The sequence below is a fragment of the Nicotiana tabacum genome, chromosome 3 (genome assembly GCF_000715075.1).
Source record: "Nicotiana tabacum cultivar K326 chromosome 3, ASM71507v2, whole genome shotgun sequence".
Taxonomy (NCBI): Eukaryota; Viridiplantae; Streptophyta; class Magnoliopsida; order Solanales; family Solanaceae; genus Nicotiana; species Nicotiana tabacum.
The window spans coordinates 212288364-212432542 of record NC_134082.1 but is presented as its reverse complement, the minus strand read 5'-3'; the positions used below and the strand labels follow the sequence as shown (position 1 = coordinate 212432542).

Sequence of the window (144179 nt, the reverse complement as noted above, 5' to 3'; positions counted from 1 at the left end):
TCTAAACTTGTCGTTAGCTAACGGAGCTCCTACGTGAATTGGATGAATTCTACACGTCGAAATACTCTGGGGGAATTCAATTTACCCCTCTATATTTCTCACTTTAGAAGTTATAATTTTAATATTTCCATTTTATCCTTATGATACGACTTGCTGGAAGAAGTTATTAAATTTTAATAATACATAGACGGACCCTTAAAGTTGTCACGTTTTTTTTTATTTAAACACTCAACTGAAGGTGTTCCCTATTAAACACCCAGAGTGTGTCAAAATCGTTCCTATTGAACCTTTTACTGACAACCAATCCAAAAAAGAAGTGTGTAGTCTACTCGCTAATGATGTGGCTGTCACGACCCCGGTTCGCCTTCCGTGAACCATCGTGACGATATTTAGTCTCTACGACTAGGTAAGCCTAAATTTTCGGAAGGTAACCATACTTGCGGAAGTAAAACAATTTAAAAACAGAAATAAAGCAATAACAGTGTTTAAATGTGCCGCTCGGCATACACCATATTTAACTCTCAACACCAAACATAAATTCAAGTCCCGGAAACCCATGAATCACAAGCTAAGATCAATACTACATAGCTCTAACTCCGGAATGTCTAATAAGAACAGGAAGGTACAAAAGGGCTAAATACTAAAAGCATGAATAAAAAGGGACTTCTCGTTTTGCGGATGCGGCAGATGTACCTCGAAGTCTCTAGAGCGGTCGCCTTCCTAAAGGATAGTAGACCTGATCAGCGGTACCTGGATCTGCACATGAAAAACATGCGCAGAAGAGACATGAGTACACCACAACGGTACTTAGTAAGTGTCAAGCCTAACCTCGGTTGGGTAGTGACGAGGAAGGTCAGGGCCCTACTGAAATTAAATAAAATATAAAGATCAACAGTATAGAACGGAACAGTATAAATGAGTACAACAGTAAAATAACACAGGGTAAATATAACAACAACAACTATACAGAACAAGGTAAACATGGAAAGGAAGTAGAGCTCAGCACCAATAGTAACAATCGGGGATCTCCCAGGATACCGTCCTGTAGTCCCATCTTTACATATCCAGTGAATCTCCCGGGATACCGTCCCGTAGTCCATCAAATATATATGTCTGAAGGATCTCCCAGGATCTTATCCCGTAGTCCAACTCATAGTGCGCGGGGATCTACTGGAATCCTATTCTATAGTCCCAAATGTAAATACCTAGTACCAGGGGAATGTACCAGGTGCATTCCCGTAGTTTCTTATAACTGTGCAAGGAGATCTACCGGGAACCCGTAGTCCCAAAGCAAATGTGCAGGGGGATCTACCCGGAATCTAACTCGTAGTCCCAAAGTAAACAGACAAGGGGGAGCTACCGGAATCCCACATCCGTAGTCCCAAAATAAATACACAGCATCAGTAGGAAGATATACAGAAATGGCAAAATTTCATATTAAGGCAATAAGTGATTCTAGCCTAGCATGCTGCACGGAATTCAAGTAAGGCAGGTTGAATCAAATAAAGCAAATTAAGTCATTTAGGCATGCTTTCATAAGCTAACAACATGCTTAATAGTGCAAGAAATAGAAATAGGAAAGGAAACATACTAGTAATTACTTAAGAAAAACCGTATTTCCAACAATTAGCACAAGTACGCACTCATCACCTCACGTACAAGGCATTTCAATTACTAAATATACCAATCTTAAGGGGAAGGTCCCCCACACAAGGTTAGACAAGCCACTTACCTCGAACCAGCTCAAAATTAACCTGAAACCACGCTCTTGCCACGAGTACTCGACTCCAAATGGCCCAAATCTATTGAATTCAATTTCATAATGTACAATAACACTTTAAGTAACTGATTCTACAATTAAATTCTAAGATAATATGCAAAATTATGTAAAATGACCAAAACGCCCCTCGGGCCCACATATCAGAATTAGGTGAAATTTACGTTTTCAGAACCCTCGTACTCTCACGAGTCTATACATAACAAGAATACTGAAATCGGAGTCCAAATGACCCCTCAAATCCTCATTTAAAGGCCTTTTAAACTCAAGCCCTAATTACCCATTTTCCCCAATTTTCTCACCATTAATTAGGTCTTTAATCTCATAAAAATGAGTTATGAAGTCAAGGATGTTACCTTCAAGTGATTCCCCTTTGTTTTTCCTCAAAAATCTCTCTCAAAAGCTTCAAATCGGATGAAAATGGTGAAAGAATCCCTCAAATTCGCGAAGACAACTATTTATATGTTTTGCCCAGCGATTTCCGTATTTGCAGCTGCGGTCCCGCTTCTGTGGAACACATGTCGCATCTGCGACTTTCCTTTAAGTGACCAACAACCGAACCTGCGAGTACCTTTTCGCAGATGCGAAAACCGATTCTGCGGTCTACCTTCTGCATCTGCGGACTCTGAAGACAAGGCCAATATCCGCTTCTGCGGTCCTCAATGCCGCTTCTGCAGTCCTCAATGCCGCTTCTGCGACTTCACACCTGCGGAACCCAAACCGCAGGTGCGGTTATGACAGGTACCAGCTGAACCAGCAATATCTTAACTTCAAAAATCCTTCCGTCAACCATCCGAAATCATCCCGAGGCCCTCGGAACCTCAACCAAAGGCACTAACAAGACACAAAACACTATCCAAACTTGTACCAATCCTTAAAACACCTAAAACAACATCGAAACCTCGGATAATTCAAGGATTTAAGTCTAAGAACTCCAAAATTCTCAAAAATACGCTTTCGATCAAAAACCAACCAAACCATGTCCGAATGACCTGAAATTTTGCACACACGCCCCAAATGACATAACAGAACTACTGCAACTCTCGGAATTCCATTCCGACCCTTAGATCAAAATCTCATTATCGAACCGAAAACTTCCAAAATTCAACTTTCGGCATTTCAAGCCTAACTTAGCTGCGGACCTCCAAAACACAATCCGAACACCCTTCTAACCCCAAAATTACCCAACGGAGCTAACGAAACCATCAGATTTCCATTCCGAGACCGTCTTCATTCTGTTCCAACTACGGTCAGCTTTCCAACACTTAAGCTCTCATTTAGGGACTAAGTATCCCAAAACTCTCCGAAACTCAAAACCGAACATCTCAGTAAATCAAATTAGCAGAAATAAACTTGGGGGAAGCAGTTAATAGGGGATCAGGTGTTAATTCTTAAGACAACCGACCGGGTCGTCACATCCTCCTACACTTAAACATTCGTTCGTCCTCGAACGAGCATAAAAACATACCTGAAGTAGTTAAAAGATGAGGGTAACGGCTGCGCATATCCTGCTTGGTCTCCCAGGTCGCCTCTTTGACCGGCTGGCCCCGCCACTAAATCTTCACTGATGCAATGTTCTTTGACCTCATCTTTCTAACCTGCCTATCCAATATTGCCACTGGCTCCTCAATATAAGATAGATCCTTGTCCAACTGGACTGAGCTGAAATCCAACACGTGTGACGGATCGCCGTGATACCTCCGGAGCATCAAAACATGAAATACCGGATGAACTCTTGGCAAGCTGGAAGGTAAGGCAAGCTCATAAGCAACCTCCCTAACACGCCTCAATATCTCAAAAGGGCCAATAAATCTCAGGCTCAACTTTCCTTTCTTCCCGAATCTCATGACGTCTTTCATAGGCGAAACCCGAAGCAGAACCCGCTCTCCAACCATATAGGAAACATCATGAACCTTCCAGTCTGCATAACTCTTTTGTCTGGATTGGGCTGTATGGAGTCTATCCTGAATCACCTTAACCTTCTCCAAAGCATCCTGAACCAAGTCTGTGCCCAACAATCTGGCCTCACCCGGCTCAAACCAACCCACCGGAGATCTGCACCGTCTACCATTTAAAGCCTCATACGGTGCCATCTGAATGTTGGACTAATAGTTGTTGTTGTAAGCAAACTCCGCCAATGGCAAAAACTAATCCCAAGACCCTCTAAACTCGATCACACACGCACGGAGCATATCCTTAAGAATCTGAATAGTGCGCCCGGACTGTCCATCCGTCTGAGGATCAAATGCATTACTCAACTCTACCCGAGTACCTAACTCATGCTGAACGACTCTCCAGAACCGTGATGTGAACTGAGTACATCTATCTGAAATGATGGAAACCGGAATACCATTCAGACGAACAATCTCCCGGATATAGATCTCCTCCAGACGCTCCGAGGAATAAGTAGTACACACAGGAATAAAGTGAGTTGACTTGGTCAGCCGATCCACAATCACCCAAATAGCATCAAACTTTCTCAAAGTCCGTGGGAGGCCAACTACAAAGTCCATGGTGATCCGCTCCCACTTCCACTCCAGAATCTCTATCTGCTGAAGTAACCCACCCGATTTTTGGTGCTCATACTTCACCTGCTAACAGTTGAGACACCGAGCTACGAATCTGACTATATATTTTTTCATCCGCCTCCACCAATAGTACTGCCTCAAATCCTGATACATCTTCGCGACATCCGAATGAATGGAATACTGCGAGCTACAGGCCTCCTCTAGAATCAACTCTCGAAGCCCATCGACATTGGGTACACAAATCCGACCCTGTATCCTCAATACCTTATCATCACCAATAGTCACATCCCTAGCATCACCGTGCTGAACTTTGTCCTTGAGGACAAGCAAATGAGGGTCATCATACTGCCTCTCCCTGATACGATCAAATAAGGAAGACCGAGCAACCACGCAAGCTAGAACCCGACTGGGCTCCGAAAGATCCAATCTCACAAACTGGCTGGCTAAGGCCTGAATATCCATCGCCATAGGCCTCTCCGATGTTGGTAAATAAGCCAAACTTCCCAAACTCTCTGCCCGGCGACTCAAAGCATCGGCCACCACATTGGCCTTGCCCGGGTGATACAAAATAGTGATATCATAGTCCTTTAGCAACTCCAACCACCTCCTCTGGTGCAAATTTAGATCCTTTTGCTTGAACAAGTGCTGCAAGCTCCGATGGTCAGTATAAATCTCACAGGGAACCCCGTATAAGTAATGGCGCCAAATCTTCAGGGCGTGAACAATGGCAGCTAGCTCAAGGTCATGAACATGGTAGTTTTTCTCATGTATCTTCAACTGTCTAGACGCGTAGGCAATCATCTTACCATCCTGCATCAGCACCCCTCCGAGGCCAACCCTCGAGGAATCACAATAGACCGTATAAGACCCCGAACCTGTAAGGCAGTATCAAAATTGGGGTTGTGGTCAAAGCTGTCTTGAGCTTATGAAAGCTCGCCTCACACTCCTCCGTCCACTGAACGAAGCACCCTTCTGGGTCAACCAGTTCATGGGGGCACAATTGACGAAAACCCCTCCACAAAACGACGGTAGTAACCCGCCAAACCAAGGAAACTGCAGATCTCTGTAGCTAAGGATGGTCTGGGCCAACTCTGCACGGCCTCTGTCTTCTTCGGATCCACCTGAATACCCTCACTCGATACCACATGGCCTAAGAATGCCACTGAATCCAACCAATACTCACATTTCGAGAATTTAGAATATAACTTCTTCTCTCTCAAAGTTTGAAGCACAGTCCTCAGGTGCTGCTCATGATCTTTCCAACTCCGGGAATACACCAAAATATCATCAATAAAGACAATGACGAACGAGTCAAGATACGGCCAAAACACACTGTGCATCAAATGCATAAAGGTTGTTAGGGCATTGGCCAGCCCAAATGACATAATAAGGAACTCGTAATTGCCATAACGAGTCCCGAAAGCAGTCTTCAGGATATCTAGCTCCCGAATATTCAACTGATAGTAACCTGAGCACAAGTCAATCTTAGAAAATACTCGTGCGCCCTGAAGCTGGTCAAACAGATCATCAATACGAGGCAAAGGATAATAGTTCTTCACTGTAACCTTGTTCAACTGGCGATAATCAATACACATGCGCATAAAACCATCCATTTTCTTTACAAACAAGACAGGAGCACCCCAAGGTGAAACACTAGGCCGAATAAAGCCCTTATCAAGCAATTCCTGTAACTGATACTTCAACTCCTTCAACTCAGGAGGAGCCATACGATACGAAGGGATAGAAATGGGCTGAGTGCCCGGCAATAGATCAATGCCAAAATCAATATGTCTATCAGGCGGCATGCCTGGAAGGTCAGCTGGAAACACATCGGGAAAATCCCGTACTATTGGAACTGAATCAACTGAAGGGGTATCAATACTAACATCTATCACATAAACTAAATATGCGTCACACCCCTTCTCAACCATATGCTGAGCTTTAAGAAAAGAAATAACTCTTCTGGGGGTGTAATCTAAGGTGCCTCTCCACTTAACACGTGGTACACCTGTCATAGCTAGCATCACGGTTTTGGCATAACAATCAAGAATAACATAATGGGGCGACAACCAGTCCATGCCTAAGATAATATCGAAATCAACTATACTAAGTAACAATAAATCGACTCTGGTCTCAAAACCACTAAGAGCAACCAAACACGACCGATAAATGCGGTCCACAACGAGAGAATCTCCCACATGAGTAAAAAAATAAACGGGGGAACTCAAAGAATCCCGAGGTACACCCAAATACGGAGAAAAATAAGAAGACACATAAGAGTAAGTAGAGCCTGGATCGAATAGAACCGATGCATCTCTGTGACAAACCAATATAATACCTGTGATGATAGAATCAAAGGCAACAACCTCGGTACGGGTAGGAAGGGCATAGTATCTGGCCTGGCCTCCCCCCTAGGGCGACCTCTATCTCCCCGACCTCTACCTCTAGCGGGCCGAGCAGGTGGGGTATCAACTGGAGTTGTAACCATAGCCTGAGAACTCTGCGGGGCACGTTGTGGCTGAGAAGTCTGTAGAGGTACACCCCTCCCAAGTCTAGGGCAATCCTTTAGCATATGACGTGTGTCACCACACTCAAAACAAGCTCTGGAAGGACGTGGAGGTTGTGACTGGCTAGGGCCAAGTCTGCTGGACTGACCTCTGAAGGCATCCCGCAGAGGAAGTGCGCTAGATACCGATGATGCATAATAAGGCTCCTGAGGCCTAGGAGGAGCTGGAATACCACTGGTTGCTAGAAGAGCTGAATGAACAGGCCAACTCATATAACCCCTACCATGACGACCTGCAACTGGGGTACGGGCACCAGAATAATGGCCCGACTCTCGAGACCTCTTGGACTCCCTCTCCTCTCTCTCCCTAGCATGCATACCCTCAATCCTCCTAGCAATGCTCACCACCTGCTGATAAGAAATATCCATCTCTAACTCAAGATCCATGCTAGATATGATGTTAGGAATAAGGCCCTCAATAAATCGGAAAACTCTCTTGCAAACAGTAGAAACCAAGGCTGGTGCATGCCTAGCCAAACTGGTGTAACGGACAGCATACTCTGAAGCAGTCATAGCACCCTAGCGCAAATGCTCAAACTCTATGCGCCATGTGTCCCTGAGGCTCTGAGAACATACTCCCTCAAGAACAGATCTGAAAACTGAGCCCAAGTCAGCGAAGCAGCCTCATCTGGGCTATCTAACTCATAGGTGTGCCACCACTCATAGGCGGCTCCTCGAAGCTGGAAGGTAGTGAAAGAAACCCCGCTCGATCCTGAGATACCCATGGTACGGAGAATGCTGTAACACTAATCAAGAAATCCCAGAGCATCCTCCGATGCTAGACCACTAAATGCAGCAGGCTTGTACTTCTTGAACCTCTCAAGCCTCAACTGCTCATCCTCGGAAGCAGCTGCCCTGTCCTTGGGCTGAGCTGGCTCTGCAGGCGGTACAGGAATAATCTCAAGTATTTGCTCAACATGCACTTGCTGCTCAGGATTGCGGGCGGGGGGAGTCTGTCCTCCTCCCCCGGCCCGAGATATAGCTGCAGCAAGGGGAAGCAACCCTGCCTGAGCCAAAGTGGTGTACATGCTCATGAACTGTGCCAAAGTCTCCTAAAGAGTTGGAGTGGTAGTAGCAGTAGGCATGTCAGGTGCCTGGACTCCGGCTGGATCTGCTGGTGGTACCTCAGCGGTAGCCCGCGCAGGTGCTCTAGCTATACCACGTGCGCGTCCTCGGCCTCTACCCCGGCCCCTGCCTCTAACGGCTGCAGTAGGGGACACGGGTGCCTAATCATCCCAAGTAGCACGTGTCCTCACCATCTGTGAAAGAATAGAAGATAGAAGTTTAGAATGGTGATGTCAAAATATCTCATGACAAGGAGATCAAATGAAGTGGAAGTTTTCCGAACGATTACATAGCCTCTCATAGATAAGTACAGACGTCTCTGTACCGATCAGCAAGACTCTAATAAACCGGCTTGTGATCCATGATTCCTATGAACCTAGAACTTTGATACCAACTTGTCACGACCTTGGTTCGCCCTCCATGAACCATCGTGACGGCACCTAGTTTCTACGACTAGGTAAGCCTAAATTTGTGGAAGATAACCAAACTTGCGGAAGTAAAACAATTTAAAAATAGAAATAAAGCAATAACAGTGTTTAAATGTGCCGCTCGACATACACCATATTTAACTCTCAACACCAAACATAAATCCAAGACCCGGAAACCCATGAATCACAAGCTAAGATCAGTACTACATAGCTCTAAATCTGGAATGTCTAAAAAAACAGGAAGGTACAGAAGGGCTAAATACTAAAAGAAAAGGGACTTCTCAGTTTGCGGATGCGGCAGATGTACCTCGAAGTCTCTATAATGGTCACCTCCCTCAAGGATAGTAGACTGATCAGCGGTACCTGGATCTGCACATGAAAAACATGCGCAAAAGAGGCATGAGTACACCACAGCGGTACTCAGTAAGTGCCAAGCCTAACCTCGGTTGGGTAGTGACGAGGAAGGTCAGGGCCCTACTGATATTAAATAAAATATAAAGATCAAAAGTATAGAACGGAACAGTATAAATGAGTACAAAAGTAAAATAATACAGGGAGAACAGAACAACAACAAATATACAGAACAAGGTAAACATGGAAAGGAAGTAGAGCTCAGCACCAATAGTAACAATCTGGGATCTCTCAAGATACCGTCCTATAGTCCCATCTTTACATATCCAGTGAATCTCCTAGGATACCGTCCCGTAATCCATCATATATATATATATATCCCGGGATACTGTCCCGTAGTCCAACTCATAGTGCGCGGGGATCTACCGGAATCCCGTTCCGTAGTCCCAAATGTAAATACCCAGTATTGGGGCAATCTACCGGGTGCATTCCCGTAGTTTCATATAACTGTGCAGGGAGATCTACCGGGAATCTAACCCATAGTCCCAAAGTAAATATACAGGGGGATCTACCGGGAATCTAACCCGTAGTCCCAAAGTAAACAGACAAGGGGGAGCTACCGGAATCCCACATCCGTAGTCCCAAAATAAATACACAGCAGCAGCAGGAAGATATACAGAAATGGCAAAATTTTGATATTAAGGCAATAAGTGATTCTAGCCTAGCATGCTGCACGGAAATCAAGTAAGCCAAGTTGAATCAAATAAAGCAAATTAAGTCACTTGGACATGCTTTTCTAAGCTAACAACAGACTTAATAGTGCAAGAAATAGAAACAGGAAAGGAAACATACTAGTAATTACTTAAGAAAAATCATATTTCCAACAATTAACACAAGTACGCACTCGTCACCTCACGTACAAGGCATTTCAATTATCAAATATACCAATCCTAAGGGGAAGGTCCCCCACATAAGGTTAGTCAAGCCACTTACCTAGAACCGGCTCAAAATAAACCTGAAACCACGCTCTTGCCACGAGTACTCGACTCCAAATGGCCCAAATCTATTTAATTTAATTTCATAATGTAAATAACACTTCAAGCAACTAATTCTACAATTAAATTCTAAGCTAATACACAAAATTATGTAAAATAACCAAAACGCCCCTCGGGCCCACGTCTCTGAATCGGGTGAAATTTATGTGTTCAGAAACCTCATACTCTCACGAGTCTATACATAACAAGAACACGAAAATCGCAGTCCAAATGAGCCCTCAAATCCTCGTTTAAATGCCTCTTAAACTCAAGCCATAATTACCCATTTTTTCCAAATTTCTCACCATTAATTAGGTCTTTAATCACATAAAAACGAGTTATGAAGTCAAGGATGTTACCTCCGAGTGATTCCCATTTGTTTTTCCTCAAAAATCTCTCTCAAAAGCTTCAAACTCGGATGAAAATGGTGAAAGAATTCCTCAAATTCGCGAAGGCAACTATTTATATATTCTGCCCAGCGATTTCCGCATTTGCAGCCCTAGGACCGCATCTGCGGAACACAGGTCGCATCTGCGACTTTCCTTTAAGTGACCAACAACCGCACCTGCGAGTACCTTTTCGCAGATGTGAAACCGCTTCTGCGGTCTACCTTGCGCATCTGCGAACTCTGAAGACAAGGCCACTATCCACTTCTGCGGTCCTCAATGCCGCTTCTGCGACTCCACACCTGCGGAACCCAAACCGTAGGTGCGGTTATGACAGGTACCATCTGAACCAACAATCTCTTAACTTCAAAAATCCTTCCGTCAACTATCCGAAATTATCTCGAGGCCCCCGGGACCTCAACCAAAGGCACTAACAAGACACAAAACACTATCCAAACTTGTACAAATCCTTAAAACACCTAAAACAATATCGAAACCTCGGATAATTCAAGGATTTAAGCCTAAGAACTCCAAAATTCTTAAAAATACGTTTTCGATCAAAAACCCAACCAAACCACGTCCGAATGACTTGAAATTTTGCACACACGACCTAAATGATATAACGGAACTACTGCAACTCTCGGAATTCCATTCCGACCCTTGGATCAAAATCTCACTATCGAACCGGAAACTTCCAAAATTCATCTTTCGGCATTTCAAGCATAAATTAGTTACGGGCCTCCAAAATACAATACGAACACGCTCCTAACCCCAAAATCACCCAATGGAGCTAACGGAACCATCAGATTTCCATTCCGAGGCCGTCTTCACACTGTTTCGACTGCGGTCAACTTTCCAACACTTAAGCTCTCATTTAGGGACTAAGTGTCCCAAAACTCCCCGAAACTCAAAACCGAACATCCCAGCAAATCACATTAGCAGAAATAAACTTGAGAGAAGCAGTTAATAGGGGATTAGGATGTTAATTCTTAAGACGACTGGCCAAGTGGTCACAGTGGCATAGTAACAAATTAGCGTGATGTGTGAGTTAGGCAAAGACAAGTTTGAATCCGCCCACAAAAAAAATATAATATTTATGTGATGAAATATAATATCAGACGGGTTATTATCTATACTTCAAATCATGCCCAACTAGACCTTAGGGATCAATCGATTATCAAGTAAAAAAGGGAAATGTAGAGGTAAGATGTCGCATACACATCAACTTTTTGCTTTCTTCTGCTTCGGAAGATCATCAAAGTTCTGGCAAAAATAAAGACCAAAGGCAAAGTGTAAAAGTAGCTAGGGAGACAGTAAAATAAAAAATGATTTGACAGTCTTTTGTAATCATATCACTTCTTTTAAATAAGATCTTCTCCCTTATTCTTTTCTCTATCTATGATGGAGACCTGCTAACTGATTTTCCAAAGCTCTCACTATGACTAAAAAGCTCCTACGAATTTACACTCTATCCCTATTAACCGCTCGGGCATCGACCCAAGAAGAATTAGACTTATTGGTAATCCATGATCAAAGATGTGGATCATTTGATGTTGAAATAGGTCATCCTGACTATCCCGATCTTTTATCTGTTCAGTACCCGCATCATAGTAAACCTCTCCTTGTGATCGAGATGATGTAAATACCTCCCAGCCCGGGGAGGAGAGAGATGGGGATCAAGTTTGTTCTAAAAAGTTTCTAGTTTAAATTGTCCTTTATGTTTAGAAAAAAGTTCATTTTCATCCTTTAGATATATACATATACTGATATCATCGCTTATGTTTGCTAAAATTGAGCAATTTTAGTCCAAATAATGGAATGACACTAATGACCCATCGTGCATCAAACAAGTTTTATTAGCACCGTATTAGATATCTAGCCTCATAGAAATGAGATTATATGATGCATTGATATAGAAATTAACCATTTTCTCTTTAGGAATAGAGAGATGACCAATGAGATGATAAAGGATACTGAAGACTCAACGAATAAAGTTGTCAAAAATATTACTCCACCTCAGTAGGAGCATAAATCAATATATTTGGAGTAATCAATACAACATATTTGTTCTAGTCTCTTTCATTACTTTGCTTTTGCAAAACAAGAAGCATAAAAGATACATATAGTCTCTCTAGTTAGTTGCAATATCTTGTTGAACATTCTTCCAAGCAGCTTCCCATCAGCTTCGTATCTATAAATAATTTGTTAAAATATACGTCACAAATTACATTATATAAATGTCTTGACATATCAGCAAACATAGAGAATTGTTGAAATAAATAAAGTTAAAGAAAGAATTATACCTTCTTTAAACTTGGAGCAACGTTCAATTGAACAAGCAAAATTACAGTTCAATACTTCAGGAGAAATGAAAAGTTAGCATTGTTTCAGGCAATCGTCAAGGCAATGGGGAGTTCTGCTTAAGGCACATGCAAGTATACATTTTGCTTTGCAAGATATTCCATCGTCGCCAACAACTTCATTATTTGTGGCTTCACCATTTGCTAAAATAGTCATAACAAAGATAACTGCTACTAGAACTTTTGTGAAATTCATGATTTGTAATATAATGCACTTTCTCTCCTTGATTGAATTTTACTTTGTAACTTGGATGTTTGATGAAAGCAAAGTAGTGCTATTTATAGCAAGAACTCTATGTCAAATTTAAGATAAATTGCACTATAATCCGATCCAAAGAATTAGATTAAACCCAAATAAATTATTGGGTCAGGCTTTTCATGTTTTGAAAGATGTGTACAGCCTTCTGTAGTTATATCATTCGATTCCCAGAAAATACATACATGTACTTCGTGTTTATACTAATCGAATAATTTAACTCTAGTAGTTAAAAGTAAAAGTAATAATATACACATGTTACTTAACCATGAACCAGCTATAGATGTGTGTATTAAAGACACATCTAAAATTTTATCTACTTAAAACTAATAGTTGTGGATGATCTAGCACGGTTCAATGATTCTAATATTTTTTATATACATTATAACTATATATGTTAAAAATCATTAAAATTGCAAGAATTGTTTTACTTTTAACCTATAATTTCTAAATGGTAATGGATTCATAGTAAGAACCTAAAAGTTGAACTCATCAAATATAAATTTTAACTTCACCTCTTTCTAATAGTACACACATCTTCTTAGAATGCTCGATCCGTTTATGTCTAAGACTCTAAATAGATTTGTTGTCGAGATCATATCAAATAAAATTTGGAAAATTTACGCGATACAACAAACAAATACACTATATTTATCATTCGTAGCTATACTTTTAGAAAATTATGATTCGTAGCTATATTTGAATTATATAGCAAATCCACCTGAAAGTACACAAACAAGAGATCTATTATTTTGAAGTGAATGAAACAAGAGAGCAACAAGCTCTCGTAGCTTAGTTGGTTACACCGCTTAGTAAGCAAAGGCCTTGAGTGTGACACCCCACACATTCGGATTAGGTATGAATGAGTTAAAGGAGTAGTAAGGTTATATTTTGGAAATATAAGGTCCTATCGGGTGATTATGGGTGAAAATAGTTGTTTAAAAATCAAATTGGAAAGTGAGGTGCATAAGATTTGACAAAATCGACTAAATTTGCAGAAGATCCGTATTCTAGAAGGTTTTAGTAAATTGTGTAAGGAATTTGGGAAACCTCAAAGCATAAAAGTTGTAAGCCTTTGAAATAGCTTTCCAACTATATATTGTGGAGCCCAAACGGAGGTCTGTGCAAACGGTTATGCTCGTTTTACATAATGGTGTGTAACCACCGCGGTCCTGCCGCATTTTTACCGCGACTGCTGTGGTGAGGCAACGTCCCAGCGATTTACTGCGGTCGTGCCAACTCGGACGTTGTGGACGACTTGGAAAGTCATTTTTTTAGCCTTATTTCGTCCCTCACAGCCCCAAAACATAACAACTTGCCCTAAAAAGGAAAGCGCTCAAAAACTCAACTCCTTAAGGGTCCCTCTACCACCCAAGATAAGTTCTAATGGTAATTCTATGTTTATTTCAATTTCCCAATATCTTATTAACATGGGTAAACTCTCCATATCATTAGATATTCGATTGGGACATCGTTGTTGAGAGAAGAAACCCTAGAACTCGAATTCAAGAGGATTGAACTTCAAAAAAGTAATATTTTCACCCTCTAATTGATTCTATCATTGAATTAATGATTATAGACTCTAGTTCATCAGATATGAGTTGATGGGTTGATAGAAAAGCATGAACGATTATAGGTTTTGGGTGTTGATTATTGATTATTGGTTAAGGGTGTTGTTTACCTTATGGGTGATAAAGAATAATGTTGATTATAACCATTTGAGACTTTAGAATTTATCTAGGACCAAGAGAATGAGTTACTGGGGTGTAGAAACACCATTAATAAGGTCTATGAAGCTTTATGTCACCAAGTGTTTGAGAAAATGCCTAAGTGACCAAAATATGAGTATTATTGCTAATATAGAATCTCTTTGACTTGTATTGATATAGATTGAAGTTGAAAGGGTTGGCGAATGTTGCATTACACTCAAGAGCAGGAAGTTAAGGTATGTGAGGCTAACTCTCTACGTTTGGGAATGTTAATGATTGTCCCTACACTACGTTTCTTTTACGACATATCGATTGTCTCAGAAATATAGTTAAGCCTAGATCCTTGAATAGTTATAGAACTTCTATTCTCTAGCATCATAACTCGTTCATGACTTTCATTCTGAATGTTGTGAACTCAGTTCGTATTCAATATAGACTTGGGTTTGATGTCCCTAAGTCTCAGTATAGCTTACTTAGCATGTCATAAACAGTTGAAGTTTCAGTGTTCATAATCAGTTCAAGAATACATGTCTCATTCTAGTCCTATTCAGTATTCTAGTATTATGTAACTCAGTATGATTCAATATTCCAGTATTATGTACTCAGTGTGATCCAGTATTCCAGTATCATGTAACTCAGCTTGATTCAGTATTTCACTATTATGTATTGCAGTATGATTCTAAATTCCTAATTTTAAATCCCTGAATGTTGAACACCTATATTTGGGTCTGATGCCGCAGTTAATGCTTTATGCATCTTTGGGCCTAAGGCCGCAGTTTATGTTTTATGCATTTTGGACCTGAGGTCGCAGTTATGTATACATATACTTAGGCCCGAGGCCGTTGTTGTGCGCGCACACATACACACACATACACACACATATATATATTGGGCCTGAGGCCGCAGTTTAATATTCAAATAAACAGGTTGTTCATCATTCAGAAGAGGGAGTATTCATATCCTTACTTCTTTTGTTCAATTCAGTTATCAGTTATCATTTTAGTTGCCAGTTATCAGTTCAGTTATCCGTTATCAGTTATCAGTTTAGTTATCAGTTATCATTTTAGTTTCAGTTTCACTAGTTATCATTTCAGTATCAATTATCAATTCTCAGTTATCAATTTAGTTTCCGTTTCAGCATTTATAATTCTTTCTTTTAGTTGCTTTACATACCAGTACAATTAAAATGTACTGACGTCCCTTTTGCCCGGGGTCTGCATCTCACGATGCAGGTAATGATTTACAGGTTGATGATTCAAAACGCTAGGATTCTCGTATCAGCTGTTTGGTGATCCCCTGTTCTTTCGGGGCATTATCATTACTTTATAGCCTTCTAGTATTTAGAGATAGTTAGTGTTTTCAGTACTTCAATAGAGGCTTTATAGACTAGAGTAACAGTTAGATAAAGTCTCAAATTTTTCATGTTAAACTATATTTACTACAAATACGTTTCATAAATTGTATTAGTATTTCCGTACTTTGATTTATATCATTCAGACTTTCAGTATCAGCATGTCTTAGTGTATCTTCTGCATTTAGTATGTTATGATATCACATGTTGATTCAGCCAGCCAGTTGGTTTGCTCGGTCACATGTAGTCAGGCACTGAGTGTCGTGTTACGTCCAGGCCCAGGTTCAGGGCGTGACAAAGCTTGGTATCAGAGCACTAGGTTCAAGTGTCTTAGAGAGTCTATGAAGCCGTGTCTAGTGGAGTTTCCTTTATATGTGTGTGCCGACCACTCATATAAATGGTTTACTACTAAGACATCCAGGATTGTCTCACTTTTTTCTACTCTAGATCGTGCCATGAAGCCTATATTAAAAGGTAACCTTCTCTTCCTATCGAATTCCAAATGTATTGGATTCCCAAACGACGCGCAGGATAAACGTAAGGTCCTAGAGAGGATAATTGCACATTAGGGTATAATCATGGAGTACATGTTGGTATATATGAGACTTTAGAGGATGTTAAAAGTGGGATGCAATTGATAGTATTACAGATTAGAGAATAACCTTATCAGAAAGTATAAAAGTAGTTATCATGTCTTATGGTTATCAGTTTACCTCAGTTACCAGTTATACAGTCTTTCAGTTAGCAAGTTTATGGTTATTCAGTACGCCAGTATTCAATTATATGTTTACCAAATATCCAATTTTCAGTGTATCAAAATTCTAGGTGACTTGTGAGTATGTAGTGATGCATATGGGTTCTCAAAGAAAATGTAAGTAACAGTGATTATAGAGAAACCTTCGCATATTTTAGGTCTAGATTAAGACCCAAGACTCATCGGACGGTACATGAAGTGACTCATCTGATGATGGTATACTCTGAAGGACAAGTTTGTGTATGGTAGTGTATTCATATGTGTTTTACCTTATTAAACAATCTCATTTCTAATTCTTGGAAATTGAGCCACAAGTTGGATGATGATAGTTCAGATGTCAGACCCTAACATTGGTCACTATAGTTTTGGACAGAAAAGAGCCTAAGGGTAAAATACCTAGGAGTCAGAAATATTTGTTATTACCAAAGATGTGATTTCGTACAACTCGTGCAAATGACTAGAAGATATGATGTATGCAATGAGAACCAAGAGCAGCCAATAGTGAATTTCAGGGAACGATTTTAAGTTGTTTAGATTTATTCAAATCAGAATTAGAAAGTACAACATTAGTGAATTGCTATAAGAAGCAGCTATTATTGTGAGATAAAGGATATGACAATTCCCCTTAAGTTATGTGACTAAGTGTTTACCCCGAATGTTTATAATCTGATATGATTTTGAAGTGTATAGAAAGTTTGGGGTTAGATATTCTAATTTTGTTTAAGACAAATGAAATTCCCCTAGGTGTGATCCTTGTACATAGTTCAAAAAGAATGATAGTGTGCGGCAAAAGAATATGATCAGATGATGGGGAAAGATAGGAGTAACCTTATGCTTCACTTTAGTTATTCAAAGCAGGAGAAGAAAATATGATGCTAGCATATGGTTAGTGAAAGTATAGTAAGTAAGTTTTGAGTAGATACAGTAAATTAGCAATTTTAGTAGAGATAGTAGAGGTAAGATTTGATCCATTTAGACAGGTTATCTCTAGTGAGTGGATGACAGTTTGAAATACCGAATGCATATTTTAGAACCCAAAGAGTTTAAGTTAAACCTGAAGTGCAGTGATAGTGGAAAAAAATCGGCTAGCAGTGAGAGAGCAAACTATAGAAGAATACCCTTTAAGAGTTATCGAAAAGGGATTTTCCCAAGATTGGCAGTGTGGGCAGAGTTAAATTGTTACGATTATGTATGATCGTTATGAAGACATAAGCTTTTCGTTTATGTAAATAATTTAGTTTTTACTAGTAAGAAAGATTTCTCAGAGGTAAGTTGGGAGATGAGTCGTCATTAACGTAAAGTGCAAAGAGTTTCAGAAGATAAAGAAAGTTGTTAGAATCCCAAAAAAAAGGGAAGGATCCGCAAGTATAAAACCTTTAGTCTAAGGGGTGATGTGAGAATTTTCAGTAAGTCCAGTTAGAGATTTGAAACCCGAATAGTTAGCATGGGATATGAAAAAGAAAATCAGTTCGATAATGAGGGGAAATTGTATAATTACCATATGGATTATGTCTAGCATGTGTAAGAAACACAAAGTGAGTAGAATGATCACCGAGCTTAGTTATTATTGATGATAATCATAGAATAGCTATAAAAAAATCATGCTCAATTATGTATCACGAGGGTAGTACCACCGCATGAGACTCTAATCTTCGGAGTATAGACTTAGCTCACAACAATTCTATAAGTGTTTTCAGGATGTGCTTAAGAAGATAATCAAATTTGGGAAGTATAACTCATGATCGAGGTAGATAAGACAACTCTAGTGAAAGAAGTTCACTGCTTAGCCTAGCTTGGAGTTCAATTTGCGTACTCCAAAGATAGTAGAGTTGTTGTTTAGAATATGACTTGTTCCTCCCCCCCCCTAGTAGGCGAAGTGAAGGAGAAATAGTTGATGGTCCCTACATGTTGTAGCTGAAAGAGGGGATTCATAGGCATAAAATGATAGCTTTGGAATAAGAGGGAGATGATAGTGCTTTGAGGTACCACGACAGGTTGTGTGTTCCAGACATAGATGGACTTAAAGAGGGAAGATCATGCTAGAAGCCCAGAATTTCAGGTATTCTATTTACTCATGTACCACAAATATGTATCATGGTCTTAAGGAGATTTATTGGTGGAACGACATGAAAAAGAACATTGAAGACTATATAGACAAATATCCGAATTATCAGTAAGTGAAAGTCGAACAGCAGAAAGGGCAGTGTTTTATCACAGAATACACATATTTTGAGTGGAGATGGTAAATATGGGCCTTATAATAGGATTATCTTTCTCATTTTGAAAGCATGATTTTTATGGCCAAAGGTGTAGATCACCAATTGGCTGGTCCAAAGTTGGTGAAAGGGAGTTGATGGGACAAAATTTGGTCTATCAGACTATAAATAAAGTTAAGTTGATTCAAGAGCGTTTGAAGACGGCTCAGGCCGCCAAAAGTCCTATTCGAATGTGCGGCATAGAGACCTAGAGTTTCAAGTTGATGATTGGCTGTTTCTGAAAGTTTTGCCTATGAAAGGCATTATGAGATTTGAAAAGAAGAGGAAGCATAGTCCCTGCTATGTTGGGCCATATAGAATCTTGTGAAGGATCGGTCAATTAGCTTATGAGTTGGAGTTACCACCAAAGTTAGCGGTGGTACAACCAGTATTTCACGTGTCATGTTATAACATTCAAGTTTTCAGTACTCAGATACTCATGTCATTTCAGTACTCATATACTCATGTCAGTTCAGTATTCAGACACTCATGTCAGTTCCGTACTCAGATAATCATGTCAGTTCAGTACTCAAATACTCATGTCGGCTCAATACTCAGCTACTCATGTTAGTCCAATTCTTAGACATTCATGCTAGCTTAGTACTCTGATATTGATGTTAGTTCAATACTCGAATATTCATGCCATTTTAATATTCATATATCCATGCTAGTTCAGTACTTATGTATCTATGGCAGACCAATATTCAGTTAATGTGGTGGTCATTCAGTTCACTATCTCAAAAGTTCAGTAGTCATGTATTCATTGAGTTTAGTATGCAAGTGTTTGTGAAAGTTCATGTTTCCACCAGACCCGTTTAAGGTCCGGAGTTAGCAGAAGTTACAGCCAAGACAATCATTCGAGGACGAATGATCCCAAGGGGGAGATAATGTAACACCCCACACATTCGGATTAGGTATGGATGAGTTAAAGGAGTATTAAGGTAATATTTTGGACATATAAAGTCCTAGCGGAATGATTATGGGTGAAAATAGTTGTTTAAAAATCAAGATGGAAAGTGAGGTGCATAAGATTTGACAAAATCGACTAAGTTTGCAGAAAGTCCGTATTCCAGTAGGTTTTAATGAAAATGTGTAAGGAATTTGAAAAAACGAAAAGCATAAAAGTTGTAGGCCTTTGATATAGATTTCCAACGATATATTGTAGAGCCCAAACGGAGCTCTGTGCAAAATGTTATGCCTGTTTTACAGAATGGTGTGTAACCACCGCGGTCCTGCCCCGTTTTTACCGCGACCGTGGTGGTGAGGCAGTGTCCCAGCGATTTACCGCGATCGGGACCGCGGTCGCACCAACTGGGATGCGCTGGACGACTTGGGAAGTCATATTTTTAGTCTTATTTCGTCCCCACAACCCCAAAACATAAAAACTTGCCCTAGAAAGGAAAGCTCTCAAAAACACAACTCCTTAAGGGTCCCTCTACCACCCAAGATAAGTTCTAATGGCGATTCTATGTTTATTTCAATTCTCCAACATCTTATTAACATGGGTAAACCCTCCATATCATTAAATATTCGATTGGGACATCGTTGTTGAGAGAAGAAACCCTAGAACTCGAATTCAAGAGGATTGAACTTCAAAAATATCTTCACCCTCTAATTGATTCTATCATTGAATTAATGATTATAGACTCTAGTTCATGAGATATTAGTTGATGGGTTGATAGAAAAGCATGAACGATTATAGGTTTTGGTTGTTGATTATTGATTATTGGTTAAGGGTATTGTTTACCTTATGGGTGATAAAGAATAATGTATATTATAACCATTTGAGATTTTAGAATTTATCTAGGACCAATAGAATGGGTTATTGGGTGTAGAAACACCATTAATAAGGACTATGAAGCTTTATGTCACCAAATGTTTAAGAAAACGCCTAGGTGACCAAAACATGAGTATTATTGCTAATATGGAATCCCTTTGACTTGTATTGATATAGATTGAAGCTGAAAGGGTAGGTGAATGTTGTATTATGCTCAAGAGCAGTAAGTTAAGGTATGCGAGGCTAACTCTCTATGTTTGGTAATGTTAATGATTCTCCCTACACTATGTTTCTTGTACGACGTATCGATTGCCACAGAAATATAGTTAAGCCTAGTTCCTTGAATAGTTGTAGAACTTCTATTCTCTAGCTTCATAACTCGTTCATGACTTTCATTCTGAACGTTGTGAGCTCAGTTCGTATTCAATATAGACTTGGGTTTGATGTCCCTAAGTCTCAGTATAGCTTACTTAGCATGTCATAAACAGTTGAAGTTTCAGTGTTCATAATCAGTTCAAGAATACATGTCTCATTCTAGTCCTATTCAGTATTCTAGTATTATGTAACTCAGTATGATTCAATATTCCAGTATTATGTACTCAGTGTGATCCAGTATTCCAGTATCATGTAACTCAGCTTGATTCAGTATTTCACTATTATGTATTGCAGTATGATTCTCAATTCCTAATTTTAAATCCCTGAATGTCGAACCCTAGAACTCGAATTCAAGAGGATTTAACTTCAAAAATATCTTCACCCTCTAATTGATTCTATCATTGAATTAATGATTATAGACTCTAGTTCATGAGATATTAGTTGATGGGTTGATAGAAAAGCATGAACGATTATAGGTTTTGGTTGTTGATTATTGATTATTGGTTAAGGGTATTGTTTACCTTATGGGTGATAAAGAATAATGTATATTATAACCATTTGAGATTTTAGAATTTATCTAGGACCAATAGAATGGGTTATTGGGTATAGAAACACCATTAATTAGGACTATGAAGCTTTATGTCACCAAGTGTTTAAGAAAATGCCTAGGTGACCAAAACATGAGTATTATTGCTAATATGGAATCCCTTTGACTTGTATTGATATAGATTGAAGCTGAAAGGGTAGGCGAATGTTGTATTACGCTCAAGAGCAGTAAGTTAAGGTATGTGAGGCTAACTCTCTATGTTTGGGAATGTTAATGATTCTCCCTACACTATGTTTCTTGTACGAAGTTGTAAGCACGTGATTTTTGACCCTCCCCGAGAATTTTCACATTTTTAGCATGAATATGTGAAATTGGGTCTAGTATAGCTATTTAAACCTTTTACTTTATTCCGTTGCAAAAAGAAAATTTCAAAAAAAAAATACATATATAAATTTTAGTTTATGTATCTCTCATAAACTTGAAAAAATACAAAAATTGCACTTTATTTTGGTATTTTATATAATTTCGAAAATTACAAAAATATAGTTCTATTAAGGTTTTATAGTCATTTTAACTTTGAAAAATACAAAAATATTACCTCATATTTTATCTTAATATTTAAAACGAAAATTACAAAAAAATAGTTTCATTAATATTTTGTAGCTATTTTAAATCTTGAAAAAATATTCAAAAGATATAGTTTTGTTTAAATACTAGTCTTATTTTTGGTAGTTATTTTGCTTACATAGGACTAGTTAAGCAACGTGTTCCTATTTCTCGGGTCCTGACAAAAGAATAATATTCGGGTTTAAACTACCCGGTTTTAGGCCTAATTTTCGGACCTAGCCCATAATAAACCGTGTCCAGGACACGTGGGGAACCCCACCACGCGTGGGGGACATATGCCTCGAACCCCACCACGCGTGGGGCTCATTTTCATGGGCAAAGCATTACAAAACACGGACAGACTTTGAGGGATTTGGGGGGGACTTTTTGAAAATTTTTGAAAGGGGGGACCATTGTTCACCTTTCTTCTTCATAAAGAAGAAAGAAAGAGAACCTGAAGGGGAGGGAGAACAAACAGAGGAACGGGGGCTTGGAAAATACTGTGGCTTCTTCTTCTTCCTCGGTTAAAAAAGAGAAAGAACCTAAGAAACCCTACTCCGTCAACTGCTCACGACCACTAACCGAACACCAGTCCGTCGACCTCCATAACCGCTGCCCAGTTCCGTCAACCACGGCAACCCCACCATCGTCAAAACCATCCAACACCTCTACCCGAAAATCACCCCGTCGTCAACCTCCGAACAGCCCACCACCAACACTCCATTAACGAACCAGTCCAGCATCGTCAAAACCACCCAACACCACCGTCCAAAACCACCGGCAGCCCCCACGCACCAGCTCCGTCGAGCTGCTGCTCGCTGCATCGTCAGTCCGGCACCCCCACGCACCATCCCCATCGACCTACTGTCATAAACGCCCACCTCCATTAACGCCGGCACCCCTACTGTCGAAAACCACCAACTTCACGTCCAAAACCACCAACATCACCAAACGTCCGACTCCCTCATGTCAGCTTCCCGTCATTGCAGCCTCATCGCCTTGCCCAAGTGATCCCTTCTGCTTTAACTTCTCGTATCAATCTGCGGCGTCGAAAAGAATAGAACCAGCAGTCAGCCAACGCCTCGGGTCGTCGACAGTCTTGGTCCGAGTTTTCTGTTTCAGTCCGTTGAGGTCGTCTCTTGTTCGTCGAGGTCCGGTACGTCGAGGTTGTTCGTCGAGGTCGATGTAGAGGGTTGGTCCGTGGCTCTATCCATTTTCTTTTTTTTTTCAGGTTAGTAAACCTCAAAGGGAAACGTTACGTTGAATGTTTGAGATGCAATATAAAAATTGGTATGGAAATTTTCTGCCTATGTTTCACCGTATGCATTTTAGTTCATTTTTGTGTTATGTTATTATTGTTTACTTGATGTCATTTGATTTAGTTGTATTAGTAGTCCCAAGATTAGTATTGTTATTATTTACGTTCAATGTGTTATGTTATTATTGTCTTAATTTATTTGGACAAAATTAGTATTAGTGCATGTTGTTGCTACGCCCGAAACACTCATTCGCTTAACTTCTTTTATCAAATCTTGACAAGTTATGAGATTGTAGTTGTGAAGAAGCCGTAAGGTTTATCATTGTTAAAGGCGTAAAAATGGCATCCTTTTTTTAAAAAACAATATATAAAAAATAAAAATAAATAATAATAATAAAAAATAATAATAAAGATTAAAATGAGACGAGCCTCGCCGAATAAAAGGGACAAATTGCGGGGCCCTCACAAAGTATATGTATTAAATACTTAGATTCCGGGATGGGTCGTTTAGGAAATTTCACGGCCCTACCCCAAAATAATAATGCGCTAGTTGCTTTAGGCGCACCTTTAATAATGTTATCTCCCTAAACTCGGGTGCACATTTATGTGACCCAAGTCCAAATCTCAACGGAGTCGAAATATGTCTCTAGTCACGGGCGCATTGATTGTGGCGTGGCCCGAGATGCATTTCCATGACGTTGCAAATTTCTTTTAAAAAAATAAGAATGAGATGAGCCTCGCCGAATAACAACACGAACTGCGGGGCCCTCAATAAATACTTGTTTAAAATTACTTAGAATTCAGGAGGGTCGTTTAGCGAATTTCACGGCCTCCGCAAAATAATAACGCGATAGTCTCTTTAGGCGCGTGTTTAATAATTTACTTTCTTAAACTCGGGTGTGCATTTCATGCGACCCAAATCCAAATCCTAAAACATCAAATAAAATATGTTTCGGATTGTGGGTGCATTTCATGTGACACAGTCCAAAGATATATTTTAAGCGATGTTCACATTCTTGTAAAAACAATAATAATAGAGCGGTTAAAAGATAAATTTGCACATAAGTTCATATTGTATTAAAAATCAGATAAATAAGCCAAATATAACAGTTGAGCGACCGTGCTAAAACCACGGAACTCGGGAATGCCTAACACCTTCTCCCGGGTTAACAGAATTCCTTATCTAGATTTCTGGTATGCGGACTGTAATATAGAGTCATTATTTTCCTCGATTCGGGATTAAAATTGGTGACTTGGGACACCCTAAATCTCCCAAGTGGCGACTCTGAAATAATTAAACGAATCCCGTTTCGATTGTCCTTTAATTGGAAAAAACTCCCCCTGCGCCCCTCGGGCGCGGAAAAAGGAGGTGCGACAGCTCTGGCGACTCCGCTGGGGACTTTAGACCCAGAACCACTGGTTCAGGGTTAAGAATTCGAGCTTAGAATAATTGTTATTATTTGGCTTTATCTATTATATGATTTTTACATGTTTGAGACTAATGTGTTAAATGCCGCTTTTACCGCTTTGATATTATTTGAACTGTATATAAACTGTGCCGAAACCCATATCCTTTCTGAGTCTTCTAAATCATGGAGAAGGGTGTACTTCGTACGACTTCTTTTCTGTATAGTGTCAAATCCCAATTTAGAACGAGGTTCGGACAAGTTGCTAAGCCGGTGAAGCTTCTGTATTCCCGGTACGCTGCCCCCCCTCGGCTCGAGCTGTCCGCTCGGGTAAGCCAGGTCTAGAACAAACACCCAGATTCTGAACCTAGTATAACAAAGCCACATGTCGGATCCCTAGTAGGAACGTTTATTTGCATCATGTGCATTTGACTTAGGGGACTCAACACAGGGGTTGGGTCCGTCTAGGACAAGCAACCTGAAAATAATAGACCATCTTATGGCATCCTATGTGCTACATGTTGTATTCAGTCAAGGGCGAATGGGTCATTTGGTCATGTCCAGCATGATGTTATTTTAATCAAAGCATGGGGAACATTTGTGGAATCCAAGAAGCCTTGGAATTCCCTATGTCCCCCACGCTTGCTTTTTGGGAAAACACATGGGGAACATTTGTGGAATCCAAGAAGTCTTGGAATTCCCATATGTCCCCCACGCTTCATATGTTGGAAAAAGCGCATGGGGAACATTTGCGGAATCCAAGATGTCTTGGAAATCCTTATGTTTCCCATGCCACATTTTGAAAATGACAATAAATATAAAAAAAATAAAAATACATATAAAAACAAGGCATGAATATTCAAAAGATTTTGTATGTTGTCATCATTTTCCACAAATTAGAAAATCGTGAAAAGATGAGGAAATGGCAGTGTAGAGATATAACTACTTATTTTTAGAAAGAAAAAAACAAATGCCCAAGTAGTGTCGAAACTCTGCCGAAATTTTGAGAATATAAAATAAAAAAAATATGTCTTATTAGAAAAAAAGCATTAATAGAAAAGAAAATTGTTTGTCTTGCCATAAAAATGAAAAAAAGATTCTTGTTTTTAAAATATGTGTTATTTATTTGTTTATGAAAATGACAAAATTAAAATAGTCCAAAAATATTTTCTCCATTATTGGCTTCTCTAGGAAATCTTTCTAATTGTTTTCAAAAAATAATATAATATAAAATAATAAAAAAAAACAAATCCGAAAATATTTTGATTCTTTTTCAAAATTGAAAAGAAAATTCAAAATCCAAAAAAAAACATTTTGAGAAGCATTTCTTTTATTAAAAGCAAAATTCCGAAAAATATTTTCTTCTTCTTCTTTAGAATAAAGAAAAAAAAAAGAGCAAATGAAAATTCAAAAAATATATCTCTTAGAAGTGTTTCTTTTAAAAAGAAAATCAATCAAAAAAAATGCTTCCTTTCTTCTTTTAAAGTAGTTTATTTGACCGAACTATGCGGGTTTGATTCTCACCGGATGTGAGATACGTAGGCAACCCTCATCGGGTCCAACCCCACCCTTTTGCTAAAAAGCCAAAAACAAATAATAATAATAATAATAAAACATGTCAAGATTTTTTTTTCTTCATAAATAAGTCGGGTAATGTCCAACTTCCCCTTTTACAAAAAATAGCAAAAATATATATGTCAAATTTCATAAAGAAGTCGGGTGACGCTGTTTTATCAAGACATAGCCGAATGTTCCCGAAAGGGACGCCGGAAGACTGACGTTGCATAAACAGCCACTTTGGGTCATTTTTAAAAAAACTTGGTCTAAGTTGACCCACACAGCCTTATAAATCTTCGTCCCCGAGGCGCTGAAGGGCCGTGTTTTACAACACCAAGTTTTTATTGTAATTTGAAAAAAGTCGACGGTCAGGTGAATACCGTTCAAATTTTGCCATAATAAGCCGAGCCAGCTTCGGCCGCGTCTTAAACCGTTCTTGCCGAAATAGCCTTAGAGTATCTTTCAGTTGTCGAAAGGTTATTTTCGTAAAAGAATGGACAAGTTTGTAAAGTGTCAAAATAATCCTCCCCGGCCTCAAAATTCATGAGAAAATTGGAAGGGGCCACATTTGCTAAAAATAACCATTTGGTTGCATTTTTCGAACAGAGAAAGGGAGCTGGAATTTTGTTTTAAGTCTACCAATCTTTTGATTAGAACATGCGGGTTGTTTAATTTTCAAGCTGGTGGGTATTCTTTAAATCCTTGAAACCCAGTTTGTTTTAAATTTTAAAAAAAATGTGTGTTTAGTGTTGTTTATCTTTTATTGGTCCGAACTACGCAAGGTCTGATTCATGCGGGGTCATGATACGTAGGCAATCTCCATAAGATTCGACTGCCAGTAATAAAGAAAAAGAAAATACAAAATAGAATAAATACAGGGGTTCCCAAAGTACTTCAAAGGGGCAAATAAGCAAGCCGGGGTGACGCATGTTGTTTGAAGCAAAGCATGTTAGAAACGGTTAACTGCCTAGGGGCATTGCATCCTCAATGTGTTGTTATCAAATCTGTTACACTCTAAACGCTAACAAGTTTGTTGTTTTCCGAATCTCAAACAGTTAGTTGTTAAAGAATTCTGGCAACACACCCTTACCAAACTAGATCCAAAGGACCGATAACAACAAGCATGACTACTTCAGAGAATAGTACCGAGGAAGAAAGGCCGATGAGCCAGTTGTTAAAGGAAGCGATGGGAAAGATAGAAAGGATGGGACTAGATATGAATGCAATGCAGCTAGCTCTAGCCAAAGCACAAAAGAGCCCTGAGCCATTGGGGCACATGCCGGAATACCCTCACTCCGGCCCTTCAACAAGCCTCCCAAATCCCCGTTACTATCAAGAAAGAAGCCCTCATGATTCCTAGGCTCCACCACCCCATCAACCTCTCCCGACACCCGATATTCCCACTTTTGTGGGACCCACATCAGCCCCCTTGCACAGAACGACCAGTGAGCCTTTGTTTCAGGCTCACGATACGCAATACTATCCCCTTGAGCCTGCATTCCATGCCCCCGAACCACATGCTTACAATCCACACTTGGAGGTACCGGCAGAGATCGAAAAACCGGTTAAAGCCCCTGAACAGGATGAGGTGTTAAGAAAGTTCAAAAGCCTGGAGCAGTCCTTCAGGAGCCTGCACGGCTTGGGCAACCAGGTCAGCGTGGCCTATAAGGATCTATGCCCTTTCCCGAACGTCCAACTCCCGGCCGGGTTCAAGATGCCTAAATTTGATTTATATGAAGGGCACGGTGATCCCATGACGCATTTGCGGGGATTCTATAGCAAAATGAGAGGGGCAGGTGGCAAAGATGAGCTGCTGATAGCTTATTTCGGCCAAAGTCTGAGTGGATCGGCACTAGAATGGTATACCAGGCAGGATTCCAGCGGATGGTATACTTGGGATGATCTGGCGCAGGCTTTCGCAGGTCATTTTCAATACAATCTCGAGATAGTCCCTGACCGTCTCACATTGCTGAGGACTGGAAAGAAGCCTGGGGAAAGTTTTCGTGAGTTTGGGTTCCGCTGGAGAGAGCAAGCGGCCAGAGTTGATCCTCCCATGAAAGAGGGAGAAATGGTGGACTACTTCTTGCAAACACTTGATCCAACTTACTTTGGTCACTTGGTGACAACGGTTGGGAAATCCTTCAATGAAGTGGTAAAGATAGGGGTCATGATAGAGGAGGGCCTAAGGTCTAACAAGATCCTAAATTACTCAGCGCTCAAGGCAACGACCCAGGCTATTCAGAGCGGCACAGGAGGTGCGCGCGAGGTCGCATCAGTCGAAGCAGGTACTAGGTCCAAATTCAGAGGTCCTTCCTCTCACTACCAGCCCAAACCCAGTCATCCAAATTATCCACGCACTCCATACAACCTTCCACAACCCTACTACCCACCATCAGAGCCACTCTTTTCAGCCTATCATGCCCAAGCCTGCCCCCGAGCTCCATATAATCCGCCTCAATATTATCCTCCAAACAAGGTCCGGTCGCAGGGTCAACCATCAGGTCACCCCGGCTGGCGAGAGCCAGCACCACATAATGCATTCTTGCCTTCACATCGTTTCCAAGCACCCAACGACCCTAGAAAACTGGGGCATGGGGGAAAACAAAGGCAAGGAAACAATTTCACGCCAATTGGGGAGTCCTACGCAAGTTTGTTTGAAAAGCTAAAGCTTTCAGGACTAATTGAGCCGCTCCTTGGCTATACTCCAGATCCATATGCAAAAGGGTTCAATCCTGTTGTATGATGCATGTACCACTCTAATGTCCAAGGACATAGCATTGAAGACTGTCGTTCTTTGAAAAAGGAAATCGAAAGAATGATTCAGGAAGGGGCAATTGTGATCGACGACAGTGACAGAGAGCAGGCGAATCATCTTGAGAACTTGTTGATTGATGTTGATAATACTGAAGTTGGGGATGGTCTTGGCAATTTTGATATAGAGCTCAATGGCTAAAATGTCGTGCTTTGCAGTTGGAAGATACTCCATTTTGGGTCAACCGGAGAGGATCGTTGATGGTCTATTTTGTTGTCATTTCCGTTGTTCGGATTATTAGGATTGTAATTCGGGTTTGTTTTGTGTCAATATCTTTCCGCTTATCTTTCCGTTTTGTCATAGCGGTTTGTTTAAGTTTTGTCCAAGTTTTTTAGGATTTTATTCCGGTTTGCTTTGTTTTTAAAACCATTTGTTCAGTCCAATGCAAACAATTCAGTCTTATATTATATCCAGTCATCTTTTTTTTAGTCCTTATGTCATTTTTATTCAGCACCGATTCTAGTGACATGACATGCGCACACACTTTGGGCCTAGTCTTTAAAGTTAATCATAAAACCCTGTAAAGGCAATCAGACCATTTAAAGAAAATAAGAACGGTTTGAGATTATTCAGAGCCCGAGTCATGTGGAACTAGGGGCAAGTTGAGCACAAAGAAAACCGTTAAAAGCAAGATTCGCCAAGCTGGCATGAGGTTTGTCCAAGATAATAAGAGTTAGAGTGTCGTCCAACGGTGCGTTAGAAGTGACAGATGAACAAACAAATGTTGAATATAATTGTCAAGTCCAGCACCCTCAAAAGAGAGTACAAATTTAAATTGTGTTGTTTGCACTTGACATGTTTTGAAGACTGGAATGACGAAGGCATTTTGTTCTACTACCCAAACACTTTATCCTTCGTTACCCCTTTTGAGTCTTATTTATTTTTCCTTCATACCCCTCGTTCGGAATCAGTAGCAACGAAAAAGAAGAAAAAAAAAAGAGAAAGAAAGAAAACAACAAAACGAAAAAAAAAAAAGAGAAAAAGAAAAGAAAAGAAAATTGATAACAAAAGAAAAAAAACAAAAGAAAGTCGGAATGAAAAGAGGAATTGGGAACTACGTTTGACCTGATTCCTCAAAGAGGATACGTAGGCGCTTCACGGCTCGGTCATAGTTTTGAAAAAAAAATGAAAAAAAAAACAATTAAGATATCCCCAAGCAAGAAACTGGGGCAGAGGTTGCGGTCGTTGTAAATAAATCTAATTCCGAAGGTTGTAACTAATAACCCAAAAAATTAATGTATTTTTGAGCCTTTTATACCCTTTCTTTCTAGCCTGTCCAAAACACCCATTACGGTCCAAAGAAAGACCTTCCGATCAGTCTTCAAAAGATGCCAAGTCAGACAAATGAAGAGTCTTACCGGCGAACATAACATTCTGTTCCACAGCAGAAAGGACTCTAATCTCCAACAGAAAGAGTCATACCAGAAACACTCCAAAATCCCCAGCTGGAGAGAGATATAAAATGAGAGAGTCTTATTGGTGAAAACCTTCACAGGCACCATAAGGCGATGAAAGCTGAGAGAAGAACCCAAAGATGAGAGAGACTTGATAGTGAAAACCCTTCGGGCACTACAAGTCGAATAAGATTGAGAGTCAGAGGGGGAATCGCCAATTGAAGATCTTAAAAGATGATTGACGGCAGAGGATAGGCCACATACGCATGTCATGGCCATTAAAGTCGGTATTTGCGTTTGATAGATTTTTATTTGTAGTTTCTTTTGTAAAAGAGTCATTTGTTTCCTTTGTCTTTTATTTTGTGTCTTTTATCTTTCTCCTTTCATAGAAAATTCCCCAATAGAGTCTGTCTGGTCAGAACAAGTATGAAATGACTTCAAATAGGCCATCAGGTTTCCAAAATGAGATCTGACTAGTACATCCAAGTGGTATAGTCAGCGAGGAACAAGCGCGAGGCCAGTGTCAAAATATATATGCCCAGCAAAAGGCCCATGAACAAAGCAAGGAACGCAGTGAGCAATATTTGGCGAAATTCATACAAGACTAAAAGTCGGGGGAAATGCCAGTTTCCAAGCTATGCCACAAAGAAGAGGGATATCCCCCAGCAGGAGGGGATTATCCCCAGCACATAATATCATCCCAACAAGTTGTGGAACACAAAGCAAGGAGGGAAAAGGGAAAACCATCCCAGCAGGAGTATCACAACCAACCACCATGTTTTAAACTAACAATTTTGTTTGATTTGAAACAGGTAAAAGGAATGGCATTGATGCAGAACTGCATGCCACAAAAGATATTATCAAACTGGGGCAGAAAATTTTCCTTCCATTTAGAAAAATTTTCTGGAAGTCAGGTACCCCCAGCTGATAACATTTTATCCCCCAGCAGGTAAGTAAATAATCCCCAAGTGTTGAGGTAAGACATTTTCAAGCCTTAAGGATATGTTGGGTTCATCCGCCCTCAAATAGGATATGTTTGGGTTCATCCGCCCTCAAATAGGATATGTTCGGGTTCATCCACCCTCAAATAGGATCTGTCGGGTTCATCCGCCCTCAAACAGGATATGTTGGGTTAATCCGCCCTCAAATAGGATCTGTCGGGTTAATCCGCCCTCAAATAGGATCGGGCGCGTTAATCCGCCCTCAAATCGGATCTGTCGGGTTCATCCGCCCTCAAATAGGATCTGTTGGGTTAATCCGCCCTCAAATAGGATCCGTCGGGTTAATCCGCCCTCAAATAGGATATGTCGGGTTAATCCTCCCTCAAATAGGATCTGTCGGGTTAATCCGCCCTCAAATAGGATCCGTCGGGTTAATCCGCCCTCAAATAGGATCTGTTGGGTTAATCCGCCCTCAAATAGGATCTGTCGGGTTCATCCGCCCTCAAATAGGATCTGTTGGGTTCATCCGCCCTCAAATAGGATATGTCGGGTTCATCCGCCCTCAAATAGGATATGTTGGGTTCATCCGCCCTCAAATAGGATCTGTCGGGTTCATCCGCCCTCAAATAGGATATGTTGGGTTCATCCGCCCTCAAATAGGATCTGTCGGGTTCATCCGCCCTCAAATAGGATATGTCGGGTTCATTCGCCCTCAAATAGGATATGTTGGGTTCATCCGCCCTCAAATAGGATATGTTGGTTTCAGTCTTTTTATTTCAAGTTTTGAAAACAGGCGCCCACCTGAATAACGAGAGGAATACATTTCTGTCTTTTCATTTTTTGTTCTGGGTCACCCACCAGTATAATGCGGGAATACATTTCTGTCTTTTCATTTCTGTTCTAGGTCACCCACCAGTATAATACGGGTATATCATTTTTCATATCTTTACAAACAGGCGCCCACCTGTATAACGAGAGGAATACTTTCAGTCTTTAAAATTCTTACCAGGCGCCCACCTGTATAACGAGAGGAATACATTTCAGTATTTGCATTTCATGTTCCAGGCGCCCACCTGAATAACGAGAGGAATACATTTCAGTATTTGCATTTCATGTTCCAGGCGCCCACCTGTATAACGAGAGGAATACATTTCAGTCTTTTTATTTCAAGCGTTGAAATTGGGAGCCCGCCCAGATAACAGAGGCATACATTCAGTCTTTCTATTTTAAGTGTTGAAGTTGGGAGCCCGCCCAGATAACAGAGGCATACATTCAGTCTTTACTTTCAAGTGTTGAAATTGGGAGCCCGCCCAGATAATAGAGGCATACATTCAGTTTTTACTTTTAAGTGTTGAAGTTGGGAGCCCGCCCATAATAACAGAGGCATACATTCCACGTCTTTACCCATAGGAGATGCATTTCCTCCTAAGTTTTAGTTTTACCATAGGAGACGCACTTCCTAAGTTCAGTTCTACCAATAGGAGACGCACTTCCTAAGATAAGTTTCACCAATAGGAGACGCACTTCCTAAGCAAGTTTCACCAGTAGGAGACGCACTTCCTAAGCAAGTTTCACCAGTAGGAGACGCACTTCCTAAGAATAGTTCACCCATATGAGACGCACTTCCTAAAATTCAGTTTTACCATAGGAGACGCACTTCCTAAGTTCAGTTTGTCATAGGAGACGCACTTCCTAAGTTCAGTTTTACCATAGGAGACGCACTTCCTAAGTTCAATTTCACCAATAGGAGACGCACTTCCTAAAAATATTTCACCAGTAGGAGACGCACTTCCTAAGCAAGTTTCGCCAGTAGGAGACGCACTTCCTAAATCCATTGTACCAGTAGGAGACGCACTTCCTAAAAAGTTTAACCAGTAGGAGATGCACTTCCTAAGTTTATTTCACCCAATAGGAGACGCACTTCCTAAAAATATTTTATCAGTAGGAGACGCACTTCCTAAGATAAGTTTCACCAGTAGGAGACGCACTTCCTAAGTCAGTTTCACCAACAGGAGACGCACTTCCTAAGCAAGTTTCACCATAGGAGACGCACTTCCTAAGCAAGTTTCACCAATAGGAGACGCACTTCCTAAGTTAATTTCACCGATAGGAGACGCACTTCCTAAGTTTATTTCACCAATAGGAGACGCACTTCCTAAGCAAGTTTCACCAATAGGAGACGCACTTCCTAAGTTAATTTCACCGATAGGAGACGCACTTCCTAAGTTTATTTCACCAATAGGAGACGCACTTCCTAGGTTCAGTTTCACCAATAGGAGACGCACTTCCTAAGCAAGTCTTACCCAGCAGGAGACGCACTTCCTAAGAACAAGTTTCATCAATAGGAGACGCACTTCCTAGATTCATTTCACCCATAGGAGACGCACTTCCTAAGTTTAGTTCTACCAATAGGAGACGCACTTCCTAAGCAAATTTTACCCATTAGGAGACGCACTTCCTAAGAACAGTTTTTCCAATAGGAGACGCACTTCCTAAGCAAGCTTCACCAGTAGGAGACGCACTTCCTAATTTGATTCATTTGAAGTTTACCCGTAGGAGACGCACTTCCTAATCGAGATTTTATTCATAGGAGACGTACTTCCTAGTTTCTAATCACTGAAGTTTTCACCCTTAGGAGACGCACTTCCTAGTTTAGCTCAGTCCGATTCAACCATAGAAGACACACTTTCCAGTTTGAGTCATTGAGGTTTTTATTTTAGCAGACACATTTGCTAGCAAGGGTTTTGGTTTTACTCATAGGAGATGCACATCCTAGACTTTAGTTTGCTCTCATCATTGCATCAGTGGTGTAAGTGAGTTACAATTTTGCTAACGACTCACAAATCTTCCCAGTACAAACTGGTTAGGAAATTTTATTTGTTTTGTTTGTTTTGATTGTCAGGGACCCGCCTGTAGAACGGAGGTTGTTGCGTGTCGAAGATAGAATAAGTCAGGGGTCCGCCTGTAGAACGGAGAAACATGTTTCAAGATCAAGCAGTGGCCCACCGGAAAGCAGAAGGTTACAACAGAAATCCCCAGCATTCAATCCAAGTTAGAAGCTCGCCTCAAGAACGCGAATCAATAGTCTGGGATGATCAACAGAAGCTGGTCACAAAAACAAAAAAAAACAAAAAAAAACAAGAAAAAAAAAAGAAAAAAGAGAAGAAAGAGAAGAGCCCAAAATACGGAAGTGGAGAACAGATGAGATCTGCTCAGGAACTAGCGCCTACAACTAGCAAGTGTCAAGGTTCAGATCCAAAGTCTGTATGAAGCACCATTCAAGACTCAAGACCAAGTTTCAGAAGACTTAAGAGATAGGAATCCTTGTAACTAGTAGCTGATAGGCTTAGTTAGTCTTTTTTAGTTTTCATTTTTGTTGAAATGACAGGACCGCGGACCGGAACCTCAACGGAACGGCACCTCGATCGGCTCTTCACCTCGGTACACTTCACTATCTCTCTCATTTCCGAACTACACGTGGTCTGATTCCTGTATAACCAAGGATATGTAGGCAGCTCAGATACCAGGGCTCGGTCACATTCCCTCCCTTTCCTTAAGTATAGTCCGTCCAAGTAATGGTCGGGTCAAAAACACGTCTAGTCGTTCTTTGTCGGAAAACTCTTCGTGTTTCCAGTCAAAGAGGGGCAGCTGTAAGCACGTGATTTTTGACCCTCCCCGAGAATTTTCACATTTTTAGCACGAATATGTGAAATTGGGTCTAGTATAGCTATTTTAACCTTTTACTTTATTCCGTTGCAAAAAGAAAATTTCAAAAAAAAAATACATATATAAATTTTAGTTTATGTATCTCTCATAAACTTGAAAAAATACAAAAATTGCACTTTATTTTGGTATTTTATATAATTTCGAAAATTACAAAAATATAGTTCTATTAAGGTTTTATAGTCATTTTAACTTTGAAAAATACAAAAATATTACCTCATATTTTATCTTAATATTTAAAACGAAAATTACAAAAAAAAAATAGTTTCATTAATATTTTGTAGCTATTTTAAATCTTGAAAAAATATTCAAAAGATATAGTTTTGTTTAAATACTAGTCTTATTTTTGGTAGTTATTTTGCTTACATAGGACTAGTTAAGCAACGTGTTCCTATTTCTCGGGTCCTGACAAAAGAATAATATTCGGGTTTAAACTACCCGGTTTTAGGCCTAATTTTCGGACCTAGCCCATAATAAACCGTGTCCAGGACACGTGGGGAACCCCACCACGCGTGGGGGACATATGCCTCGAACCCCACCACGCATGGGGCTCATTTTCATGGGCAAAGCATTACAAAACACGGACAGACTTTGAGGGATTTGGGGGGGACTTTTGAAAATTTTTGAAAGGGGGGACCACTGTTCACCTTTCTTCTTCATAAAGAAGAAAGAAAGAGAACCTGAAGGGGAGGGAGAACAAACAGAGGAACGGGGGCTTGGAAAATACTGTGGCTTCTTCTTCTTCCTCGGTTAAAAAAGAGAAAGAACCTAAGAAACCCTACTCCGTCAACTGCTCACGACCACTAACCGAACACCAGTCCGTCGACCTCCATAACCGCTGCCCAGTTCCGTCAACCACGGCAACCCCACCATCGTCAAAACCATCCAACACCTCTACCCGAAAATCACCCGTCGTCAACCTCCGAACAGCCCACCACCAACACTCCATTAACGAACCAGTCCAGCATCGTCAAAACCACCCAACACCACCGTCCAAAACCACCGGCAGCCCCCACGCACCAGCTCCGTCGAGCTGCTGCTCGCTGCATCGTCAGTCCGGCACCCCCACGCACCATCCCCATCGACCTACTGTCATAAACGCCCACCTCCATTAACGCCGGCAACCCTACTGTCGAAAACCACCAACTTCACGTCCAAAACCACCAACATCACCAAACGTCCGACTCCCTCACGTCAGCTTCCCGTCATTGCAGCCTCATCGCCTTGCCCAAGCGATCCCTTCTGCTTTAACTTCTCGTATCAATCTGCAGCGTCGAAAAGAATAGAACCAGCAATCAGCCAACGCCTCGGGTCGTCGACAGTCTTGGTCCGAGTTTTCTGTTTCAGTCCGTTGAGGTCGTCTCTTGTTCGTCGAGGTCCGGTACGTCGAGGTTGTTCGTCGAGGTCGATGTAGAGGGTTGGTCCGTGGCTCTATCCATTTTCTGTTTTTTTTCAGGTTAGTAAACCTCAAAGGGAAACGTTACGTTGAATGTTTGAGATGCAATATAAAAATTGGTATGGAATTTTCTGCCTATGTTTCACCGTATGCATTTTAGTTCATTTTTGTGTTATGTTATTATTGTTTACTTGATGTCATTTGATTTAGTTGTATTAGTAGTCCCAAGATTAGTATTGTTATTATTTACGTTCAATGTGTTATGTTATTATTGTCTTAATTTATTTGGACAAAATTAGTATTAGTGCATGTTGTTGCTACGCCCGAAACACTCATTCGCTTAACTTCTTTTATCAAATCTTGACAAGTTATGAGATTGTAGTTGTGAAGAAGCCGTAAGGTTTATCATTGTTAAAGGCGTAAAAATGGCATCCTTTTTTTAAAAAACAATATATAAAAAATAAAAATAAATAATAATAATAAAAAATAATAATAAAGAATAAAATGAGACGAGCCTCGCCGAATAAAAGGGACAAATTGCGGGGCCCTCACAAAGTATATGTATTAAATACTTAGATTCCGGGATGGGTCGTTTAGCAAATTTCACGGCCCTACCCCAAAATAATAATGCGCTAGTTGCTTTAGGCGCGCCTTTAATAATGTTATCTCCCTAAACTCGGGTGCACATTTATGTGACCCAAGTCCAAATCTCAACGGAGTCGAAATATGTCTCTAGTCACGGGCGCATTGATTGTGGCGTGGCCCGAGATGCATTTCCATGACGTTGCAAATTCCTTTTAAAAATAAGAATGAGATGAGCCTCGCCGAATAAAAATACAAATTGCGGGGCCCTCAGTAAATACTTGTTTAAAATTACTTAGAATTCAGGAGGGCCGTTTAGCGAATTTCACGGCCTCCGCAAAATAATAACGCGATAGTCTCTTTAGGCGCGTGCTTAATAATTTACTTTCTTAAACTCGGGTGTGCATTTCATGCGACCCAAATCCAAATCCTAAAACATCAAATAAAATATGTTTCGGATTGTGGGTGCATTTCATGTGACACAGTCCAAAGATATATTTTAAGCGATGTTCACATTCTTGTAAAAACAATAATAATAGAGCGGTTAAAAGATAAATTTGCACATAAGTTCATATTGTATTAAAAATCAGATAAATAAGCCAAATATAACAGTTGAGCGACCGTGCTAAAACCACGGAACTCGGGAATGCCTAACACCTTCTCCCGGGTTAACAGAATTCCTTATCTAGATTTCTGGTACGCGGACTGTAATATAGAGTCATTATTTTCCTCGATTCGGGATTAAAATTGGTGACTTGGGACACCCTAAATCTCCCAAGTGGCGACTCTGAAATAATTAAACGAATCCCGTTTCGATTGTTCTTTAATTGGAAAAAACTCCCCATGCGCCCCTCGGGCGCGGAAAAAGGAGGTGCGACAGACGTATCGATTGTCTCAGAAATATAGTTAAGCCTAGTTCCTTGAATAGTTGTAGAACTTCTATTCTCTAGCTTCATAACTCGTTCATGACTTTCATTCTGAACGTTGTGAGCTCAGTTCGTATTCAATATAGACTTGGGTTTGATGTCCCTAAATCTCAGTATAACTTACTTAGCATGTCATAAACAGTTGAAGTTTCAGTGTTCATAATCAGTTCAAGAATACATGTCTCATTCTAGTCCTATTCAGTATTCTAGTATTATGTAACTCAGTATGATTCAATATTCCAGTATTATGTACTCAGTGTGATCCAGTATTCCAGTATCATGTAACTCAGCTTGATTCAGTATTTCACTATTATGTATTATAGTATGATTCTCAATTCCTAATTTTAAATCCCTGAATGTCGAACACCTGTATTTGGGCCTGAGGCCACAGTTAATGCTTTATGCATCTTTGAGCCTGAGGCTGCAGTTTATGCTTTTTGCATCTTTGGGCCTGAGGCTGCAATTTATGCTTTATGCATTTTGGACCTGAGGTCGCAGTTATGTATACGTATACTTGGGCCTGAGGCCGCAGTTTAATATTCAGATAAACACGTTGTTCATCATTCGGAAGAGGGAGTATTCATATCCTTACTTCCTTTATTCAATTCAGTTATCAGTTATCATTTCAGTTACCAGTTATCAGTTATCAATTATCATTTCAGTTTTAGTTTCAATAGTTATCATTTCAGTTATCAATTATCAATTCTCAGTTATTAGTTTAGTTTCAGTTTCAGCATTTATAATTCTTCCTTTCAGTTGCTTTACATACCAGTGCATTTCAAATGTACTGACGTCCCTTTTGCCCGGGGCCTGCATCTCACGATGCAGGTAATGATTTACAGGTTGATGATTCAGAACGCTAGGATTCTCGTATCAGCTGTTTGGTGATCCCCAGTTCTTTCGGGGCATTATCATTACTTTATAGCCTTTCAGTACTTACACATAGTTAGTGTTTTCAGTACTTCTATAGAGGCTTCATAGACTAGAGTAACAGTTAGATAGAGTCTCAAGTTTTTCATGTTAAGCTATATTTGCTACAAATACGTTTCATAAATTGTATTAGTATTTTCGTACTTTGATTTACATCATTCAGACTTTCAGTATATCAGCATGTCTTAGTTTATCTTCCGCATTTAGTATGTTATGATATTACATGTTGATTCAACCAGCCAGTTGGTTCGCTCGGTCACATGTAGTCAGGCACCAAGTGCCGTGTTACATCCAGACCCAGGTTCGGGGCGTGACATTGAGCTTGACTCACAACGAGAGCGTTCTATTTTTCTGTATTTCTATACTTTGCCTTGGTAATTAGTTAAGCTAAGTATAGTTACTGTGTGTTAATTAGGCTCTATAGCACAAAGTGGCCCGAGGCTTGGGTTGTGACTAAAATGATCCATCAACGAACTTTGCACAACTTTTTTTTGTTCGACCTTTGACATAATAGGACTTCTAGAGGCGCTTACTAACAGTAAAAAGATGGATTTATTTTTTTGTTTGACATTTGGATTACAGTAAAATATGAATCAGTCTTCCAGTTTGAAGCTTGAACTACCTAAAATGGAGGAAAATTTGCGCCAGGAAAAAATAAGTTTTGGACTAAATGCTATGTGCCTAAAGCTTTCCCTGTAAATATTTTGCAATATGAAGAAAAAGCTTGTTCATGGTAAGACATTTTAAAGTAGAATATCCAATATACGCAATATTATAAGCCATGCCAATGGTAAGTCTTTCGCAGTTTCATTGTACAAATATAAAATCAACAATGTCAAGATAGATAGAGAACGGAATAGAACGGATAGCAACTGCGTTATATGACCAATATCTCACTAGTAATTGTATCTTTCAACAATGACGGATCCAGAATTTTAATTTGATGGGTACAATCATGATATGTTCAAGAACCAAAGATGAAACAGAACACAAATTAGAGTTGTTATTAAAAAAAATAAAAAAAATAAAATAACATTGACCAGGAATTTAAGGAGTAAAGTTAACCTTAGTACCTCATCAAGACCACATGGGTAATTCTCATGATGTACAAATTTGATTTCGAAATGAAAGATATATAATTAGTTTTATTTATTTTTATTTTAAGCATCCGGCATTCAAAGCTGACTGGCCCGACTAACTCGAATTTATAGCGGATAGACTCATTATGGAGGATAAATGCTAATTACGTATTATGAAGTTTTCTATTCTAAGAGCTCAAGCCTGAAACCTATGATTAACTGGGAAAGATCTCAAACTACCCCGCCACACCCTGGGTTATAAAGTAGCTATTGTACATTAGTATATATTCTTCTTTTTGTTACTATTGGGTTGGTGAAGAGTGCTCCTATATAAGCATTGTCACTCAAATAACAAAAAGGTTTTGTTAAATTTATGCTAACTTCACATGTCGATCGGGACCAACATTAAAAAAATTATATAAATGAAAAAATGCTAGGTAAATAATTATACCTTTTCTAAACTTGGAACAACGTTCAATTGAACAAGTAAGATTACAGTTCAATTCTTTAGGAGAAACGGGAAGATGACAATAATATGCAACCTATTCCCTCCTCACCAATATTAGCTTCAACATTTGCTTAAAAAGACACAATGAGGAAATCTGCAACTAAAAACTTTGCCAAGTTCATGATTTTGCAATATAATGATGCACTTCCTCTTCTTAATTGAATATATTTGTTTTACTTATTTGTCTTGGATGTTTGATGAAAGCAAGGTAACTTTATTTATTATAAGATCTTTTTGTTAATATTTAAGACAAATTACTCCATTAGAAATTGGGAGATGACCAAAGAGACGATAAGGGAGATTGAATACCCAAAAGACAGAGTTGTAAAAAATAATTTTCGCCCCTTCATTAGGAGCATAAATCAATACATTTGGAATAATCAATATAGATATTTGTTCTAGTCTCTTTTTTTACTTTGTTTTTGCATAACAAGAAGCATAAAAGATACATATAGTCTCTCTAGCTAGTTGCAATATTTTGTTGAACATTCTTCCAAACAGCTTCCCATCAGCTTCGAATCTACAAATAATTGTTTAAAATGTATGTCACAAATTACTTTATGTAAACTTCATGACATGTCAGCAAACATAGAAAATTATTCAAAATAAAGAAAGTTAAGGAAAGAATTATACCTTCTCTAAACTTGGAGCAACGTTCAATTGAACAAGCAAAATTGCAGTTCAATACTTCAGTAGAAATAGGAAGTTGGCATTGTTTCAGGCAATCATCAAGGCAATGAGGAGTTCTACTTAAGGCACATGCAAGTATACATTTTGCTTTGCAAGCTATTCCATCGTCGCCAGCAACTTCATTATTTGTAGCTTCAATATTTGCTAAAATAGACACAAAAAAGAAAACTGTCACTAGAATTTTTGTGAAATTCATGATTTTTAATATGATGCACTTCCTCTCCTTGATTGAATATTTATTTTACTTTTGTAACTTGGATGTTGGATGAAAGCAAAGTAGTGCTATTTATAGTAAGAGCTCTATGTCAAATTTAAGACAAATTACACTATAATCTGAACAAATAGATTAGATTACATCCAAATAAATTATTGGGTCAGGCCTTTCATGTTTTTTCAAGATGTGTACAACCTGTACTATAGCTGTATTATTCCTTTCCTAGAAAATACTTATCTGGACTTTGTGTTTATACTTATAAAAAACGAATAATATAATTCTAATATATAGTTAAAAATTAAAGTAATATAATAATACATATTACTTAACCATGACACAACATTTATAGATGTGTGTATAAAGACACATCTGGAATTTATATATTTAATATAAATATCGAGCGCAAGTAACTTTTTACGATGGGCTTCTTTGCGGCATTCCTAGTTCTTCTATAAAGTTTCGAGAGAATATAAGTGTTATTATAGCAACTAAATTAATTTAATTGGTATATTTTGTCGCATATATTAGCTGGGATGGAGTCTTTAAGTCTTCAAATTCAAGTAAACTAATTTCAAGTTTTAATCTATTTTATTATTAACATCTAGGTTGATAATAATTTGCTAATTTTCCATTAAGTAAATTTTTTTCTAAAGATAGATACTAATGGCTTCTTGATGGTACGCTTATTGATGTCATAATGTGCAGCTCAACAATGGTTAACCCACACAATAACCATACATCCCCGCGAATATACAACAAAGAAAAATTAAGAGAATATGGTATAACAGAACAAATCAAATATGAAAACTATAGCAAAATGTACGGTGCATCAATTTAACGTATCGAATTAAAAATGTCTAACATAACACAATCCACAACTTGTATAATACATTTTAAATGTTGTGTTATATGAATCTAACTTCCAACTCACACAAATTAATGTTTAATTGATCTATCTCCGCCAACTTGTGAATGACAAAGGTATTTGTTTATATAATGGTCGCAATTACTATGACAGTTAGTGTGATGACCCTAAAGGTCATCTTTTGTTTTAGAAGTCAAATTTGCGTCCCGAGATCTTGAAAACCTCTTTTTATCTTATCTCGATTTACGTGCGCATTCTGGGCGCGTTTCTGGAAAGCTTTTATGTGAAATTTACGAAAAATAATGAATTTGGCTTTTAAAATTAATTGAAGTTGGCTATGGTCAACATTCTTGGTAAACAGATCTGGAACCTTGATCGGACGGTCCCGTAGGGTTCGTAGAAAAATATGGGATTTGGGCGTGTGGTTGAAATCGAATTCCGAGGTCCCAAGCCCGAGAAAAGAATTTTTAAAGAAAATTATTTGCTGGGAAGTATAAAGGCATTTTGAAATAAAATGTTGTGTGTTATTGATGGTATCGGGCTCGTATCTTAGTTTCGGAGCCCGGTACAGATTTGAAATAATAATTATGTCGAATCTGTGAAATTTGGTAAGAATCGGAGTTGAATTGATATAAATCGGACCTTCAGTTGAGAAAAAAATAAAAATTTCAATGTTCATGAAGAATTTCATGAATTTGAGGTTAAATTCGTAGTTGTTAATGTTATTTTGATGATTTGATCACACGAGCAAATCCGTATGATATTTTTAGACTTGCATGCATATTTGGTTTGGAGCCCGAGGGCTCGGGTGAGATACGAATAGGCTTTTGAGTGTTCTGAGACTTGAAAAAAAAATACCTTGACTTGAAAAGTTGCAGGTCTCTGAAACTGTTGTTCGCAGTCTGCGGTGAATTTTTGCGACCGCGCTGGGGTCTTTGCTGCCACGGTGGGATTTTTGCGGTCAGCGGTGAGGATCTGATAGGGATATATATAAATGAGACTTTTCAGTCATTTTTTATTTTTTCAAAAACCCTAAAACATAAGAGGCGATTTTTCAAACACTCTCTCTTCCCCAAAATACAAGTAAGTGATTTTAAACTCATTTCTTTCACTCCTTCACTTCTTTTTATAAGATTTCATCCTAGAATCTAGGGTTTTCATGGTGGAATTGGGAATTTTGGGTAGAACTTAAAAATATAGAAATTTGGGGACTTAGACTTCAAATTGAGGTCGGATTCCAAAACCAATTGTATATTCGGGCTCGGGAGTGAATGGGTAATCGGGTTTTGGTCTGAATTTCGGGTTTGGACCAAGCAAACCCGGGGTCAATTTTTGACTTTTTGGGGAAAGCAATGAGAAATCTATTTTCATGCATTAGAATTGGTTTATTTAGAAATTATTAACGTTATTAAGTAAATTATGACTAGATACAAGCGAATTGGTGGTGGAATCAAGAGGTAAAGCTGAGGTAAGTGTTTGGTCTAACCTTGACTTGAGGGAATAGGAATCCCCGACTTATTTGCTATGTGAAATTTCATGTGTGCGGCGTATAGATGTGGTGACGAGTACCTATGCGCCACCAGAATTACCATGTTTAGTTGTTTCCCGTCCCCGTCTCCTATTAGATCATTCTTTGTCTTAATTGCTACCTGCTTAACTATTCTATGCTTTAATTGTTATTTGCCATAAATGTCTCCATGCCTAATTGCTTTATATTAACTGTTAATTGTTTCATGGTTTCGTTTAGTTATATTGTTAGCTTGTGTTGAGTTGTTGGTGCCTTATGGTGAACTCTGGTTGGTCTTGTTGTTTAACCTTCATAGGTGAAGTTCCTAATCGTAGTGATAACCCATTATAAGAGTTGAAGTGTAGAAATATGGAAATTGAGCTAACTTGTGAAATTCTTGGTATTTTCTCTTTGTGATTGGTGTTGATATATACATATGTTGGGATCGGGTTGCACGCCGCAATAGGAGGAATAAGGGAGAAAAGTGATTGTCTGGTGGGATCAGGTTGTATGCCGCAACAAGGAGTAATAAGGGAGGACATGTGGTATCAGGTTGCGCGCCAGCAACAAGGAGGAATATGGGAGAATTTTGATATTGTTATTGAATATTGATACTGTTATTGTTGGATTATTGATACTGATGTTGTTTATATGGTAGGATCGGGATGCACGCCGCATCAGCTATGTTATCGGCAATTGAATAAAGTCACCATCAAGAACAAGTATACATTGCTGATGATTGATGATTTATTTGATCAGCTTCTGGATGCCAAGGTATTTTCGAAGATTGATTTGAGAGCTGGCTACCATCAGTTGAGGATTAGGGCATCCGATGTCCCTAAGATAGCTTTTCGCACTCGGTACGGGCATTATAAGTTCTTAGTGATATCATTCGGGTTGACAAATGCCCCAGCAACTTTCATGGATTTGATGAACTGAGTGTTCAAGCCTTATTTGGATTCCTTCGTGATTGTCTTCATTGATGATATTGTGATCTATTCCCGCAGCCGAGAGGAGCACGAACAACATCTTCGAGTCATTCTTCAGACTCTGAGGGATAGTCAGTTGTATGCTAAATTTTTGAAATGTGAGTTTTGGTTGAGTTCAGTAGCATTCTTGGGTCACGTTGTATCAGTAGAGGGTATTTAGGTGGATCCTAAGAAGATTGTGGCAGTTAAGGATTGGCCTAGACCCACATTAGCCACAGAGATCTGGAGTTTCTTGGGTTTGGCGGGTTATTACCGTTGGTTTATGGAGGGATTTTCATTTATTGTAGCCCCGATGACCAGGTTGATCCAAAAGGGTGCCCAGTTTAGGTGGTCGGACGAGTTTGAGGCGAGCTTTCAGAAGCTTAAGACAGCTTTGACGACGGCACCGGTGCTGGTTTTGCCTACAGGTTCAGGGCCATATACAGTATATTGTGATTCATCTCGTATTGGACTTGGTACGGTGTTGATGCAGAATGGCAAGGTTATTACATATGCTTCGCGACAGTTGAAGATTCACGAGAAGAATTATCCAGTTCATGATTTGGAGTTAGCAGTCATTATTCATGCGCTGAAGATTTGGAGGCATTATTTATATGGCATGTCATGTGAGGTGTTCACGAATCACAAGAGTTTGCAATACTTGTTCAAGCAGAAGAAGCTAAATTTGAGGCAGAGGAGGTGGTTGGAGCTGTTGAAAGACTATGATATGACCATCTTGTATCATCCGGGGAAGGCCGATGTAGTGGCCGATGCTTTGAATAGGAAGTCAGCTAGTATGGGCAGCCTTGTATATATACCGGTCGGTGAGAAGCTGCTTGCTCTGGATGTTCAGGCTTTAGCCAATCAGTTTGTGAGGCTGGATGTTTCTGAGCCCAGTCGTGTTCTAGCTTGCACAGTCACTCGTTCTTCATTATTTGAGCGTATCCGATATCGGCAGTATGATGATCCTCATTTACTTGTCCTTAGAGACACAGTGCGGCATGGAGGTGCAAAGCAGGTGATAACTACGGATTTTGCTACATTTTATACTCCTTCTTGCTTAAGTTTTGATTAGAAATGTGTACAAAATAGTCCCAAAGGCTCACAAGTTGTGCTTGATTGCAGGTTTGATCAACAAGGTGACAAGATGTCGAAGATCAGCTCAAAAGGAGTAAAACTTGCACAAGTATCAAGACAAGACAAAGCTCAGACAAAACAAGGCCAGTGCGGCCGCACACCATTCTGTGCGGTCCGCACAAGTGAGGTTCAGAGAGTATGATATTCAGGCAAAAAGAGCAATGCGGCAACAATAGGTTTTGTGTGGTCCCCACTGGGATCAATGCGGCCACACTCGATTTAGTGTGGTCCGCAGTAAGAAGGATCAGAGAGTTGCCAGTTCTGAGTTTCAAGTCAATGCGGTCCGCACTCCATTTCATGCGGACCGCACTAGAAGCCTCTGCGGTCGCACTCCATTCTGTACGGTGCGCATTGCCTGAGTTCAGAGAGATGGATTTTTATGTCAAGAGCCTTAGTGCGGCCGCACGTGATTTTGTACGGTCCGCACTAGCCCTGCAGTGGTATTTTTGTCCAGATTTTTTAGCTTAGTATAAATAGCTTATTTTTTCATTTTTAGGTCATCAGATAGTTTTAGCTAAGAGTTGCGCTCGTGGGTTCGAATATTTTAGCTATTTTTGGGCAATTTTATCTACATTTCAACATTGAATCTTCTTATTTATCTTAGTAATTAATTAATATGAGTTTTTCTTCATCTATTTCTTGTTTTTCTTCTTTAATTATGAGTAACTACACCTATAAGCTAGGGTTGTGGCTCAATCCTTGTGTGGGTAATTGATGGGTCTTATATTATAGGGCTAGATTGACTATGGGTGTTTGATATTTGGGCTAATTTCATGTTTAATTGCTGAATTAGTGGTTGCAAATACTAGTTTGTGTTTAGTTGACTTGAGCTCTTCTTGATAAAGAGAGCTTGAGTCTCTGAAATTGGTCCAACAAGGAATTGGGGCGATTAAAGGGTTAAACCTCGAGAGAGTAATACCCGACTTGAACCTTGATTGCTTGTGCAAATTTGCATACCCAATTGGTCTTGAGAAAGTCAATTCGGGCAAAATCACTTGAACCACCGAGAGGTGTAGAGTGAGTAAAATCGTGCAACGGTTATATCATACTCCCCAAATATGTCAATCATGCCTTAGACTCAAGTATCCGTCAATTAACCACCTAGGCGAAAGTCACTACCCTAGTGCCTTTTAAACCATTTGAATAACCCGCAATATTTTACTCTTAGCTTATTCTAGTTTAATTTACTATTGTAGTTTGATAAAAGTAGAAGTAAAAAAACCCAAAAATGTTTAGAAGTGTAATTTGGAACACATACACGACTCCAAACTAGATAGATACCCGACTCTAACTTCTAGCTCTCTGTGAAAATCGATCCCGACCCTAAATCGGGTAAAAGCTGCTTCGACCCTCTCTCGCTACTCAATAGTAGTGCAGAGTAAGCTTCGACCACTTTTTGGCGCTATTGCCAGGGAGCTAACGATTTTGGCTATCTATCTAAATAGTTTTGTGTATTGTTCTTCTTTCCTTCTTTGTTACTAATTTTGTTTGTGTCACAACTCAGGTACCAAATGGCAGTGAACAACGCTAATGACCCTCTTGGAAATGTGATTGCGGGGGAAGAGGTAGATGATGTCGGAGATGATGAGGTGCCTCTTGTACCTCAAGGACAACATAGAGGCCGCCAGGCTAATGCTAATGTTAATGACAATATCTCAGACCCTCCTCCGCTACCTCCAAGAGTGGCTCCTAGAGTACTTCTGAACTATGGCTATGCAAGTGTTATTGTCCCACCCCGAATCCGGACGGGCATTTTCAAATAACCAGTGTGATGTTGACCTTACTAGAGCAACGTGGGTATTTCACGGGCGCTGCAAATTAAAATGCTTACAAACATCTAAAGGGTTCGTGGATATATGTTGGGGGAGCAAGTAAACTAATGTGTCCGAGGATGCTCTTAGGTTGAGACTCTTCCCATTATCACTTAGAGGGAAGGCATTGGATTGGCTCGAGCGACTTCCTAACCATTCCATCACTACTTGGGATGAGTTGGCGGACAAGTTCATTGCAAAAATTTTCTCACCGGGGCATATGGTTACATTGAGAGATGAGATCTTGGCGTTCAAGCAAGAGCCCACGGAACCTTTGCATGAGATTTGAGAGTGTTATAGAACAATGGTGAAGGAATGCCCCAACAATGATATGACTGAGGCGATGATCCAACAAACCTTCTACCGGGGCATTAATACAACAAACCAATGCATAGTGAACCAACTTGCTGGGGGCAACTTCATGAAGCTGTCGTATGATAAGGCTTGTGACATTTTTGACGAGATGGCTGACACTTCTTCCGCTTAGCAAAGTAGAGCCAATATGCCCTAGGGTGAACCCACGGTTATTCATTTGCACAAGGAGTTACATGATCATGGGCAGGCTATAGCTGAGTTGACAACTACAATAAACCAACTAGCAAAGGCACAGTTGCAACAAGTTCAAAAACCTCGCCAAGTGAATGCCATAGAGGGTATTAACATGCTTGTCAACAAAAGAAGACAAAGAAGTCAATAGAACCAAGGGAATTCGGAGCAATTTGACAATGATTGTGGTGGATTTCAAAATGATGGTTATAATGAACAAAGTGAAGAGGTGCAATACGTGAATAATTATCAAGGCCAAAGAGTAAATTCTTCCAACCAACAACAATGGATACCCCAAGGCAATTGGGGCAATCAACAACAAGGCAATGGTAATTGGGGGAACAACAACCAAAACAACAACTGGGGAAATCAAAACAACAATCAAAACAACCAAGGAAATTGGAATGGTAATAACAACAATTGGGGTAGTAATAACAATCAAAGTAGATGGGACAAGAGGAATGTCTGTGGAGGTGGAGACAGGCTGAGCAGGAGCCACTACCACAACTGGCTCTTCAGACTGGCCAGTTGGAGCAGTAGTTGTTCCCTTAAAGTTCTTGCTCTTTGGGTTGTCATCCCCCTGCATGTTGTACCAAGAGAATGGGGCCCTCGCTTTGACCTTGACATCAAGTGGCCTCTTTTCAACTTTGAGGTCCCTGAAGTACATAGTCAAGAAGCTGGGGAAAGGGTAGTTTCTGTCATGCTCATTGCCTACAAGTGTGATTACCCTAGACATTATATTTCCCACATTGATCGGGTACCCCGCCATTATCGAAGACACAAAAACAACCCGATGAAGAGGGAGGGAGTTGTCATGAGTAGTGGGGTCCAGTCTGCTGCACACAAAAGTTTCCCACCCCTTTGCCTTGAAGTTCAAACTTCTTCTCAGAATCTTGATGCCCGCATTCAACCAATCGGGGGTGGTACCTGGGATTGCCAGATACTGTGCCAACCAGGGACGGACCTCCTCGCCCATTTCCATCTTCGCCATAAATAGTGCCTCATCCTCATCATCAAAGCCAAGGTAGTCATTTATTGTTTTCCCATCAAACAACACCTTCAGATTTCGGACCTTGGTCATTTTTGTGCCCTTTTTGATGTGGGCGACGTTGGTGTAGAATTCCTTGACCAAGTACTCGTTGTCATCTACACATTCACCCAAAAAGTACTCCCATTTAACTCTCTCCCTAAACTGCCTCCTCACAGTAGGGTTGTGAGGTAGTAAGTCCCTATCCACAAAGCTCCTCTCCAGGATTAATTTCCTCACCGGCCACCATTCCCTAAACTTGTGATACAGTTTTTAGGCTTTCTTTATTTTTCATCTTTGGTTTGTATATAATTTTAACATTTCGTTACATTTTGCGTACTTTTATTTTACTTTGGGTCTGTATACAAAGTTATATTTCATTGTACATATTCATCTCATCTATTGTATATTCGACAAATCCCCTCTTGTATATATTCATTTTACTTTCCGCAATTTTTCGTTCTTAGCTTCTTATTTATGTTCATAGCTTCTTGTTTTAAAAGTTTGCAATAAGCCTTTGATTTTCTTAATGCCACGGTTCTTTCCAAAGGTGGAGTTTGTGTGAACCGGGTGGCTCTTCCCAATGATGGATGGCATGACAACCTTCTTAAGGCTTTGAGTCCGTTTTTCTTTTTGTTTTTAGTAGTTAGTGGTTAAGGGTGCCTCAAGCAAAGTTTCACTTGGGCCTAGCACATTTGCCTTTGATCTTATGGTCAAAAATAAATTGTTGTGTTTAGGATGGTGAAAGTCGTGGCTTTGAGACTCTTGTGTTGACCGATAATCATTAAGTGGTTTTTCGGAACTATTGTGTGCTCAAATCTTATCTAAGGTCGTTGTGGGCCCCCAACTCTGTGTCTTTAGCAATCTCATAGCTTGTGTGGTGAGAAATTGCATTGCAAGTCCAAGTCCCAAGCCATTGGTCTAGAACTTGCCCTGAATATTTGTTGAGGCAAAATACTAAGTGAATTTTGACTTGAGACATGATTATAGACTCTCCTTAGTCCAAATGATAGCTTGAACACTTCCATAACCTACCAATGATAAGGTCCCTAGTAAACCCTTTTGAGTCTTAGACCTTTTTCCTTCAAAGAACCATGATACAAGCCTTTACCCGTTCTAAAAGATACCCTCTCTTGGCACCTGATCTTTCCTTTAGCACATGGAAACAAGTTTGGGGGGGAGACGGGGATAGCAACAAAGTGGTAAAAAGGTACAAAATGAAGAAAAGGAAAGGCAATAAAAAAGAAAGAAAATCAAAAAGACAAAAATAATGCTCAAGGTAGAATTGAATAAAAAGGGATTCAAGAAAAGCAAAGAATGAAAGGTGTGGAAAGTTGAGAAAGGAGAAAAGATTTGAAATGTATAAGAAAGATTGACAATGTGTCTCTCTAACCCCTTAGAAAGAAGTGAAATGACTCAAAGAGTCAAGAGAATGTGTGCCAAATGAAACAAAAGAAGTGCTTAAGGGAAGATGGAACCTACTTAGACCAAACATTTCCTACCCTAAACCAAAAGCCTTCACCATGTCTCTACAAAAGCCCTATATGATCTTGAGTTGAATGTAGCTTACATTAGTGGTCACTCACATAAGGGGCAAGCATATGGTACTTAGAGCCGGACTTGTGACTCTTTTTCTTGAGAGAGATGAGTTAATCCAATGACCTCGGTTTGAGTGCCACTATTCTAAAGGTGAGGTTTGCTTAGGGAGAGTTGAGGATATGTGAGTTTGGGTTCCACAATGACCAAAGTAATAGAAAGAGTTCTTTGATGTGTTGAGTCAACTCTTGATGCTCTTATGTTACACTTAATCCTTGGTGTTTCAAAGAGTAAATGTTGTTAATGATTCATTTGTATTTAGGGCAATTGTTAGTCCCAATTGATGCTAGATGAGGTTACTTTAGGATAGCTAAATTTTCTTGGATTTTCCCTTGAGGAGTGGGTATTATTTTGTTTGCTTGAGGACAAGCAAAAGCTTAAGTTTGGGGGAGTTGATAACTAAGGATTTTGCTACATTTTGTACTCCTTCTTGCTTAAGTTTTGATTAGAAATGTGTACAAAATAGTCCCAAAAGCTCACAAGTTGTGTTTGATTGCAGGTTTGATCAACAAGGTGACAAGATGTCAAAGATCAGCTCAAAAGGAGTGAAACTTGCACAAGTATCAAGACAAGACAAAGCTCAGACAAAATAAGGCCAGTGCGGTCGCACACCATTCTGTGCGGTCCGCACAAGTGAGGTTCAGAGAGTATGATATTCAGGCAAAAAGAGCAATGCGGCAACAATAGGTTTTGTGTGGTCCGCACTGGGATCAATGCGGTCACACTCAATTTAGTGCGGTCCGCAGTAAGAAGGATCAGAGAGTTGCCAGTTCTGAGTTTCAAGTCAATGCGGTTCGTGCTCCATTTCATGCGAACCACACTAGAAGCCTCCGTGGTCGCACTCCATTTTGTGCGGTCCGCATTGCCTGAGTTCAGAGAGATGGATTGTTATGTCAAGAGCCTTAGTACGGCCGTACGTGATTTTGTGTGGTTCGTACTAGCCCCGCAGGGGTATTTTTGTCCAGATTTTTTAGCTTAGTATAAATAGCTTCTTTTCCCATTTTTAGGTCATCAGATAGTTTTAGCTAAGAGCTACGCTCGTGGATTTGAATATTTTAGCTATTTTGGGCAATTTTATCTATATTTCAATATTGAATCTTCTTGTTTATCTTAGTAATTAATTAATATGAGTTTTTTTCATCTATTTCTTGCTTTTCTTCTTTAATTATGAGTATCTAAACCCATAAGCTAGGGTTCTGGCTCAATCCTAGTGTGGGTAATTGATGGGTCTTGTGTTTTAGGGCTAGATTGACTATGAGTGTTTGATATTTCGGCTAATTTCATATTTAATTGCTGAATTAGTGGTTGCAAACACTAGTTTATGTTTAGTTGACTTGAGCTCTTCTTGAGAAAGAGAGCTTGAGTCTCTGAAATTGGTCCAACAAGGAATTGAGGCATACTTAAGAGATTGATAGCCCCAATTAAAGGGTTAAACCTTGAGAGAATAATATCCGACTTGAACCTTGATTGCTTGTGCAAATTTGCATACCCAATTGGTCTTGAGAAAGTCAATTCGGGCAAAATCACTTGAACCACTGAGAGGTGTAGAGTGGGTAAAATCGTGCAACGGTTATATCATACTCCCCAAATATGTCAATCATGCCTTAGACTCAAGTATCCGTCAATTAACCACCTAGGCAAAAGTCACTACCCTAGTGCCTTTTAAACCATTTGAACAACCCGCAATATTTTACTCTTAGCTTATTCTAGTTTAATTTACCATTGTAGTTTGATAAAAGTAGAAGTAAAACAAAAACCCAAAAATGTTTAGAAGTGTAATTTGAAACACATACACGACTCCAAACTAGATAAATAACCGACTCCAACTTCTAGCTCTCTGTGGAAATCAATCTTGACCGTAAATTGGGTAAAAGCTGCTTCGACCCTCTCTCGCTACTCAATAGTAGTGCATGGTAGGCTTTGACCAGCAGGTTACAGTTGGAGATGATGGAGTTTTGACGATGCAAGGTCGTATTTGTGTGCCTAATATTGATGGACTTCGTGAGTTGATTCTAGAGGAGGCCCATAGTTCCCGGTATTCTATTCATCCGGGTGCCGCTAAGATGTGTCAGGACTTGCGGTAACATTATTGGTGGAGGAGGATAAAGAAGGATATTGTTGCGTATGTGGCTCGATGTTTGAATTGTCAGCAGGTGAAGTACGAGCATTAGAGACCTGGTGGTTTGTTCCAGAAGATTGAGATCCCTGAGTGGAAGTGGGAGCGTATCACTATGGACTTAGTTGTTGGACTCCCACGGACTCAGAGGAATTTCGACGCAGTGTGGGTTATTGTGGATAGGCTGACTAAGTCAGCGCATTTCATTCATGTGGCAGTTTCTTATTCTTCTGAGCGGTTGGCAGAGATTTATATTCAGGAGATTGTTCGTCTTCATGGTGTGCCCGTGTCTATTATTTCTGACTGGGGTACGCAATTTACCTCACATTTCTGTAGGGAAGTACAGCGTGAGTTGGGTACGCGGGTCGTGTTGAGCAAAACATTTCATCCTCAGATGGACGGACAGTTCGAGCGTACTATTCAGATTTTGGAGGATATGCTCCAAGCATTTGTTATTGACTTTGGAGGTTCTTGGGATCAGTTATTGCCATTAGCAGAGTTTGCCTACAACAACATTTATCAGTCGAGCATTCAGATGGCTTCCTACAAGGCACTATATGGTAGGCGGTGTCGATCGCCGGTTGGGTGGTTTGAGCCAAGAGAGGCTCGGTTATTGGGTACAGATTTAGTTCAGGATGCCTTGGTCATGGTTAAGATCATTCAGGATAGGCTTCGTACAGCTCAGTCCAGGAAGAAGAGTTATGCTGACTGCAAGGTTTGTGATGTGGCATTTATGGTCAGAGAGCAGGTGTTGCTCCGGGTGTTGCCCATAAAGGGCATGATGAGATTTGGGAAGAAGGGCAAGCTATGCCCTAGGTTCGTTGGTCCTTTTGAGCTTCTTCGGAGAGTGGGAGAGGTGGCTTACGAGCTTGCATTGCCACCAGGATTATCAGCTGTTCATCCAGTGTTTCATGTGTCCATGCATCGGATGTATCACAGCGATCCATCCCACGTCTTAGACTTCAGCACTGTCTAGTTGGACAAGAATTCGACCTATGAGGAGGAGCCGATGGCCATCCTAGACCGGCAGGTTCGTCAGTTGAGATCGAAAAGTTATCCTTCTGTTCGTGTTCAGTTGAGAGGTTAGCCTATTAAGACAGCGACCTGGGAATCCGAGTCCAATATGCGGAGCCGTTATCCTCATCTATTCCCCGACTCAGGTACTTCTTTTCTATGTCCGTTCGAGAACGAATGGTTGTTTTAGAGGTGGAGAATGTGATGACCCAAAAGGTCATCATTTATTTTAAAAGTCAATTCTATGTTCCAAAGCCTTAAAAACCTCCTTTATCTCACCTCGATTTGCGTGTGTGGTCCGGGCGTATGTCTAGAATGCTTTTATGTGAAAGTTTGATAAAAATGCTAATTTTGCCTTTAAAATTGAATTTAAGTTGACTTCGATCAACATTTTGGGTAAACAGACCTGAACCCGTGATTTCACGATCCTAGACGGTCCGTAGAAAAATATGGGACTTGGGCGTATGCTCGGAATTGAATTCCGAGGTCCCAAGCCCGAGAAATGAATTTTTGAAGAAAATTATTTAACTGAAATTATAAGAGTTTTTAAAAATTTAAAGATGTTTGAATTTGATGGTATCGGGCCCGTATTTTGGTTTCGGAGCCTGGTACAGGTCTATATGGTATTTAAGTTGTGCCTATAAAATTTGGTAAGAAACGGAATTTATATGACATGAATCGGACCCTCGGTTGTGAAAATTTGAACTTAAGAGTTCTTGAGATTTTTCTTTGATTTTGATGCTAAACTTGTAGTTCTATGTGTTATTTTGGCGATTTGATCACACGAGTAAGTCCGTATGATATTTTTAGGTTAGTATGCATGTTTGGTTTGGAGCCCCGAGGGCTCGGGTGAGTTTCGGATAGGCTTCGGTGTGTTTTTGACTAAGGAAAATCTGGTATGATTGTTGCTTCTGGTGTCTGATGCACCATGCTTCGCGATCGCGTAGTCACTTTCGCGATCGCGAAAGGGAAACCGGGATGGGGAGGATTTTACCCTACGCGAATGCGAGACCAAGGTCGCGAACGCGGAGCACTGGGGGGACTGCTCTACATAACGCGACCGGTCAACTGCAAACGCGTAGCTTTAGGATGGGATGGTCAGGGAACCCAGGGGAGAACTACACGAACACGAGCCCTTTATCATGAACGCGAAGGCAGGGCTGGGCTAAGCCTTCGCGAACGCATAGCTTCTCCCGCGATCGCGTAAGTCCTCAGATGGCAGCTCTTCGCGAATGCGACAGTGCTCACGCGAACGCGATGAACACTATCGCCCAGCACTTAAAACAGTAGCAGAATCGGGAATTAGCCCACATTTTCATATTTTCAAAACTAGAGAGCATTGAGGTAATTTTTAAGAGGCAAGTTCTTCCCCAAAGTATTGGTATGTGATTCTAAACCTTTTTGTTTCAATTTCCCTTTGCATTTCATCAATCTTCATCCAAAAATCTAGGGTTTTTATGGTAGAAATTGGGAATTTGGGTAGAGTTAGAACTTTTTGAATAATTGAAATTTAGACCTTGTTTTGGGGTCGGATTTCTAAACTAATTGCATATTTGGGCTCGTGGGGGAATGAGTAATCGGGTTTTGGTCCGAACCTTGGGTTTTGACCAACCGGGCCCGGGGTCGATTTTTGGGTTTCTGGAGAAAATGTTGGGAAAGCTACAATTAAGCATTGAGTATGAATTCTTTAGCATTTATTGATGTTAATTAGTCAATATTGGCTAGATACAATTGAATTGGAAGTGGAATCAAAAGGAAAAGCGGTGTTTGACGCTTGAGTTTGGCCGTGGAAGTTCGAGATAAGTGTTTGGTCTAACCTTAGCTTGAGGAAATAGGTGTTATGTCTTATTTTCTATGTGTTAGTGTAGTGTACGACGTATAGGTGTGGTGACGAGTATCTATATGTTGGTGTCAAGCATGCCCGTGAGTCTTAAATTGTGATTGTTGTAATTCTTAATAAACTATAAATGCCTAAATTGTTGATTATCCATGTTGAGCAAGATTTATGATTATCTTCTTTGTATTTGTTTATTATTGAGCGTTGGCTCCAGTTGAGGTTCATTTGTGAAGTTAACTATTGGTACAAGTTTGGTTATAGCTGATTCCCTTGCCGGGACGTATTTAGTTCTTATTGTTGATTCCCTTGCCGGGTTGTATTTATTCTTATTGTTGATTCCTTTGCTTTGATGTTGTTGTTGCTATTGTTTGGATGAGGAAAGAGTGATAAAGCACGATGGGTGATGTTGTGCACATTCATGCTTATGCATATGGTGAAGAAAGAGCGATAAAGCACGAAGGGTGATGCCGTGTACATTTACATTGATATTGATGCATATGGTGAGGAAGAGGGATAAAGCACGAAGGGTGATGCAGTGCACATTTCGAATATTTATATGGTGAGGAAGAGAGATAAAGCATGAAGGTGATGCCGCGCACATTTCCATTATTGATTGAATGTGAGGATTGAGAGTAAAAGCACGAAGGGTGATGTCGTGCACTTATTGCCAGTTTGTTATGATTTCTTGTTGTTATCGGTTCAAGTGCCTTAATTGTTTCATTCCGTTTATTACTGTGATTCTTTATGTTGGTATTTCCCCCATATCATGTTACCCCTCCCCGCTACTTTTGAATTGCTTCTATTACTGTTATTCTGCTAGATACTGTTTAACTGCAGGTTATGTTATTTGTTGTGTCCTAGCCTCGTCACTACTTCGTCGAGGTTAGGCTCGACACTTACTCAGTACATGTGGTCGGTTGTACTGATACTATACCCTGCACTCTTTTGTGCAGATCCCGGTACTGGAGTATTTGGAACTTAGCTAGGGGTTGCTGCCTTCAGTCCATCTGAGACCCGAGGTAGTCCTGCAGGCGTCTGCAAGTCTTGGCGTCCCCTTCCTATCTTGTTTTATTCTGTTCTTTTCTATTTCAAAGACAAACGTGTATGTTCCTTTGTTCAGACCTTATTTGTAGTTTTCTTAGATAGTCCGTGAGATTGTGACACCAGTTCTGGGTTGATTGTTATTATGAATTCGTATTGATATTAGCTTAAATATTAAATTTTGTTCTTCCACACTTTAATTTTCGTTGTATACTTGTATTAATTTGATAAATTGTTAAATATAAAAGTAAAAGGGGTGAATAATCAATAATGTTGACTTGCCTAATAGGTTCAATGTTAGGCGCCATCATGATTCCAATGGTGGGCAATTCGGGTCGTGACAAAAACAAATGCCTGCAACCAATTAAAGAAAGTCGCTCTTTTCTTTCTCTAGTAACGTAAATATAATCATATACAATATAGTTTTACACCAGAATCAAGAAAACATCTGCAAAGCCATGAGAAAGAACCTGTCATGGAATGTGGAAGACCACCAAATTTGCTTGGCAAATCTAGTCCTCCATCGGGTTCCCGTAAATTCACAATATCTGTAATAGCTAAATCTAGTCTTGAATAGGACATCAATCTCATTATGCCGCAGTCACCATTCAAACCATTGAACAACAAAACTGTTAAGGTTCTCAATTCTCAGCCACACAAAGATATGTATCATTTTTCTTTCCTTGTTGAGAGTGAATTAAGTAGATGAATATCTTGTGAGAGAGATTCATTCTGCCTAGCCAAGCCATAGCTAGAAGGAGCCACAAGCAAATGAACTAATTTCATAAAGCGTCCTTGTATCGCTTAGACAAACAGAGAGTTCTGAATGGGTTACCTGATACAATTGAACTCCTAAACGCTTTGAATCTTCAGTAATTATATGTTCACAAAAAGGGTGAAAACCAAACATAAAAAAACTTTAACAGACCACAGGTGAAGAACAAGATCTAGAAAAGCCAAGAAAACCTAGCTTCTGTTCGACGACCCAATATTAGAATCAAACGATGACAGCTAAACTAAAAACCTGTTTCGAATTAAATCGAAAATACTTTAAATAGATCCTAAGCCACAAAATGGAGAATTTCACAAAATAAATAAGAACCACTTGAAGCTTCAATACAAAATAAACAAAAAAGAAAAATAAGTATATTGAAAGATGAGAAAGAACAAAACCTGAGAAATTGCAGCTTGACTAAAGAGATTTAAGGCTGAGAGAAAATTTCAGAGGGCGAGAGCATAGGCGGATCCAAGATTTAAATTTTATGGGTTCATTTTTAAGGTTTTTAACGTTGAACCCATTATATATTTAAAGTTATGGGTTCATATCTACTATTTTTACAATTTTAATAAATTTTTACATATAAATTTTTACTCCGCGTCGAAAGTCATTCTTATGGAGATGAATTTGAGAGATTGAGGAGTCACGGGGTTTAGGCACTTTAGGGATTTCAGAGAGATGAGAGGAGTTTCAGTAAGTGTTTTTACGATTTTTTTATTTTTTTAGATGCATAATTTTCCTCAATTAAAGTAGAGACCAGAATTTTATATTTTTATAGACCAGATTTTGTTCCGTCGTTAAATAAAAAGATAAAATCAGGAAACAACGACTAGAGAAAAATCTCGTCCCAAAAAGTATACTTTTAGGGACCAGATTATAAACTCGTCGCTAAAACTTGATCGCAAATAAGCGTTTTTGTTGTGGTGCCCCATCAAAAGAAGTTGCTTTAGTGGTAACTTGGTAATTCCCAGCCGCTGAATGACTAAACAGAGATTAGTATATATCATTGTGATGTTAAGAAAGATAATGTGGCATCTCTAAGAAATTAAGAATCCGATTTATCTTTCATCTCATTTTCTTGCCAATTTTTCCTTCATTGTATTATAAATAGCTGTTTAAATGTCACTGACTTTTAAAAGCCACCTTTAATTATTCTTTTTAAATATCACATCTAACCTTCTCTCATTCTTAGTAGCAAAATCCAAAAGGGAAAGAGTTTCATTTTTACTAACTATTTATCTACTACTTATTTCGATCCACAATAGGTGATCAATTTGACTTGGACATACCTATTAAAGAAATACTAAATTCTAGACAAAAATAGTTAGTATACTAAACTATCATTAATTAAATATTGCAGCATAATTTAATATGAGGAGTAAAAGATTTTTTAGGGGTACGCACATAAGGATGATTTTGGAAAAATAAATTAAATTTTTTCTTGATTATATAAATGAACTCTTATTTTGGACCAAAATAAAAAAAGCAAATTGGTCATTTATTTTAGACCGGAGGGAGTATTTTACTTTACTCAATTTGTTATTCATTTATTGGAGATGCATTCATTCTTTTTTCCTTACTTTGTTTAATTTAGTTTGGTGTGCAAATAATTGTAGTTTATCATTAGTTGTTTTTTTTTCCCTTCTTAGGATGTAGCAATAAATTATTTTTTATAATATGATTATCATTTTGAATGCGAGAATTTGATCATATAAATAGCATATGTTCTCCCATTTGAATGAGCTTTAGCTTTTTATACGTTCTTTATTTCATCTTACCAGGTTCCTAATTTGAATGCAATAATTTAATATAAATAGCATATATTATATAACTCGAATGAGCTTTAGCTTTTTAATAAACTTTCACTTATGTTATATATAACTAATTTGATTTTAATTGTCTTTTTAGGTTAGGACATACGCGCAACGCATGTGCCCAAAAATTAATAATTATAAAAGTAGAAAAATCCAACACGAAATAGAAGGTGGCAGAATTGTTCCATCGTATTTTGTCCTCGTGATTGCATTTAGACAAATAACTTGATAGTACTATTTACTATTTGATATTCGCTCTATGCTATTGTAACAACAACTGTGTTTGGGCAATATCTGCATTGAAGTTAGAAAATGTCACGATCCGAAATTTTCATCGGTGGGACCGTGATGGCACCTAACATTTTATTTGTTAGGCAAGTCAACGTTAGAACAATTTATTTTTTTAACAGTTTAAATGATAATATTTAAGAAAGAACTGAAATAATCTAAAGTGTAATGTCACGACCCCGGTTCGCCCTCCGTGAACCATCGTGACGGTATCTAGTCTTCTACGACTAGGTAAGCCTAAATTGCGGAAGATAACCAAAGTGCAGAATAAAACAAATTAAAACAGAAAGAAGAGTGATAAAATAATGTTTAAAAGTGTCGCTTGGCATACACAATACTTAACTCTCAACAAATACATACTTCCAAGACCCGGAAACCCATGAATCACAAGCTAAGGATATTACATAGTGCTCTAACTCCAGAATAATCTAAAACAAGTAAATACAGAAGGGTTGTAACTACAAGAGAGAATAGAGAGAGACTCCTCGGTTTGCGGACGCGGCAGATATACCTCGAAGTCTCCGAAGGGTCGCCTCGCCTCAAGGATGGTAAGTCTGAGTCAAGGTACCTGGATCTGCACATGAAAAACATGCGCAGAAAGGGCATGAGTACACCACGGCGGTACTCAGTAAGTGTCAAGCCTAACCTCGGTCGGCTAGTGATGAGGAAGGTCAAGGCCCTACTGAGGTTAAATAAATTATAAGGTTCAACATAGTAGAATAGAATAATATAAATAAGTGCAGCAATAAAAGAGTCACAAGATAGAAAGAGCAACAGCAACTATTACAGAGACAAGGTAAACACAGAAAGAAATACGGTTCAGCATCAAAATAACAATCGGGGATCTCCCAGGATACCGTCTTGTAGTCCCAAATATGCATATCCAATGGATCTCCCGGGATCTTGTCCCGTAGTCCAACTCATGGTGCGGGGGGGATCTATCGGAATCCCGTTCCGTAGTCCCAAATATAAATACCTAGTATTGGGGAAATCTACCGGGGGCATTCCTGTAGTTCCATATAACTGTGCAGGGGATCTACCGGAATCCCACATCCGTAGTCCCAAAATAAACAGACAAGGGGGAGCTACCGGAATCCCACATCCGTAGTCCCAATGTAAATACACAGCAGCAACAGGAAAATATTCAGAAATGGCAAATTTCATATTAAGGCAAACAAGTAATTCTAGCCTAGCATGCTGCACAGAATTCAGGAAAGGGATTTTGAGCAAGTAAAGCAATTAAGTCACTTAGACATGCTTCCCTAAGCTAACAACAGGCTTAATGGTGCAAGTAATGCAAACAGGAAAGAAACATACTAGTAATTACTTAATGAAAATCGTATTTCCAACAATTAGCACAAGTACGCACTCATCACCTCATGTACAAAGCATTTCAATTACCAAATATACCAAATCCAAAGGGGAAGGTCCGCCACACAAGGTTAGACAAGCCACTAACCTCGAATCGGCTCAATAATTAATTCGAAACCACGCTCTTGCCACGAGTACTCGACTCCAAATGGCCCAAATCTATTCAATTCAATTGCATAATGTAAATAACACTTTAAGTAACTGATTCTACAAAAATATTCTAAGCTAATACGCGAAATTAGGTAAAATGACCAAAATGCCACTCGGGCCCACGTCTCGGAATTGGGTAAAATTTATATTTTCAGAATCCTCATACTCTCACAAGTTCATGCGTACCATAATTATCCAAATCTAAGGTCAAATTCCTAATCAAAAGTCGAATTTTAGGTGTAAGAACTTTCTTTCAACTTTTCCCCCAATTTTCATCTCCAATCCGAAATTAAATGATGAAACTAACTATAGATTGATGGAATGTAACTAGAAAAGGTTAAAGAATTGTTACTCACTGATCTCCTCTTCAATTTCTTCTCAAAATCGCCCTCTCCCGAACTCCAAATCGAATTTCCAACTTTTGAAACTAAACTCTCAAATTTTCATATTTCTACCAGCTGTTACCGCATTTGCGGTCCCACTTTTGCGGAACACTAGCTGCATCTGCGACTTCTCACTTAAAACCCATCTTCCGCATCTGCTACCCCCATCCGTAGATGCGGTACCGCTCATGCGAAAATCCTACCGCTTCTGCGGTCCCTACTGATTCCCCATTTCCGCTTTTGCAATTGATCTGCCACTTCTGCGGCTCCGCACCTGTGGTCTCACACTCGCAGGTGCAGTTATGACAGAAAAACCTGAAGCCGCAACTCAAATTTCCAAAAATCTTTCCGTCAACCATCTGAAATCATCCTGAGGCCCCCGGAACCTCAACCAAACCTACCAACATATCTCATAACTTCATTCAAACTTGTTCCAACTTTCGGAACACTCAAAACAACATCAAAACACCTATTTTCCATCGGATTCAAGCCTAAGACTTCCAAAAACTCCAAAAATACGCTTTTGATCAAAAAGTCTATCAAACCTCGTCCGAATGACCTGAAATTTTGCACACACGTCACATTCAATACTATGGAGCTACTCCATCTTCAAGAATTCCATTCCGACCCTCGAATTATAATCTCACTATCGAACCGGAAACTTCAAAATTCGACCTTTCGGTATTTAAGCCTATATTAGCTATGGACCTCCAAAACACAATCCGAACATGCCCCTAAGCCTGAAATCTCCCAACGGAGCTAACAGAATCATCAGATTCTGAGGCCGTCTTCACACTATTACGACTAAGGTCAACTTTCCAACACTTAAGCTCTTATTTAGGGACTAAGTGTCCCAAAACTCTTCGAAACTCAAAACTGAACATCCCAGCAAATCAAAATAGCAGAAATAAACTCGGGGAAAGCAGTTAATGGGGGATCGGGGCGTAAATTCTTAAGACGACTGGCTGGGTCATCACATCCTCCTACACTTAAACATTCGTTCGTCCTCAAACGAGCATAGAGACATACCTGAAGTAGTGAAAAGATGAGGGTAACGGCTGCGCATATCCTGCTCGGTCTCCCAGGTCACCTACTCGACCGGCTGGCCCCGCCACTGAACCTTCACGGATGCAATGTTCTTTGACCTCAGCTTTCTAACCTGCCTGTCCAATATTGCCACTTGCTCCTCAACATAAGATAGATCCTTGTCCAACTGGACTGAACTGAAATCCAACACGTGCGACGGATCACCATGATACCTCCGGAGCATCGAAACATGAAATATCAAATGAACTCCTGCCAAGCTGGAAGGTAAGGCAAGCTCATAAGAACCCTCCCCAACATGCCTCAATATCTCAAACGGCCCAATGAACCTCGGATTCAACTTTCCCTTCTTCCCAAATCTCATAATGCCCTTCATAGGCGAAACCTGAAGCAGAACCCGCTCTCCAACCATATAGGAAACATCACGAACCTTCCTGTCCGCGTAACTTTTCTGTCTGTACTGGGCTGTATGGAATCTATCTTGAATCACCTTAAACTTCTCCAAAGCTTCCTGAACTAAGTTTGTGCCCAATAATCTGGCCTCACCCGGCTCAAACCAACCCACCAGGGATCTACACCGTCTACCATATAAAGCCTCATACGGTGCCATCTGAATGCTGGAATGATAGTTGTTGTTGTAAGCAAACTCCGCCAATGGCAAGAACTGATCCCAAGACCCTTCAAACTCAATCACACACGCACGGAGCATATCCTCAAGAATCTGAATAGTGCGCTCGGACTATCCGTCCATCTTAAGGTGAAATGTTATACTCAACTCCACTAGAGTACCCAACTCATGCTGAACGGCTATACAGAACCATGATGTGAACTAAGTACCTCTATCTGAAATTATGGAAACCAAAATACCATGCAGGAGAACAATCTCCCGGATATAGATCTCCGCCAACCGCTCCGAGAAATAAATAGTACACACAAGAATAAAGTGAGCAGACTTGGTCAGCCGATCCACAACGACACAAATAACATCGAACTTTCTCAAAGTTTGTGGGAGCCCAACTACAAAGTTCATGGTGATCCGCTCCAACTTCCACTTCGGAATCTTTATCTGTTGAAGCAACTCACCCGGTCTCTGGTGCTCATATTTCACTTGCTGACAGTTAAGGCACCGAGCTACAAATCCAACTATATTTTTCTTCATCCGCCTCCACCAGTAGTGCTGCCTCAAATACTGATACATCTTCGCGGCACCTGGATGAATAGAATACTACGAGTTATGGGCCTCCTCCAGAATCAACTCCCGAAGCCCATCAATATTGGGTACACAAATCTGACCTTGTATCCTCAATACCCCATCACCAATAGTCACATCTCTGGCATCACCATGTTGAACCTTGTCCTTGAGGACAAGCAAATGAGGGTCATCATACTACCGCTCCCTGATACGATCAAATAAGGAAGATCGAGAAACCACGCAAGCTAGAACCCGACTTGGCTCTGAAAGAACCAATCTCACAAACTGGCTGGCTAAGGCCTGAATATCCATCGCCATAGGCCTGTCTGTTGCTGGTAAATAAGCCAAACTCTCCAAACTCTCTGCCCGGCGACTCAAGGCATCGGCCACCACATTGGCCTTGCCCGGGTGATACAAAATAGTGATATCATAATCCTTCAACAACTCTAACCACCTCCTCTGGCGCAAATTAAAATCATTTTGCTTGAACAGGTGCTGCAAGCTCCGATGGTCAATATAAATCTCACAGGGAACCCCGTATAAATAATGGCACCAAATCTTCAGGGCGTGAACAATGGCAGCTAACTCAAGGTCGTGAACAGGGTAGTTCTTCTCATGTATCTTTAATTGTCTGGACGCGTATGCAATCACCCTACCATCCTACATCAACACCGCTTTGAGGCCAATCCTCGAGGCATCACAATAGACCGTATAAGACCCCGAACATATAGGCAATATAAAAATTGGTGTTGTATTCAAAGTTGTCTTGAGCTTCTGAAAGCTCACATCACACTCCTTCGTCCACTAAAATGGAGCACCCTTCTAGGTCAACCTGGTCATAGGGGTTGCAATCGATAAAAACCCCTCCAAAAAACGACGGTTGTAACCCGTCAAGCCAAGGAAACTGCGGATATCAGTAGCTGAGGATGGTCTGGGCAACCTTTGCACGGCCTTTATCTTCTTCGGATCCACCTGAATACCCTCACTCGATACTACGTGGCCTAAGAATGCCACTGAATCCAACCAAAACTCACATTTAGAGAAATTAGCATATAACTTCTTCTCTCTTAGAGTCTGAAGCACGGTCCTCAAGTGTTGCTCATGATCTTCCCGACTCCAGGAATACACCAGAATATCATCAATAAAGACAATTACAAACAAAGTTAAGATACGTCCGGAACACACTGTGCATCAAGTGCATAAAAGCTGCTGGGGCATTGGTCAGCCCAAATGACATAACAAGGAACTCGTAATGACTATACCGAGTCCTGAAAGCAGTCTTCGAGATATCTGGCTCCCGAGTCTTCAACTGATAGTAACCTAAGCGCAAGACTATCTTAGAAAACACCTATGCGCCCTGAAGCTAGTCAAACAGATCATCAATACGAGCCAGAGGATAACGGTTCTTCATTGTAACCTTGTTCAGCTGGCGATAATCGATACACATATGCATAAAACCATCCTTTTTCTTCACAAACAAGATAGGAGCACCCCAAGGCGATACACCGGGCCGAATAAAACCCTTATCAAGCAATTCTTGTAACTGATCCTTCAACTCAGGAGGATCCATACGATACGGAGGAATAGAAATGGGCTGACCGTCCGGCAATAGATCAATGCCAAAATCAATATCTCTATCAGGCAGCATGCCCAAAAGATCAGTTAAAAACACATCAGGAAAATCTCGTACTACTGGAACTGAATCAACTGAAGGGGTATCAATACTGACATCTCTCGCATAAGCCAAATACGCGTCACACCCCTTCTCAACCATACACTGAGCTTTAAGAAAATAAATAACTCTACTGAGAGTGTGATCTAATGTACCCATCCACTTAACACGTGGTACACCTGGCATGGCCAGCGTCACGGTTTTGGTGTGACAATCAAGGATAGCATAATGGGGCAACAATCGGTCCATACCCAAGATAATGTCAAAATCTACCATGCTGAGCAACAATAAATCGGCTCTGGTCTCAAAACCACTAAGAGCAACCAAACACGACCGATAAATGCAGTCCACAACAAGAAAATTTCGCACAGGAGTAGAAACATAAACAGGAGAACTCAAAGAATCCCGAGGTACACCCAAATGCAGAGTAAAATAAGAAGACACATAAGAGTAAGCGGAGCGTAGATCGAATAGAGCCGAAGCATCTCTGTGAAAAACCAATATAATACCTATGATGAAAGAATCGGAGGCAACAGCCTCGGTATGGCCAGGAAGGGCATAGTATCTAGCCTGGCCTCCCCCTCTAGGGTGACCTCTACATCCCCGACCTCCACCTCTAGCTGGCTGAGTAGGTGGGGTAACAACTGGAGCTGTAACTATGGCCTAAGAACTCTGTGGGGCACGCTGTGGCTGAGAAGTTTGTGAAGGTGCACCCCTCCCAAGTCTAGGGAAATCCCTCACCATATGGTGTGTATCACCACACTCAAAACAAGCTCTAGGAGGAGGTAGTGGCTATGACTGGCTCGGGCCAGGTCTACTGGACTGACCTCTGAAAGCACCCCGTGCAGGAGGTGCGCTAGATACCGGAGGTGCATAATAAGGCTCCTGAGGTCTAGGAGGAGCTGGAATACCACTGGCTGCTGGAAGAGCTGAATGAACAGGGCGACTTATATAACCCCTACCACGACGACCTGTTTCTAGGGCACGGGCACTAGAAAAATGGCCCGACTCTCGAGACCTCTTGGCCTCCTTCTCCTCTCTCTCTCTAACATGCATACCCTCGATCCTCCTAGGAATGCTCACCACCAGCTGGTAAGAAATATCCATCTCCAACTCACGAGCCATACTAGACCTGATACTAGGAATAAGTCCCTCAATAAACCGGCGAACCCTCTCACGAACAGTATAAACCAAGGCTAGTGCATGCCTAGCCAAACTGGTGTAATGGACAGCATACTCTGAGATAGTCATAGCACTCTGGCACAAATACTCAAACTCTACGCGCCATCTTGAGGCTCTAAGGAACATACTCTCTCAGGAACAGATCTGAAAACTGAGTCCAAGTCAGTGAAGCGGCCTCATCCAGAATGTCTAACTCATAGGTGCGCCACCACTCATAGGAGGCTCCTCGAAGCTGGAAAGTAGTGAAGGAAATCTTGCTCGATCCTAATATACCCATAGTATGGAGAATGTGGTAGCACTCATCTAGAAATCCCAGAGCATCATCCCCGATGCTAGACCACTGAAAATAGGAGGCTTATACTTCTTGAACCTCTCAAGCCTCAGCTGCTCATCCACGAAAGCCGCTGCCCTGTCCTCGAGCTGATCTCGGACTGTAGGTTGTACAGGAATAATCTCAGGGACCTGCTCGACATGCACTAGCTGCTTAGGACTGCGAGCGGCGGGAGTTTGTGCTCCTCCCCCGGCCTGAGACGTAGTTGTAGAAAGGGGAAGCAACCTTGCCTAAGCCAAAGTGGTGTACATGCTCATGAACTATTCCAGAGTCTCCTGAAGAGCTGGAGTAGTAGTATCAGTAGGCATATCAGGTGCCTGGGCTCAGGCTGAAACTACTGGTGGTACTTCGATGGCGGCTCGCGCAGGTGCTCTGGCTGCACCATGTGCGCTTCCTCGGACTCTACCCTGCCCCCATCTTCTGACGGTTGTAGTAGAGGCGCGGGTGCCTGATCATCTCGGGTAGCGCGTGTCCTCACCATCTGTGAGAGAATAGAAGATAGAAGTTTAGAATTGTGATGTCAAAATATCGCACGACAAGGAAATCAAATGAAGTGGAAATTTTCCTAATATTTACATTGCCTCTCGTAGATAAGTACAGACATCTCTGTACCGATCAGCGAGACTCTAATAAACCGGCTTGTGATCCATGACTCCTATGAACCTAGAGCTTTGATACCAACTTGTCACGACCCCGGTATGCCCTCCGTAAACCATCATAACGGCACCTAGACCTCTACGACTAGGTAAGCCTAAATCGCTGAAGATAACCAAAATACAGAATAAAACAAATTAAAATAGAAAGAAGAGTGATAAAATAGTGTTTAAAAGTGTCGCTCAGCATACACAATATTTAACTCTCAACCAATACATACTTCCAAGACCCGGAAACCCATGAATCACAAGCTAAGGATATTACATAGTGCTTTAACTCCATAATAGTCTAAAACAAGTAAATACAGAAGGGCTGTAACTACAAGAGAGAATAGAGAGAGACTCTTCGGTTTGCGGACGCGGCAGATATACCTCGAAGTCTCCGAAGGGTCGCCTCGCCTCAAGGATGGTAAGTCTGAGTCAAGGTACCTGGATCTGCACATGAAAAACATGCGCAGAAAAGGCATGAGTACACCACGGCGGTACTCAGTAAGTGTCAAACCTAACCTCGGTGGGGTAGTGACGAGGAAGGTCAGGGCCCTACTGAGGTTAAATAAAGTATAAGGTTCAACAGTGTAGAACAGAACAATATAAATAAGTGCAACAATAAAAGTGTCACAAGATAGAAAGGGCAACATCAACTATTATAGAGACAAGGTAAACACAGAAAGAAATACGGTTCAGCATCAAAATAACAATTAGGGATCTCCTAGGATACCGTCCTATAGTCCCAAATATGCATATCCAATGGATCTCCCGGGATCCCGTCCCGTAGTCCAACTCATAGTTTGCAGGGATCTACCGAAATCCCGTTCTGTAGTCCTAAATATAAATGCCCAGTACTGGGGAATCTACCAGGTGCACTCCCGTAGTTCCATATAATTGTGCAGGGGGATCTACCGGAATCCCACATCCGTAGTCCCAAAATAAACAGACAAGGGCGAGCTACCGGAATCCTACATCCGTAGTCCAATATAAATACACAGCAGCAACAGAAAAATATTCAAAAATGGTAAATTTCATATTAAGGAAAACAAGTAATTCTACCCTAGCATGCTGCACAGAATTCAGGTAAGGCAGTTTGAGCAAATAAAGCAATTAAGTCACTTAGACATGCTTCCATAAGCTAACAACAAGCTTAATGGTGCAAGTAATACAAACAGGAAACTGTGTATTTGGGATTCGTCACCTCATGTACAAGGCATTTCAATTACCAAATATACCAAATCCTAAGGGGAAGGTCCCCCACACAAGGTTAGACAAGCCACTTATCTCGAACTGGCTTAATAATCAATCTGAAACAACGTTCTTGCCACGAGTACTCGACTCCAAATGACCCAAATCTATTAAATTCAATTCCATAATGTAAATAACACTTCAAGTTATTGATTCTACAAAGCAATTCTAAGCTAATACGTGAAATTAGGTAAAATGACCAAAATGCCCCTCAGGCCCACGTCTCGAAATAAGATAAAAATTATATTTTCAGAATTCTCATACTCTCACGAGTTCATGCATACCAAAATTATCCAAATCTAAGGTCAAATTCCCAATCAAAAGTCAAATTTAGGTCTAAGAACTTTCTTCCAACTTTTCCCCCAATTTTCATCTCCAATCTGAAATTAAATGATGAAACTAACTATAGATTGATGGAATGTAACTAGAAAGGGTTAAAGAATTGTTACCCACTGATCTCCTCTTCAATTTATTCTCAAAATCGCCCTCTCCCGAGCTCCAAATCGAATTTTTAACTTTTGAAACTAAACCCTCAAAATTTCAACTTTCTGCACAGCTGTTACCGCATCTACGGTCCCACTTTTGCGGAACACCGGTCGCATCTGCGACTTCTCACTTAAACCCATCTTCCGTATCTGCGACTCTCCATCCGCAGATGCGGTACCGCTCCTGCGAAAATCCTACCGCTTCTGCGATCACTGCTGAACTTCCCTGTTTCCGCTTCTGCGATTGATCCGCTGCTTCTATGGCTTCGTACCTGCGCTCTCACACTCGCAGGTGGGGTTATGACAGAAAAACAGCTGAAGCTGCAACTCAAATTTTCAAAAATCTTTCTGTCAACCATTCGAAATCATCCTGAGGCCCCCGGAGACTCAACCAAACCTACCAACATATCCTATAACTTCATTCAAACCTGTTCCAACCTTCGGAACGCTCAAAACAACATCAAAACACCTATTTTTCATCGGATTCAAGCCTAAGACTTCTAAAAACTCCAAAAATACGCTTTTGATCAAAAAGTCTATTAAACCTCGTCCGAATGACCTGAAATTTTGCACACACGTCACATTCAACACTACGGAGCTACTCCAACTTCCGGAATTCCATTCCGACCCTCGGATCAAATTCTCACTATCGAACCGGAAACTTCAAAATTCGACCTTTCGGTATTTCAAGCCTAAATTAGTTATGGACCTCCAAAACACAATCTGAACACGCTCCTAAGCCCGAAATTACCTAACGGAGCTAACGGAACCATCGGATTTCCATTCTGAAGCCGTCTTCACACTATTCCGACTACGGTCAACTTTTCAACACTTAAGCTCGCATTTAGGGACTAAGTGTCCCAAAACTCTCCGAAACCCAAAACCGAACATCCCGACAAATTAAAATAGCAGAAATAAAATCGAGGAAAGAAGTTAATAGGGGATCAGGACGTAAATTTTTAAGACGACCGACCAGGTTATCACAGTAAATGCGAAAGCTAAACCAGCCAAACATCTATTACAAATCCCTCAATCAGGTGTCACAAGTGCACGAGCTACTAGAGTAATGCATACAAGGGTCTGAAATAAATAACAAGCTATTTGAATGAAAATACACAGCTAATAGAAACAAAGAAAGGGGACTTCAGGAGTTGCGGGCGCTGGGCGGTCGTACCTCAAGTCTCTGCAACTGTCCAATCCGAGCACGCTAATAACCGTCGTTGGGACTGGCTCAAAAATCTGCACAGTGTGCAGAGTGTAGTATCATTACAACCGATCCCATGTACTGGTAACTGTCGAGCCTAACCTCGACGAAGTAGTGACGAGGCTAAGGCGGGTCATCTATGCTACAACCTGTACGCAGTATATAACAATGACAGAAAATAGGAATACTGACATATATCAATATCAGTATCATAATTCACCCTTATTTCACCATATCAATCCACCCTTATTTCACTTGTTGCGGCGTGCAACCCGATCCCAACGTACAATACGAATTCACCCTTAATTTACCATATCATTCCACCCTTATTACACCTGTTGCGGTGTGCAGCCCGATCCCACCATATTAGTATCAAACACTCAATGTACACAGTCAAATCAACAATTCAAACCACATAAACCCTTACGATCAATAAATGTTAAATTGAACCAAAAAGGAAACCTTGTACAATATAAGAATCTACACAAGTAATACTACACAGCTAGACCAATCCAACAATTTACAATTAGAAGGTGCAAACAAGTCAACTTAAGCAAATAGTAGGGATTCGTGAAACTATGAAAAAAGCTAACACCATTAATAGGAGAAGATATTGATTAACAGGTAGCAGTTAATCATGGAAAGCATTTAGAGCATATGACAGTTAAAACAGGAAAGGAAACAATTAAGGAAAAGCGGTAAATATGGGAAAACAGATAATTCGGCGGCGTATAGGCACTCGTCACCTCGCTTATACGCCGGTCACATGGAATTCACATAACACATAGTCCGATGGTTCCTAATTTCCTCACGTCAAGCTTAGACACAACACTTACTTCACTTCGCAGTCAACTTAAAGGTCTACCGGGGCCTTTCCACTAGAATTCACCTCCAAACCACTCGTATCTAGCCACAATTAACTCAATAACATCAAATATTGCTAAAGGAATCAACTACAATCCATAAATTTAGATTTCCCAAACTTTCCCCAAAAAAGTAAAAAATCGACCCCGTGCTCGAGGTTCGGACCGAAATCTATTTACCCATTCACCCCCAAGCTCGATTAAGTAATTATTTTTGAAATCCGACCTCAATTCGAGATCTAAATTCCAATTATATAAAAATCCCTAATTCTACCCAAACCCCCAATTTCCAACATGAAAATCTTAGATTTTAGGTTGAAATCTCATGAAATTTAATGGGTAATTGAAAGAAAGTAGGTTAGAATCACTTGCCAACAAATTGGGGAAGAAAATTTCCTGAAAAAATCGTCTCTAGGCTTTCTAGCTTTTGAAAATTTGAAAGAATGGCAAAAATCCCATAATGGGACTGTTTTATCACTGGGTGTCAGTGTTCATCGCGTCCGCGTGAACATTGACGAGTTCGCGAAGAGCTACGCCTTAATGGCTTACGCGATCGCGAAAGGCTACACGCGTTCGCGAAAGTTTAGCCCCCCTGACCTTTGTGTTCGCGAGACAAACCCCGCGTTCGCGTAGCCTAGCTAACGCTACGCGTTCGCATGTGACAGGTCGCGTTCACGTAGAGCAAACCCCCCCCCCTCCCAAATGCTCCGCGTTTGCGTAGTGTAAAATTCTCCCCCAACTCAGATCCCCTTCGCGATCGTGAATGGCTTCGCGATCTCGAAACACAACAAACCAGAACACCAGCTGCAGCAAAAATACCAGATTTTTCTAAGTTCTAAAGGTCCGTTGGCTATCCGAAACTCACCCGAGCCCGCGGGGCTCCAAACCTAACATGCACACATGTCCTAAAACATCATACGAACTTGTTCGCGCGATCAAATCGCCAAAATAACACTTAGAATTACGAATTGAACACCAAATCAAATGAAATTTTCAAGAAAACTTTAAAACTTCTATTTTCACAACCGAATGTCCGAATCACGTCAAACCAACTCCGTTTCACACCAAATTTCACAGACAAGTCATAAATATAATAATGGACCTGTACCGTGCTCAACAAGGCCAAACGTCAATCAAATTCTTAAAATCATTAAACTTTCAAACTTTAATCTTTCATCAAAAATCCATATCTCGAGTTAGGGACCTCGGAATTCGATTCCGGGCATATGCCCACGTCCCAAATTACGATACAGACCCACTGGGACCGTTAAAATACAAATTTGGATCTGTTTGCTCAAAACGTTGACCCAAGTCAACTCAATTTAACTTTTAAGGCAAAAATTCTTATTTTTTATCAATTTTTAACATATAAACCTTTCGAAAAAACACGCGGACCGCGCACGCAAATCGAAAAAGGTTAAAACGAGATATTTAAGGCTTCGAAACACAATTTAGTTCTAAAACATGAGATGACCTATCGGGTCATCACAAAAAAGATGTTAATTTTCAAATTTAAAACCCTTTACAATACGAAATGTTTTATATTTATTCTTTGTTATAAACTTTAGGTTCCTCTCCAACTTTGTCGTTAGCTAACGGAGCTCTTACGAGAATTGGATGAACTCTACATGTCTAAGTACTCTAGGGGGGAAATTCTGATTTACCCCTCTATATTTCTCACTTTAGAAGTTATTAATTTAATATTTCCATTTTATCTTTGTGATACGACTTGCTGGAAGAAGTTATTAAATTTAATTTTTACTTGCAATTTCATGATTTTTTGTTTTTTCATAAGGGAGAGGATGGAAGAAGTTAAGAAAATATGTTTTTTGTTGTACGGAGAAAAAGTAGAATCTTTTTTACTTAGAATGTCCAGAATTAGGACGTCAGATTATCAGAAATCTTTATAACCATAGTTAAACAACCAATAAATTCGATCAATTAAAGCTTCGATCACAAACAAGTAATCTACCGACAAAAATTATAGGGAAAATAATGTCAAGAAAACAACAGGTGATGTGTGGGTTAGGCATATCACGAGTTTGAATCCTCCCATAAAAAAACATAGAATAGTTAAGTGTCGAAATATAATATCAGGCGGATTATTATCTGGACTTCAAACCGTGCCTAACTATCAAATAAAAAGGGAAAAGTAGAGGTAAAATGTCGCATACACATCAACTTTTTGCTTGCTTCTGCTTCGGAAGATCGTCAAAGATCTGGGATCAAAATAAAGACCAAAGGCAAAGTGTAAAAGTAGCAAGGGAGACAGTAAAAAAATGTATGTTCTATAAATTCCTACGAATTTACACTTTATCCCCATTAACCGCTCGGGCATCGACCTAGGAAGAAACAAATTTAGACTTATTGGTAATCCATGATCAAAGATGTGGATCATCTGATGTTGAAATAGGTCATCCTGATTAGCCCGATCTTTTATTTGTTCAGTACCCACATCGTAGTGAACCTCTCCTTGTGATCAGGATGAGGTAAATACCTCCCAGCCCGGGGGAGGGGGGACATGGGGATCGGGTCTGTTCTAAAAGGTTTCTAGTTTAAATTGTCCTTTACGTTTAGAAAAAGGTTCATTTTCATCCTTTAGATATACACATACACTGATATCATCGCTTAAGTTTGCTAAAATTGAGCAATTTTAGTCCAAATAATGGAATGACACTAATGAGCCCATCATTAACGATTGCCATAGCGACGATCAATAGATCGTGCATCAAACGAGTTTTATTAGCACTATATTAGATATCTAGCCTCGTAGAAATGAGATTAAATGATGCATTGATATAGAAATTAACCCTTTTCTCTTTATTAGGAATAGGGAGATGACCAAAGAGAAGATAAGGGAGACTGAAGACCCAAAAAATAAGGTTGTCAAAAATAATTTTCTCCACTTCATTAGTAGCATAAATCAATACATTTGGAGTAATTAATTAATATAGCATATTTGTTCTAGTCTCTTTCATTACTTTGCTTTTGCATAACAAGAAGCATAAAAGATACATATAGTCTCTCTAGCTAATTGCAATATCTTGTTGAACATTCTTCCAAGCAGCTTCCCATAAGCCTCAAATCTACAATTAATTTGTTAAAATATATGTTACAAATTACGTTATATAAACTTCATGACATGTAAGCAAAGTTGAAATAAAGAAAGTTAAGGAAAGAATTATACCTTCTCTAAACTTGGAACAACGTTCAATTGAACAAGTAATATTACAGTTCAATACTTCAGGAGAAACGGGAAGTTGGCATTGTTTCAGGCAATCGTCAAGGCAATGGGGAGTTCTACTTAAGGCACATGCAAGTATACATTTTGCTTTGCAAGCTATTCCATCGTCGCCAGCAACTTCATTATTTGTGGCTTCAGCATTTGCTAAAATAGATACAAAAAGGAAAACTGTCATTAGAACTTTTGTGAAATTCATGATTTTTAATATGATGCACTTCCTCTCCTTGATTGAATATTTCTTTTACTTTTGTAACTTGGATGTTTGATGAAAGCAAAGTAGTGCTATTTATAGTAAGAACTCTATATCAAATTTAAGTCAAATTACACTATAATCTGATCCAAAGAATTAGATTACACCCAAATAAATTATTGGGTCAGGCTTTTCATGTTTTGAAAGATGTGTACAGCCTGTATTGTTGCTGTATCATTCGATTCCCAAAAAAATACTTACATGTACTTCGTGCTTATACCAAAATGAATAAATTAACTCTAACAGTTGAAAGTTAGAGTAATGATATACACATGTTACTTAACCATGAATCAGCTATAGATGTGTGTATAAGTTAAAGTAATAATATATACATGGCTCCTAATCGTGGTCAGTTTGATAAGAGATAAAATATTGCGAGTAAATTAATTTAGTTGCTCAAATAACACTTATATTCTTTGAAATTTTAGTGAAGAACAAGGAATGCCACAAATTGACAGGGGACGCGCATGGTGAAAACTTACTCACGCTCGATGTTTATAGAAAATTAATAAATTTTAGACGTGTCTTTTATACACACATCTATAACCTATTCATGGTTAAGTAATGCGTAATAGTACTTTAATTTTAGCGATTAGAGTTAAATTATTCGTTTTGGTATAAACAAAAAGTAGAGGTAAGTATTTTTCGAAACTGATTGATACAGCTACAGTACATGCTGTACACAACTTGCAAAACATGAAAGGCCTGACACAATAATTTATTTTGGTGTAATCTAATTTTTATGATAAGATTATATTGTAATTTGTCCTAAATTTAATATAGAGCTTTTACTATAAATAGCACTACTTTGCTTTCATCAAACATCCAAGGTACAAAGTAAAAAAAAAAAGAAAATTCAATCGAGGACAGGAAGTGCATCATATAACAAATCATGAATTTCACAAAAGTTCTAGTGCCAGTTTTCCTTATTGTGTCTATTTTAGCAAATGGTGAAGCCACAAATAATGAAGTTGTAGGCGACGATGGAATAGCTTGCAAAGCAAAATGTATACTTGCATGTGCCTTAAGTAGAACTCCTCATTGCCTTGACGATTGCCTGAAACAATGCCAACTTTCCGTTTCTCCTGAAGTATTAAACTGTAATATTACTTGTTCAATTGAACGTTGCTCCAAATTTAGAGAAGGTATAATTCTTTCCTTAACTTTCTTTATTTCAACAATTTTCTATGTTTGCTGACATGTCATGAAGTTTATATAACGTAATTTGTGACATATATTTTAACAAATTACTTGCAGATTCGAAGTTGATGGGAAGCTGCTTGGAAGAATGTTCAACAAGATATTGCAATTAGCTAGGGAGATTATATGTATCTTTTATGCTTCTTATTATGCAAAAGCGAAGTAATGAAAGAGACTAGAACAAATATGCTATATTAATTAATTACTCCAAATGTATTGATTTATGCTCCTAATGAAGTGGAGAAAATTATTTTTGACAACTCTATCTTTTGGATCTTCGGTCTCCCTAATCGTCTCTTTGGTCATCTCCCTATTCCTAATAGAGAGTAAAGGGTTAATTTCTATATCAATGCATCATTTAATCTCATTTCTATGAGGCTAGATATCTTGCTGATTCAAAATATCTGAACTTCTATCTTTTATTTAAATCCAAAAATATTTATTATTTTTATTTTACAAAATATCTGACAAAAGCTTGCTCGTGGTAAGACACTTTCAATGTGAAGAAAAAGCTTGTTCATGGTAAGACACTTTCAATATCCCTTTTTGCTTCTTAAATCTGAATCACATCAAGTAGATTGTAAAATATCGCTGTGTTATAAACCATGCCGATGCTGCGCCTTTTCGCAGTTTTATATACATACTGACAATCGACAATGTCAAAATAGGTAGAGCACAAAACTGAAGGAATAACAACTGCGACATATGACCATGACTCACTAGTAATTGTATCTTTCTGGACCCCAAAAAAAGCACTTCTAACTTGCATTTACTTGATTTTCTACGTTGATCCAAATTCTGAAAACCATTTCTCATGTCGTTCAATGTCCCCTCTAGAAACTGTGGGTTGTATTCTATCTAAAGCTTCTAGGAAGTCATCCATCATAACTGGAATTTTCAAAATGTCAGCCTTGGACATGTTCTTAATCTCATCTGGGTTTTTCCCTGCTATCTTACGTCTCATGCCACTTAAAGAAGCATCTCTGCAGATATTTGTTAGATCGTCTCCACTGAAACCTTCTGTTCTTCGTGCCACTTGGTCAATATCCAGGTCAGGAGCTAACTGCCATTCATTATACATGATACAGATTATTAGTATCAACAAATTTTTCTGTTCAATCTCCAGGAGCAATAATAATTAGGCAAATCTAGGGCCAGTTCTATGGTTCCACTAACACAGTTCTTTCAGCTCAAACGCCGCATCAACAACAACAGCCGAGTATAATCCCATTAGTGGGGTCTGGAGAGGGTAGAGTGTATGCAAACCTTACCCCTACCTTCAAGAAGGCAGAGAGGCCGTTTCAGGTGCACCCTCAGCTCGGAAAAGATAAAAGGACAACAACAAGCATATCAATCGGAAAACAGGAGCAAAAATTTAAAATTTAAAAGTTTTTTACACATATAATGAGATAACACAAACTCTAAATCCTGGATGACACTTAGCTCAAGTCATAATGTAACAAAAGTTTATGTATAAAGTTTATACAGATTTCCAGCATCACCCCCTTCCTTGTCATTCTAGTAACTTAAAAATTCTATTGAGATGTAACCAAAAGGTCTCTTATTATCAGCTGCTTCTTCTTTCATTTTCTCTTTTATATCTCCTAATATCGTATTCATTGTTAATATTAATAATCACTGAACTATAATCGGCAAAAATACAGAATAGTTTACTAAAGCCACTGGAAGTGGAGACTGATTCCATGGAGGTGTTAAACCTACTTGAAAATGATTCCCCATTGTATTACACTATTATTGATTCTTGCAGGTGGTTAATGCTCCAGCTGGAGAGCCCTGTCATCAGGCATAGCTTCGGGGAAGCAAATTATGTGGCACACCTTCTAGCTAAAGATAGTACCAAGCTGGCCAATATTAACCAACAAATCAATCATGTTCCTATTCATTTTGTTCAATCCACTATGCAATCAGACAAAGAAGGAACAATGTCTGTTAGGACCATACCATAAAATATATGTGAACATTTGCCTAGTTTCGGAACCTTTGTGCTCTACATAGCACTACAAGCCATGGATTTGATCCCCATGAAACATCCATGAGTGAACCTTATGTACATTTTCTTTGTAAGTTGAAAATTTTCAGTGTGATCATACTCTTTCCTTTAGTGACTTTGAATCAAACCTATTTTTTAAGTAAAGACATTATGATAATATAGCAGATGAACTTCTTTCAAGACAATGAAGCACAGTACCTCCAAATTAAGAAACTAGCCGACACCAATAATGAGAGCTTACCGTGATTGATTTCAAGTTTATCTCTATAAGCTCCTTACGGCTCTTAAAATCAGGAAGCGGGATGTAAATCCGATTTTCTAGCCGCCTCCTACGGTAGTACAGTGAATCACCAATTAGCCAAGATCCAGATACGAAACAGAACACAAATCAGACTAAAAAAGCTAATATTGACTAGGAAGTTAAGGAGTAAAGTTAACCTTAGTGCCTCATCAAGACCCCAGGGGAAATTTGTTGCTGCCAAAACTGTGACCGGTTTGCCCGCTGTATTATTAGTGGAGTTGTTTAACCCATCAATTTGAACTAGAAGTTCAGACTTCACCCTTCGGGATACTTCATTCTCTCCAGGAGCCCTGAGAAACAGGTCCAGAGTTCATAAAGTTTTATTACTAGAAGTAAAACTAAAAAATTTAAAGTTTAACACACTTAAGAACATTTTATGCTCAAATTAATGTTGATTGTTGAGCACATGCGTAAATGTTATTGTGGGATGTGTGCGTACACACGAGGTAGGTGAAAGAAAGAGGAGCAGGACGAAATATTTAGTATGCAATAATGTTACAAAAATTATTCACAATCAGGTTACTTAAAATATAGATATAAATCTTTATGATAACACATTAATCCATGACCTGATAAAGACAATATAACAATCTATGATCTAGCAAATATAAGTTTAAAGTCACCGGCACTGCTCAGAGCCTCAGACGCATTATTTGGTAGCTTGATAAAAATCTCTATGGTTGAAAAACATAGACTTGTCAGTATGTATGGATGGGACTATCAGTTCAGAGCAGACTAAGCTGCTCAAGTGAAACTACAGTATGATCCAGTTTCCGAAAAACATACAGCCTCTAATTTCCTTCTACTAGGTATTCTATTAAGGTTTCAAATTGTTTTAACCTTCTCTGCTCTCTGCAGCTCTTATGCAAGGCTTTGGATTAGTAGAGGCCCTTCACTTATTTACTCGGGAAAAAACAAGAACGAACTGGTCATCAAACTAATATACGGTCCATCACCAATCATGTGTCTATCAGATGATTGAAGTCTAGTTACTATGACGTGTAGACCCGTAACATATAATCTATGCCTAGTACTCAAATTTATCACATATGGTGATGAAAATAAACCTCACACAACAGCAAGACAATGAGAAAAATACTCAGCTATTACATGTATATGAAATCATTTTAGAAAGAACAGATTGCTTACCCTCTGGCACTACAAAGAGAATCAATCTCATCAATAAAAATTGTACTTGGAGCACGAGCACGAGCAAGATCAAACAAGCACCGTACCCGTCGTTCACTCTCCCCGTACCATTTCGCCAACAACGAAGAGCAAGAAACATTCAGAAATGTTGTCCCACACTCTGTAGCAACAGCTTTGGCCAAGAGTGTTTTCCCTGTGCCAGGAGGACCAAACATAAGAACTCCTCTCCAAGGTCTCCTGATTCCCTGCAAGTAACATTGAATATGTGAACTATATAGAAGTTTCATAATATAAGTATTCATTATTCTTTTTATTAATGTGCCATGTAGTTACAACATGTGCATAGCTGCAAGTCAAAACTTGTACATAGCAAGAAGTTGCGACTTCCGTTAGATCAGATTGTATCCTCGTTATGTGACGACAGGTATATGAGACAATTCAGTTTTCAAAAGCAAAAACTATTACCAGCTTATTTTCCTAATTAACTTCGAGGACCGTTTCCACATCTAATAAACAGTTTGTAACAAGGCAAAAGAAAAGGAAACATAAGTGTGTTTGGTATGGCGGAAGTTATTTTACCCCAGAGAAAACACTTTTTTCAGAACAGATGAAAATGCTTCAACATTTTTTCCTAGAAAAAATTTTCGGTGTTTGGTTGGTCAATGAAAAATATTTTTCTGTAAATATATCATTACAGATTACTAATAATGAAATTAACAAATTTGGAAGTATTTTGATGAAATTTTTTAAGAACTAAGATTCAATAGTAACGTCTAAATGTTAGCGAGAAGATGAATATGAAGTTGAAAGTTAAGGTAGTTATAAAGAAAATGACATCATTCTCCCTTTTGTCACAGCAGAAAAGGATGAAAAATATTTTCTTGAAATATGACTTCCTTCGTACCAAACACAGATGTATCATCATTTAGTAGTCTTATAATCAGAATAAGCTATCTGCAGTACCTGGAAGTATTCAGGCATCCACAGTGGGAGTACCACTGCTTCCTGTAGAAGCCTCTTTGCTTCATTTAGTCCCGCAACATCATCCCATCTCACCCCTGGATTAGTATCCAATATTTCTTTTTCAAGACGAGCAGCCAGTTGGGGATCAGGCCCGTTATACTCTCCTTTTGGCTTAACGCCAGCTACAGCATTCTGATAGTTGTAAAGAAGGACGCTGTGAATATTATAAAGAACTTAAAGTCTCAGCTTAATACAAATAGAGTAAAGCAGTTTTTGCACAGAGTCGCTACCCCAACTGCTCTAAAAAATTATATGTTACTTTCATGCATGGTTACTGAATTTTATATAGCAGTAAAGTCTACCATTTTTATATTAAATCTCATCTATAATCAATTTGGCCTTGCAGAGCGAAGATTAAACATTATTTAAGATTGGAGTTTAGTAAAATACTTTGTGATTTGAGCCTAGATGGTGCCTAAAAAGCAACATTATCAAAATGTTCTCGAATAGTATTAAAGGCAGATGAGGTATTTATACCACTTGTTGCACAGTGTTTCTATAATTGTTCACCTGCCCAGGCAGCTGAGGTGTTTGTACCCCTTGTTGCACTGTGTTTCTGCAACTATTCAGTGTTGGTACTGCTTGTTGCAGTGTGTTTCGGTAATTATTCACCTGCCCAGCAAAAGTGTACTTTCCCCCCTATAAAAATTTCATTGAAAAACATAAACTTTGTAACCTAATAAAAGAAAGAAGTTGGAAAAAGGAAAAGAAAATAATATAACAATCCCAGCGACTACTTAAGATTGAAGTTTCATGAAATACTTGCCTGAACTTGGTTAGACACTTGTGCCGTTGCCTGAACTTGATTAGGCACTTTTGTTGTTGACTGAACTTGGTTCGATATTTGTGGTGTTGCCTGAATTTGGTTAGATAATTGTGTCATTAACCGAATTTGGGTAGCCTGAAGTTGAGATAATCGCGTCGCTGCCTGAACTTGGTTAGACATTTGTGTCATTGCCTGAACTTGGTTAGACATTTGTGCCGTTGCCTGAACTTGGTTAGACACTTGTGGCGTCGCCTGAACTTGGTTAGACACTTGTGCCGTTGCCTGAACTTGATTAGACACTTGTGTCGTTGCCTGAACTTGGTTCGATATTTGTGGCATCGCCTGAACTTGATTAGACATTTGTGGCGTTGCCTGAACTTGGTTAGATATTTGTGTCATATTCTTCTTCTCTATTTGTTTTGTGGGTGATAGACTGACACTCCTTGAAAACTAACACACAAATTAAAGCAAACATTACAGTATTAATTTGGGAATGCAAGTAGTAAAGCCTTTATTAAAAACCTAGCTAGAGCCTCAAATCCATATATTCTACTGGTATCGAGTTGCTTACCTGTGACTAGTGGTGGCAAAACAGATTGAAAAAAATAGTTATTCACTCATATTATCGACTAAAAATGGGGTGGATAATCAACTTTTTTTAAAAGCGGATCATATATGGATAAGAACCATATTATCCACTTAGAAAATGAATAACCAATGGATAATTAATGAGTTTAACTTTTACATTTATAAAAACTCGGTGGTTCCTCAAGCCTGGGAAACAAGAAACTCTCCAAAAGTGATCATACTCTAGAAGCCATGGATATTATCCGCCGGTTAACACATTTCCTATCCGTATTAAATATGGATTGGGTCATATAATTTATACGTTTTTGCACTATCCATTTTCAAACCGTCCCATATCCAACCCGACCAGTTTGCCACTCCTACATGTGACATAAGGGTTGGGGAAACAAACAAAACAAAAGAATTAATACCTGAAATTGGAGGCCGAGGGAGTTGAAGTCATGATCAACGTTACGAAAACCTTGAGCATAAATGCGGGTGAAGCCAATATAATTTAGGCTAACATTACCAGCTAGGACAGCGTAGTAATTGGGGGTGAGGTAGCTTGAAAGTTTGAACTGAATGCTCTGCACATTGTTATTCAATTCGGGTTCTAAAGCCTTGACCCATTCCACCAGCTCCGTCATGTCGAGATGGCCATCTTTGTTAACGTCGAATTTGTCGAAGATTTTCTTCATCTTCTCAACTCTGCTGCAATTAGAATTAGGAGCCACCGCCACCATCTTCTTCTTCTTCAATTAACACTACCACTTCTATGCTTACTAGATGATCAAGAACAAGATTTGCAACTTAAGGAACGAGATACAGAGGCGGTTCAGAATATGGAGATTTTGGGTTCTGGATTTTATAAAAGGTATTCAGTGAATTTCTTAATATATTCAACTAAATCCATAGCTAGAACTCTAACTCTACTTGATCACTCGGTTGTCCCCTCAAAATATAGGTGCATTGGTTTTAGAAAATTTTTTGTTAAAGAATGGGCTTTCTCGTGTGTGGGTGTGTGTGTGTGTTTTTTTTGCTAATTTAAAATTTAAATTATTAATAAAAGGAATGATGTTTGCTATTTTCTGGAGGCGGAAGAAAATAATGGTGAAAATAGCAGGGTCTAACCAGTTTTTGGACCGCCAACGCTTGTAAAGTTATTGAAAAATAATCATTATTTTGCTACAACAATGAAAGTTCCAATATAATATATTGGAGATTGGTGCATTTGTGTACGAACTTCCAGCATATTATGCCGGAACTCCAGTACACAAAAAGTTCCAGCATAATATATCGGATATTGGAGTACTTGTGTACGAACTTCCAGCATATTATGCTGGAACTCCAGCACACAGAAAGTTCCAGCATACTAATATACTAGAGATCGGAGCACATGTATATAAACTTCCAGCATATTATGCTGGAACTCCGGTATATTGTGCTGGAAGTTCACAAGTAAAAAATTCGAACTCCAGTATATCATGCTGAAATATTTTTCGAATTTTGAAGAGTGTTTTCATTCAATTACATGAAAAGTGGCTAATTTTAATTACTTTTAAAATTGTGGTTATTTCTCAATTACCACTTGTAAATCTAGCTATTTTTAAATTTCTCCCAAAGAAATTGAATGTTCAATTGTATAAATAATGAAACCGAATGTTTAATAAAAACGAAATAATGGAAACTAATTTATAAAGCCTCATAACATATTGTTGCATCAACTTTTTAATTTAATATTGGTGAATTTACATTGTTTAGTAAATTACGTAATTGGATTAGTTAATCACTTAGTAAAGTTGTCCACACTTGAGAAAAAGTAATTATATTAGATTTACAGGATAATATTTTTTTTAATATCAATAATTGCACAATTTAATAAAGTCTTATAGTCTTCAAATTCAAATGGAGTTATTTCAAGGTTTTATCCGTTTTATTATTAACATCTAGTTTTATAATATTTTTTGAAACTTTATTAAGTAATTTTATTTTTATTTTTTTGTTTTCTAAAGATACTAATGGCTTCTTGATGGTACGGTTATTGATGTCATGATGATCAATAATGGTAACCTATGTTATTCTATTCTTAAAATTTCTCAATCTGAATAATATTGATAATTTCAATAATGGTAACATAACAGAACAAATCAAATATGATAATTTTAGAAAAATGTTACGGTACATCAATATGAATAATATTGAAATAAAAAATGAAGAGCAACTAAAATATGACTTGTGTTATAAATCCTGCATCCACTTGCAACGATGTGTATCTTCATGACAGGTTTTGAATTGGTTTTGTATTCATAACAGGTTTTAAATTGGTTTTGTGTTCATAACAGGTTTTAAATTAGTTTTGTATTCATAACAGATTTAGGATTGATTTGTAACAATAAAATACTATAACAACAACAACATACCCAGTATTATCCCCCACTATAGGGTTTGGGGAGAATAATGTATAGGTAGACCTTACCCCTACCTTGTGAGGATAGAGAGGTTGTTTCCAATAGACCCTCGGCTCAGAAAAGCATAAGCACCACATTAATGAAAATATAGACAAAAAGGGACAGTACCAAAAAGCTATATAAAAGCAGAATAAAAACAACAAGACACAGTAAGGTGATTAACAATGAAAGAAAACAACGGTTAGTCATAAAAACCTACTACTAACATAAAGCGAGACTGCGTGCTAATATTACTGTTATGAACACTCTAGACTACCTACTCTAGTGCCCTACTCCTCGACCTCCATACATTCCTATCAAGGGTTATGTCCTCGGTCAGCTGAAGTTGTACCATGTCTTGCCTAATCACCTTTCCCCACCTCTTCTTTCGCCAACCTCTACCTCTCTGTAGGCCCTCCAATATCAACCTCTCACACCTCCTCACCGGGGCGTCTGTGCTCCTCCTCCTCACGTGACCAAACCACCTAAGTCGCGCTTCCTACATCTGATCCTCAATAGAGGTCACACCTGCCTCGCAACAATGAAATATTTCTATAAATAGGTTCATTGATGAACCTATTAAAGACATTCTGAAACAAGGAAGAAACGTTCCTTTATAATATTATCATTCTCTTCTATTATGTCCTAGTTAATTACATAGTTCTTATTATATTATTTTTATTTCATAATACGTTATCAACATGCAGCTCTAACCAAATTCATTATCTCTAAGTTGTGCTTATTCTCTTTCTCAGAACAAGGTATATTTCTTTTAAACTTATTCTGGTGCTACTGCTATGCGTAATAGAGTAAAAGGAGGATAATAGTTACATCTGCTACTGGATAGTCCCATCACCAATATTTGCTTGGTACCATTATACTATTTATCAGTTGAAAATAAATCAGTAACTAGACACATTCTCCAGGCTAATATACTTAATAAATAATAGAGAATTTTCATAAAGCACTATCTTTTAGTAGTAATTAACATACCGTTTGTTATATGACGGATTATAAATACTTTTTTGTGGTTATAAGATGTATTTGATGTATGTAAGTTATTGTATCCATGAATACAGTAGCAAAAATAGGCGTGAATCAGGGAAGTCCAGCTAATCAGTTGTTGTATTCGAGTGTATTCGACTGTATTCATGGAGTGAAACATGAGATTACAACTGGACAGATTATTGTATTCGACTATATTCACAGCGTAAAATAGGGGATTACACTGTTTTTAAGACGGAAAGTAAATCAATTAACATAATAGACTCCTAATATAACTCAACAAACTCAATTATAACACACAAATTTTGTATTTTCAGTTATAAAAAAGATTCTCAACCGAAAAATAACCCAAAAACATAGCAATCTTCAGAGAAATTATATAAAACATCTGAATACATAAATTATATTAATTAAAAAAACATATGAATACATTCATGGCATATAGCTAGACGGTGAATACAATGAAATACCTAGAATACAGCGGGATACATTGAAATACAATGAAAAAAAGACAGTGAATACAATGAAATACATGGAATACAACGAGATACATTGAATTACAATGGAAAAAAACAATGAAATACATGAAAATTCATTGAAATATATTAACAGAAAATCAAGTTGCTCAGCCTCAAAACTCCGTCGTCTTTGTTCAAGAACAAACCCTAATTTCCGGAGAATCCGTCGTTCATCGGAAGCCGGTAGTGAAAAGGGTTCCCAAATAGGTCGTTGGCTCAGATAGTGTTGAAGAGGAAGATCAGGGTTCCCAAATTACGCTGTTTCTTCAGATTCTTATAAGGCTTTCAGAAACTCAATGATTGGGATTGGAGCAGTTATTCTTGTTCTCGTTGTACTACTGGTGGTTAATCCCAATCTGGAGAAGCACTTCATTGAAGCTAGAGAAGCACTTCATTCGGGAGACAAAGAAGACAAGATAGACTAATAGGTCCACTTTGGTAAACGTCAATCCCAATCTGACCGATATAAGTTGCTTGAGAAATCTTTGAAAATGCGTCGCCTTGGTCCGGAGATGGTGCCGGAGTCGTTCAAAATAGACTAATTGATAAAGAGGAAACTTACTGCTTTCATTATTGAATAGCGTATCAAAGTAAAGAGAGAAAGAAAATAGTGTAACTGAATAGCGTATTTAATGGCTTAGGGGTAGGAGGTAAACAAAATTAAATATTTTGCTATAAATATTAAAAGGTATTTATAGAATATAATTTTTTTGAATTGTATTTATTTTAAAATAAATAAGGCCTGCATGTTTTCCATTAACAATTATATGCAGGCCTGCATGTTTTCCATTTTCCCTTCACTAAGCATACGTCCAAACATTTCTTAATTGTTGTGAATATGGTGGTCAAATTGATACTCGTATTATTATGGGATAATCAGTTATAGTACAAATGGATCATTGTTTTAAATTAATTTGTGAATTGCTTAGAACAATTAGATTAAATCATTTTTAACATTATGGTATGAGAATAAGCAGCTGAAAAAGGATATAGATTGGAATGCATCATCATTATCTTATTTAGATTCTTGTATAAATTAATATGAACTGGAGGTTCAAAAAATAATTCATTTGCAAAGTATTACAAATCAATTGCCAGATGCATTTACCAATCTAACAAGAATTACTAAATCTCATATTTCAGCTGCAAATGCTCCAATTTGAGTTGATGTCCCGGTAGGACAATCTGTTAAAGTAAATGAGCCTAAGTCACACTTAAAACGTGGTAAACCAATCGGTTCAATGATTGAAAAATCCTCAAAAAAGAAAAGGGACAAATGATCAAGATGGTCATAATATGGAGGTAGTTTCTCAAGAAGAGCCCCGAGACATAACAATTGATAAAACCTCAGGAGAGGTTCAGGTACCTAATAATGTTGAAAATGAAGAGATATTGATAAATTATGTCTCAACTTGAAAAAGATGGAATTGAAATGATATAGTTGTCGATAATGTTTTGTTACTATTGAAGTAATGCAATAAGATAAGGATCTTGAACCGAAATCTATCGATGAATGTAGATGGCGAAATGATCGGCCAAAATAGAAAGACACTATCCAAAAAGAATTGACTTTACTTGAAGAACGTGAAATTTTTAGATCTATAGCCCGAACACATGAAGGTGTAAAGCCAGTGGGGTACAAATAATTTTTTGTGCGAAAAAAAAATGAAAAAAATGAAGTCGTAAGATATAAAGCACGACTTGTGACATAAGAATTTTCACAACGACCTTTATGTGGAGACATATTCTTCTGTAATGGATGCAATGACATTCAGGTATCTTATCAGTCTAGTAATTCATGAAAAATTTGATATGCATCTTATGGATGTTGTCACGACCTATTTATATGGTTCATTGAATAACGAAATTATTATGAAAATACCTGAAAGATTCAAAGTGCCTGAAACATATAAAGATTCCTGAGAAACTTGTTCGATAAAGCTTCAGAAATCTTTATACGTATTGAAGTAATTAGGGCGCATGTGGTATAATCACCTTAGTGAATACCTATTGAAAGAATGGTACAAGAATGACCCAATTTGTCCTTTATAAAAGGATCTGGATCTGATTGTCATAATAGCTGTGTATGTTGATGACTTGAATATCATCGGAACTCCTGAAGAGCTTCCAAAGGCAGTAGAGTGTTTGAAGAAAGAATTTGAAATGAAAGATTTTAGAAAGATAAAATCTTATTTTGGCTTACAAATTGAACATTTGAAAAATAGAATATTTGCCCATCAATCAATGTACACCAAAATTATTTTGAAGCGCTTTTATATAGATAAAGCACATCCATTGAGTATCTCGATGGTTGTAAAATCGCTTGACATAAATAAGGATCTATTTCGTCCTCGTGAAAATAATGAAGAACTTCTAATGCTGAAATACCATATCTTAGTGCAACTGGGGCATTAATGTATCTTGCTAATAATTCTTGATCAGATATAATTTTCTCTATAAGTTTGTTAGCAAGATTTAGTTCTTCTTTAATACAAAGAAATTGGAATGGTATTAAGCATCTACAGATATCTCGTAGGGACCACTAATATGTGATTATTTTATTCAAATGAATTCAGTTTATAACTGATTGGTTATGCAGATACAGGATATTTGCTTGACCCTCATAAAGGTCGATCTCAAACAGGATATTTATTCACATGTGGAGGTATTGTCATATCATGGAGTTTAACAAAATAAATTATGATTGCTACTTCTTCAAATCATGCGGAGATAATAGTCATTCATAAAGTGAGTCGAGAATGTGTTTGATTGAGATCAATAAATCAATATATCGCTATATATATTAAAAGAGACAGAACAAAACATATTTCACCAAAATTCGTTTTCACGTATGATATTCAATAGAATGGTGAATTAGATGTTTAATAAATTCGTTCAAAGTGATAATTTGGCAGATTTGTTCACTAAAGCATTGCCAACATCAACATTTGAGAAGTTGAGATACATGATTGGAATGCATCGTCTCCGAGATATCAAATAAAGTTTTTATCAAGGGGAGAAATACATGTTGTACTCTTTTTCCCTTAACCAAAGTTTTGTCCCATTTGGGTTTCCCTGGTAAGGTTTTTAATGAGGCAACTCTTAATGCGTATTACAAGATATGTGTAATCTTTTTCCTTCACTAGGCTTTTTTCCACTGGGTCTTTCTTAGGAAGGTTTTAATGAGACACATTATTTGTTAATGGACATCCAAGATGAAGTGTTATAAGCAACGATGGATGTTTGAATTAGTTTTGTATTTGTATAGGGTAAAATATGTTATATTAAATGATCGCATGAGGAAGTGATACGTAGAGCCAAAAACAGAAGATAGTTGAAACCGAAAGCAATGATCCTGTCTATTACCGGAGAGAATGATACTCATAAAGATGAAATAAATGTCTGCCACCCGGTAGCATTTAATGAAGAATATTCTCCGGCATTAAGTACATTGCCCCTTACAAGAAATATGGCATTCACCTCAACTATACACCCCTTGGTTAGGACATTAGTTGAGATATGAGAAACATACAGTTAAGCTACACCTGCCCAGAACATACTACTGCGCCGGGGAAATCGTAGATGGGCAGATTATAACCCAACATGTAGAATCTCTGGTAAAAACACGTTGTTTAAGCAGACTAGACTTAACATAACAATAGCTTAAGTAGGGATGTGGGAATCTGAGCATGCTGAAACAAGTAGCTCAGACACCCCTGGGACATGGGCCAGATTTTAAGCATCACAAGCCTCAAAGTGGTCAATATCTAAATGCACTCGGTTCTCAACTGGCTTCACAATATGCCTGTTACAAGTAAATATATAAGCAAGCAATTGCAGAGTCGGAAACTTATACAAGGAGATTCAAGAAAATACTAGAATGTCACAGTTGGGATTCGAAGCTGTGATCTAAAAGCAAGTGTCAAAAAGCCCTTTAACACTACACTAGGGGATTGAACAATTTATATATAACAAAAAAAGATTTGTTTTTGCCTCATTTGCCAGTACAATTTTAATCACCAAGGAGATTCAATTGAACCCCCTTGCCTATATTTAGCTTTGCCCATGTGAGCAACCAAACAAGGAAAGATGGGTACGCAACTAATCAAATTAGGAAAAAGAGAAGCGCATAAGTAAATTATTCACTCAAAATCAATTCCCACAAGTCCTAAATAGAGGTGACCACTTCACCAGCCAACTTACTTAGCCCACAACATCTTAATATGGAATAGCTCAAGCAACCTACGTCCAGATTAAGGTGAGTAAGTTTCCAACAGAGTGGACCTTAGAACTGAAGAGAGTCTCAGGACACCTGCGTCGGAAATAATAGCTGTGCGCGGGAAATCAGCTCATCTCTCCAAGGAAGATTTCCTAGGATATAAGGGCAGTTATAGATATAGGGCACAAAGAGCTTATCAGGCAAAACAAACAGAGGGCAAAAAGAAAGCATTAAGATCAATTTCTGATAATTTTAGCAGTTCAATTTCCTTCAGCTACTTCTGCGCCCCCCCAGTAGTTCTCCACTAGTTTCCCATCCAGTTGCTATAATATTTGACTTAGTTGGAACACGGAAGGGCTGACATCTAAGTCTCTCTTTTTTCTTTGGGCTCTATCTTTAATCACCACCCAACTTATAACTGGTCCCCTATTACGGTTTCAATCTCTGTTGACATAGCAAAACCTAAGTAGCTTACCTATATCGCTCAATCGAAAAACCCCTTACACATAAATGGCACAGGGAATATGACCACCGATGCTGAGTAATGACCTAGAGTTAGACTGCCGATGTGTGCCCACCCATGAGGGCACTTGCAATGAAAACAAATTTAGTTCCATTTTCTTTCCTCCAAGATACGAGGCATCTTACATGAATATTTACCTTTTCAAGAAAGACCTATATGCAGCTCGCGCACCACGGTTATTCTACCTTACCTGCATCTTCCTAGCCAATATATGCATTGGTAACTCTACCAATCAAGAGTAATGAGAAGAAATCAGCTATTTTTGTGCATATTAGAATTTGAACCCTTCTCTCTTATGATGTTCCAGCTTCATTGATGCTAGACCATACCCAAGAGTCTTCACATTATTCACTGGCTACAACAAATATATCGACTGCACAGACAAGTTCGGAGATATTCAGTATGAGAATACTATTGGAAGTTGAGAAATGGAGTAAAGCACAAAGATACCTCACAAACATAAAAGGTAAAATCCATACTGAAATTCATCAACGAAAACTATCAAAACGTTTGTACAATGAAGAAGAGAGGACCAACTAAGCAGGTATAACAACAAGAATTTACAAAGCTGAAATCAGACAAAAGCAATTAATTCCATTAAAGTGAACTACATGAAGCTTGACAACTAACCATAATTCATTCATTCATCCAGATTTCTAAATCTTTCTTAATCCAAATATCAAACACAACAATGTCAAATAATCCATAAACCTCGATCAGTGAGATTTGAAGGCGACAACACAAATTATACGCCCCTCAAAATAGATTATTAGAAAAATTGGAAGGGTTGACTTAGCTTCTGTTTTGGACCTATTACTACATCAGTTCATCAGAGTTGAAATCATTCAAAATAACAGCAAAGGAAATATCTTTCGGTCATTACAAAGCGGAAACAATGAACACTATGCCTGAAAAAGGGATTTCAAAACGGGCGAAGATGCAGACTTAGTAACAAAGTCCTCACCAGATTAACACAAAATTACGTTTTTCTCCTCAAGCACTTCCTAAGCTTCTTCAATTTATGCTTGTTCATCTTCCTCTTCCTCTTTTTCTTCACACTATCCGCCCAAATCTTTACTGAGTCTTGGTTTTCATCGTTCTCGGATTTAACCAATTCATTTGGAGAAATAGGGTTAAGAAAAAACCCATTTGGGTCAAGAAAAAGACCAAAAGAAAAACTTGGGTAAAGATTCAATTTTGAATCCACTGTTTCTCTTTGGAGAAAAAAGGGTATCTGATTATGTCTGCTGCAAGGTGGATGGGCCAAGATTTGTGGTGTAGAACTGAGAATTGCTGGTTCGGATTTATTAAGGTTCTTGAGAATTCTTGATCGAAATTGGTTTCTGAGAGCTTTTCGGAGAATTGAAGCCATTTGGATTAACAATTGTTACAGCATTGAACCACCAAAAAAAGGAAAAATATATCACCTAGGGCTTTGGGAGATTTGTGCAAAAAAGGAAAAAGAAAGGAAAAGTTCAAAAATAAATGTTTTGCCCCCATGCAGGATCGAACTACAGACCTTCAGTTTACAAGACTGACGCTCTACCACTGAGCTATAGGGGCTTTGTGCTGTTCATCGAAATACTTATTTTATAAATTCTAATTTGTGTCTATAAATTGAAACTAAACAATTCTAATTTCTTAACGTTGGAAGAGAATGTAAGTTATTAAGGCCTCTATATTATTCTAAATCACATTAAGTATAGGAGGTTTCCACTTATCTTTGTCGCTCATAAAGATCAGTTCCTCTTATATCGTGTTAAATTGGATAAAAGGGTAAACTAAGGGATTTTAGGCCTTTATGGCTTTTTATAATGTTGAATTTAATAAAATGTAAAAAGCCTTTATGAGTCGTATTTGCAGTAAATCAAATTTACTCACATCTAATATTTAATTATACCAAATCATATAATATGATATAGTTAAGTGAAAATACATACTTAATTAACCATAACCAAGTGATACAAGTGAATGTAAAAGACATTTGTCATATATTCATTGTGATTAGTAAAACAGGCTAGGAGTAAAGGTTATTTTACTGGGCGAGGCACAAGCCGAGCTACCCGCAGCTCTTGCTCAAATAATGTATTTGGTGTTTTAAATTTATTAAATATGTATAAATATTAAATTTAGAATCCATTCATTAACACTTGAAATCATCATTCTAAAATTCAGAACTCATAGGGTTGAAATCCTAGCTCCGCCTTATGATTTGTGGTTACTGATTACAGATTGCTCTATACAACAAACTAAATGTTACTATAATACATCCAAGTTTAGTACAAAGAACTTATAATTCTTCTCAAGTAGGAGTAATTAATTGGTTCAAGCTAAGTTAGTATACTTTGGAGCTTTACATTTGAATACATATTATTCATTCGTGCTCTGGTTTGAAGTTTCTGTAGGCTACAACTGCATAAAAAGGATCAGATGAAGATGATAACAACCCTGTCAACTGCATTATCCAATTCAAAGGCCATTGATTTTGTGGAGCCGCACCATCTTTTTCAGTTGGTAATTTGCGTATCACCTCTGGCTGCGTAAATCCTTGAACGCACTGGAAATATTGCACCACAAGTTGCACCCTACCATATCCTGTACTGTCCCTCCATGCACTAATTGCTTTCTCATAGAACAGTCTATTACTGAAGCTTACAATAAACACGCCTCCTGGTTTTAGACCACGAAATACCTCGGCAAACACCTGAAAATTTAATTAATACTATTATAGATCGTTTGGTTAATTTGTGAGCAAGTTGTATAGGAATTTTGATGCAAGATACTCAGTGTATTTTCACAAGTACGGTCTAGGCAAGAACTATCATATTATTAAAAATTATTGGAGCGTTGTATTTGTTATCAGCAGTGACAAATCCAGAATTTTCATCAAGGGGTATCAAAATATAAATAGTTAGATATATCGAAAAGTCAAGGAGAGTCAACATATAGTAAATATACAAAAAAATAAAAAAAAAATTATCTAGAAAAATAGTGTAATTTTGACACCCCTTGCTTCAATGTGGCTCCGCCACGGGTTATCAGATGATTGGGATCATGTTTATATCGTGTTAAATTATAGATATTGGTTTATCATCTAAAACATGTGTTTGGTTTTGAATTTTATAGATGAATTCGTAAGAATTATTACTCACCTATGACCTAGATTAATAAATCCTGATGTTGAAAAATTAAGATGATAGATGCTAAAATAGGCCACATAAATAAAGCTTGTACTCGTCTTACAAATATGTAAGTTCTATTAAAAACAATTTAGTTCTCATAATCTTAATCAATAGTTTAAACAAAGAAATAATACCCACGGCTTAATGATCAACTAAACTAGTAGTAATAGTCTCAAGAGAATTTTTTTCATTTATGGGATTCGACACAAGTATTGTTAATATGTAGTATATTGTTATTTCACATTAAAAAGTCAATATAATACAAAGCACCAATATGCAACATAATTATTAATATAATGATCAATATATAAACTAAGCCTCGTCTTGTTAATGCAAAGTTTAGTAGTAATAATATATCTGACGATCAATTCCTTAGTCATGTTACGATTTGCTAACATACGCTTCACCAATAACATATTTCGCTTATCGAGAGTCAAATTACGTGAACTTTGACCAATATTTTAAAATATATTTTTTATCATATTGACATGAGAAAAATTGTAATTTATAGTACTTTTCCAATAGTTTTTGATTACCTAGAGTTTAATTTTAAAATACTGAATTGAACTAATCCAATTTAACTTTAAAATTTAGTTAAATTAACTCTCGATAAGTAAAATATGTCATCTAATTTGAAACAGAAGGAGTACTACGATTTGGAACTTGTGTGGCTTATAATCAACCACACATTTTGCAACCTGTATGTGGTTGTGGTAACACTTGATTTTATCCCTTCTCGTCCAAATTAGGTGCACAAAATCTTGACAAGTTCGGATTAGCCATCCATTAATCTTTATCATCTAATTAAGGGACCATTTAGGTTAATTAAATTACTGACCTTCTCAGGCTGTTGAAGATATTGCACACTGACTGTACACAAAACAGCATCAAAACTACAATTTTCAAACTCAAGTTTCTGATCTTGATTCAAATCCTTCACAATGAAATAATCCAATCTGGGATTCTTGGCCAACTCTTGAGCATTAAGTCCATGACCCACCACCCTTTTGTACTTCACCTCTTGTGGTAAATGACTGACCCATGAGCTCATAAGGTCAAGAATCTCAAACTCGGGCCTCAAGCGTTCCCTGTAAATATGTGTGTTAAATGGTCGAGTTGGGCTAAATAAGGGCTAATTAAAATGCGGTAAATTTAAAAATAGCCAGATTTATAAGTGGTAATTGAAAAATAGCTACAGTTTCAAAAGTAATTGAAGTTTAGCCATTTTTCATGTAAAGATAAATTTGAACAAAATCAAAATCAGGGAAATATTCTGGCATAATCTGGAGTTCCAGCATAATATACTTGTCCAGCATAATATGCTGGAAGTTCATACACAAGTGTACCAATCTCCAGTATATTATGCTGGAACTTTTCGTGTTGCAGCAAAATAGTGGCTATTTTTCAATGACTTTGCAAACGCTAGCTATTTTTCAATTACCAATTCGAAAACTGGCTAGCCCGTGCTATTTTTACGATTAGATCGCAAGAAACATCAAATGGATCAATCATGCACAACTCACTCGTACCTGTAAAGATTTGTTAAAGAGGAAATGAAACGATCATCAACGTGTGTCACAAATCTTGGGTAAGCATAGAATTCTCTGTCTGGTAAAATGTTAAGTTTGGTTCTTCCTTCTTGACTAAGAACCATACGTTTGATTTTTCCTGCTGTTGATTCTGTTGAATTATCATCTCCATTATAGGCTTTGGGAATTGTTTTGATTTTAGTTGGAAGAGGAAAGAATTGTAAGTTTGATGAATTGGTAAATTGCCATGTTTTTGGAGATATGGTGAACCACATGACTTGTTTGCTTAGAGATGAACATAGAAATCAATTTATGAATTTTTTATTTTTTTTGGATCTTTTAACATTCACCAGTGGCTGAAATTACTTGTAGGCCCATAGGGAAATTGGACTGGTGGCTGCACGTGGTTTCCAGTAAAAATGAGGCTACTATCTAGGAATTAACTGAATTTTAGTTTTTTAGTTCAGGAGAAAAATATTCTGAGTTGTCCTTAAGTTAAGATTTTTTATTCAAAATTTCATGACAAAATAAGTACTAATTAATCCCTAAATAGCATGCCTAAGAATGACAATTTATGCACTTGCCCCTAGTTTCAACCATTTTACATTCAGCCCCATGATTATTTGCACTAGCTAAAATTTCTTGAAGAATTAATCAAATAGCTCGACTCAACCATTTAAACTAAAAAAATAACTTACAAATGTTACTAATATATATATAGAGAGAGAGAGAGAGAATTTATGTATAATATGTGTACAGTCAATATATGCTAGTAAGGAAAAGTAAACAATAAAATCGGCTGGCTATATTTGGGTAAAGAATCAAATTGTTTTATCTTAGTTTCTCATTCATAGCTCCTTCGGCTCCGTTTTCTTTTTTTTTAGTTTTCCACCCGGTGTTCGGTACCCGTATTGGAGTCCGACTATATCTGAATTCGCGTCGTGTAAGGCCTCATTCGGGGGGAAGCGCTCCCTACCAAAGATTTTTTCATACTCAGGGCTCGAACCCGAATCATCGGCTCCGTTGCTACTACTATACTCCAACTTAGTGCTCTCCACTACTTGTCTAGATTTGAACTATGGAAATAGAAGGTAGCATTATATATGCACTACAAATTTTTGTATATAGTCTGTTTATTTCATTCTTTAAATGGACGGAAAAAATTAAATCTGGTATGCGTGGTGCATTAACCATTTTTTTATTTAGTTAAGAAGTGTAAAAAAGGAAAAACGAAACTGTAATTTTCTGCTTGTGTATTTGATGAATGAAGAAAAACTTGTTCTTCTCAAATGTACAATGCTAAACATATATACAGAAGAAAAGCTTTAGGGTAACCTCCTGCATTAGCAAGTGGCCAAGTTGTACATTAAAGGAATACAAAGATGGAACAAATAATTAAATAAAAAAAGTATGGAAAAACTACCTAAAATATAGTGTAGCATGTGATGTACACTAAATTGTGTATTCTGAACAAGGCAGTGGCACAAGTGGGCCGGTTGAGCAGGCCTAATTGTGTAGACCACAATTAGGCCCAAAAATATTAAACTGTCCAAATGCCAATTAGGCCCAATGCCCCTCAACCCGTCCAAATACCTTAAATCCGTCCAACATACCAAACACCACTCAAATCAAAACTTTCTGCCTCAAACCCTTCGAGAACTTTCGATTCCAACACCCCCTTCAAGATGGAGGGGGTAGACGACACACCCAGGTTGCCCAAATGATCACGATGAAGAGGTCCGGCGAGTGGTTTGGTGAAGAGATCTGCTAACTGGGCAGAAGATCTAACAAAGGTTAACGAAATCAGCCTAGCTAGGTATTGGTCGCGTACAAAATGACAATCGATTTCAACGTGCTTCGTCCGTTCGTGAAACACAGGGTTTTTTGCTATGTGAATTGCTGCTTGGCTATCGGAGTAAAGAGGGACTGGAAGAGAGATAGGAATTGACAAATCCTCAAAAAGACGGACCAACCAAGTGAGCTCTGCAACTACTCGCCGCATAGATCTGTATTCTGCTTCGGCGGAACTGAGCGAGATGGAAGTTTGCTTCTTTGACTTCCAAGAGATCGGAGAGGTACCAAGAGAAATATAAAAACCACTGACCGACTTCCTCGAATCCGGGCAAGTGGCCCAATCGGAGTCACAAAAAGCTAGGAGCTTGAAGGAGGAGGAAGCAGACATAAAAAGCCCTAGCCCAGGATCTTTGAGCAGATACCGAAGAACACGGAGTGCTGCATCTAGGTGGGGTTGTCGAGGGTCCTGCATGTACTGACTGAGGTGCTGGACAGTGAAGGATAAGTCTGGGCGGGTGTGAGTGAGGTAGTTAAGTTTACCAAGGAGATGACGATACAAGGTGGGATCTTTCACTGGTTCCCCTATGTGAGTAGACAAACGAGTAGACGAATCGAGTGGAGAAGAAACAGGGGACAAGTGCAGGGAGTCAAATTCTCGGAAAAGGTCTAAAGTGAATTTGCGCTGAGAAAGGAGAAGTCCATCTGTTTCTCGGACAATTTCCATGCCTAGAAAGAAATGTAAGTCCCCGAGATCTTTAATTTTGAACTCTTGATTGAGAAAGTTTTTCAAAGCATGTAGTTCTTTGGTGTCATTACCTGTCAAGAGTATATCATCCACGTAGACAGCCACTATAGAAACGGAAGAATCTGATCTTTTAAAGAACAAAGAATAGTCGTTGAATGAGTGAGTGAATCCCTTAAAGTTCAAAGCAGTTGTAAGTTTAGCATACCACTGACGAGATGCCTGTCGTAGCCCATAAATTGATTTCTTTAGCTTGCATGCATGAGTAGGTGAAGTAGGTATAACTCCAGGTGGGAATTTCATGTACACTTCTTCATTTAGATCTCCATGTAGGAAAGCGTTATTCACATCTAGTTGATATAGACCCCATCCTTTCTTTACGGCAGTGGCTAGTATGCATCTAATTGTGGTCATCTTCACCACCGGTGAAAAGGTTTCATTGAAGTCTATTCCCTCTTTTTGTATGTCTCCTCTAATGAACAATCTTGCCTTTAGTCTTTCCACACTCCCATCTGAATGGTGTTTAACCTTATAGACCCATTTGCATGGTAAAGCTTTCCTCCCTGGTGGTAATTCAACCACTTCCCAAGTCATATTAAGTTCAAGTGCCTCAATCTCTTTATTCATTGCTTCTTGCCACCCTGGGTGATGTGTTGCCTGTAAATAGTCAGTAGGTTCTTGTATATTGGACAATGTGTTTAGCATATGTTGATTGGTAGAAGATAGTCCACTGAAAGATATATATGTAGGTTTAACTGGTGCGAGAAAGCAGGAGTTGCTAACATCTGTGAGTTGGAGTGCATTACAGATAAAATCTTTGAGATAAGATGGAGTTGTGTGTGGTCTGGTAGACTTCCTAATAAGAACATCCATCGTAGAATCAGAATCCAAAGCAGGAAAAACTGGTGTAGATGTATGTGGTTGATTAGATGTAACTGGAGAATTTGGAGAGAAACTAGAAACAGAGATAGAGGGAATAGGTGAACTAGGACGGCTTGAATAAATGGGGGAAGAACAGGAGTCACTTGATGCAGTAGCCTCTTTGGAGGTTTTAGTGTGGGGTCTGATCGGAAAAGATAGAGGTTCAGGAATTTGATGGTTTGTAGAAAATGGAGCAGTGGGTAAAGAAATCTCAGAAAAAGAATTAGACTTAACAGAAGCAAAAGGAAAGAATTCTTCATGAAATATAACATCTCTAGAAACGAAAGGCTTCAAATTCTTGAGGTTCAACACCTTGTAACCCTTCTTTCCATGAGGATAACCTAAGAACACACAAGGTATAGCTCTAGGTTCAAACTTAGTTCTTTGATTTGAGACAGTAGAAGCAAAACACAAACACCCAAAGCATCTAAGGTTAGAGTAATTTGGCTTGCTTGAAAAAAGGACTTCATAAGGAGTCTTAAGCTTTAAGACACTTGAAGGAAATCTGTTGATCAAATAGGTTACTGTAAGAAGGCAGTCACCCCAGTATGATGTAGGCAGGTGTGATTGGTACAACAAGGCTCTAGATGTCTCTAAAAGATGCCTGTGCTTTCTCTCCACCACTCCATTTTGTTGTGGTGTGGATACACAAGTGGTTTGATGAATAATACCTAGTGACTCAAAAAATTCTGATTGAATTTTACCACTTCCCAATTCAAAAGCATTATCCGACCTTATGATTTTCACCTTGCTATTAAACTGTCTTTCTACCATAGCTATAAAACCTCGTAGAATAGTGAATGCATTGGATTTGTTGGTTAGTAGGTAGGTCCATGTGCCTCTACTGAAATCATCAACAATTGTAAGGAAGTATTTAAAACCATCATATGTAGCACTATTGTATGGTCCCCAGGTATCCACATGAATTAATTCAAACACTTTCTTAGTGAAAATAGAACTAGAGGGAAATGGAAGTTTGGACTGTCTTGCCATAGGACAAATAAGACATGGACTAGAGAATGTGGAACACTTGGATATAGAAACTGATGAAACATTTTTCATATTGCTAAGGGGCATATGGCCTAATCTGTAGTGCCATAGCTTGTCTTTTACAGTTGAATCAGAAAAGCTAAAACATGAATGCAAACTAAGATTGGAAATAGAATTCCTTCTTGGAATAAAAACACTTCTAAATTTGAGTGCACTCTTAGACACTGGTGTTGTATGTCTGGATCTGAAAATGTAGAGGCCCCCTTCCTCTTTACCAATCTCCAACAGGCTCTTCACTGAAGGGCCCTGTAGAAGAAAACATGAAAAAGGTGTGAATAAAACATATTGCTTGAGTTGTCTGCACAACTTGTGCACAGACAACAGATTATATTTGAAAGATGGAACGTAAAGAACATTTCGAAGAATTAGATTAGGCAAAAGAGAAATGGTTCATGAATGAGTGACCTGAACTCTGTAAGAGTTTGGGAGTTTTACCATGAGAGGTTTAGCCAAAGTTTTTAATTCTGTAAAAAAATCTTTGTTGAAAGACATATGTTCTGTTGCTCCACTATCCAATATCCAAGACTCATCATTGATTTGAATTAAACAGGCTAAATTCTCACATAAATTTGTCATACCAGCATGGCTCACATTTGCTGCAACATCAGGGGTTTCTGCACTGGAATGTCCCACTCTCACTTGCTGAAGAAGCTGCAGTAGCTCAGCCACATTTTCTTTGGTGAGATTCTGAACTCCTGATGCACTTCCCTCTTCATTTTCTTGATTTGAGAAGGAAGCTTTGTTTGCCTGGGCACTTCCTTGAAATCTTTTCTCCCTTATGAACTTGAAATCAGCTGGAAACCCATGAATTCTATAGCATTTCTGGATGTTATGTCCAGGTTTTTTGCAATAGGAACAAATTCCCAAATACTTCTTAGATTCAAAACTTGTTTTCTGCATCCTGTTCTCATTAAATTTTCTGAAACTTCCTTGTTGGTTGGTAGCAATGAATGAGGCAGATTCCCCTGAGTATGCAGGGGTAGCATGTATCTCCCTTTGCTTCTCGTCTTGAATCACAAAAGAGTATGCTTGTCCAATGGAGGGTAAAGGTGATGACAATAGAATGTTACTCCTTACCCCAATAAAAATATCATTTAGCCCCATTAGGAACTGCAAAAGTCTTTCATCTTGGTGTGCTTTTAAGCTTTTGACTTTTGCACCACACTCACACTCACATACACAAACAGAAAATGTATTGAGTGCATCTAGTTCATCCCATAGGCTTTTGATTTTGGTGAAGTAAGTTGATACACTTGAATTACCTTGCACTACTGAACTTAATTCCTTTTGTAATTGGAATAACTTTGCTCCATTTGCCTGTCCAAATCTGTCTTCCAGGTCACTCCACAAATCTTTTGCACTTTGTGAATAAAGCACACTTTCAGCTATCTCTTTGGACAAAGAGTTGAGAAGCCATGAAAGTACCATGTCATTACATCTACCTCATGTCTGCTGGACAGCAGAATCAGTCTTAGGGATGATAAGAGTACCATCGATGAATCCCAGCTTGTTCTTTGCAGACAAGGCAATGATAACTGCCCTTCTCCAACCTCCATATCCTTTGTCATCAAAAACTGAGGATACAAGGTTCATCCCTGGGTAGTCAGAAGGATGAAGGTAATAAGGGTGAGTGGAGTCAATTGCTCCTGAAGCAAAGGTCACTGCAGGTGCAAGAACATTAGTGGTGACAGTAGAGGCAGAAGCTAGAGTGTCGGATGATTCTGGTGAAGTACCTATATAAGATAGTGACAAGATGAAGATGAAAGAAGAAAAGAAAGGAGCTGGTTTGTGACTGAGAAAGCAGAAAAATACCAGAATTAAACCTGCTCTGATACCATGTAAAAAAGGAAAAACGAAATTGTAATTTTCTGCTTGTGTATTTGATGAATGAAGAAAACTTGTTCTTCTCAAATGTACAATGCTAAACATATATACAGAAGAAAAGCTTTAGGGTAACCTCCTGCATTGGCAAGTGGCCAAGTTGTACATTAAAGGAATACAAAGATGGAACAAATAATTAAATAAAAAAGTATGGGAAAACTACCTAAAATATAGTGTAGCATGTGTTGTACACTAAATTGTGTATTCTGAACAAGGCAGTGGCACAAGTGGGCCGGTTGAGCAGGCCTAATTGTGTAGACCACAATTAGGCCCAAAAATATTAAACTGCCCAAATGCCAATTAGGCCCAATGCCCCTCAACCCATCCAAATACCTTAAATCCGTCCAACATACCAAACACCACTCAAATCAAAACTTTCTGCCTCAAACCCTCAAACCCTTCGAGAACTTTCGATTCCAACAAGAAGTGGGAAAAGTCCGTTTACACTTAATTCAAAGTATTAAAAAGGACTATAGACGAAGAATAAATCATGGAATACATGTTAAAGGAACTGCCTAAACTTTTCTTTATACTTGAATCACATTCTTCCATGTGTGAATTAAAAAAGTTTTCCAACTTGAAATAATGAAATGTACCAAGGAAAATACCATAGAAAATTAGAAACCAGCTAATAGAAAAATCTCTGTTTTCTTTTAAAATTTAAATGAACATGAGTGCCTGATTCTTTTGCATCAAATCATCAATTAATTAGCTTGCTCATCGTATCCTCCTAATTTGGGGAAATTAAGTCTCCAAATGATACTACTATATTTTAACCAGTCATGCTATATAATTTAAATTAATTATTTCGAATTCAGCTAAATTTCGGCGTCACTTATTGTCTTACTTCATAATGTGTGTACGAGAAATATCACCAATACTTATTTAATGAAATAAGAGGAATTATATCAACAAAAAAAAAGTGTACGAGAAATAAATAGGTGTATAATAAAAAAGCCTTTTTACACGTGTGCGCTATTTTTCCTATAACACTAGTCTTAGTGTACGCGCGTTGCGCGTGTAATTTTTTTAATGTATATAAACTTTTTTTAAATCACATAATGATTATTAAAGAATATTTTGAGTTATAAAAGAAATTAGTAGAAAAAAATCAAGTCCCTGAACATGATAATATTATTTAACTAATTCAACGAAGAAAAATATTTACCTCAAAAAGTTCCCAAATTCTTTACTATATTATTCACATATTTGATTAATTTATTTAAATTGCATGAATGCCACCTTTTCAATTCTTTGCCCACAATCATATATGAATTTAATCATGGCAAGGCATAGAAATTTTATCACTTTGGGTGGTTATAATTTCTTTCAAACTCCATTAGAGTTGCAATCAAAATTTATCGTCTTTGCTTGTATTTAAAATAAAATTATAGAATGTCAAGAATTTGAAAGAGAAAAGTAAAATACTTACCTTAAATCCAGAATTTAATCATGAAGAAAATTTATGGAACAATTGACGATCATTATGCTCAATCCCAAAGCTTCTACTCAATTGATTAGAGTCTAACGTGTTATAAAATAATAAAAGAAGAAGAACAATATTGGAGAAAGGGAGAGAGGAAATTCTTATTGAATTTTGGGATGAATTACAATGGAATAAAATCCTCTATTTATAGGGAGAGAGTGACTTAGCCACCAAGTAATGAACCCTAGAATCTCTCTAAATATAGACATTCACCATAAATATAATTCTATTTATAACACTTCACCAATTTATAGCAAAATTAAAAAATCACCAAAATCTTTTTGAGTTCCTCTCCGGTGTATTGTAATCATCTAGGTTCTAGTGATGATCAAATTTATTTAAAGCTATTACAAATTTTTCTATTAAAAATATGATATCATCAAATGTTATAAATCTGAAAATAATATTGTATATGCACACTTATCTATATATTAAATTTAAATTCTTTTTATTAATTATATTTTTAAATTATTATAATGTAATCTTATATATAGTTCTTTTTTGGGTAACGTACTTATAGTGTTAACCTCTGTTTGCTTTATGTCTATTTCCTAATTAAGAATTCAATAATTACGTGAATTTCGTCTTTTAAATTTGATAGGAAGATGTATCACAATTGTAATTTGGAACTGAATTCAATTGGAATTTAATTGTCTTATTCTTCTTGTAGTTGACGTCAAATACATTTCTAGATATTTAGTTGATTTTAGTCCTTAATGTTGGGATTTCCTAGGATGTTCAAATAGGAAAATTTTTAATAACTAATTTTTTAGTTAATTTTAACGTCTTGTATATTAGGAAAGTAATTAAATGATTATTGCTAAAATAGTAAGAAAATAATAAAGTCTATTTCTAATTATTATAAAAATAATTAAAGTGACTATTATATCCGGTATGAACTCTATTTTTAAAGGGATAAAAAGACGAACGACATTTCGCTAAGGGCCTTCGTGCTTTTAATATAATATAGATAAGTCAGTGGTCACCGGTCATAAAACTATTACTAGTAGAATCTTCCATGATTGATGATACATCTTACATCCAACCGCGGCGAAATAGTTTTTTGGCCAAATACATATACAATTCATTTAAATTGGCATTATTTTTTGTTTTGGCACTTTATTGTTATCTTATTTCATTTTAGCCCTTCAATTTTATTTTTTATGTTCCACTTTAACACAAAAGCTGAAACCAGGCAAAAAATATAGCGCGTGTATACACACAAATCTAAGGTGTAATAAATATCCATTTAAATGTTACCACCTGATTTTTTCATCCATGTCAAACGGGTCAGTACTAAAATACCTGAACGTGACCATATTTTTTGTGAGTTTATTCGATCTAAACGGGTCAAGTATGAAATCGGCAAATGAAAGCTTTGGAACTTAGAGAATGAAGATGGGGCAACAGTGGATGAAAAAATATGGTCGGGTTCAAATATTTTAGTATTGACCCGTTTGACATGGATGAAAAAAACAGGTGGCAACATTTAATTGAATATTTATTATACCTCAAATTTGTGTATACACACGCGCTATATTTTTTGCACTGGTTTCAGCTTTTGTGTTAAAGTGGAACATAAGAAATAGAGTTGGAGGGCCAAAATGAAACATATAAAATAGAGTTGGAGGACCAAAATGGAACAAGGTAGAGATAAAGTATCAAAATAAAAAATGGTGCCAAGTTGGATGGGTTGTATATGTATTTGGCCTAGTTTTTTCAACGATTTTCTGAATTGTGAGTAGGAAGTTATTAGCATAAATACAACAACAACAACAACAACAACAACAACAACAACAACAACAACAACAACAACAACAACAACAACAACATACCCATTATTATTCTACATCGTGGGGTCTGAAAAGAGTAGTGTGTAACCTTACCCCTACCTTATGAGGATAGAGAGGTTGTTTCCAATAGACCCTCGACTCAGGAAAGTATAAGCACCACATTAATGAAAATATAAACAAGAACGGACAGTGCTAAAAAGGCATATAAAAGCAGAATAAAAACAACAAGACAGTAATGTGATCAACATTAAAAGAAAATAACGGTTAGTCATAAAAACCTACTGCCCAAAAGAAAGGAGACTGCATGCCAATACTACTGTTATAAACACTCTAGACTACCTACTCTACTACTCTAATCCTCGACATTCATACATTCCTATCAAGGGTCATGTCCTCGGTCAGCTGAAGTTGCGTCATGTCTTGCCTAATCACCTATCCCCACCTTTTCTTTGGCCTACCTATACCTCTCCGTAGGCCCTCCAATGTCAACCTCTCACACCTCCTCACCGAGGCGTCTGCGCTACTCCTCCTCACATGACCAAACCACCTAAGTCGCACTTCCCGCATCTTGTCTTCAATAGGGGTCACACCCAGCTTGTCGCGAATAACCTCATTTCTAATTCTATCTAACCTGGTGTGCCCGCACATCAATCTCAACATCCTCGTCTCTGTACTACCTTCATCATTTGGATATGAGCGGTCTTGACTGGCCAACACTTAGCCCCATACAACATCGTTGGTCTGATTATCACTTTGTAGAACTTACCCTTAAGTTTCGGTCGATGAACACCATATGCAAGTCCTTCTTTCTCTCTCTATACTGCTCCATCAATCTCCTAATAAGGTCAATGCCTTCTATAGTCGAACACCCCGACATAAATCCAAACCGGTTTTCAGAAATAGATACACTCTTCCTCACCCTTAGCTCTACCACTCTCTCCCAGACTTTCATAGTATGGCTAAGCAGCTTGATACCCCGATAATTATTGCAATTTTGGATATCACCCTTGTTCTTGTATATAGGAACTATCATGCTTCACCTCCACTCTTCGAGCATCTTCTTCGTTCTAAAAATGATATTAAATAATCTAGTGAGCCACTCCAAGGCTGCCTTGCCCGTGCTCTTCCAAAACTCCACTGAGATTTCATTCGGCCCGATCGCTTTGCCCCTCTTATTTTACGCATAGCCCTCTCAACTTCATCAGTTCTAATCCGTCTACAATACCCAAAGTCACAACGACTCTCGGAGAGTTCCAAATCACCCAGTACAATGCTTCTGAAAGTTATTAGCATAAATGAACCTCGAATATCCCATAGCTAAAAATAAAGGGAAATTGTTAAATCTTAGTTTTTCCGAGGAGATTTTGTGAATTACTAAGAAAAGAACAACTAAAATTGTAAAAGGTAAGTCATTTAATATTGAATGAATAAATTTATTATATATTGATAAAATAATCATTAAATCTCTCATTCAGATTTGGTTTATCTAGATTGCAATATTGGATAGATAGGCGCTCTCTCTATATATATAGCAGTAAATGATACACCATACTGTAAAATTAAATTGTTAGTACTAAAATTATTCTTGGCTAATATATATCATCATTGTGCTTCTTCAAATGATGATATTAGCTTTCTTATTTGGTATTGTAACTTTTATCTTAATCTTTCACCAATTCTTCTTTGTTAAACATGAGCCTAAAGGCTTACCTAGTGGGAGCATGGGCTTGCCCTTTGTTGGAGAAACATTTGGCTTCTTTACACCTCATAAATCATTCTCCATTGGCAACTTCTTACAAGAACATCGCTCTAGGTACTAATTCATTTTTATTTTTATGCATAATTTTATGCTTTCTCTTTAGGTTGTTAATTCGGAAACAACCTCTCTGCCTTTATAGGGTAGGGATAAGACTGCGTACACACTATCCTTTCCAGACTCCACGTATACAATCTCTCTTTTTTTCCTTTTTTTTCGTTTTTTCTTTTTGCTTTTTGGAAAAGAATGTGAAAGCTATTGTATTTTCCTTATATATTAGGTTAATTTCATCAAAAATTTGCATAATCGTGAAACACCAAATATAATTTTGTACTAGTATTAATACCCTCGCGGATGCGCGGATACTAATCATGTCAAATATTTAAATTATCTGGATTGTATGTAAATAATCTTAAAATTTACACTTTCTCAATAAATATAGATAATCATTGGATATTAACTACATGAAAAAAATTAACCATTTTTTCTATTTTTTTTTTGATACCATTCTTGCCGGTGTCATTGGATCCTAAAAATAGTCGGGAAGCAAAATAATAACTCATACTTATGGCAAAATAATTAAATATTGAGACAATGAATGACTCTTTGGATAAGACTTAACTCTTTTACTACTACTTAAAATTCTTATTTGGTGTGTGGTATCTCTTAAAAAATATTTTTTTCTTAAAATTTTGGTTTCTAAAACATTATTTTTATAATAATGTAATTGAAAATATTATTCTTAATTCTAAAATCATTTTAGTTGGCTATCTAAAAATATTTCTTTAGCTAGTGAATTTTTTTACTCCATTTTGATATTTGACATTAATCATGTTAAATATTTGAGTTATTTGAATTATATGTAAATAACCTTAATATTTAAACCTTCCAAAGAATCACTTGCATATATTCAAAAAATATTTCTATTTTGAAATTTTGAACTCTTATTTGGTATGATTTTATCTTTCAAAAACTATTTCTATTTTGAAATTTTAATTTCTAAAACTTTATATATATTATAATAATGATTATCTTTATAATGATGCAAGTGAAGATATTATCTTTAATTTAAAATTCACTTTAATCGGCTATCTAAAAATTTAAATGATTCTTTGGACGGATTTATTTCAGTATGACTCCACTTTAAGTTTATCGATATCTCTAGCCCCAGAATTTAAAGTTTTAATACCCTATATATACAAAAAAATTATTTTTGAATCATTAAATGTTAAATTAGTTGATTATTATTATAAAACATTGCATACACCGTCTTAAAGTTGTCATGTGGTTTATTTTTCGATACCATACTTGGCTTAAGATCAATGCAAACTACTCAAATTGCATTCCGATTCAAATTCGAATATCATATCAGTTTGTTAGTAATAGTGATTTTTTAAAAATGACACATAATGTAAATTAAAAAAAATATTTGAAGATATTTTTGTCTTATAATCTATGTATTTGAGTTGAAAAAATATATTTGAAATCAATGAGATTAACTTTCAAACTTTTTATACTCAACAAAGATGAAACATAAGAAGAAATTTGTTGTCATCTTTTATTTCTTGTTTTTAGATCATTATAATATTTTTTTCAATATTTATTTTCTTTTATCTTATTTTTTATGTCATTATTTCTTTTGTTACAAAAAATAATTTATTGCACTATAAAAGGATGAGTTTTAATAAAAATTGTCTACATATGAACTTTAATTATATTTTTAGTCTTTTGTTGAAATTATTTCATATTTTTCTTTTGACTTTTTCTAATCAGCTTAAATAGGTGCTAACCCGACCACTTAAATTAAAAAATTGAATGATGTATAATTTATATATAATCCATATAAAATGTGTGTATAATCGTGTGTTGTCGGTATATCATCTATTTATATTAGCTATAAAAAATAAATAATAAATATGGCCGGATATTATGTAAATGTTCCATAAGATTTTAGTTTTTTGAGTTTATCCACGATGTAACTTCTATAATAATAATTTTAAAACTCTCTAATAATGTTCAAAAATATCTTATCTTTTTATTATCTTTGAATTAAAAAAAGTAAAGAGTTTTTTCAAAATAATTTGTTTATATTTTTAAAAAAAATTATTCCACTTCATACCATTTTTTTCTTTATATATACTCTTTGTTACACTTAAAAGTCGCTATAGAAACTATCAATTAGAAACCAGATTATCTCTTGTTGAGTTTGAAAAAAAAACCTTTCACATAACCTTTCAGATTATCTTTTTTATATTCAAAACTAATATTCTTCAACGAAAAAAATATTACAGCCGTGCAATATTGGCTTGACTACAGCTAAATGAAGGGGTTTCAGCTTATACCCTTCAATTCCTTGAATGTGCTAAATTGAAATTAATGATAGCAATTGTATAGCCAAAGTTTTGTTATTTGTTTGATGTCCATTTATGCAAATTGACCCTTTAAACAAATATTCTTCAATAAGAAAAAAGAAACAATTTTTTTTTTAATATTGACTGATTTTGTGATGTTTCTTTCACCAGCATGTATGTTTACTTTATTATATATGTAAGTAAACTTTTATTTGGTTTTGTAAACTCTTTTTTTGTTATTTAGATAAACATAGACGTGTACCCTATATATTATATTTATTTTAAAAGAATTTCATTTTATTCAAATCTAGCTACAGTGTTTCAAAGAACTATATTTATAGGATTTTAAATGTGAAAGAGTTTTATAGTTATATGGAGTAGTTTTTTTTTTGCTAGAGGCGAAGTAGTATTTAAATAATTATAAAAATATTAAAAGTTCCTAACATGATTGCATATGATCATTAACCAAATTAAGTATGATAACATGATAAAAAAAAGATAAATTTTATTTTTAATTTAAATTCGAATTTTAGAACTTTATCTATAAATTCAAAATTATCTTTTAATTTAAATTCCGTATATATATAAAAAAAAACTAAAATAGTCAAATATAGAATAAAGTTACCATATACTATGGACATTTATTAGCTTGCCACTTGGCTTAACCATAATGTCAATTATATATGGTAACTTTCTTGCTTTAATATATATATATATAGATTTTCTTTATATATACTCTTTGTTACAATCACTTTTAGCCCGCACAAGAAATTATTTATATTTGGTGGCTGAAAAGTGTATAAAATTTGTATAATTTTTGTATATAACATACAAAATATTTATATACAAAAAAAAATACAAATTGTATAAATCTTTTGGCTATTATTTTTATAGCGGCTATACAGTTTCATTGTTCCTATTTTGACCCAATAATTTGAGAATCAATTATGGGCTCAACCGGATCAAGTCTAAAAACATCCAATCCATTAAAACTTGAACAAGTTGAGCGAGTTACAAAAAAATATATTAATTTTGTCACCTCTAATTGTGCTCAAGATATGTTTTTTTTTTTTTTTTGGCTTATTTCAGATATGGAAAAGTATTCAAATCCAATCTTTTTGGCTCTCCAACCATTGTTTCATGTGACTTAGAGTTCAACACATTTGTCCTTCAGAATGAAGGCAGGTTGTTCCAAAGCAGCTACCCTAAATCTGTTAGAGACATTCTTGGCAAACACTCTTTGATTCTTGCCACTGGTGATCTTCACAAAAAATTCCGAAGTATTGAAGTTGGCCTCATCAATAAATTCAAGTGCAAACCCGATTTTGTCGATCGTGTTGATAAGTTATGTAGCTCGTTAATGGAATCATGGAGAGGAAATCAAGTGGTTCTCTTATCAAAAGAAGCTAAACAGGTTCAGGAAGAAAATAATATCGTACTACGTACCTTTGGTCAATATTATTTGATATTAATTTACTTGTTAATTTTCGATAACGATAAATATTTTTGAACAAATTTAGTTTGTATTTGCAGTTTAGCTTTAATTTGATGTTGATGAATGTACTGGACATGGAACCTGGAGAGCCACTAGCTTTGCAATTATTAGAAGATTTCTTGACTTTCATGAAAGGATTTGTGTCCATTCCAATAAACTTTCCTTGGACATCCTATGCCAAGGCTCTTAAGGTGCTCTTACTGTTTTTTATGTTTTGGTGTGTTTGATATTCTACCCTTCGGGGTAAGGGTAAGGTCTGCGTACATATTACCTCCCCAGACCCCACTTGTGGGATAATACTGGGTCGTTGTTGTTGTTGTTGTTGTTGGTGTGTTTGATATGACAAAAATTATTATTTGAAAAATATCTTTCGGAAAATAAGTTATTTTCTTGTGTTTAAAAAATAAATTACCAAAAGGGAAAAAATGACTTTCCTCACTTTTGGGCGAAAATTATTTTCTTCACAATTATTTCAATTCTTAACTTTATGTCTCTGCTTTAACTAACAATTGGCCATTTTTGTAAATTTTTAACATTCAAATTTTGTACAATGAAATGTTTCTTGTAGTTAGTAGTTAGAACTGAGGCCAGGGAAATGAAAAGCTAAAATCTGGGGCTTATGTCCAGATTAAGCTTGATTGTTTGTAAATATTTCTGAGAAATGAAAGTTCTTTAATTACCAAAAAAAAAAAATCAAATATTTTATCAAAAAATACTATCAAGCTTGCTAATTTTATTATTAATCTTTAAAAAATATTTTCACTCTCCAACAAATAAACACCAAAAAGTTATGTCAAATTTTTTGAAAAATAACTTCAGTCTTACCAAACACTCCGGATTTAACAATTGATTCATTCTCTCCGCGCAGGCTCGTACGAGGATCTCGTCCACCTTGAAGCAAGTAGTGAAAGATAGAAAAAAGAGAAAAGATTTGAGGATTAATGAGCTAGCCATTTTTAATGAGAATTTATTCAAAGAACACTTAACTGATGTGGAGAAAGTAAGCATTTTACAAGACATTCTGTTGGCTGGTTATGAAACAACCTCAGGACTTCTGTCCCTACTCGTCTATTTTCTTGCCCAATCACCAAAAGCTCTCCATTACTTGAAGGTATAAGAAAGCACAACTCATTTTAACTTGATCTTCAAACACATTACTAGTAGGGCGGCTTTATAAAATTGATGGCCTAAAGTCAATTTGTAAAGGAAAACCTTATTTGAATTAATACTCCCCCATTTCTTCGTTTTAAGTCCATTTAAAATAACAAGACCCCTTTATAATTTTTAAGATAATATAACTACCAATATTAACATATATGCATCATATGATCAGGATGAACATCGAGCATTAAGGAGAAAGAAAGAGGAAGGGGAACCCATAAACTGGGAAGATTATAAGCAAATGAAATTCACCAGTATGGTAAATATTCGTAAATCTAGTCTTTCAATTAAAACTAATCAATTGCTTATATATTGATATGAACGATTGTCTCTTGGACTTTTATAGTACGCACTTACATTAAGAGCTAAGAAATAAAAAATTTAATTTTAGGGATTTTTAGACTATAAATATAGTTTAAGATATGATGATGATGATGATAGTAAGTTATTTATTATTTGTATGAGGTTTCTAATTACATATTTATCAAGATTATTGATCTGCAATTATTTTATACAAGATTAATGCACCTAAAATCTTATTATAATTTAGGTCATTAATGAGACTCTACGTTGTGGCAACTTGGTGAAGTTTGTTCACAGGGAAGCTATCAAGGATGTAGAATTCAAAGGTTTGTTAACAAAAAGTCATATAAGATTTCTTATTGCTTCCAACACTCAGTTTTCTACTTTAATTTAAATCATTCACATTATTCATATATACATATAATCATTTCAAAATTAAATTTGATGATTATATCCACTATATACATAGTCATCTAAATGTTCGTTTCTTTATCAATGTGATGGAAGTGCAGGATATCATATACCAGCAGGATGGAAAGTTCTTCCTATCTTGTCCGCTGTACATCTTGATCCATCCCTACATCAAAATCCATCAGAATTCAATCCTTGGAGATGGGCTGTAAGTAATTTTTTTTTTACTTTTCGAGTAATACTTTTTTACAGACGATACATTAAAATCCCTTTTTCAGGATCCAACCACAAGCAAGAAGGTGATCCCATTTGGTGGTGGATTGCGGCTATGTCCAGGATGGGAACTTGCTAAATTGGAAGCAGCTTTATTCCTACACCATCTTGTCATTAATTATAGGTATTATAATCAGAGATGGCAAAATGACTCAATTTGTTCAAATATATATATGTAGTTACAATGTTAATTTAAATTTTGATATGTTCTTATCTTAAGTTCTATTTTATCTAATAAAATATTTATCAATTGTGTAGGTGGACAGCGAAAGAAGATGATCATCCAATGTTGTATCCATATTTGGAATTCCCGAAAGGATTGCTAGTGACTTTGGAAGCAGAAACAAGTAAATTTTGAGGATATTATTTCTTTAAGGTGATGGACAACAAGGACAAAGTGATAGAATGAGATTAATAGAAGTAATTGTTTGACAAATTTTAAATAACAAAAAGATGCTGCAGATTTACCAAGGTTGAGCTTATTATGGCAATTATTTTTACGACTATGTAAAATTCTGCTTCTACATATACTTTTTCGTCGTCATTTTGGTAGACACTTCATTTACCATCAAAATAAATATTATTCGTCAATTGTCGTGAAAATAATACGGGCTAGTCAGTTTTCGAACTAGTAATTGAAGAATAGCCAATGTTTGTAAAGTCATTGAAAAATAACCACTATTTTGCTGCAACACGGGAAATTCCAACATAATATACTGGAGATTGGTGCACATGTTTATGAACTTCCAGTATATTATGCTGGAACTCCAGCACATGAAAAGTTCCAGTATAATATACTGGAGATTGGAGCACTTGTGTACGAACTTCCAATATATTAAGTATGTTGAAACTCTATTATATTATGCTGGAAGTTCACATGTAAAAAATTCGAACTCTAATATATTATGCTAAAATATTTTCTGAATTTTGAACACTGTTTTCGTTCAGATTTATTTTTACATGAAAAGTGACTAAATTTTAATAACTTTTGAAATTATGACTATTTTTAATTACCACTTGTAAATCTGACTATTTTTTTTAATTTCACGTCAATTGTAGTGGTAACCTTTGGGTCCCAAAGCCCAAATGCACGGGGGCATTTGCATCTATACCCGCTTTTTGTGTCATATTTTAACTTGTGCCCGCTTTGCAAAAAATTGCAAGCGTACCCGCTTTTTCGCATAACTTCAGCACACGGGGCTGAAGTAGCAAAGGCAATCACGCAAAGCTTCAGCATCCTAGTAGCTGGGTCTGAAGTTCAGCTCTAGAGCTGAAGTTTTTGTGTCGTAACCGGGAAACTTCAGCTCTAAGCTAAAGTTTTTGTGTTGTAACTGGAAACTTCAGCTCTAGAGCTGAAATTTTTGTGATGTAACTGGAAAACTTTAGCTCTAGAGCTGAAATTTTTGTCTTTGTAACTTCCATAACTATGCGATAGCATGTATATATGTATGTCGGTTCTTTTTTCATAAAAGGTTTTCACTTGCTTTTAGGAGTACAAAAGTATTTCAAGGATGAGGCTGACTTACTTTACTTCATCTGTTTCCAGCCCAAGTTACTTCACAGTTCTTGTTTCGTGCCATCCCATGGTCACTAGAAGAATCATACAATGGAACAATGACAAGATTCTTCACAAATTTCTATGCATCAAGTTATTTATTTCATCAAATTATAGAAACTGGTGGCTATGTTGTATGGATTTGCTTGGCTGGTACAAAACTTAATATCTTATGTCGTTGAAGTCATCCTCCATGCCAACGAGAGTAATATGCTTAGTATATTTGCTTTAGCTTCATTAATCAAAGAGAGCAATGTTGAAGTCATCGTTGTAGAAGAAGAAAAAAGAAAATGAAGGAGGAGAAGGGGGGAGAAAGGGAGCTGAAATTGTTTAAAAAGTGGATACAAATTAAAAGATTTTAAAAAAAATAGGTATAGGTTAAATAGGGGCGACCAAATAGGGCGGCCCTGCAATTTTTACAAATGCACGTGCAGCATGCCCACTTCAATGATAACCAAAATTGTCCCTGGTCATCATTTTCTACGAGTACTCAACAATAACCTTTAACACTAAAAAATGGAAATAAATAAATAAATGACGTGTAACACTAAGAAGAAAGAACAACGTCTATTAAAAAAAATTCAGTTCAAGAAGATTGGTGGATTGCGAAAGAAATTGAGCATTCAATTTGAAAACTTTTATGGGCAAAGAATGGAATAGTTCAATAGAACGTTATAAATTTCTTCGAAAATTATTATACAATTGATGAGGAACAAATGTAATATGTACAGGTTGCAAAAATATTAACTAAATTTTTTCATCTTTAATAACTATATATGCCAACAATCTTGGTCGGATTTTCAGTCGCACCTGACATCCAATGTATGTTTAGAAAGTAAAAAAGGAAAAAGAAAGAGCAAGGAAGCTGCTAATCAAAACCATATAACACTTTGTGTTCCTTGTATATATGTACTGATATTGAATTAGGCAATTGTCCAATAAAGTTGCTCCTCACATGGCTGCACTTTAGGGGACATATTTCTTTATTTTTATGTGACACTATCTGTATTGGAAAAAACTGAATCTAAATATTGAAGATGACGTGTCATGACACATGGACTGGTCAAAAGGTCAAAACGCAATAAATAGCCAAGAGGCACGGGAGACAACAGATATGAGGAGAAGAAAACAACATAGGTGTGGACCGTTACTCAAATAGGTACGAGTCTCGTACCTATTCGAGTCATTTAAAGACCGAAGATCGGAAGAAGTTGAAGATACGAATCTGATGACGTAAAAGAGTCTAAATACAACATTAAATATCAAATACGTTAGAGAATTTGAATTAAAAAGAAATGATTGTGTAACGTTTCTTTTAATGTCATTTATTGCTCATAATTGCCTCATTAAGACAAAGGCATTACATCTTCTCCTAAGAATCAACTATAAAAGAAGAAGGACTCAACATCTGTAAGACCAAGAAATATTATTGAGATTACACTGAAATACAAAATTACTTATTACTTTATTATTCTCAAAAGTCTTTTATTATTTTCGCCTCCAAATTATCAGTAACCCGAATTTCTCTATATTTCTAAGCTTTGACCAAAGACTCAGATTTTTGGTTAAACAAATTGGTTCCGTTACCGGGAATCTGATAATCTTCTCTTTTAAGCTACATTCCAGCCGTTGTTATCATCATGTCAAACAACAATAACAGTGAAAACACCTTGGGAAACCATGAAAATCAAATCCATCAAAATCAAGGAGATTTACAGAACATTGACGTGGTTCCCTCCCCTCAAAATTCACCAAGTCAATCTCGTGAAGGCACTCCTGCTCCTGAATCTCGTGTTGATCAACAAGAGCAATCTGAACATTTTGAAGGGGTGGATGAAGCTTTACAAAAAGTAATTTATGCACGGGTTAACAAAGCTCTTCAGGCTCTAGTTAGTCGATTACCTATTGCACCACCCACACCTACACCTAATAATAATACATTGGAGAATCCTCGTTTTGGCCTTGTTAATTCTGGAAATGGAGGAACTCCCAGTGAACCACAGGAAGGAGAACCAGGTAATTCGAATAATTTTCATTTGCAAAATTTAGTATTAACTTTGCAGAAACAGCTTAAGGAACAAAATGAGCGCATCGAGCAAATCCCTGGAGTTCCCCCTGTAATTAAAGGAGTGGATGTGGATAAATACTCACAACAACCTTGGAAACCAAGTGATGCTCCCTTCCAATCCCTAAAAAGTTCAAAATGCCTGACATCTCGAAATATGATGGCACAACAGTCCCACGTGATCACGTAACTGCATTTACAACAGGCGTGAAAGGCAATGACTTGACCAAACAAGAAATTGAATCAGTACTGGTCAAGAAATTTGGAGAAACACTCACCAAGGGTGCATTAACCTGGTATTCTTTTTTACCCGAAGATTCTATTAATTCTTTTGCTGAGCTTGCAGATTCTTTTATTAAAGCACACTCGGAAGCTCAAAAGGTTGAGAAAAGAATGGAGGATATTTTCAAAATCAAGCAAGGGGACTCCGAGTTGCTCAGGGATTTTGTTGATAGATTCCAACGTGAAAGAATGACTTTACCTCGTGTACCTGATAACTGGGCTGCAATAGCTTTTGCGAGCAACTTAAATGACAAAAGCTCAAAAGCCACGAGAAGACTTAAAGAAAGCCTTCGAGAGTTTCCTGCAACCACGTGGAATGACGTTTGTAACAGGTATAGTACGAAGTTTCGAATTGAGGAAGATATCGTACCTCAGTTTTGTCAGGAACATAGGAGCAATTCCAGGAGATCAGAAACCGAAAAAAGATCAGGTAAAAATAGGTACGATCCATATATGGGACCTGCAGTGAAAGACTCACGGTCAAAGCAGCATAGTCAACGATATGATCAAAAATCGAGGAACAGGGAATCTGGTTCTTCATCAAGGTTCAGAAATGACCGAAACAGACAAGAGTCACGAGATAATGACAGTAGTTTAAAGGCAAGGTTCGGTGGATATAATTTTAATGTCACTACCTCCGAGCTCGTAGCTGTTTTGAGGAGCATGGGAGATAAGGTACGATGGCCAAAAGAGATGCGGTCAAATCCAAATAGGCGCATTCCAAACCATTGGTGCGAATTCCACAATGATCACGGGCCCAAAACTTCAGAATGTAGATTCTTACAAAGTGAAGTAGATCATCTATTGAAACAAGGGTATCTCACTGAATTATTTAGTGAGAAAGGTAAGCAAGCCTATATGAAAAATAAGCAGGAGCCACCAAAGCCCCCTTCACCCAAGAGAACCATGAATGTTATAAGTGGGGGTGAAGATATTCACGGTGTAACTTATACGGCTTCCAACAAGGTTTCTAAAGTAACGATAACACACGGTAAACGGGTACGACAGGTTTTAGAAAACGAAAGTATTTCTTTCGATGATGCAGATACCGAAGGAGTAATGACCCCACATAACGACGCACTGGTAATATCTTTACTTGTATATGATACTAATGTAAAACGAGTTTTGATTGATCCAGGAAGTTCCGTGAATATTGCACTATTAAGGGTATTACGTGAAATGCAAGCTGAAGACAAAATGATACCTAAGGCGCATACCCTATCCGAGTTCGACAATTTAAGTGTGGTAACAAAAGGAGAGGTAATTCTAACAACTTTTGCTGCAGGTGTTGTTAAAGAAACTAAATTTCAGGTAGTAGATATGGAAATGGCTTACAATATGATCATGGGGAGACCTTGGATCCATGATATGGATGATGTCCCATCAACTCTACATCAAGTTATTAAATTTCCATCACCGTGGAGAATTTGCCAAATTCGTAGGGATCAGCAGACAGCCAGAAGCATCAACGCTGTAATAGATTCGAGCACCGTAAATAAAGAAAAATAGCAATTACAGGAAACAGTTGAAGGTATCAAGGATCAAACCTCAACCGAACAATAAAAGACAGATTTAGACTCGAGACCTAATACAATTCAGGAACCTGAAGAGAATGAAGATATCAAAACAACAATTGAAGAGATCGAGGCTGTGATATTATTTGAGCAATGGCCTGAACGGAAGGTTTATATTGGAGCCAATTTAAGCTCAGACATGCGAGGTATGTTAATTGAATTTTTAAAAGCTAACGTGAATTGTTTTTCTTGGTCCCATGCTGATATGACAGGAATACCATCGGATGTGATGACTCACAAACTAAATGAAGACCCATCCTTCACACTAGTAAAGCAAAAGAAAAGAAAGCAAGGAGCTTTCAAAAATCAGGTGATTCAAGATGAGGTCCAAAAACTATTAAAAATTGGGTCAATACGCGAGGTAAATTATCCTAATTGGTTAGCAAACACAGTTGTTGTACCTAAGAAAAATGGTAAGTGGCGGGTTTGCGTGGATTATACAGATCTTAACAAAGCCTGCCCAAAAGATTCTTTCCCTTTACCGCATATAGATCAGTTAATTGATGCAACTGCAGGACATGAACTTTTGAGTTTTTTAGATGCATATTCGAGGTACAACCAAATTAAAATGGACCCCAGTGACGAAGAAAAAACTTCTTTCATCATGGACAGGAGGACTTACTGTTATAAAGTAATACCCTTTGATCTCAAAAATGTTGGAGCAACCTATCAAAGGTTGGTCACCAAAATGTTCCAAGAATATTTAGGAAAAACCATGGAGGTATATATAGACGATATGCTCGTCAAAACCCAACATTCTCATGATCATATTTCTCATTTATCTGTTACATTTGAAATTTTATGAAAATTTAATATGAAACTCAATCTAGAAAAATGTGCATTTGGGGTTGCCTCAGGAAAATTTTTGGGCTTTCTCGTTTCTAACTGTGGTATTGAGGTGAATCCTTCTCAGATCAAAGCAATAGAGGAGATCCCTGATATCCTCACGAGTAAAAAAGAAGTCCAAAGGCTAACGGGAAGAATTGCAGCCTTGGGGAGATTTATACCCAAATCTTCAAAAAAATGCTTTAAATTTTTCTCCGCACTCAAAAAGTAAGATCATTTTGAATGGAACGAAGATTGCCAACAAGCCCTTAGAAATTTAAAAGCTTACTTGTCAAATCCACCACTATTGGCAAAACCAAAAGAAGAAGAAAAGCTACTATCTATTTGGCTGTGTCAAAAGTTGCGGTAAGTGTTGTTTTAGTCCGTGAGGACCAAGGTAAACAATCTCCTATCTATTATGTAAGCAAGTCTTTATTAGATGCTGAAACATGATATCCACAACTAGAAAAATTAGCATTAGCTTTGATCATGGAATCTAGAAAATTAAGACATTATTTTCAGTGTCATCTCATTGTTGTAGTTACTGCTTTTCCATTACGGAATATTTTGCATAAACATGAATTGTCAGGGAGGTTAGCAAAATGGGCTATAGAATTAAGTGAATACGAAATCATTTTTCAACCTAGGACTGCTATAAAATCTCAAGTATAGCTGATTTCGTAGCTGATTTTAGCCAAGGGATGCATTTAGAAGCAGAAAAAGAATTACAAGTTTTTAATGGTGCAAACCTGGGGACTTGGATTTTATTCACTGATGGTTCGTCTAACGTAAAAGGAGTAGGCTTAGGGATAGTTATCATACCACCTACGGGTGCGACTATTAGATAGGCTATAAAATGTCATTCTATAACTAATAATGAAGCAGAGTATGAGGCTGTAATTGCAAGTCTAGAATTGGCACGAGAACTTGGCATAACACAGATTATAATCAAGAGTGATTCTCAACTCGTGGTCAATCAAATGCTGGGGACTTATACAGCTAGGTAGACACGAATGCAATACTATCTCGAAAAGGTACGGGAACTAATAAAGCAATTCCAAACTTGGAAGGTAATGCAGATCCCAAGAGATGAGAATGTAGAGGCAGATGCTTTAGCTAATCTCGCATATGCAGCAGACGTAGCAAATGACGCAAATGCTTTAGTCGTACATTTATTTCATTCCGCTCTCGAACCTGATAAGAACGAGGTAAATTTTAATCATTTAACATGGGATTGGAGAAACGAAATTATTGCTTTTTACAGTGCGGAACAGTGCATGCTGACAAAAGAAAAGCTTATGCACTTCGCAAAAAGCTGCTCGTTACTATTTACATCAAGGAAATCTTTATCGAAAGATGTTCGGTGGGCCATTAGCAAGGTATCTCGGACCTTCCCAAATAGAATATGTGATGAGAGAAGTACATGAAGGTCATTGTGGAAATCACGTAGGAGGAAGGTCGCTGGTAAAAACGCTGATTCGAGTAGGGTATTATTGGCCTAAAATGGAAGAAGAAGCAAACGGTTTCGTGTCCAAGTGTGATAAATGTCAAAGATATGACAATAATATGCATAGACCAGCGGAGCTATTGCACCCTGTTATAGCCCCGTGGCCCTTTATGAAATGGGCAATGGATATCGTAGGTCCATTGCCACAAGCAAAAGGTCAGGTAAAATTTCTACTTGTACTTACAGATTATTTTACTAAATGGGTAGAAGCAGGAGCATTTAAACAGGTACGAGAGAAGGAAGTTAAAGACTTCATTTGGAGAAATATAATATGCCGTTTTGGAGAACCAAAGGAAATCGTATGTGACAAAGGTCTGCAATTCATAGGAGCTCAAATCACTGAATTTTTTCAAAGTTGGAAAATTAAAAGGATAACATCTACACCATACTATCCAGTGGGTAATGGACAAGCAGAATCCATAAATAAGTTCATTATCAACAACTTGAAGAAAAGGTTACAGGATTCAAAAGGTAATTGTCCTGAGGTATTACCTGGAGTATTATGGGCTTATCGTACAATGACAAAAACAAGCACGTGAGAAACACCCTTTTCAATGGTTTATGGTGCGGAGGCTTTAGTTCCAGTTGAAATAGGAGAACCGAGCACACGGTACGTTCAAACAATGGAGGAATCAAATGATGAAGAGATGCGGGTGAATCTTGATTTGCTCGAAGGAAGAAGAGAAGTTGCATTAATAAGGATGACGGCACAAAACAAGTAATTGAACGGTATTATAACAGGAAAACATGCCTCAGATTCTTTAAAATTGGGGACTTCGTGCTTAAAAAGGTGTTCCAATCTACAAAAACTGCTAATTCAGGAAAGCTAAGTCCAACATGGGAAGGACCCTACAGAGTTCGTGACATTGCGGGAAAAAGAGCATACGAGTTGGAGACAATGGATGGCAAGGTCTACCCTCGCATTGGAATGCTGTCCACCTAAAGCGATATTATTTCTGAGAAAGTACCTACGATCAGGTATCACTGTATTAGAATTTTTCTTTGAATTGTTAAAATTTTACTAACGATTTTAGATGCTAGGCAAAAACCCTAACTCGTGCCAAATGATGAGTCATGACCTGCACGGCAAAATGGAATATTATAAAATTCCCAGCCCAGGGTTACAAATTAATCTGATAGAAATACACACGGTTTAGGTAGTCTTCATCTTTAATCGCACCTCCGAGTCCCGTATGTTTTTCTGTTTTTAGGAAAAAGGACCAAATTGTGAGAAACAAACAAGTGCTCGAGGCTTCATACTTCAGCGCTCAAATACTTGGGGGACTGCATATTGTACACAAATACGTGCGGTAAGACGGAGACGTAAATTGAAACAAGTATCAAGCAGAAGTTACGGAACCTCAGCATTCATTATCGTGTTCTTTCCTATCAAAACAAAGGAAGATGCAAAACATTCATCGTAGTGTTCTTTCCCATGAGAACAACGGAATCACCTCTCAAACCCTTCCTAATACATTAAGATAGGGTCATGACTATGTATTGAAACAGGTTATAAGAAAAAACCTTGTTCAATAGTATTTACTTTATAAAAATTTGTTGCAAGAAAAACAGTTACGAGAAAGTTATAGATGTATCTCAATACATGTAATATTCAAAAGCTTGTCCAAGTTCATGAATAAAAACTTGTCAAAGTTGTTTCAAACAAAACATGCGTGTTCATATTTCTTTCATGGTATTATAACACCATTATGAAGTTGAGACGTCTTCTTCATTTAGTGTCGATATATAAAAGGGCCCTCTTTTATAAACCTTATGTTAATAAGTCATGAAGAGAATCATAAAGCATTTTCAAAGGATAAAAATGCTAAACTATTCTATAAGTCCTAAGTAGATAAGGAAAAGGCAATAATAGAGCACATTGAAGTACTAACAAACTTCTTGATATAATTAAAAAGACTAAGTAAGAACTTAGTCAACAAAAAAAAAGTTTATACAAGTGCCCCATTATGATAACTGGGGACTTTCACCAAAAAATCCCTTAAAAATAACTAAGGGATAAAACCATCATCCAACAAAGAAAGTAAAAACAAAGTCTGGAAATTTAACTAGTCACTAAAGGAGTTGGCACATCAGAAGTTGCAATATTAATTTCAGAAACAGCCACAGGCACGGTGACAACTTCTGAAGAAGCAGCAACAAGAGCAGTTTCAGCTGGGCTTGAAGTGTTAGGTTCAACGAGGGAAGCAAGAGTCACGGAAGTTTCAGCTTCCATAGACTGAGTCGTAGAAATTTCACCCTCGGAAGTTGGAATTGCAACATCTTCAACTTCAACTGCCACAACAACGGCTTCGTCATTTACATGTTCCTTAGCCACGGGAGCTTCAATTGCCGGAGAAGGAAAGTCAAATGATTGTTGGGTTCTTTCAATGGTTTCTAAAACTTTGGCCAACTCTGAGTCTAAGTCAAAGTTTTCTAGACTGGCCTCCATTAAAGCATCACGACGAGAGTTTAAGAAAGCCCAACTCACCTCTAAATCAAACTTCTCCTCAAGAAGTCCATACTTCCTTTCCCACATAGCAAGATCATTCTTTAACACTTGATGTTCAGCTAAATGAGAATCAAGTGAAGCTTCAAGGGAGGCATGAGAACTTTCTAAGGCATGTACTTTGTCAGAGGAGATCTTTAAATCAGCTTGAACTTGAGTCAAGTTCTGCACTAATTCTCCTGCATATTCTTCTTTCTTGTCCAAGAGTGCCTTAAGTTCTATGATTTCTTCACTTGACTTTGATAATTGTTCTGAAAAGCAACATTCAAGGCGCTCCTTGTCTTTTTCAAATTGACTTGAAGAAGCTTTGGCAACTGCTAGCTCAGAAGTCAGACTTCACTTTTGCTGCTCCAGGTGATTTCTACTCTCTTGCAATTCTTCTATGGTTCCCTGAGCATTCTCAAACTGCTCTTTCCAATTATCTGCTTCTAGCTAGGCTCTCTTGGCTATTTCCTCAGCCTCGTGGATAGACTTTTCAGACTCACGAGTTTTCTTTTCCAGAAGGGAAATTCTTCCCATCAGTTCTGTACCAATGAGGTTAGCCTACAATGACAACTCATAGAAATAAGAATTTAGAGATAAAAAAAGCTTGTTAGTAAGTAGAGGAAAAAAATACCTTCAAAGTAGAATGAACTATGTCATTCACCAGAGTTAAGCAACTGTGACTGCTCATCTTCTTCTTCTCAATATCTCCAATCAAAGGCCTAAGCCAGTCATCTGCTCCACCAGACTTCCTTAAAAGACTGTTATTAGCAGGAATTTCAAGTGTAACGCTCCTCATAGTCAAGCTTATGCTACTGGAACCCTCCTCTGATCAAAGCCAGTCATCTGCTCAAAGGCCTAAGCCAGTCATCTTAGGCATCTGTAACTGCTCATCTTCTTCTTCTCAATATCTCCAATCAAAGGCCTAAGCCAGTCATCTGCTCCACCAGACTTCCTTAAAAGACTGTTATTAGCAGTAACTTCAAGTGTAACGCTCCTCATAGTCAAGCTTCTGCTACTGGAACCCTCCTCTGCATGTAGAACAGAGGGAGGGGGAGCTATAGAAGGAGGAGCGGTAGAAGAAGTGAAAATAACATGAGTCAAAGGACTCGAAGCAGGTAAGGAAGAAGAGACAGGCAAGGGAGCAGAAATAGATAAGGGAGTGGGAATAGATAGAATGGGCAAGGAAGCAATTGAAACCAACGGAGGAATAAAAGGAATGGGAACATAGGAAGAAAAAGGAACTTCATCTAAAACTGGACCTAGTTCTCCACTTTCAAAACCACTAACAAAGAGGCATTGAATAGACTCATTGGTGTCCCTCGGAGTGGTTTCATCATCAGAAGGAATGCAAACAGGTTTGGTAAGAGAGGCACGGACATAGGTAACTTCAGTTTCATCCTCGAAAATGATGCGTCTCCTAACTCTTGGTCTAGCTATTAAAGAGGTGTCTTCATCTTCATCATTCTCAGAATCCTCTTCTACAACTTTCCTCTTTGATAGCATAGCTTGAGTTCTCTCCAAAGAGAGTGAAGTACCAGAAGAGGCTCGAAGGGAAATAGCTACATCAGCTGTCATTCCTTGAATAGCAAATCCTGACAAAAAGAAGGATGAAAAAAAATTAGAAACAAGAAGGGACTTAACATACAAAAAAGCATAAAGAGATGCATACCGTGAGTTTTTACTTTCCAACCATGTAAATTGGAAATGGATTTCCAAGTTCTTTCCTCCATAGGCACGACTTTCAAGATTGAATCTATCCAACCACGGAAATTAGGAACGGGTTCCACATCTCCCATAGTTGCTATAGAAAAGCAAAAAGAGACGAAATTAGAAAAGAAATTGAAATTCTTAAAGATAGGTACGGTAAGTAAAACAAAACTTACATGCAAAGTTCCACTTCTCAGGGAAGGGGATATTTGTTTCACCCACCAAATCAACTGTGCGAACAACGACATAACGAGTGTACCACCCATGATCCTTGTCATCTTCAGAGCTTACCAAGACCCCTTTACTTCTTGCAGTTAAAGTAAAAAAACCCATAGGGGAATAATTTGGGGTGGTAAAGATGAGTAAGGTGGGGAAAGGTAAAGCTAACATTGGCTTTTACAGACAAATATCTCAAACAAGCCACTGCTCTCCATACAAGGGGGCCAATTTGTCCCAAACAAATTTTGAAAAAGCGACAGAAATCAAGTATAACTAGGTCAATAGCAGGATTAAATCCTAAAGTGAAGGGATAAGTATAAACAAAAGAAAATCCAATCCTAAAGGAAGATATTCTTTGGTTTGGATTAGGGATCACTATACGAATATCACTTCTCCAGTTGCAATCTTTTCGAACAATAGAAATCAAAGGTTCAGTGATTAGAGAAGGAAAAGTGTCAGCTTTCTCTAAATTAACAACTTGATCACAAAGAGATTTCCTATCAGTCTCAAAGGACAAGTCATTGGGTACTATTTCCTCAACTAAAGGCTCTTGAAGAGGCTCAGAAAGTTCTTTACCTTTAGAAGAAGATTTCTTAGTGATAGAACCTCTAGAAATAGTGCTAAAACTAGAAGAAGGAGTAATGGAACCAGAGGAACCACCACGAACGGATCCTAGGCTACGAAGTCTGCCACCTCTACTCCTTCTATGTCTTACAGGGGCGTTGGGGAAGCTATCAAGAATTGGGATTCTCTTAGGGTTAGGATTGTCACACCTCCTTTTTCTACCTACACCCCGCAAAGGGCGTGAAGGAGTTTTTCCAATTAAAGGACAATCAGAACGGGATTTAATTATTAATATTCGGAGTCGCCACTTGAGAGATTAATGGTGTCCCAAGCCACCTGTTGAATCCCGAACCGAGGAAATTTATGACTCTGTTAACAGTCCGCATACCAGAAATCCGAGTAAGGAATTCTGTTAACCCGGGAGAAGGTATTAGGCATTCCCGGGCTCCGTGGTTCTAGCACGGTCGCTTAACTATTGTATTTTATTTTATCTGATTTCAATACATGCTAACCTATGTGCCTTTTATTAATTTTACACTTCTTTATCATTATTTATTTTAAAAGACTTGCGACGTCGTGAAAATGCGTTTTGAACCGCGTCGCAATCAATGCACCCGTGGTTATCGACACATTTCGACTTTGTCGAGATTTGGATTTGGGTCGCATCAATGCGCACCCGAGCTTAAGAAAGTAATTTAATTAAATCGCATCTAAAGATTCTAACGCAATATTATTTTGGGGAAGGCCGTGAAATTCGCTAAACAGCCTCCCAAATTCTAAGTATTTTTTAGTAACCACATTGAGGGCCCGCAATTATTTTGATTCGGTGAGGCTCGTCTCAACATTTATTTAAGGTCAATCCTAAAATGACTATGGTTTTCTTTTTTGTTTCGTCTCTAAACGATAAAAATCCTACTTACTCGATATTGTGGAGATTAGGCTTCAAATTCGAGTTTGGGACCAAACCAAAGGGAGTACCCTTTAGCTCGGACCCGATACCTAACTTAAAGCCCACAGCTACCCCTCTTGTTAGAAGAGATCAACTGCCATTTCACCTTTGGGCTTGAATGCTTTTTATTGGCCAGCATTGGCCCAATACTTTAATTCCAATTCAAGTGAATCAAAATCCCAACCATGTTAACAAAGCAGCGAAAAACAGAGAAACTGGTGATTATTTTAACTTGAGTGACGGTATACTTTAAACGGTGGTGCAATTTGATAAACGATTACAAGTCAAAAACTGGTTGCAATCCTAATTTCATAATCATTCCTACATTAACTAAAAATCCACCTTATTCTAATTACCTACTGATTTTAATATTATTTACACAAACTAAGCATGCTTCATTCAATGACTAATCACATTTTGACAAAACAAATCCAACACTGCAGGTTAAAATGTGAACAATCACTAATTACCCATTCCTGTTAATTACAGATCTAAGTAGGTTCCTTCACAAGAAATCAAATCCAATTTACATAGATTATCCTATTACCCTGACAGGAAACTAAATTCAATCGGTATTCTACAGATAAAACTTCACATACGGAAAATTTATAGTTAGCAAACTATAGTTAGTATCATATAACACAGTCCAGTTCCAATCATATTTAACTATACTAAACAATTAACTAAATCATATTAAATCACACACAGAAGTACTTAAACATATCAGAAGAAAATTGATAATAGAAACTGCAGCTTCATTTCCCTTCAGGAGAACTACGTTGAGACAGCTTTGAGGTATGTACCTGGATAAGGGAAAATATGAGAAGAAACGAAATCAGCTATTCTGAACAGCAACAGCAACACAACTCAACAGTATACACCACAGAACATGCCAAGAACTGCTTTTGAAAACCAGAAATACCAACAGACCCCCACAGATCAATTCAACACACACTTGAAATACACTCCTAGCCTTCACAGCTGAATCTAAATACCCCTGCAATCCTGCTAGACCCAAACCCCAACTGAAATCCAAAACTAGTAATGAAACTGTAAAATTGTTTTGGATTTCTTCATTTTTTGATGTTTTATTTTCTGAGTAAACTTGGAATTAAAATGCCAGTTGGAATTGAAAGCAGGGAGGAGGGATTTTGGTGGGGATTTTCGAGCTTAAAGCTGAAGGAAGAAGAAGAACCCCCTTTCCCAAGGCATTTCATGCCCTTATATAGGCAACCAAAGAGAATAAATCAGATTTTAAGCCTTCTTTTTTAGTCCCTACCCTTATTTCAATTTAGTCCCTCTATTCTTGACTTGCTAAACAAGTAAACACCCCTATTGTACTGAAATGTGCACTAAAATCCTGTTCTAGAAAGCCCTAGGGTATTCTTCTACCCATACAATACCTATACTACCCTTTTCTATGCTTTGAAATTACTATTCCTATCAAAACTACCCTTTTCCATACCCAAATTACCCCTGAAGGCTTCTCAAAGTTACTGAACCTACCCTTATCCTTAATAGCTAATAACCAATCCCCTAAGTTAATCTAAAACTAACTGAAATTGATTAATTAGCAACCAGAAATCAACTAATCAAACTGACTAAACCCAATTGTTCAATTATACCAACTTAATCAAACTAAGAGAAATCAAACTAAGCTTAAGCTAACATGATCAACATTAAATGAATTTAAACTAATTCTTAACCCATAAACTCACAATCATTCAAACAAATATCAACTCAGAACTAACAGTAATTGACAGAACTATACTAATACAAATAAATCATAAAATTAACAGAACAATTAATGAAACAAAAACTGTAACTAAAACTTCAAACATGCGAGTGAAAAGGAACAGGAAAAACTCACAAAAGCACGAGGAACTCCGGCCAGTCACTAACGTTTGAATCCTTTTAGATTTTTGACACGTAACATCCCTAACCATGTGTTCTTACAAGAGAACACATGGTTAAGGATACTACGGTTCGAAATCACAAAGATTTTGGTTTAGGGTTTTGGCCAGAAATTTTTAGATCTAAGATCGAGCCGTTTCACAAAGGTTTGAAGGAAAATAATCACGGATTAGTGTTGAGGGAAGACTGAGGATTGTGTGGTATGACTTTGGGCTTGTTTGGATCAACCTGCGATCTGACCGGAAACTTCAGTCGAAGGTTCGACGAGCTCCGGCGTTATTCGAGGGGAACCAGTGGGTGGAACGGAAAGAGGGGAGTGAAGAGGGCGAGTGGTGTAATTTTGGGCTTGAACGGTGCAGGTAACGTTCACCGCCGGATAGGGGTTTGATGGCGGCGTGGATTAGGGTTCGTGAAGATAGACGGGGTGAGGAAGATGAGGCAAATGGGGTAGGGGGGGAAGTTTTGGACATTTATATACAAATAACCTAGTTAGATCCGGACCGTTGGATTGATAAAATCCAACGGTCGTGGTTGAATGCTGGGGAAACGACGTCGTTTCAACACCTGGGAGGAGGACCGGGTTGGGGACTTGGGCTGGGCTGATTTGGAACGGATTTAAGGCATTTGGGCCTGAAAAATCCAACAAATTGGCCCAAATTTGGGTCTTCTATTAAGGCCAAATTTCTATTCTTTATTTTTTTTTATTTTCTTTTCTTACTTTTACAATTTTTATAATTTTTTTCTAATTTTTATGGAGATGTAAAACTAACATGAAATCCTAGTTATTTCAAAACAAAGACTAATTAATTCCTGAAATTGTTCAAAAGCTATTTCATGACAAATTCACAATAAAAATCATTAAAATGCGAAAGTGGACTAATTTTTGTGATTTTCATGTTTTGTTTTAAAACAAATTAACCCTTAATTGATACTAAAAACTAAACGTAAAAATGCATATTTTTGTACTTTATAGAATTAACATGCGCAAATAGAATGCAACAATTATCAGAAAATGACACCAAAATACACAAAAATTGTAAAAAATAAAGGAAAATTATTTTGTTTGGGATTTTGGGAATAATCATATTTAGGGCAAAAATCACGTGCTCACAGCTGCCCCTCTTTGCTCGGAAACACGAAAGGTTTTCGGGCAAAGATAAGTGAGCAAATACGAGCGATTTTTGCCCGTTTGAAAATTCCGTGTGAAGCATTTTTGAAAAGTTTGACCGCATCCTGCTTCAGAGGTTGCCTACATATCCTGGGCTAAACAGGAATCAGGTCAGTGTAGTTCGGGAATGTCTGGTAGCTGGGACTACCAGGAATTGTGATTGCACTGCGCTTGCTGTTGTTACTGTTGCTGTTACTGCTTGCTGACCTCCCTTATTACACCATGTCAAAGATAAAAAAAGCTAAACTAACTATGCACTATGAATTACAAAAATCCTATCTAAATTCTTCAAACTTGCTCTTGTACTTCTTTGCTGCCTTGTTGTCTTGTGTCTCCGTGTTTCCTCATTGTCTTGTTCTTTCTAGATAAAATTCCCTGTTGCTATTCCCCTAGGCGGACTCCCAACTTCTGAAACTTGAACTTTATTCTCCAGGCGGACTCCTGACTTCAACTACAACTCCATTCTTCAGGCGGGCTCCTGACCTCCGAAACTTGAATTGTATGCCTCTATTCTTCAGGCGGGCTCCTGACTTCAAAATAAATAAAGAGCTTGATTGAAAACTAAAATTGAATTATGTCACCTCTGTTCTCCAAGCGAGCCCTTGATTTCGCCTGCTTAAAATATTTAACACCTCCATTTTCCAGGCAGGCTCCTGATTGCTAAAATTAAACCGTATGTCTCTATGCTCCAGGCGGACTCCTGATTTCAAGATAAACAAAGAGATTGAGGGGAAGCTAAAAACTTGAATTGTATCACCTCTGTTCTTTAGGCGGGCTCCTGATTGCTTAAAATCTGAATGGTATGTCTCTATTTTCCAGGCGGACTCCTGATTTCTGAATTTGAAATTGAATGTATTCCTCTGTTATCCAGGCGGGCTCCTGACTGCTAAAATTAAATCGTATGTCTCTATTCTCCAGGCGGACTCCTGATTGCTAAAATTAAATTGTATGTCTATATTCTCCAGGCGGACTCCTGATTGCTCAAATTAAATTGTATACCTCTGTTCTTCAGGCGGGTTCCTGACTTCAAAAAGACAAAGATATTGATTGAAAACTAAAATTTGAATTGTATCACCCGTGTTCTTTAGGCAGGCTCCTGATTGCTGAAACTTGAATTGTCTTCCCTTGTTACTTGACACTATTTTCCCTTACACTTTGAACCATTTTCCCTGAAACTCGAACTGTCTTCCTTTGAAACTGTTTTCCCTAGAAACTTGAGTTGTTCTTCCTTCTTGGAGAATTCCTTCTCAACGGCTAACTTTTTTGCCCCTGTTTCAATCAAAGAAAATTTCGTCAGTTTAAAACGGTGGTTAGTTGATGGCATTCTTGCTGAAAAATCCTTCCACTGCCTTGCTTTGTGTTGACTGCCTTCCACACACTGACCCTGAACTGCTTGAATTTCTGACCAACCTTTAAATTTCCCAATATCCGGCGACCAGAATGTTTTACACCCACGCTGTTATTTCATTTTTCTGACCTTTTGTTTAAGCTTTGCCTTTCCCACGACATTCCCCAATCATTTCACCGATGAAACTTCCGTTAATTCCCTGTATTCTACTTGACATCAAGTTGTTTTTGACATGCCCTGACCACGTTGTGCTTTACAGTTCTAGAAGCCGGTTAGTGAGCTTTTGAAGTCCTTTCTGATTACATTGACCAATACTAGTACTGAAACATCTCAGCTAGATAAAACCCTCAAAAGAAAATGAAATGCAATGATTTTTTTTGAGTTAAGGATAAGAAGAATCCAAAACCAGATGGCTGTTTTTTTTAAAAAAAAAAAGAGAAGGAAAAGAAACTTATCTGAGCGAGACAGCTGGTACCAATGGTTATGACATGCATTTTGGATTGATCGGCCCAATCTGTCCGAATAACCGACTTTCAATTGCCATACTTTGTTGCCCAGAACTTCCATCAATTGTTTGCATTACCCAGACCTTAACTTTGCTTTCCTGCGGTACCTCGAACATCTTTCCACCCACGGCCCTTTGCCATTTAAACATTTTCCAACTCACTTTCGCCTCAAGGTGCCCGTGAGGGTTTTCACCAGTAAGACTCTCTCATTTATTTTCTCTCAGCTCCCGTCGTCTTATGGTGCCCGTGAAGGTTTTCACCAATAAGACTATCTCATTTTTACTTTTGTTCTTTCTTGCTTGAACCAGAGTGTTGCCACTGATACGAATTACCGCTACCTGCCCGACCTGGCATTTCTTAGCAATTGATCAAAAGGTCTTTCTTTGGATCGTAATGTAGGCTTTTGGATTGGGTTAGAAAGAAAGGTATAAAAGGCTCAAAACAATTCGAATGAGTTTAAATTACAACTTTCGGAATCCAATTTTTCACAAAAATCACAACTTCTGCCCCAATTTCTTGCTTGGGGATTTTTGGATTTCTATTTTGGTATGACTGAACCTCGGAGTAAGGCTGCCTACGTACCCTTTCGGGATCAAGTCAAACGTAGTTCACTGTATCGTAATTAACTTTTGTTGTTGTGTTTTTCTTTCTTTCCTTTTCTTTCCCTTTCTTTTCCTTTTCCTTTTCTTTCTTTTCCTTTTCCTTTGTTTTTCTCTTCTTTCTTTTCTTTTGCTTTCCTTTCTCTTTCTTTTCCTTTGTTTTTCTCTTATTTCTTTTCCTTTTGTTTTTCTTTCTTTTTTTTTTCTTTTTTTTTTCTCTTCTTTCTTTTATGTTCGGCACTTGTGTTCCCTGATAGTGCCGTTGATTCCGAAAGAGGGATATGAAAAATAAGTAAGGCTCAAAAGGGGATAACAAGGGATAAGAGTGTTTGGATAGCAGGACAAAACACTTTCCTCATTTCAATCTTTAAGATATGCCAAATACAAACAGATACATTCAGAAAATAAAAAAATCATACATAATATCTCTTGACCGCATCGGAATTGATGGCCATTTCTATACATTTTCCTTCCACATCTGTCAAATACAATGCTCCGTTAGACAACACTCTGGTTATTACAAATAGTCCCTGCCAGTTTGGGGCAAACTTTCCTTCTGCTTCAGCCCAATGAGGCAAAATCCGCCTCAGTACCAATTGTCCGACTTCGAATTTCCTTGGACGTACTTTTTTGTTGTATGCTCTTGTCATTCTTCGTTGGTACAGTTGGCCATGACACACTAATGCCAATCTCTTCTCGTCAATCAAACTCAACTGCTCAAGACGGCTTTTCACCCATTCATCATCATCGATCTCAGCCTCTGCAACGATTCGCAGAGACGGGATTTCCACCTCTACGGGTATTACTGCCTCGGTACCATATACCAATGAGTAAGGAGTCGCCCTCACCGATGTACGAACGGTGGTGCGATATCCTAACAATGCTAAAGGTAATTTCTAATGCCACTGTCTAGATCCTTCGACCATCTTCCGGAGTATTTTCTTTATATTCTTATTAGGTGCTTCAACCGCACCATTTGCCTTGGGACGGTATGGAGTAGAATGCCTATGAGTAATCTTAAACTGCTCACATGTCTCCTTCATCAAATGACTATTAAGATTAGCCCCCATTATTTGTGATGATTACCTATGGAATCCCAAACCGACAGATGATACTTGAATGCACGAAGTCGACTACAGCTTTCTTAGTCACAGACTTGAACGTATTAGCTTCCACCCATTTGGTAAAATAATCTATAGCTACCAAAATAAACCTGTGCCCATTTGATGCTGCTGGATCAATTGGTCCAATAACATCCATGCCCCACGCAACAAAAGGCCATGGTGCGGACATAGTATGTAATTTTGATGGTGGAGAATGAATCAAATCTCCATGTACTTGGCATTGATGACACTTACGCACGAAACTGATACAATCCCGCTCCATCGTGAGCCAATAATACCCTGCTCGGAGAATCATTTTTGCTAGAACATACCCACTCATATGCGGTCCACAAACTCCGGAATGTACCTCAGTCATGATAGTTGTGGCTTGTCTTGCATCTATACATCTCAACAACCCGAGATCTGCAGTTCTTTTGTACAGCACTCCTCCACTAAAGAAAAACCCGCTTGCCAATCGTCGAATCGTTCTTTTCTGATCACAGGTGGCCTGTATCGGATATACTCCCGCTCTAATGTACTCTTTGATATCATGGAACCACGGCTCTCCATCAATTTCCTCTTCTATCACATTACAGTAAGCATGCTGATCACGGACCTGAATCTGCAATGGATCAACATAAGCCTTATCTGGATGGTGCAACATTGACGCCAAAGTAGCCAAAGCGTCAGCAACCTCATTATGAATCCTTGGAATGTGCCTGAATTCTATGGCCTGAAAACGCTGACAAAGCTCATGCAGACACTGCCGATACGGTATAAGCTTCAAATCCCGTGTTTCCCATTCTCCTTGAATCTGGTGTACCAGTAAGTTCGAGTCACCCATGACCAAGACTTCCCGTACACTCATATCCACAGCTAATCTCAATCCCAATATACACGCCTTATATTCTGCCATGTTGTTTGTACAGTAGAAACGAAGCCGAGCTGTAACAGGGTAATGCTGACCTGTTTCCGAAATAAGTACCGCTCATATTCCCACGCCTTTCATATTTGCAGCCCCATCAAAGAAAAGTTTCCATCCTGACTTCTCAGCTTGTTCCAATTCATCAATGTGCATCACCTCTTCATCAGGGAAATAGGTTTTCAAAGGCTCATAATCTTCATCGATGGGGTTCTCAGCCAAATGATCGGCTAATGCCTGTGCTTTCATGGTAGTCCTTGTCACATAGATAATGTCGAACTCTGTAAGCAAGATCTGCCACTTTGCAAGCCTCCCTGTGGGCATGGGTTTCTGAAAAATATACTTCAACGGGTCCAAGCGAGATATAAGGTAAGTAGTGTAAGATGACAAATAATGTTTCAACTTCTGTGCCACCCAAGTTAGGGTGCAACATGTCCTTTCCAGATGAGTATACTTAACCTCGTAAGATGTGAACTTCTTGCTGAGATAGTAGATAGTCTGCTCCTTTCTGCCCGTAACATCGTGTTGCCCCAGTACACAGCTGAATGAACTGTCCACAACTGTCAGATATAGAATCAAAGGCCTCTCTGGTTCTGGCGGGACCAACACAGGTGGGTTTTACAAATACCCCTTTATCTTATCAAAAGCCTCATGACATTCATCAGTCCATTTGACCGCGACATCTTTCTTCAACAACTTGAAAATTGGTTCACAAGTTGCCGTGAGCTGAGCAATGAACCTGCTGATATAGTTCAATCTTCCCAACAAACTCATCACCTCGGTTTTGTTTCTTGGAGGTGGCAACTCCTGAATGGATTTGATCTTCGACGGGTCTAATTCAATACCCCGCCGGCTAACTATAAACCCCAACAACTTCCCAGATGGCACCCCGAAAGCACACTTTGCAGGATTGAGCTTGAGATTATACCTGCGAAGCCTTTGAAAGAACTTTCTCAAATCTCAGGCATGGTCGGATTGCTGTCTAGACTTCACGATCACATCATCCACGTATACCTCGATTTCCTTATGTATCATATCATAGAATATGGTTGTCATGGCCCTCATATAAGTTGCCCCAGCGTTTTTCAAACCAAACGGCATGACCCGATAACAATACGTTCCCCACGGCGTGATGAATGCCATCTTCTCTGCATCTTCCTCGTCCATTAGAATCTGATGATAACCCGCATAACAATCCACAAAAGAGCCAATATCATGTTTGGCATAATTGTCAATCAGTATATGGATGTTGGGCAGTGGGAAATTATCTTTTGGACTTGCCTTGTTAAGGTCTCGATAATCGACGCACACCCTGGTCTTGCCATCTTTCTTCGGCACAGGCACAACATTAGCTAACCAAGTGGGGTACCGTGTAACCTGAATGACCTTTGCCTCAAACTTCTTGGTAATCTCTTCTTTGATCTTCACACTTATGTCCGTTTTGAACTTTCTCAACTTTTGCTTGACAGGGAGGAGTGCCGGATCAGTGGGTAATTTATGAACCACCAAATCAGTGCTTAGACCTGGCATATCGTCATATGACCATGCAAAAACATCTTTGTACTCATGCAATACTTTAATTATCTCCTCCTTGAGTTGTGGCTCCAGATGAACACTTACTTTAGTTTCCCGCACATTATCTTGGTCCCCTAGATTAACTGCTTCTGTGTCATTTAGGTTAGGTTTGGGTTTTTCTTCAAAATGACTTAATTCTTTACTAATTACCTCATAAGCTTCATCATTGTTACAATCCACCCCATCATCACAATCAATTTCTTGTATTATTACTTCCGAGCTAGATTGGCTTTTAAAACTGGGTCGAAGATTCCTCATGCATGTCATATCATTGATATCAGCATAAAAAGAACTGTACAAAAAGAAAAGAAAAGAAAATGGAAAGAGAATTAGGGACGGAGAAAATTGCATTTCATTAAATGTAAAGATAACAAGGTTTTAACTCATCCAAACGGACGGAACATAGCAACTGGATTACAAACCCTGGAATAATCCAGGTGATAAAAGGAAAACAAAACCCACTACCACGACTCCCTCCGAATTGGAAGAGGAGTAGCTTCCCAATTGTTGATGTTAGCATGTGGTCCGATGTACTGTATATTTGCTCCGCTTGACCCTTCCCCGGCCTCAACCATGTTTACTTCAGCAAATACTCTCTCGAACACCTTATCCAAATTCCCCTCTGCCCCAATCAATGAACCTGACATCTTTTCCAATGACTGTTTCTTGCTACCCGGCTTGACGAAGGACCTGGACAAACGTGGAATAGGTTTAGGAAGAACCCAAGCTTTCTTTTTCAATTTACGGGCCCTTCTAACATCTGCCGCTGTTGGTTTGAACCCTAATCTGAAGGTGTCCAGATTTTTGGGCAAGGACACAGGTTGAATAATGCCCTGAAGTTCATCCCTCAGACCTTTCCCTGGCACGAACCTGTTATTCAGCATTTCTGATACTACCATGACGGTCGCGGCTGCCACCCTGGGACATGGCATGCTTTTACCTTCGGGCACTCTACTCACCGGGACTGTGTCGAAGACCTGATAAACCCATGGTCCCTTATCATCTTCAGTTTCTATAAAGGGCACAATGGCATCATTCATGGCGCATGTGGGATCTTCCCCATGTAACACAATTTCTTGTCTGTCCCACTCGAATTTAACCATTTGGTGCAGCGTGGAAGGTACGGCTTTGGCCACGTGAATCCATGGTCGACCTAGTAAAAGATTATAGGATACTGCAGCATCCAACACCTGAAATTCCATAGTGAACTCGACTGGGCCAATAGTTAATTCGAGTACAATATCCCCTACTGTGTTTGTTCCCCCTCCGTCGAACCCTCGAACACAAATGCTATTTTTGCGGATTCTATCCTCATCGATCCTCAACTTGTTCAATGTGGACAACGTGCAAATATTAGCACTCGACCTGTTATCGATCAGTGCCCGAGTAACCATTGAACCTTCACATTTGACCGTCAAATAGAGAGCCTTGTTGTGTTCTGTGCCTTCCACAGGCAATTCATCATCAGAAAATGCTACCCTGTTCACTTCAAAGATTTTGTTGGCAATGATCTCCAAATGGTTCACTGAAATTTTGTCGGGCACATGAGCCTCATTCAATATCTTCATCAAAGCTCGACAATGCTCGTTAGAATGAATCAACAACGACAACAATGAGATTTGGGCCGGTGTTTTTCTCAGTTGTTCAACAATGGAATAATCTTGCACTTTCATCTTTTTCAGAAACTCTTCTGCCTCTTCTTCCGTCACAACGTTTTTGACTGGCACTGGATTGTCTTTAGCGCCCTTAGCCTTTCTCAACTCTTCGGGAGCAAAACAACGTCCCGACCGAGTTAGTCCTTGTGCTTCACAACTCTCTTCCTCAATTTCCTTTCCTTTGTATGTCACCACTACCTTGTCATATCTCCACGGTACGGCTTTGCTATCAACCATGGGTAACTGGACTACCGGTTTTATGACAACTGGTTCCACGTAGGCTCCTTTCACAACCACCGCGGGTGCAGATGGTGACCCTGGTACCATTAACTTGACTGGCTCCGGCTTTTTTGCAGCCACAAATAGTCCCTTTCCCATTACCAACACTGGCTTGTCTTTTATTGCTTTTAACTGAACTACTGGCCTTGCACTCACTGTCTTTTCTTTGGCTTCCGTAGAACGAATCACCATAACCACATGCGAAGGTTTCTTAGGCTCTATCCCCTTATGTATCAGTTTAATCATATTGGCCTCATAATGCGCTGGTAACGGATTTTGGTTAATGTTTGGGGCCTTTGGAGCCTGTACTTCAATACGGCAATTATCAATGAGCTCTTGTATCGCATTTTTCAACTTCCAACATTTTTCAGTATCATGCCCTGGCATCCCTGAGCAATACTTGCAACTAACAGAATGGTCCAGGTTTTTGGGAAGGGGGTTTGGTGCTTTGGATTCAATCGGGGTCAACATTCCCAACTGTTTCAATCTATAGAAGAGAGCAGTGTAAGATTCTCCCAGTGGAGTAAATATTTTTCTGTTCGGGGCCGTCTCACTTCTGAAAGCTTGGTTTGGGCGAAAGTTGGTTCCTGGTCTGTTTGCGATGGGAGGGGGATAGGTCTTTTGTGGGGGTGGATGTGTGTTTTGGGGATTCGGGGCACGCCATTGCGAGTGCACCGAGGGCTGAGTGTAGGTCTGTGCGTGGTGGATAAAAAAGTGTGGTTCCGGTGGTGGATAATAGTGTTGCAGTGGGCCATATGGGGTATATTGGTAGTTTGGATGGTGGGGTCTGGGTTGGTTGTAGTAGAGTGGAGGGTTATTGGGCCTGGACCAAGCACTAGCTTCAACCGTAGCAACCTCTTCCTTATTCTTCTTTCCAAGCACACCACCAGTACCTCTTTGGATGGCCTGGGTGGTTGCCTTCAAGGCCGAGTAGCTCAAGATCTTGTTAGATTTCAATCCTTCTTCATCATGGCTCCCATCTTTACCACTTCATTAAACGATTTTCCGACGGAGGTCACCAGATGACCAAAATAGGTAGGCTCCAATGTTTGCAAGAAGTAATCTACCATCTCACTCTCCCTCATTGGAGGATCAACCCTCGCTGCTTGTTCCCTCCAGCGGAAACCAAACTCTCTAAAACTTTCCCCGGGCTTCTTTTCCAGCTTCAACAATGACAAACGATCGGAGACTATCTCAAGGTTATATTGAAAATGGCCAATGAATGCCTTTGCCAAATCGTCCCATGTATACCATCGGCCGGGGTCCTGTCTCGTGTACCATTCTAGTGCTGACCCGCTCAGGCTTTGACCAAAATACGCTATCAATAATTCATCCTTTCCCCCAGCACCTCTCATTTTGCTACAAAAGCCACGCAGATGGGCTACTGGGTCACCGTGCCCCTCATACAGGTCAAACTTCGGCATTTTAAACCCTGCAGGCAACTGAACATTAGGGAAAGGGCACAAATCTTTGTATGCAACGCTGACTTGGTTACCTAAACCGTGCATGTTCCTGAAGGATTGCTCCAGGCTTTTGACTTTACGAATCACTTCCCCCTGTTCTGTATTCTTAACCGGTTTCTCAACCTCTCCCGGGATTTCAAAATGGGGAGAATAGGTATATGGCTCAGGTGCTTTGAAAGTGGGTTCGGGAGGGTAATATTGGGTGTCGTGAGCTTGGAATAGCGGCTCACTGGACGATCTATGTAGAGGGGCTGGGGGAGGTGACACAAAGACGGGAACCATGGGTGGTGGAGGGTTCTGTTTAGGGGGTGGAGCTGGGGGAGCGTATGAAGTGGTACCATAACCCTGGGCGTGATAGGGGAAAGCTGAAGATGCGTGGGGAGTGGTGGGCTCCTAAGCTTGGGCCAAGGGTGGGATGTAAGATGGATTAGCGGGATATAGTGGTGCCGGATGTACCTGAGACCATGCCCGATGCATTTCAGCCATTTGTGCTTTTAACTTCCTCATCTCTTCTTTCATAGCACCCACATCTGTTACCTCAACCTCATTTGAAGGGTCTACGATGCTGATTTCCGAATCATGCCCTGTCATTTTTACTTGATCTTTCGACTGGGTGTTGTATGGGTGAGTTGCCAGAATTGCCAATCAACTAACCACCTGCCTGAACTCACACATTTCGACAACCACTTTGTTAGCAATTAAGTCTTAACAGATTTAACAATCGCACGTTGGCATGAATGCACTTATACAGTTAATCATTTCTATTATGCGTTTGCTCGATTGCATGCGTCATCCCGACACTTCGTTCCTTGTTTCTTTTTACCCTTCTTTCAAATTTCTTCACCTCATCCCTCTCTTATGCTTTTATTTCTCTTTCTGTTTTTCCGCTCTTTTCTTTCTTTCTTTCTTTCTCGGTTTTCCTTCTATTTTCTTCATTTTCTTCTTTCTATTTTTCTTACGATTATGGTCAAATCCTATGGAGATTGCCTACGTATCGTGACCCCGCACGAATCAGATCGAGCGTAGTTCATGAAAATGAATGCAAAAATAAGGGTGGACATAAAATTTTCAACTTCCATTAATAAAACAAACTCTTACAAACTCAACATTTTTTTTTGGAAAGAAACTAACGGACGCAACCTAGACTCTAAGACTGCAAACATACTTGACCCCAAAAAGATAACGGACATACAAAAGACTGACTCAAAATGGTAGAAAATTACAGACACGGACTATGCATATTCTAGTGCTTCAAACTTAGGTGTCCGCGGGGCGTCGTTCGGCCTCGCCGTGGGCCTAGGATCCAAATCCCTTTCAAGCTGCTCTAACTCATTCATGGTTCGCTTCACATAGATCATCACTGCTGAGACAAAAGTAGTATGGGTCATGTCTTCGCAAACCCGGCATCTCCTGAAAATGGCATGAGCAATGGCTCTAATCATGTCTTTTGTTTGCTTCTTTTCTATGAGCAAGCGTCTTATCTGATCGCTGCATGTCTTTAAAGCTCGAGAGTCTTGCAGGTGTTGGTCTTGCAGCCGCTGCATTTCTACCTCCATTTGGGCCAACAAGTCGTAACAATGTCCACTTTCAATTTCAAAATCTCTAGCCTGCCTAACCGTTTTACCCTCAAGGGCAACCACTTTTCTCTTTTAATTGGCAACAATTTTCTCATGGTCCCTTTTCAACTGATTCAAGTACTGGCGACGCTCCTCTGTTCTTGTAGCCCATTGTGTTTTAAGTTCTGCCATGACATTCTCAGATTTTTCTAATTCATCCTGCCATTCCCTGACTTCGTTTTCCAATCTTTTTATCAATTGTTCATCGGATCGGCTCCTCGGTTGCTTATCGACGGTTATCTTCAATTGCCGGATTTGGGCCCTAAGTGCTTCATTTTCTCGAGCCAATCTATTCTTTTCCCCTTTATCCGCGGCAACCTGTACACCGTTCTCGAATTTTAGTTTACCAATCTCAACTCGATAGCCTTCTTCCTTTGCTAACCAGTCCTACTGCTCTTGGGATGACTTGGCGAAATCTTCGAGATGAGGCCTTTTAGCCGGTCTCCCACATGCCACATCACCTCTGAACCAATCATGATACCCTGGGGCAACTTCCCCTTTAACCCTATCAGACACACAAGTGTTTGCCATCAGATGTTGACACTCGCTCCAGATTTGGCGAACCTCTTCCTCGGGGAAACGACCGCCAGGACTAATTTCGACCACCTGGGTACTCAAATCTTCATCTCTCGGTACTACTTGATACCTCCCGAGTTGCCTCAGAACCCGATATGGTGCATAGGGCTGGATGTTTTTGAGTCCCATCAACAGAAAATGTGGTCGGGCTGCTGGCATATATATGACTTCTTCGACAGGCACCCATCCAAGCACCCACTGTATCTGGTTGGCATTGAGGTTCCGAAATAATGATGTCCAGGCCGTGACTCCTTCAGGTAGACTAGCCCCTTTGATTCTCGTATAAAATTCTCCTATACAAGTTTTCTCAACCGAACCATAACTCAATAACTGAGAGCGTGGGCACAAATGCTCAGTCATCCACATTTGTAACAACAAGTTACATCCCTCAAAAAATTTTCCCCCAGCTTTGCACGCAGTAAGAGCCCGGAAGATGTCAGCCACGATCATAGGTGCTAAAGTGCTTTTCACCATGGTTTGCAAGGTACTGACGACTCCCGCTACTTTCAAATCAATATTACCCTCTTTCCTTGGGAATATTATGAGGCCCAAAAAGACTATCATAAATGCCACCCGTCTGTGTTCCTCCCATTTTTGTCGGCTATTTCTACTGCATAGCTTAAAAGCTGGATTGTTGAACCCACCCACATGGCCATATCTATCATACATGAAGCGGAAACTGCAGAAACCCTTTGCAAAATCTGGATGATGAACTGTTCGGGGTATTTTCAAGGAATCCAAGAACCGGTGTATGGTAATGGCCCTAGGAGCAATCAAGTATTTAAACCTCAATGGAGCTTGATCACTTCCAATATACCCCGCTATTTCTTCCAATGTCGGGGTGAGCTCAAAGTCTGAGAAATGAAATACATTATGTGCCGAAACCCAATGGGCGACCAATGCCCTGATAATATCTCCCCGAAGCTGAATGTTTAATAAATCCAGAAGGTCTTTCAAATATTTTTTCACTTCGTATTGCCCCTCTTTGCCTAAATCATTCCACCATAAATACAGCTCAAAAGGGATTTTGGTCATTATTGAAAAGGCTCATTTATCATCGTGCTCATCCTGCACATTTATTAAAGTGTTTAAGCAAAAAGAAAACTTTTATTTGATTCAAAAAAACAAAAAAAACTATCTCTATTCGACTCGAAATTACCGATATATTTTCAAGCGAAGCACTTGACTCTCAAACATGGCCCTTCAGCATTTTGGGAACAAAGATTTTAAGGCTATTTATGACAAGACGGCTCTGCTTAGCTTATTCACAATTCTTACTTCTCTTTTTAATTTAAGATAAAAATACCCATTATTGCAACACAGCCTTTCAACGCCTCGAGGACGAAAACTTAAGGCTGTGTGGATCGAACAAAAATATGACCATAGGTGGCTATCTACGCGAGGTCAGCCTTCCAGCATTCCGTTTGGGAACATTTGGCTATTTTTGACAAAACGGCATCACCTGGTTTATTTATGACAAAATTAAAATTTGATATTTTTGGGCTATTTTTGTAAAGGGGAGGTTGGACCCCCTAACTGCTATTTTATTTCACTCTTTTTTTCAATTTTCCAACACCCGAGATTCAGAAACCGGTCAACATGCAGGTTCGGAACAAATAAATGCACAGCACAAGAGAATGCATCAGGATGGTCTTTTCATTTCAGGTTGCTAGTCCTAGACGGACCCAACCCCTGTGTTGAGTCCCCTAAGTCAAATGCAACGTGATGCAAATAAGCGTTCCTACTAGGGATCCGGCATGAAGACACGTTATTCTATGTTCAAAACCTGGGTCGGTGTTCTAGACTGTGTACCCGAGCGGACAATTCGAGTCGAGGAGGGGGCAACTTACCGGGAACCAAAAGGCCATCCGACTTCGTAACTTGTCCGGCCTCTTTCTTATTTCAGGGTATGACACTAACAGAATAGGGAGTCTCAACCAGTAAGCACATCCCAGAGGTGAAGAGAGAAGGGTGTCGGCACAGTTTATATACAGTTCAGATAATATTAAAGCGGTAACATTTAGCATATTCAGCACAAAACATGTAGGAAAATCAGATACAACCAAATACAACAATTTGTCTAAGCTCGAATTCTGAACCCTGAACCAGAGATTCTGGGTTCGTTCCCCAGCAGAGTCGCCAGAGCTGTCACACCTCCTTTTTTACCTATACCCCGCAAAGGGCGTAAAAGAGTTTTTCCAATTAAAGGACAATCGGAACGGGATTTAATTATTAATATTCAGAGTCGCCACTTGAGAGATTAATGGTGTCCCAAGCTACCTGTTGAATCCCGAACCGAGGAAATTTATGACTCTGTTAACAGTCCGCATATCAGAAATTTGAGTAAGGAATTCTGTTAACCCGAGAGAAGGTATTAGGCATTCCCGGGCTCCGTGGTTCTAGCACGGTCGCTTAACTGTTGTATTTTATTTTATCTGATTTCAATACATGCTAACCTATGTGCCTTTTATTAATTTTACACTGCTTTATCATTATTTATTTTAAAAGACTTGCGACGTCGTGAAAATGCGTTTCGAACCGCGTCGCAATCAATGCACCCGTGGTTATCGACACATTTCGACTTTGTCGAGATTTGGATTTGGGTCGCATCAATGCGCACCCGAGCTTAAGAAAGTAATAAATCGCATCTAAAGATTCTAACGCAATATTATTTTGGGGAAAGCCGTGAAATTCGCTAAACGGCCCTCCCAAAT

At 38.3% G+C, this 144179-nt stretch overlaps 3 protein-coding genes, 3 long non-coding RNA genes and 1 other non-coding gene across 8 annotated transcripts; 2 read left to right on the top strand and 5 right to left on the bottom strand.

Moving 5' to 3' along the window:
- Window positions 1-35906: 35906 nt before the first annotated feature.
- LOC142179604 (uncharacterized) lies at window positions 35907-39161 on the top strand. Its single transcript, XR_012708156.1, has 2 exons — window positions 35907-36672; window positions 38949-39161. It is a non-coding gene; the product is annotated as an uncharacterized LOC142179604 (long non-coding RNA).
- Window positions 39162-74530: 35369 nt separating this feature from the next.
- LOC142175469 (uncharacterized) lies at window positions 74531-75139 on the bottom strand. Its single transcript, XR_012704540.1, has 2 exons — window positions 74840-75139; window positions 74531-74738 (listed from the first exon to the last, which is right to left on the bottom strand). It is a non-coding gene; the product is annotated as an uncharacterized LOC142175469 (long non-coding RNA).
- Window positions 75140-76889: 1750 nt separating this feature from the next.
- Window positions 76890-83173, bottom strand: LOC107766815 (katanin p60 ATPase-containing subunit A1-like). 2 transcript variants are annotated; one of them, XM_016585685.2, is made up of 8 exons: window positions 82595-83173; window positions 81597-82046; window positions 81308-81469; window positions 80771-80962; window positions 79808-80052; window positions 78796-78948; window positions 78599-78686; window positions 76890-77409 (listed from the first exon to the last, which is right to left on the bottom strand). In XM_016585685.2, the coding sequence occupies exons 1-8, from the start codon at window positions 82904-82906 to the stop codon at window positions 77128-77130; spliced, it is 1884 nt and encodes a 627-aa protein (XP_016441171.1). In that variant the 5' UTR covers window positions 82907-83173; the 3' UTR covers window positions 76890-77127. The 2 variants fall into 2 exon arrangements, with proteins under 2 accessions (XP_016441171.1, XP_016441172.1); XM_016585686.2 differs by having other exon boundaries at window positions 81341-81469.
- A 6320-nt stretch (window positions 83174-89493) lies between these two features.
- On the bottom strand, window positions 89494-92385 carry LOC107766814 (uncharacterized). Its single transcript, XR_001643790.2, has 2 exons — window positions 91840-92385; window positions 89494-89938 (listed from the first exon to the last, which is right to left on the bottom strand). It is a non-coding gene; the product is annotated as an uncharacterized LOC107766814 (long non-coding RNA).
- On the bottom strand, window positions 92367-92438 carry TRNAT-UGU (transfer RNA threonine (anticodon UGU)). Its single transcript has one exon. It is a non-coding gene; the product is annotated as a tRNA-Thr (tRNA).
- A 675-nt stretch (window positions 92439-93113) lies between these two features.
- On the bottom strand, window positions 93114-95923 carry LOC107766813 (uncharacterized). Its single transcript, XM_016585684.2, has 3 exons — window positions 95587-95923; window positions 94896-95145; window positions 93114-93579 (listed from the first exon to the last, which is right to left on the bottom strand). Exons 1-3 carry the CDS (start codon window positions 95859-95861, stop codon window positions 93250-93252), a joined length of 855 nt encoding a protein of 284 aa, XP_016441170.2. The 5' UTR covers window positions 95862-95923; the 3' UTR covers window positions 93114-93249.
- Window positions 95924-106974: 11051 nt separating this feature from the next.
- On the top strand, window positions 106975-113445 carry LOC107776917 (cytochrome P450 724B1-like). The gene is made up of 9 exons (XM_075248957.1): window positions 106975-107066; window positions 110450-110774; window positions 110894-111046; window positions 111724-111966; window positions 112189-112275; window positions 112567-112591; window positions 112832-112938; window positions 113009-113127; window positions 113262-113445. The coding sequence occupies exons 1-9, from the start codon at window positions 106975-106977 to the stop codon at window positions 113359-113361; spliced, it is 1251 nt and encodes a 416-aa protein (XP_075105058.1). The 3' UTR covers window positions 113362-113445.
- The last annotated feature ends 30734 nt before the right edge of the window (window positions 113446-144179 follow it).

Bases quoted from the DNA above. Each gene is read 5' to 3' on its own strand.
- LOC107766815 (XM_016585685.2), bottom strand. From the start codon at position 82,906: ATGGTGGCGGTGGCTCCTAATTCTAATTGCAGCAGAGTTGAGAAGATG. The intron at 80,053-80,770 runs GTACTGCAGATA...TGTTACTTGCAG, and splicing joins GGATGCCTGAATACTTCCAG to GGAATCAGGAGACCTTGGAG. The intron at 78,687-78,795 runs GTTAACTTTACT...GTACTACCGTAG, and splicing joins GGTCTTGATGAGGCACTAAG to GAGGCGGCTAGAAAATCGGA.
- LOC107766813 (XM_016585684.2), bottom strand. From the start codon at position 95,861: ATGTGGTTCACCATATCTCCAAAAACATGGCAATTTACCAATTCATCA. The intron at 95,146-95,586 runs GTACGAGTGAGT...ACATATTTACAG, and splicing joins TCTTTAACAAATCTTTACAG to GGAACGCTTGAGGCCCGAGT. The intron at 93,580-94,895 runs GTCAGTAATTTA...TTAAATTTTCAG, and splicing joins ATCTTCAACAGCCTGAGAAG to GTGTTTGCCGAGGTATTTCG.
- LOC107776917 (XM_075248957.1), top strand. From the start codon at position 106,975: ATGGGCTTGCCCTTTGTTGGAGAAACATTTGGCTTCTTTACACCTCAT. The intron at 111,967-112,188 runs GTATAAGAAAGC...TCATATGATCAG, and splicing joins AAGCTCTCCATTACTTGAAG to GATGAACATCGAGCATTAAG. The intron at 112,939-113,008 runs GTAAGTAATTTT...TCCCTTTTTCAG, and splicing joins TCAATCCTTGGAGATGGGCT to GATCCAACCACAAGCAAGAA.